The sequence below is a fragment of the Ceratotherium simum genome, chromosome 30, assembly GCF_057802395.1.
Source record: "Ceratotherium simum simum isolate JZ-2026a chromosome 30, ASM5780239v1, whole genome shotgun sequence".
In the NCBI taxonomy this organism is placed as follows: Eukaryota; Metazoa; Chordata; class Mammalia; order Perissodactyla; family Rhinocerotidae; genus Ceratotherium; species Ceratotherium simum.
The window spans coordinates 27610608-27737995 of NC_141929.1; the positions used below are offsets into that span (position 1 = coordinate 27610608).

The 127388-nt window shown below is 44.7% G+C and overlaps 4 protein-coding genes across 4 annotated transcripts; 1 reads left to right on the plus strand and 3 right to left on the minus strand.

The window, feature by feature from the left end:
- Window positions 1–8077: 8077 nt before the first annotated feature.
- On the minus strand, window positions 8078–12978 carry DPEP2NB (DPEP2 neighbor). The gene is made up of 2 exons (XM_087420168.1): window positions 9985–12978; window positions 8078–8847 (listed from the first exon to the last, which is right to left on the minus strand). Exons 1-2 carry the CDS (start codon window positions 10049–10051, stop codon window positions 8501–8503), a joined length of 414 nt encoding a protein of 137 aa, XP_087276294.1. The 5' UTR covers window positions 10052–12978; the 3' UTR covers window positions 8078–8500.
- A 180-nt stretch (window positions 12979–13158) lies between these two features.
- DDX28 (DEAD-box helicase 28) lies at window positions 13159–14982 on the minus strand. Its single transcript, XM_004431663.3, has one exon. It carries the CDS (start codon window positions 14980–14982, stop codon window positions 13372–13374), a length of 1611 nt encoding a protein of 536 aa, XP_004431720.1. The 3' UTR covers window positions 13159–13371.
- Window positions 14983–51638: 36656 nt separating this feature from the next.
- Window positions 51639–65090, plus strand: PRSS54 (serine protease 54). The gene is made up of 5 exons (XM_014788429.2): window positions 51639–51696; window positions 55253–55424; window positions 60525–60783; window positions 61383–61514; window positions 64542–65090. Exons 1-5 carry the CDS (start codon window positions 51639–51641, stop codon window positions 65088–65090), a joined length of 1170 nt encoding a protein of 389 aa, XP_014643915.2.
- Window positions 65091–65478: 388 nt separating this feature from the next.
- CFAP263 (cilia and flagella associated protein 263) lies at window positions 65479–97643 on the minus strand. The gene is made up of 9 exons (XM_004431662.3): window positions 97538–97643; window positions 95474–95600; window positions 94124–94285; window positions 85263–85418; window positions 84405–84485; window positions 80474–80629; window positions 75802–75909; window positions 66616–66771; window positions 65479–65612 (listed from the first exon to the last, which is right to left on the minus strand). The coding sequence occupies exons 1-9, from the start codon at window positions 97639–97641 to the stop codon at window positions 65526–65528; spliced, it is 1137 nt and encodes a 378-aa protein (XP_004431719.1). The 5' UTR covers window positions 97642–97643; the 3' UTR covers window positions 65479–65525.
- Window positions 97644–127388: the final 29745 nt, after the last annotated feature.

Genomic DNA, 127388 nt, shown 5'->3' on the forward strand with positions numbered 1-127388 from the left:
CGCTTATAAGCGAGTTCGTACAGTGTTTGTCTTTCTCTGTCTCACTTATTTTGCTTAGTTTGATGCCTTCAAAGTCCATCTGTGTTTTGCAAAGGATTTCCTCTTTTTTTTATGGCTGAACAATACAGAGCCTTTTGAAAATACATATTCCTAAGCCCTGCCCCTAGAGACCCATTCAGGAAATGTGGGGAAGAATCTAAAGATTCTGTATTTTCTGAAGTCCTCCAGGTGGTTCCGATGTTTGCCCTGGCAAAGGATCACTGTGTTCTACACAGGCATGCATGCAGATCCACTCATTCATTCCCTTACCAACTACGTGTACACCACTATGTGCCAGGCGAGGGGCTGCTGGTGCTGAGGCTCTAGCATAGAAAAAAGTGGGCTCCTTACCTCAAGGACATGTATGTGGACACAGACGTGTCCGTGCCACTGTGACGCACAAGTCTGTAGCAGAGTTCATTAGTATGAGCAGTTGTGGCTATTTGTTCCAGAAGAGGCAGGTGCTCTTGTGCTCTCCTCTCTGCAGATCCTCAGCACTCTTGTTAAAGGGACACGCAGACCTGTGACCTGCAAGATTCGCATCCTGCCATTGGTAAGGATGGTGTGTTCCCTTTGAAGGTCCATTTTCTCTGGGGATGTTGAGTTGGGGGTGTGAATGATTCCTGAGGAGCTGAATTAGGTTTGGAGGAGGGGGTGGAGCTGAGCCCACTCTAGGAGCTGGCAGCTGCTCCCTCAGCGGCTTCAGTACCCACCGTGTGTGGTCCTCCTCCTCAGCTAGAAGATACCTTGAGCCTCGTGAAGCGGATAGAGAGGACTGGCATTGCCGCCATCGCAGTCCATGGGAGGTGAGTGGTCACCTTTCTAGTGACTGACCTGCAGGAGAGTCCTCGGCCATCTTATGATCCTTCACCAGACTCCAGGTGACAATGGACTTCCCTTCTACATCTGCAGCCTACCTGTGCCCAGCTCTGACCTCCTATAAGTCCCGAGGGCAGTCGAACCCTTTACGGGCTTGAGTTTTCTTTGTTTCATTCATTGAGCACCTACTGGTGGTAGACACTGCACTGAGCTTTACAGACACAGAGAGACCAAGAGGAAGGAGAAACACCCCTCCCCTCAGGATGCGTAAATGGTAGAGATTGAGTGATTTGCTCAAAATTGTACCATGCAGCCAGGAAGTGGTGGAGTTAGAACTCTGACTCTGAATCACATTTTCTTTCCACTAGGTTGAGCAATAGCTTCTCCCTCTAACGACCCCAGGCAGATTGCTGTTCTTTTAAAGGCACTGCCTCTTTTGTCTGCCCTTGTTGGACTGCGAGCTGTCACAAGGGCTCCTTTAAACAGTCCTTGTATCTGTGGCTAACGTGCTCTCTGCCGAGAGCTGAGGTGTTGCTGAAGGCTACCCTTGGTTTCCTAGTGGAACTTGCTCCCTGTGTCAGGTTGTGCTTTTGTATAGAATCGCAGGTCAGCAGACTTTGGTCAGAGTGACTGCTCTTCTTTGAGTGATGTCCCTTGTGGGTTCAGGGGTCTTGTGGGAATGGCCCATTTTTTGCTGATTGTTTCTATTTCAGCAATTTCAGAGAGGGGAAACTAGAACTCCAACATATAAGAGAGAAAAGCAGAGTTGTGCAAGGTGAAGCCAGTAGGGGGAGGTGAAAGGCCACACACATATACACACATGCTCCTCCCTCAGACAACGGGCTCTGGGCTCAGACTGCCTGGTTTCAAATCCCAGCTCGGCTGCGCATCCTTGGAGAAATCACTTAACCTCTCTGAGCACCACATTCCTCATTTGGAAATTAAGATAATTTCTGCTTTATAGGGTTATTGTGAGGCTTTTATGAGATTGTGAATATGCAGCCTTGGCACGGTGCCTGGCGTACAGTATGCTCTGAATATATACAGCTATTCCTTTTTACCAGTGGTTGGAAACACTAGGAAGACAGATTTGGGTGAGTTTAAGGAGGGACTTTCTGGCCATGAAAGCTGTTGAGGAAGGGCTAGAACTGGGTGCTGGGATTATGAGGAGGTGGAGGTGAGGCTGAGTTGACAGGGCCTTCTGAGGTTCTGTGGCCTCTGACCGTTTTGTTGAGGAGTATAGCAGAGGGGACACACCCTGACAAGACCTGGGCAAGGGCTGTCTGGTGGACCATCTCTCTTGCTTGTTCCTGAGCACAGCTTAGGTCAGGGCTTAACTCAGCATTCCTAAGACTCACTCACTCGTACACAGAAACTTCCTGCAGTTGACCTGGGAAGGAGGGGCCCCAGGTTGTGGTCTTGCCTCCCCTGTGTCTTGTCATGACAGCCATGGTCTCTGGCCGGCCCTGGCTGCTGAGCCTACCCTGTGCCAGGTGTGTCTCCCCAGGATCAGCTGCCCAACCTGTCCTCAGCATAGGCAGCTGTCTGGGAGTGGCCAATCTGAGCTGTGGCGGCTGTTCCCAGTCCCTTGGGGAGGGCGGGACGGGGACAGTAGGGGCAGCATTCCTATGGCACTGTCCCTCATCTCTGGCAGAGCCAAGGGGAAGCCAGGGGAAGGCAGTGTGACCTTGGGAGCCAGGCCACCTGCGTCGGCCCCCTGCAGCCATGCCTCACCTGCAGGCCTCCAAGAGCTGGACTTGCCTTCTCAGCATGGACCGGGGCTGCTCCTGCCCCTCACCCCAGAGGTCCTGTAGCCCAGACCCCTGTCTTTGATGGTCACATGACCTTCCTGAGGTTCAGTAGGGAGGATAGTAGGGTTTGGTTAAGGTAACCCTGTGTCACTGTCATGTAGCCTTTGGCACTCAGCCCTCAGCCTCATCTTTTTTCTTTATCTCCAAGGACGCGGGAGGAGCGACCTCAGCACCCTGTCACCTGTGAAACCATCAAAGCCATTGCTGAAACCCTCTCCATTCCTGTCATAGCCAAGTAAGCCCCCACTTCCTCATCGTTGACTTTTTTATGCCCCACCTTACTCAGAAGAGATTTGAGCTGGCATACAGAAAATGGAACAGGATAGTGTGAAACAATGACCTGAAGGGAAAAGGGAAAAAGGTGGGATGAAAATTGATGTTGGGAATGAGGCTGAAAAGTACCTATTATGTCCCCCAGCCTCTGGTGTGTGGCCAATGTGGGTGTGCAGTAGGCAGGGGCCCAGGGCATTCTGATGGACAGGTTGAGGGTAGGAGTGTTCAGGGGACAGGGAGAGCAAGAAGGTGGCCTCTGAAGCAGACCCAGGGGAAGGTGATGTCACACCCAGAGTTAGGTGTGCAGGGTGTAGGGTGAGGAGTCCCAAGCCAGAACATGTAGAGCTATGGCTCAGGGGGCATAAGGCAGGTCACAGTCCAAAGCCCAGACAAGCATTCTGGGCAGCTACAGGACCGGGAACCGAGACTGGCAGGTGTGAGTTACCCACAACCAGCCCAAAGGCTTAGTAGTAAGACATTATACAGTTGCCACTGGGGAGCTGGCCTGTGTGGGCCAGTCGAGAGTCCAGTTCAGGCTTGCACCTTAGGATGGCACAGAGCCTGAGGGCAGGAGGGGGTCAGAGAAGCTCCAAAGCCCTGAATCCCTGATAAAAGGCACGCCTGGCTGGTGGGAGGGAGGGAGGGAGCTAAGGGTGGGGGTGGTAGCCAGGCCCAGCCTTCCCCAGGCCAAGGATTTTAGGGGTGGCTTGGACAGTGTAGTGGACCCTATTGCTGCTGCTGCCACCTGAGGGTCTCCCCACAACCCCAACACACAACGCTGTCTCTGGACTGAGGCTGCTGCCTGGCCCCTAATGGAGTAGGTGAAGACAGAGCAGTTTTCAAGGGGGCCCTTGGGGCCGCAGGGTGGCAGGAAGGAAAATTGCAACCAAACTGGGCCTCCTCCCTTCCTCTCATGATCGCCACTGCATCTGTTCCCTCCCCAGGGTTTTCACCCAGCTGGTCTTGCCCAGGTTAGTGGGCATATAGGTGTCCCAGCCTGGGGGTTTGCCTGTGATCCCAGTATCCACTCGCAGACCCATGTCTTCAGATGTGGGCTGGCTGTAGCCACTGTTTAGGATCGGGGGGAAGGAAGGTAAAATCTCCGGGACACCTGTTAAGTGCCAGGCACGGTTTGGGCCGCTTTACTGTATTATCTCACTTGGCGCTCCTGACCCCATAGTGGGGTGTGTGTTATAATCTCCTGTCTCCCGAAGCATTCACAGCTGAAGGACTTGGCCAAGGCCACACAGTTAATGAGGGGCAGATCTGAGGGTTGCCTTTTTCCAAAAATGCTGGTATGAGGATGCGGACACCCCTCAGCCCCCTGTTGCCTTTCAGTGGATCTCACGACCACATCCAAGAGTATTTGGACACAGAGGGCTTTTGACAAGCCATGGCAGTGTCTTCAGTGGTGGCGGCCTGAGCAGCCATGTGGAACCCATCCATCTTCCTCAAGGAGGGTCTGCGGCCCCTGCAGGAGGTCATGCAGAAGTACATCCGATACGTATGTCTGCCGGGTTTTCAAAACAGTCATTTCTCACTGTCTGCCACATTCCTGCAGAAAGCGCTTTGGGAGAGCCCCCATCCCCAGCAGCGCTTGTTGTTCCTCTCCTCTTCTTCTTAGTTCTTGCAATGCAGCACTGGGTCTCCCTGGCTGCAATGTGAGGAGAGGGTGCTCAGGAGATAGGCCCCTACCATCACCTCCTTCTAAAGCTTCCGAGGTGTGAGGGGGCATAGTAAGGTCTCCTGGATCCAGGATGCTATTGGGGCCCCAGGCACACGATATTGGTCTCTTTCTCTCTCATACCCCACCCCCTCCCCACATACACACACACATGCACGATGACAACGGGCTCTGTGTCACTGAAGACATTCATGCCAACGTGTTGGCGCAGGAACAGCCTCAGCCAGGAGCAGCCATCTTAGCTGTTTTTGTTGAGGACAGATTCTCTCCATAGAGACTTCTCACTGGTCATCAATCAAAATTACTTCTGAAACTTCTTTTTCTAATTCCCAGAGTGCTTTAACCTCTGACTTAGGGCATAGCCTAACTTTAACCCTCTCCTTAGGGACTAGGTTTTTCTCCTCACTGGGAGCTTGATGGTAGTGCCAAGAGCATTTCCCCAAAAAGGAATTTTTTGGCAAGTTCACCTGCCCTGTCCCTTTGGCATAACCCTGGAACCCTGTGAGACTCTGTGATCAGCCATGTGTGTCTACAGGCAGAGACAGTGAGTGGTCCTCAAATTCTTCAGTGAGTTGGGCCTTAGCAGAGGGTACAGCCCTCATCCAGAGCGCGCTCCCTCCCTCCTCTTCAGTCCTGGGGCTCACACACTCCTGGGAGGGTCAGGAGCTTCTCAGATCCTCAGACTGCCTATGCCCTCTTCAAGCCATGGCTGTGCCTGGGCAGTTGTGGCTGCCATGGCATGTGGGTGTCCCCAGGGCTGTGCAAGCTGGGGATGGTAGGAGGCCCTGAGGCCTATGTCCAGAGCTGGGCAGTCTCTGTCCCAGAACATCCCTTGCTCAATTCAGCGTTCCTCCTTCCCTTGGTTCTAGGTGCCCTGGCAGGTTGGTGACCACCAGTCTCTCCAATGGCCAGGTTTGGCCAGAAGCAAAGGGGCTTGCCTCAGCCCAGGTCAGCCGTCTGGCTCTTCTAGCCTGCTGGCAAGTCTGTGGCAGAGAAGACACGTTCAGTAGTGCTGACTTGCTCACTGGGTGAAACGTGATGTTATCATTCCTGCTCAGCCTGTCCCTTGGCAGCTCCTCAAGAGGGTGTGTTGTCCCAGAGGAAGGGAGGAGCTTTCAAGCAGAGGCAGGACTGTTTCTGATCCAGCCAGGTGCCTTCTGTCCCAAACAGCTGAATCAAGGTCTTGCCACTTGCTGGGGTTACCCATGTCTCCCTGCTTTGTCCTGAGCATGCCATCGCACCTTCCCAGGCACTGAAGACAGAGGCCTAGGTAGAGACAGTAGAGGAGCGTAGGGGGCAAGGGGTGGGAGGGGCTTCTGGAGGGCTGGGGCACACTTCACCCACTGCTCTCCCATCTGCTCCAGCCAGGTGGGCTTCTACTGGGTATCCCTGGGCGGTCGTCTTGCCTCCCTAGGCCTGCAGGTCCCAGTCTGTGGAGTGGTGGTGACAGCGGCACCTCACACTTGTATAACTCAGTGAAGTGACAAGTACTTGGGAGATGGTGCTGTGCTTTACCCGTGTGGGGGATATTAGAGACAGGCTGTTTAAGATGTGGGAAGGGAAGGCCCCCATCATGTTTATAAAGAATAGAAGAATGTCATCCCTGTCCTGGCTGGTCCTGCCATACTGGGATTTGGCTTGTTCCCCCTCCCTGCCCTGGAAGATGCTCGGCAGCAGGTCCTCTGTGATAGCCTGTGGTGGCTGAAGCAGGGGGCGCTCCCTGCACATCTGGACCTTGGTCAGGTTGTCCAGTAGCGTGTGCTCCTGACCGAGGGCCTCAGCTGTGGCCCTCGAGCTTTGTACCACTAAATGGAGGAGTAGATGGCCACGATGGAGGGGGCTCTTCACTTCAGCACCATACTATTATGGCACCTAAGAAAGCCAACAGTATTTCCGTAATATCATAAATTATCTACCAGGTTCAAATTTCCCTCATTGCCTAATTTTTAAATAATTGACTTGAATTACAATGTAGATAAGACCTCACATTACATTTGGTTGTTCTCTCTCTTAATCCGTGGGTTCCTCTTCCTTCTTTTTTCTTCTTTGCAATTTATTTGTTGAAAAAAATCATGTCCTTTGTCCTTTATAGTTTTCTGTGTTTTGGAATTTGCTGATCGCACCCCATGCTGTCATTTCACATGTTCCTCTGCCTTGTGTTTCCTATAAACTGGTAGTTATGGGAAGCTTGTAAAACTGCAGATTTCCAGACCCCACCCTAAGAACGTATTCAGCAGGACTGGTGTGGGTGCTGGGGATCGCGAGTTGTCCTAAGAGCCCCAGGTGAGTCTGTTTGCCTCTTGTTTGGGAACTGCCAGCCTATCTGACTCCACCAGTAACCACAAGTCTGCCTCAGTCACACCAAGTATCAGAGAGAGATGCTGAGGTTCTCATTCCCAGCAGTGGGCAGTGGGGGTCACTGCAAGAAGAGGCATGAGCTGTCTTTTGTGGGTTCACTGAGACTCACAGCGGGAACTTTCTGGGACCCCCCCAGGGCCTGGGCCTCCCTCCTCTAACCCAGGTTAGGGAAACTTCTTAAGTCGTAGGACTTTCTCTGGCCTTGAGGGTGTGTGTCGGGGGAAGCAGCAACAGTCTTGCTGCTGTGGCCCCTGAGAACAGGGGTGCTGTCCACAGGTTGGGTGACTTCGCCTGGGCCTGAGGGCTACGAGCTGCCGACAGTGCCCTCTTCTGTTCTGGGCTGAGGCGGCCGGTGGGCTTGGGATCGGGCCCAAACACTGTGCTCTTTCTTCTCTGCTGATAGTCCCCCACCCCCACTCCCTAGGACCAACTGTCCCCTTAACTGCTCAGGGGCATTCCACTGGTAACAGCCAGCACCCGACTGCCATGGCACACAGCAGAAGGAGTGATGTTTTTAGCATCTACATCAGATCAGTTCACTACCCTGTTCAAATTCCTCCCAGGACTTCCCATCACATTTAAGACAAGATCTACACTCCTCACCACAGCTGACAGGGCCCGCTGTGGTCCAGCCCATGCCTACCTCTCCAACCACATCTTTCATTCTTCTCTATCTTTCCTATAGGCCACACTGGCCTACCTGCTAGTCCTAGAACAGGCCAGCCTCACTCCTACTGCAGTGTCTTTGCACTTACTGTTTCCTCCTCCAGGAATACTCTTCCTCCAGCTCCTCACATGACTCCCTCACTCTCATCTCCATCGAAATGTCACCTCCTCAAAGAAGCCTTCCCTGACTACCTTGTGTAACGCAGCACCCCCCACACCACTCTAACTTCTTATTCTATTTTATTTTTCTTTATAGCAATTATAATGACTTGAAATTATAGTTTACTTGTTTGTTCCTTCGTCTGGTTTGTGGGAGCCTCGAGGAGAAGGGCTTTGATCATCTCATTCACTGAAATAGCCCAAGCAACCAGCACAGCGGCTGGTATGTAACAGATGCTCAATAAATATTTGTTGAATAAATGGACAGATGGGTGGATCGATAGATGTAACAGCATCTTCTCAGGCCTGCCTCTCCTCTCCTTACACACGCATGCGCACGCACGCGCACGCACACACACACACACACACACACAGAGGGCAGTACTCATCAGGCTCTGCATTTCTTAAAGCACCTTCCAGTGTCCTGCCCCAATTTGCACAGCCACACAGTTAGAAGCTGCACCCAAGGGTCTTTTTTGGAGGCAGAAGGTCTTAGAGGACCAGGTACCCCATGTGGGAATGTACTTTAAGGGAACAGGGAGGTTTGGGGACTGGCCCTGGACAAGCTGGATTTCAAATCAAACACTGTTACAGAAAACCATTTTTTTAAATAGTAAAGGACCCCACTGGGGCCAAAGGGCTGGGAATAAAGGGGCATGTGAGCCTCAGGGGGGATGCTGCTCCACTCTCTTCATCCTGTTCCAGCTCCAGGGCGCAGGTCTTCCTGAGCGGCTCGCCCAGCAAGCTTCTGCGGCGTCAGCCTCCTGCCACCATGCTGCAATCGCCGAATTTTGGGGCTTGGGCAACCGAGTTCTTTATCCGACTCTGCCACAGCTCGACGTTTCTTGGGCGCCCGCCTGGGGACTGGCTTCTCTGGTTCCACCTTTGCTGGGGTGGCCACAGGAGCATCCCCATAGGCCCGGTAGCCACCAACCAGGCAGTATGTCTCTCCATGCCAGCACATCTGGGTTTCTCCACACCCTCGGTAGACGACATGGTAGAGACAAGGTGTGGGAGGAGGGGTGGGAGCCACTGCTGCTGGAAAGAAAATCGGAACTGATCAGTCACTTCTGCTGTACACAGTGTCCTGCCAGGACCTCCCCTCTCTCATCTTTCTCTCAGTTTCTGCTTGAAGCCCCTTAACCTCTTTGGCATCCAAAGCACAGCCTTAGCCCATCACCTCTATGAGTCCCCTAGAGAAGGGATGTTGGCTGCAAAAGCAATTCCGTGGAGCCTATGGCAGCAGCAGGAGACCAGGAAATCTGTTCCCCATTCCCAGAGAAAACGGTAGAATCCAAAAATAATTGCCATCAGGATCCCCGTCCATCTCTCCTTTCCACAACAGAGAAAACACTTCTTAAGGTCTGTCACTTCAGAGGCTTTAATGAAAATGCCTTTCAAGTTTGGAACAATAATGTAATATAAATCGGTTAAGAACCCCTTTCACCTTGGCAACTCCTCTTGGGCCCCATTCATTCCGCCTGTTTCAACCACACTGAACTCTAGCCCTCTGCTACTTTCATCTAGATAGGAAAAAAGGCCAAATACTGAGGCAGAGTGACCAGGAGGTTCAGAGCCAGAATCTGGGTACCAAGTCTAGGCTCACATCAGCCCAGCCTCCTGGGACACCATTTCCCAGCCGTCCAGGCTCAGTACCACTTCTTCACTCCCCTTGCCTCTTCTGTTCTTCCCATTGATATGACACCACCCTTTCCCCCAGTACTCAGCAGCTCAGCCTGGGACGTGTCTGAGGGGACCCCAGTGGATGTCTACATGACAGCACAGTGAAGGAGCCTGGGGTGGAGGTGAGGTTCAAGAGCAGCCCTCAACAGCTCTTCCTCAAACTGCTCCATCTATCACTTGCCAACAAAAATGCACTTTTGCTGAGAGGCCAATCAGGAAAGGGTCTGAATGGAAGCAACTTGTAGCCCAAAGGGGAAGGCTACATTTATAAATCTTTCTGAACCTTCTGAAAGGCCCAGGGTTGACATTTCACTTGTCCTCAGCAGTGAGCAGGAACACTGTGGGTCCCTGACGGGGCCCTAGGCCACTAAAATTATTTACAGCCAGGGAAGTCCTGAGGTATGGTGAGCAAGCCCAAAAGGAACATGTGGTAGCCAGGTGAGGTTGTGTGTATACCAATGCCTCTTATACACATGCCCAGACTCAACCTACCTGCTGCGTGGCCCTCCCAGGGGACAGAGGACAAGTTAGAGTTAATATAGACAATCCAGTCAGACATTCTCTCTCAGGCAACCTAACAGACTGGTATCTGGTAAAGAACTGGTCGGGAAGTTTCCCCAAGAGCACCACGTTTGCTTAGTTACGCTGCCATGGAAACAGAGAAGGTCTATGAGGTCATCGCTACCCAGTGGGGTCACATAAAGAACCTGTGACTTGAGGGGCAGGCTTCAGGCTCCTGGGGTTTTGTGGAGAGCAGGGTGGAGGCAGAGAGGCATCCTGCCTGGGCCCTCACACCTGGCCCTCCCCACTCATGCCCTAGTCAAGTAGTCACTCCCTGTGGAGCATACCTGTGGGCGGGCACAGCCCCAGGGACCACAGGAGGGCAAGAGAAGCCCACATTCTGAGATGGGTTGGAGAGGCAAGATTAACTTAGGGACAGCTAGGCTGTTATCGCCCTGACCTAAGTATTCAACAGTTGGAGAGGCAGAAATTTGCGTGGATGGGAAACCAGAGAAGGCTCCTGTGTGGTCCTGAAGGACATGTGAGATTCGGACTCATGGAGAGGAGGGAAGACATTCCAGGTGGGAAGAATAAAAGCAAAGACAAGCTCTTCTCGACCTTGTCCTGCCCCAAAGGTAGATTCATAGAACCCTCACATTTTTACAACTGAGGACTTAAAAACCAAGAGGTAAGGGGCCTACCCAAGCTGACACAGGTAGTGGAGTGGTGTTCTGCTCGGTGGTAGGGCTGCACGTCGGGGCTCCGGATTTACAGCCACCAGGAGTAAGAGGACAAGCTCATCACATCCCAGTGATACTGGCAGCCATGTTAAAGGCGGTCTCAGGCAAAATGAGGGTCTTGAATGACTCCACAGAGTGGGACTGATGGGCCCATTTTAATATGAAATTCAAAACAAACTCATGACAAAATGACATAATACAAAACCACAACCTAACCATTACACTCCTCTCTCTCCCCCAACACGGCAAATAACTACCATCCCGTCACCATGAAAGGAAGAGGTGTGGGCTCAGCAGCAGCTGGGTGAACAACACGGTCCACACTGTGAAGAGGTGTTCCTCAAAGACAATTTGGTCCTACTCCGAGGAGGAAATAGACAACCCTGCTCTCAGCCTGCTCAGGCCCACAGGAAGGAGCCATATTAGGGGCAGCCTTTGATACAGCATGGCCAAGAACTTCCTAGCCATGAGAGATGACCTTCCCTAGGAGGGCGCTCCCTGTGGCTGACCTGGAAACAGCAAAGACGGGACATTTGTTTACAGGGCTGCTGCAGAGGGGATGTGCCCAGGAGGTAGAGACTGCCTGGGCTACTATTTTAGAGGTTGGCCAGCCCTGGTTGAGAACCACAGCACCTTCTTTCTACTCCTAAGTTGTCTGATCAGTGTGGAGCAGGATAGGACAGACGAAGTCAGGCCTAATTAGAGCAGACCACTTTTGGGGAGGGCTCTGGAGGAGGTTCATCCTGGCAGGTGGGCCAGCATAAGACCACTCAGATTCTCCAAGGTTCCAGAGAGATGAATTGTCTGGAGCATCCCTCTCATCTGATGGGGGTGCCGCAACCTTATCAGGCCCTGGCTGGGTCTCTGGGTAAGGCAGAATAGCAGACACAAATGGTTTATAAACTTAAGAGGTCTTGAGACTCACCTGGGGAGTACACAAAACAACTTAAAAATACTTGTACATGGATTCTTGGGCCAACCCTCAGAAAACTTATCCAGATCTGGAGTGGGGCTCAGGAATTTGCACTTTTAACAAGCTTCCCAGGCAGTTCCTCCAGAGTGGTCCAGGGATCAAGTGACCCAATTATTGTCTACATTGGGTCATTTCTGAGAGTCAAAGTGGCCAGTATCAAAAACTGCACCAGGCATAGATGTAAACAAGGCATACTCAAGGGAAACAGATGTGTAGGTACTCTGTGCATGAATCACATTTGAGAAAAGCTAGCCTGGTGGTTAAGAACACAACCCTTGGTGCAGGCAAGACCAGATTCTGTCGTATTTACTTGTGTGATTTTGAGCAAGTTCTTTTATCCCTCTGAGCTTCAGTTTCTTTACATGGAAAACAGAGCTATGATTGTACATTTAGCACAATATTCTCTTTTGACAAAGGGTACCCTGGGCCCATTTCTATTCTCTGTAAGCTTATCATTTGCAGTGTGCAAGTTTTTTTTTTTTTTTTTTTTTTTTTTGGTGAGGAAGATTCACCCTGAGCTAACATCTGTTGCCAATCTTCTATTTTGTATGTGAGCTATCGTCACAGCATGGCCACTGATAGATGAGTAGTGTAGGTCCGTGCCCTGGAACCGAACCCGGGCTGCCAAAGCGGAGCGTACTGAACTTAACCACTAGGCCACCAGGGCTGGCCCAGTGTGCAAGTCTTTTTAAGTTGTTTTGTGGAGTATTATATTTTGACTCTCCACTGTTCATTACTTTAAAGATTTTATTTATTTATTTTTCCCCCAAAGCCCCAGTACATAGTTGTCTGTCATAGCTGCACATCCTTCTAGTTGCTGTATGTGGGATGCGGCCCCAGCATGGCCGGAGGAGCGGTGCCTCGGTGCACACCCGGGATCCGAACCCGGGCCGCCGGCAGCGGAGAGCACGCACTCAACCGCTAAGCCACGGGGCCGGCCCTCCACTGTTCATTACTTTAGACAAAGCTTATATAATGCTGCAGAGACTGGAACCTAGGAGATAGTGAGAGGATGCTATACCCTTATTTTGCCAGTTTTGTAAAACAGTTCAATCCTCTCTCCTCTTCCTCTGCCACCAAGGGACAGAAAAGGAGGCAGAGCCTGGAAATGCACACCAAGCAATAGTTCTGTGTCAGTCAGCCTTTTACTCTTCTGCCCATACTTCTCAGAGCGATTTCACCAAGAGTGCCCAAGCATGCCATGGGCATCGTTGGTGAAGAAAATTTCTCTCTACTGCTGGTTAATCACCTTTCCCTTTTCCTGGGGGCTTAATGGCAGGAAATAAAATCTACATGTTTACAGACCAAACCATCAATTGAAAGAGCCTTTGTCCTAGGTGCGGTAGTTTGGAGTGTGAATCTTCTCAGAATCCAATGAATTCTGCCCCACTGGTAACTATTATTAGGGGAGATCCATAAAAACATCATTTATTGTTAGGAATCATGACATAATACAAAGCCAAAATCAATTTTATTTTTCACCATTCATGTGAAAGACTAGAGGGAGCCATGCTCAGTAGCTCACCCTCCAATGCTGGCCAGCAGCTCACCAGGCCTTCAGGGAGGTGACTGGGCAGCCTAGCACATCCTACTGACAAGTGTGCTCACTCACCCAGGACACAGGGAAAGATCCCTGTTATGGCATCACATTTAAGCCAGCTGCAGTCAGGTTTGCTGGGGCAAAGGCTCTCTCACTGAGGACCCTAGTCCTGGAAGGCTTCTCCTCCGGCGAGCTGCCAGCTCAATCTTCTGAACCAGACTCACATCCCAGGGATGGGTCACAAAGCTGATGACTGTGCCTGGCACCTCGCTGCCCACACGGCCCACTCTCCCTGCTCTGTGGATATAGTCTTGCAGGGTGAGGGGGAAATCATAATTGACAACCAGCTCCACATGGGTGCTGTCCAAGCCCCGGGAAGCTATGTCTGTGCAGAGAAGTACGTCTCGGGAGCCCTTCTGGAAGCGCTGGAAGATACCTGCCCTCATTGAGGCTGGCATTTGTCCCTGCAGCCTTAAGTGTTGGATTTTGTGGTCATCTAGAATATATCCTAGCCAGTTCACAGTGCTGGAGCTATTACAGAACACCAGAACAGTTCCTGAGGGGCCAGTCCTATATGCTCTGTCATGCTGCTTGAGGATCTGCACCAACTCAGTCACCTTCTCTGCTCCCTTCAGCCTCATAAATGTCTGCCTGACATGAGGCATGATACAGTGGAGCTTGGAGCTGGTGACAGTGGTTAGAGAGTCTGGGCTGGCAACTTTACTCAGCAGCTGGCTTACACCTTCGGGAAACGTGGCCCCCACCAGCACTAACTGAGCTTTGGGATTGAAGGGGTCTTTTAAGTCAGCTGGGCCTTCTGCTATATGGCTCTTCTCCAAGATGCAGTCCACGAGTTCCAGGAAGCTTTCATCCAGCAGTGTGTCTGCCTCATCCAACACCAAGAAGGAGAGCTGCTCCAGGCTGATCAGTTGTCTTTTCAGGGCCTTCCACAGAGCCCCCGGAGTGGCCACCAGCACATCCGCTGGAGGCTGTTTGGACAGTTGCAGCTTGATCCTACTCATGCCATGGCCTCCCCCTAGCTCCCGCACCTGGAGGTCCAGGGAGCTGCCCAAAGGCTGGGCCACGGCCTGGACCTGTTCGGCTAATTCTCGCGAAGGCACAAGGACCAGGCCTCGGGGAGCAGGGATACGGTGCGAGTCCAGGCGTGGCCGGCCCAAGAGCAGTTGAAGCAGAGGTAGCAGGTAGCTGAGAGTCTTACCACTGCCGGTTTCCGCAGCGCAAAGGATGTGGCGGCCGCGGAGTAGTGAGGGGATGGTGCTCGACTGCACGGTTGTAGGCCGAACGACTTCGGGAGCAGCCTCCTGCAGTGCGCGCAGCACGCGGGGCTCCAGCCCCAGATGGGCGAAGCTGTCCTCAGATGACAGGTTCCGCAGCGCCGGCGCCTCCTGTTGCGCGCGCTCGATGGAGAAGTGGTCCTGGCGGGCGCGCCGATTCTTCCAGCCACGCGAAGCGAGTGGCGCGCGCTCCCAACGGCCCAGCGTGAGGCGCGCCGGCTGGTTCAACTCCGGCCGCCGCGCCGAGATCAGCAGCGGGCCAGGCCGCACCAGCACCGGTCGAGGGGGGCTCTGCCGCTGCTCCTGCCGCCGCAGCAGAGCCCGCGGGATGCGCACCACGGGCAGGGGCTCGTCGGGACCGCGGGCCGCCAGGTCCCGTCGAGGCGCCAGAAGGAACCGAGCCGCGAGGGACAACAACCGCGGCGGCCCCGCTACAGCCATATTGCCTTTGGTGCAGGAGCGGCGCACGGCAGTGACGTCACGGGCGCGCCAAGGCCTCGCGGACGGTGGCTGGCGGGGTTCAGTACAGCCTGCGGAGTCGGCGAACCGTGAGGAGGGAGGATTTGTAGAGTTCATCAGCGGCGAGGTCCGAACAGGGGATGGCGACGTCCAGACCTGGCGAGCCTTGAGGAAGGGCGCGCGATGGAGGCAGGACCCGGGTCCAGCGTTACGCGGCCAGGGTGCCCTGGCTTTATGGACCAGGAGGGCGGAGGGTTTCTGGCGATTGGGTGTCGGATCCCTGGGATTCTGCTTGGTCGCCCTCACCGCCCAGGTGATGGCCGGTCTCCCCATGTAAACCGTGAGGGTGCGGTGATGTTTTCCCCGATGTGGTCCCCGCGCAAGGTCTGGTAATAAGTGTTTATTGAGAATCTGAATGAATGGTCGATCAGGCCTGGGGGCCGAGACAGGAGCTAGATGTGTTAGATCTGGACTCAAACGCCCCCCTCCCGGAGAGCTGAGAGCGCAGAGGGCAAGCTCGTGGCCTTCTCTCTGGGAATGAGTAAGATCCTCACGCTTTATTTCAAGCGGAGTCACCTCGTCTTCACCCTTTTTTCCTTCCTTTTCAGCCAAGGTTCACTCTCCATTCCCTTGTCACCTCTCCCAACTTCTCATCCTGAACCCACCACTCTTGCAGCCCGCTCACCTTCGCTGGCTTCCCAGTCAGATACTTGGGAATTGCTTGGTGAGTAGTGAGGTGGGTCCCTCTGCCCTACGGAGCGATCAGGTATGTGTCTTGTCTCATGTAGCCCTGGTCAGGCAGAGTATTGTACTTGAATTCAAATGTTCAGGTTGTAAAAAAAAAAAAAAAACACCCTACACTAGTCGTGCTTCTTGAATACATATAGAAAATGGGTGTCAGGTCTTTTCTTTAGTCCCCAGTGCCTCGAGTGGGAGATAAGGTAAATGTGGATTAACCACCTGGGAGGTTCTTAACATCTGGAGAAAGTGTTTTAGTTTCATCAAATACCATTAAAAAGATAAATACTTTAAAAATTTCAAATACCATTTTGATACACAAATAGACTTTCTGGACAGTTCTCTGTTAAATCAGCAGAGGAGAGAGTTTTGAGTAGTGATGGGTGAACAGAGTCATTGGATAGAGCAGTGTCTCAAGTGAGGGTGATTTTGCCCCCACCGTTCCTCACTGGACATTTGACAATGGCTGGAGACATTTTAGTTGTCAACATCTGGGGAGGTGCTACTGGCATCTAGTGGGTAGAGGCCAGGGATGCTGCTAAACATCATACGATGCACAGGACAGCCCTCCACAAAAAAAGAATTATCTGGCCCAAAATGTCAGTAGTGTGCTGTTGAGAAACACTGGTTAGTGGATGAGGACTGAAGAGAGGCTGAGGTTACCACATAGACTCTCTCTTCAGGTGGGCACATTTGCCAAACTCTTGCACTGGCCCTGCCCCATCGCCACAATCTGTAGCAGGCACACTGATGCCATTGCTTGTCATGCCCTTGGGATCAGGAACCTGCGGGGTCCCTGAAAGTCATAAACACAGGAAGAAGTGATTCAAGAGGGTGATGCTGGAAAAGAGAACTTTAGGGAGAACTAAACTGTCCTCATGTATTTGGGGAATGTGCCAGATGGAAAAGAGATGAGGTGTGCTGTGGAGTGTACACTTCCGGAAGGCAGAACTGGGACCGATGGGTGACAGGGAGTCAGATTCTGAATTTGATATAAAGAACTGCTGTAGCAACTAGAATTGCCCAGATCTGTCTTGAGAGTGCTGCGTTTTCTGTCACTGAAAAGTTCATATACTGGCGGGATGACCACTGATTGGTGATGTGATAGAGGAGAGTTGATATAAAAGATGCTCTGAGACTCTGTGATTCTGTACTACTTTGATGATTCTTTCTAAGAACTCTGGACTTCTTGTTCCTTAACTCAATAGCTCCTTGGAAGTCTGATTCGACGGGTTTCATCCATTTACATGTGCCACTATTTTTTCAGATCTAAAACAAAGAATTTCTTTGCACCAAGCCAGAATGAATACATTGAAGGAATTATCAGAAAAGAACAATACATAGGCTTGTATTTGCATTTGGGTTATGTCCAAATATTTGGGGCAGGGTAGCTGGTTAGTGGCTGCTTTCTCATACTCAAGCCTTAGGATATGATTACCTCACAATGTTGTAGGAACAGGAGCCTGTTCCTGCCCATAGCCCCTAATTTCTTCTTGTCAGTTCATCAGATCCTGCTTAAGGCACCTTTCTTTTCCTCCTGCTCGCAGCAGACGTTAAGCAACCTCTAGTTGTTAGTGAGATAGATGTTTTATAGTATCATGCTTTAGAAATAAGAAAAGTTTACTTATTATGGAAAAAAATGTAAGCCTAATCTGATAGTCTTTTTTCTCAGGGCTGCCATGGTAACTTATGTTGCCTGGTTACTCTCTCAGTTTTAAAAAGAATTCTTCTTTGGGGTCTGGCCCTGTGGCATAGTGGTTAAGTTCACGCACCTGGCTTCCATAGCCCAGGGTTCACAGGTTCAGATCCCTGGCGCGGACCTACACACTGCTCATCAAGCCATGCTGTGGTGATGTCCCATATACAAAATAGAGGAAGACTGGCACAGATGTTAGCTCAGGGACATTCTTCCTCACCAAAAAAAAAAAAAAAAAAAGAATTGTTCCTTGGATCTCAGGTGATAATGGTACAGTCATTCATTTATTCGTTCAATAAATATTTTCTGAGCACCATGTATGTGCCAGGCACTGTTCAAACAGACAGCGAGCAAAACAGGCAAAATTCCTGCCCTCATGGAGTTTACATTCTGATTTAATTGGTTTGGCGTAAGGTCTAGACCTTGGTATTTTTTTAAAGCCTCTCCAGATGATTCTAACGTACAGCTAGGTTTGAGCATCACATTGGGAATTGCAAGGCATTGCAAAAATAAAACGTGGCTATTAGTATCCCTTCACTATTCCTCCATTTTCCTACCTGCATCAGGACTGCTGTGCAAATGCGGGCTGTTCTCTTTTCAGCTCTTTTCACCTTATGCCTGGACCCTTCCACCCTCTGTCTAACCCAACTCCCTACCTCCTTCCTGTGCTTCACCCTCCAGTCCGTCAGCTGTTGCCTGAGTAATCTTTAAAGCACAGCCATGCCTGTGTCACTCCTTGACTCAAAAGCCATCAATGGATTCTCGTTGCCTACAGATTATCTCCTAATCACTGTCCAGAATCTGGCCCCAACTTTACCTCCTGCTGCTTCCTTACCTGAGACTTGTTCACTCAAGTGCTGCCTCCCATGCAAGTTGCCTAAAAGGCTTGTAGTCCTTTCCTGGGTAAGCCAGGGAGTGGGGTCGTCATTTGCTCTATAACCAAACTTGAGGTATGGCAAGGCCCTTTAAATGCAGTTTGTCTGTGATAGAGCTCTTCTGTGGCTGAAGCATGAGCTGTCTCATAGCTTTCATTGCCACTTGGCCTGTTCACTTCTTTTTACAACAAATGCTAAGCACCCACCTTATGCCAGATTGGTGAGGATCTGGTGATGAGCAAGGCACAGTGCTTGCCTTCACGTTATGATGAGGGAGGCAGATTGACAGTTGCTCTTGAAATTACAAGAGTATGTTCCATGCCAGGACAGGAGTGATCTCAGAGGAGGAGCCCTTACCTTGTGTTTGGGGGATGTGGGGCAGGGAAGGCTTCCTGGAGGAGGTGACATCTGTACTGAGGTTCTGAAAGGCTAGTGGAAATCAGCCAGGTGGAGAAATAGGGATGTGGCTCCTAGGCAAGGGCAACTGTTCAGAGACACCGGACTGATAGAGAGTGGGCCACTTTGGGGAACTAGAAATACTTCAGAACAGCTGAAGCTTCTTGTGGGGTAGTTAGGAGGGCAGGGGGCAAGTGATGAAATATGGGGCCTCCATGGAAGGCAGGGACCAGACCATGTTTGCTGTGTTAAAGAGCTTGGACTTAATTCCACGGGCAATGGGGAGGGCTTTGAAGAATGGGAATATCACGTCCTGGTTTGTGTTTAGAAAGATCCCTCTGGCTGCTGGAAGGAGCATAAATTGACATGATGGGCCTGGAAGCAAAGAGCCTGGTTTGGCAGCTGTGCCCGTGGTTCAGTTGATAGATGATGGCAGTGGCAGAGCCGAGAAGCTCCTTAGGGTCAAGAGCTTAGTTCTTTCCATTTTTTTTTTTTTTTTTTGTGAGGAAGATCAGCCCTGAGCTAACATCCATGCTAATCCTCCTCTTTTTGCTGAGGAAGACCGGCTCTGAGCTAACATCTATTGCCAATCCTCTTCCTTTTTCTCCCCAAAGCCCCAGTAGATAGTTGTATGTCATAGTTGCACATCTTTCTAGTTGCTGTATATGGGACGCGGCCTCAGCGTCACCGGAGAAGCGGTCCATCGGTGCGCGCCCGGGATCCGAACCTGGGCCGCCAGCAGCGGAGCGCGTGCACTTAACCGCTAAGCCACGGGGCCGGCCCTCTTTCCATTTCGTTACCTTCAGTGCCTTACACACCGCCTTGATCCTAAAAGGGCTAGGAGATGTTTGTTGCTATAACCATAGACTTAGAGTGTGCTGAAAGTGTAAAAGCCTGATAATGAGAGCAGTTAACATTTATTAAGCCCTTCCTGTGTGCCGAGAACTGCTGTGCATCATGGAATTTACTCTTCCCGGTATCCCACCTGAGACAGATTCTGTTGGAGCCTCATGTTCCAGAGGGAGAAGCTGAGCCTCATAGGTTAATTAATCTGTCCAGGGGCAGAGTTGGAATTCCAGCGCAGGTTTGTCTGACCCGGAGTTCCAAGTCTTAATGATATGCTGTATCGCCTCTTTCTCTTACAAATGTAATGGATCATTTTAGTTTTTTCTCATTTACATGTGTTTTGAGAAGGAAATAGGATAACTCTCTAAATATGTAATGCTAATGGACTTGCATTTTAACTCTAAATTTGTATTTTAAAGAAATCACTTTGTAAGCAAGGTGATAGTCTTTGGGAAAATTGACACGGAAGAGATTGGTCAAGTTTTTCCATTCGTTGCTTTCCCTGAATAGTGTTATGTTTAAGCTGAAAGCATTAGAATTAATGGGATGTTGTATCCATGCAACTGAAGTTAAGGTTACTGTCTGAAAAGGGAGTTGGGAGTAATCAAACTGTCATAGAGGAGACCAGCCCTTAAAGGAATGGTACAAGAGATTGCCTGAGAGTGTGCGACTAAAGTGGTGATCTGGGTGTGACCTCTGTGCGCGTGAAAGTTGTGTCAGTAACTGGCAAAGGCTGGGGGCTGCCTAGCTTCTCTGAAAGGAGCCGTCTTGGAGGCAGGGCCTGTCAGGCACTGCTAGCAGTGTGCCAGAAGGAGTTCCCAGACCAGCCACCCTACAAGAGGATGTCCTTTTGGCCACCACAGAGGTGAGTGTCCAGTCACACCTTATGAAGCTCAAGGTGTGGGTACTAGGCTCAGCACTGGAAACCTGTCAGTGAACTAAGCAGCCACGCTTCTGTCCTTGTGGAGCCTGTTGTCCCGGTGTTCTAGAGGAGGAGCTGGGGGTTAAACCAGAGACCACACGAGTAGTGTGGACACGTGGATTGTAACTGAGCTATGGGGAAGCACAAGGTGTTGTGAGAGCATGTGACCGGGGACCTGAAGTAGATTGTCTGGTAGGGAAGTGTCTCCAAAAGGGGGGCATTCAAGGTCAAGAAAACCTTAGCGTAGGTGTATGTGAGAGAGTCAGACAGACAGTTCCAGACAGACAGAACTGCAGTGTGCAGGCCCCAGGGCAGCACAGAGCTTGGTGTGGGAGATTTTGAAAGAAGGCCAGGGAGGCCAGAGCAGAGGCAGTGTCGGGGAGAAAGGCTCAAGGTGAGGCTGGAACAGGACATACAGGGCTTTGTGGGCTATTAGAAGAGTTTGGGATTTATCTTAAACTCGGTGGGAAGCCATTGAAGGGTATAAAGAGGGAAGTGGTTTTACCAGAGTTGCCTCGTTAAGATGCCGTGCTGGCTATTGTGAAGAGAATGGATAGCAGGGGAGCAAGAGTAGATTTGGGGAGACCCATAAGGAGGCTGGCTTGGTACACAGTGGTGGCAGTGGAGATGGAGCAAAGCAGATGCATTAGAGTTATATTTTGAAGGTTATTTCAACAGGAGTTAGTGATGGATTGGATATGGGGAATGTGGGTTAAGGATGAGTAATTGGGTGAATGGAGGTGGTCCTTACTGAAATGGGAAAAATGTTCTCCCCACGTATTGGCCTGGTTAACACCTTCTCTCCCGTTAGACCTTGAATCAGAGATCACTTATTAAGGGAAGCCCTCCTCAACCCCCTCAGTCCTTTCCCTGCTGACTTGGGCTCCCATAGCCTCATATAACTGCTCCTCATAGTACTGTACACACTGTACACATGTATGGAATTTCACATATATTTGTAAGTTCCCTTATACAACCCTCTCTTCTGTTGTACCTTTTTTCCCCCACTCGCTTTATCTCTAGTGACAGCCAGTGCTTGGCATATCACAGGGGCTCAATAAAAGTCTGTTGAATGAATAAATGAAGACAGAGGAGGAGGCTGAGGAGGGAAGATGAAGACTTTGTTTTGTACGTACTTGGTATAAGATACCCTTAAGACATCCGAGTGGGGATGTGTATTGAGCAGTTGGTGCGAGGCTGAGACACCTTTGGATATCAACAGCATATCGCTAATATTTTAAGCCGTGGGAGTGAATGAATTTGCAAGGGAGAATGTGTGGAATTAGAAGGGAAGAGGGCCCAAGACTAAGGAGGAACTTCAGCATGTGAGTGGAGGAGGTGAAACCAGCAAAGGAGACTGAAAAGCAGGGCAGAGAGGTGGGAGAAAAACCAGGCAAGTGTGGGGTCGGGGAAGCCCAGGGAGGAGAGATGACGGAAAAGGTGAGGCTCAACCATGTCGCGTGCTGTTAGCAAAACCAGACTGAGGACAGGTCAGTGTCTAGTAGATTGAGCAACTTTGAGGTAATTGGTGAGTTGCATCAGCAATTTGGTAGATTGGTGAAGGCAGAGGTGGAGGCCAGGCCAGAGTGCGCTGAGGAGTAAAAAGAAAGTGGAGGGCCGGCCCCGTGGCTTAGCGGTTAAGTGAGCGCGCTCCGCTGCTGGCGGCCCGGGTTTGGATCCAGGCACGCACCGACGCACACGCACCGCTTCTCCGGCCAGGCTGAGGCCACATCCCACATACAGCAACTAGAAGGATGTGCAACTATGACATACAACTATCTACTGGGGCTTTGGGGGGAAAAAAAAAAAAGGAGGAGGATTGGCAATAGACATTAGCTCAGGGCCAGTCTTCCTCAGCAAAAAGAGGAGGATTAGCATGGATGTTAGCTCAGGACTGATTTTCCTCACAAAAAAAAAAAAAAAGGAAAGAAAGTCCGGGTGCTAAGCCATCTTGGAAAATGAGGCAAATGGACCTTTGGTGGTTAACACAATGCCGTCTATACAGAAGTAGAAATATAATGATGTATATCTGAAACTTACGTAATGTTATAAACCAATATGACTTCAATAAAATAAATAAAAAGAAAAAAATGAGGCAAATGAAAAAGCCACCTGACACTAATGGAAAAAAACCCCACCAAAATTATAATTAAAGTTTTAATAAGTTGAATTTAATAATAAATTTTCAATAAGTTGACAAAAGCAAGCAGTTTTTCTTTTTAGAAAAGCAGTTCCTTCTAAAAACAGTGATCCGAAACCAGGGAAAGCGCTGTTTGCTTTTGAGCATTTTTCTCCAGCTGTTTGCACATAGCTTATCGGCCAAGGAATCCTCAGAGTAAAAACCTTTTTACGTTAATTTTCTTGAGTGCTGCACTAGCGGCCCTTTTGAGAAACCCTGGGTGCAGAATGTCGCAATCAAGATTGCCACCTACCGGCCGGAATGATCATCGCACATAAGCGCCAGGGTGGCATTTGGTTGGCGGGGTGGCTTGGGGACAGAAGTATTTAACTACACAAGCTCACTGGCTGGACTTTCTGGGACAATGGGTGAGTGATAATGTGTGTGTGTGGTCACGTCGGGAAAGAAGGAGAGCTCAAAACTTACCCACTCGAGGAAAGAATGTTCCCATTTCTGTTGCAACTCTCCTGGAACCCTCTAAGCCTCTGGGACAACCTTTGTTGTCCAAAATGAATAATGTTTTACAACCTCATCTTGTGAAATAGAAGCTCTAAAAAGATGTACTTTTATTGATTTATGAGTTACTAAATTTTAAAGATCAGTCTAACCCATAACTTCTCCACAAAACACATCACTTTGGGGGCCATAGGAATAACTAGACCTCTCATTATAGGAAGTGGGATGTCATCAATGGCCGGTGTCTCCCAGCACTGTTTACACCCAGTCCCGGGCTAGGTGTGAGCCACGGGTGTCCACTGGGTCCTTCACCTCAAAGACTGCACAGTCTAGCAGTTAGCTTACGCCATGTTCTATTTTGTGTGTGTGTGTGTGTGTGTGTGTGTGTGTGTGGAAGATTAGCCCTGAGCTAACATCCGATGCCAATCCTCCTCTTTTTTGCTGAGGAAGACTGGTCCTCGGCTAACATCCGTGCCCATCTTCCTCTACTTTCTATGGGACGCCGCCACAGCACGGCTTATAAGCGGTGCGTCAGTCCGCGCCCGGGATCCGAATCCTGGGCCACCCTGAAGCGCAGTGCACTTAGCCGCTACGCCACCGGGCGGGCCCCCATGTTTTATTTTTTTAAACACCCCCAGTGAATATCATTTTTGGATCCTTCTTACCGCTCTGAGTGAGAGCAGCATCTGTGCGGATCGGTAGGTCATTTCTTTCTCAACATACAGTTTTCAAGAGAATATCCGTCCTTTGGAGCACACACTTTGAAGTCAAACGGATCTGAGTTTGCATCCCAGCCCCACTGCTTACTAGCTGTGTGACCTTGGGCAAATTGTTTACCTCTCTGGGCCTCAGTCTCCTCGTTTTTAAAATGTGGCTAATAAATTCTGCCTCACATGGTAGTGGTGAGGATTAAATGAGATAATATGTGCTAAGGCATTGAGCAGAGAGTTTGGCCCATAGTAAAAATAAATGTTATAAGTATTTCTGTTTGCAGATTAAATGTATTAAACTGGCTTTGCTCCCTGGCTTGTAGAGACAAGAGTATTTCCAAAGTTTTGCATTTATTGCTCAAGATTTTTAGAGTCACTTCGAAATCTTTGCTTCCCTGGTTGTCCAGGTCTCAGGGGAGGGAAGTGGCTGCTGTGCCTCTCTAAGAGGTCACCGCAGGTAAGTTTGTGAGCACTCACAGAGGTCCCATGATGTCCTTGAATTTGACACTGGTGCCAGAATCTAAACAATTTTGGTTTCTCTAAATAACCAGTGCCCATGGACTTGAACTCTTTTGAAGGTAGAGAAGTGCCATTTGCAAGTTGTTGGTGGTTTTCTGTCTCTGGAGGTTGAGTGGTCACTTTTGGAGCAGTTTCCTTGCTTGGAGAAGTCACCAGGATGGGCCTTTTAGTCGTACACATGTAAAAGGCTCTTAGTGGCAACTGTGTGGTCACTTGTAACAAGAATATACCAATGCTTCAGACCAGGATGTCCTGTGGAGCCGTATGGATGGTGGCACATCTGTAGCCCAAATATGTCCTTACAGAGTCAGAGGGCTTTGGGCTGTAAAGATCAATTCGTACTGCACTATCTCTAAACACGATGATTTGTTCCTGGGGCGTAGGGGTGCCCAAGAATCACCCCCAGGAGATGGAGCAGAGGCTGGCCCAGGCAGGAAGGATGAGGAGCATCTTGGCCTCACCTGGAGTGGGCTCCAGAAGAACCAGCCAGGGGGCCCCGGGGGCCCTGAGCTGGGGAAGTGAGGGACCTCTCTCAGAGAGGAAGGGGGTGTTCCTGGACTTGAGAAGGGTATGTTGTCAGAGGCATTCCTGAGGCTGACAGGTAGGCTGGCCTGTCAATACGAGGAAGGAGACACCAAGGTGGAGGAGGGCCAGGGAGAGAGATTCCCTGAGCCACTAAATCAGGCTGTCCCGAGCAAGGTCTGGAAATCTATTAAACCAGAACCACGGTTTGGGGACCACTGCTCCAATTCTGTGGTTTGCAACCTTGGATGAACATTAGAATCCTTGGGGGGAGCTTTTAGAAAATATAGATGTCCAGTATATACCCCAGAAGATTGAAAACAGATGTTAAACAAACACTTGTGTGTCTGAATGTTCATAGCAGCTCTATTCACAATAGCCAAAAGGTGGACACAACCCACGTGTCCATTGACAGATGAATAGATAAACAAATTGTGGTATATCCATACAATGGAATATTATTCAGCCTTAAAAAGGAATGAAGTACTGATACATGCTACAACGTGGATGAACCTTGAAAATATTATGCTATGTGAAAGAAGGTAGATACGAAAGGTCCCATATTCTACGATTCCTTTTATATGAAATATGAAATATCCAGAATAGTTAAATCCATAGAGACAGAAAGCAGATTGGTGGTTGCCAGGGGCTGGGGAAAGGGGGGATAGGGAGTGACTGTTTAATGCATCTAGGGTTTTATTTAGGGTGATGAAGACGTTTTGGATCCAAATAGAGGTGGTGGTTGCACGACATTGTGAATGTATTAAATGCCACTGAATTGTTCACTTTAAAATGGTTAATTTTAGATCATGTGAATTTCACCTCAATAAAAAAATTATAATGGTATTTAAAAATATATATAAATGCCTAGGCTCCACTGCAGACTAATTAAACCTGAGCCTCTGGGGGTGGGACCAGACACGGATGTGTCTAGAAGATTCCAGGCTGGCACCACATTCACGGGGGATTTGCTGCTGATTTCTCAGACGGGCAGCACTTGGCTCACACCTGGTCCCGCTCCAGGTCTCAGTCAGGTGTCCCCTCCTTCCAGAAAGGCGTTTTCCAGGGTGCTTCTTCCTCCTGCCTCTGCCCGGTGAGGTGACAAGCTCTTTCCCTTGATGCTCCGTGACACCCAGGACACGCTTCTCCCAGAGCACTTTCCGTTCTCGGTTGCCAGACTTGGAGCTTTCTGGAGCCAGGCACTGGGGTTTCCTTCTAGCTCAGTTTCCCCAGGGCCCAGCACAGGGTCTGGCACAGAGGGGAGCCTAAGAGATGTTGAGTGAATGAATGAGCGAGTGAATGAATGAATCCTGAGTGGGTGAGTGAGTGAATGGAGGCTTGTTCATCTGTCCCTTGTGTTCCTTCCATCCACTTAGCTTGCCCGGGGCTTTCCTAACAGAACCTCTGAAGAGTTCCTTTGGGAGTGGGACTTGCATCTCTCCTACAAGTTTATTCCTTCAAAGTTGAGTAGCTTTGGTGCTGGAGGCTGGAAGGTGTTTCAGCCTTCTTGATTGTCAAGCTTCTCATGCCGTTACACCCGGCCTCCTCCGCACACTGGACACACCTGGGGGGCTTTAAAGCACCGCTGACGCCCGAGCCCCACCCCCAGCACCTGATTCTGTAGGTCTGGGGTGGGACCAGGGCATGGAGGGTTTTAAAAGCCCCCCATATGATTCTAATGTGCAGCCAATATCACAAATTACTCTACGAATGCTTAGTTGCAGTATTCTTGAATAATTTTATTTCTAAAAGTCACAAACCATTCAGAAACTGACCGTAATGTTCCCTCACGTGGAAACAGAAGAATGGTTAGCACAGCCATGGTAGACGCCTTGAATTTGCTCTAGAATTTGATGCCACTCTTTTGAGCGTTAGCACCTTCAGGAGCCTCTGGGGGAGACGATTAGCCCCCCCCCGCCCCCTCCCCAAGGGACTGGGCAGCAGCTACTGAGGCGATAGCTTGTTCTGTCCATGCAGCTTAATGGTGCTGAAGTGAGAAATCGTTAGGGACTTGAAACAGCTGAGGATTATCTTTCTTTCCTAGTCTGTAAATAAACATAAAGAGCAAGGTGAAGCCAGCCTTGTAACCTGACAATCGAAGCCTTGCAGATTGGCTCAGAGAACATAGTCGACTAAAAGGCAACAACACATTTCCTGTTTACAGCAACAACATTTTTTAACTCCATATGTTTGTTTTGTTAAGATTATTATACCTTGCTGTTGAAGAAACAAAATGCCTAAACTCCTTGTTTTAATTAAATAAGCTTAAATATTTGTTGTTTTGGGGGATATTTTGCTGGTAATGTTTGTTTCTTTTAATACAATGTGACAAAAAATAATTCACTTAAATATTCATAACTCATTCTTAAATTGGATATGATCCTGTCCAATGACTTCACAAATACTGGGTTCCCTTAGTTTGGATTTTTTTTTTTTTATTATTATTATGGTAAAGTACATAACATAAAATTGGCTATTTTAAAGTGTCAATTCAGTGCTGTTCAATAGATTCACAGTGTTGTGCAATATCTAGTTCCATCTAGGGGGAACCATCTAGTTCCAGAATTTTTTCATCACCCCCAAATCCATTAAGCAGTCATTCTCCATTCCTGCTCTCCCCACATATCGTATGAGTCCATTTATATGAAATATCCAGAATAGACAAATCCAGAGAGACAGCAGATTAGTGGTTGCCAGGGGCTGGGAGTGGGGTGCCAAGGAGAAATGGGGAGTGACTGCCAATGGGTATGGTTTTTTTTTTTTTCCTGAGGAAAATTCACCCTGAGCTAACATCTCTTGCCAATCTTCCTCTATTTTGTATGTGGGTTCCCGCCACAGCACGGCCACTGGCTCAGTGGTGTAGGTCTGCACCCAGGAACTGAACCCAGGCTACCAAGGCAGAGTGCATCAAACTTAACCACTAGGCCACCAGGGCTGGCCCTGGTATGGATTTTTTTAATGGTAATGAAAATGTTCTAAAATTTATTATGGTGGTGAGTGCATGAATCTGTGAATATACTAAAAGCCGCTGAATTTTAAACTTTAGGCAGGTGAATTGTATGGTATGTGAATTATATCTCAATATATGTTTCTAAATAAACAAAACTACTTAATGGCTAACTTACTGAGCTCTGAATAAGCCTCAGAGTTGTGGTATTTACTTTTTTTTTATTAAAAAAAAATTTTTAAGGGGCCAGCCCAGTGGCATAGTAGTTAAGTCCGCACGCTCTGCTTTGGCAGCCCAGAGTTCGCAGGTTTGGATCCCGGGCACAGACCTACACACTGCTTATCAAGCCGTGCTGTGGCAGGCGTCCCACATATAAAGTAGAGGAAGATGGGCACAGATGTTAGCCCAGGGCCAATCTTCCTCAGCAAAAAGAGGAGGATCGGCAATGGATGTTAGCTCAGGGCTAATCTTCCTCACCAAAAAAAAAAAAAAAAATTTTTTTTTAATTTTCTATTGAGATATAATTGACATATAACATTGTGTAAGTTTGAAGTGTACAGTGTGTTGGTTTGATACATTTATTGCTTTGCATTTTAAGTGTTTTGCCTAACTAGAGTGTTGACTGTGGGGAGTTTAATAAAATGGGCACCTCACTCAGGAAACTCCCAAAGGAAAAACCATGTTACTCATCTCTGCTTCTTGGGCAAACTCAATTGACTGCTGTACTTTGTTTTTCTTTCTTATTCTGTAAGGAGAGTTTTAAGACTAGGCATTTTCCTCCGAGTACAGCTCCAGCTCTATGAGTTTTGATATGTAGTGTTTCATCAGTATCGTTTCCCAAATAGTTTATAAATTTGTTTTTTGTCTAAAGGTAGTTTGATAGAAAGGCTTGACATTCTCAAATGGTTGATGTTTTGCTTCTACTTTTTAATTTATTTCTAGGTTTATTGTGTTATATGATCAGAGAATGTGATTTGTACTATTTGTAACTTGTTATGTATAATGGGTTTTCCTTTGGGTTCATTTTTATAATTTTTTCTATTCATGCTTGAAAAGAAGTCTACTCTTTCCAAAGGATAGAGTTTAGAATATTGAGTTTATTGTTATGTTATTCTTTTAGTTTATCAATAAATAGATATATTATTAATGTATATTCTCTATATAATATTAAAATACTATAATTATTTAAATAATTATAATATTAATTATATTATTATTATTATCTTTAATATTCTTTTTTTTTTTTTAAAGATTTTATTTATTTATTTTTCCCCCAAAGCCCCAGTAGATAGTTGTCTGTCATAGCTGCACATCCTTCTAGTTGCTGTATGTGGGACGCAGCCTCAGCATGGCCGGAGGAGCGGTGCGTCGGTTCACACCCGGGATCCGAACCCGGGCCGCCGGCAGCCGAGCGCACGCACTTAACCGTTAAGCCACGGGGCCGGCCCATCTTTAATATTCTTACTTTTTTTCCTCTACCTAGTCCCACGAAGACTGAAATAAGTGAGGGAACGTCTACCAGCACTGTTGTATTTGTTGGTTTCTCTTAGATATTCCTGCAATTTGTCTTTACATGTGTAACAGGACGCTAAAAGAAGACTCTCTCATTTCAGCTTCAGGAGAAGCCCCAAAGTGGGGGTGAGATCAAAGCAACATAAGCCAAGAACCCCACCTCCTCAAGTGAGGGGCAAGATTGCCTATGCAGGGGCCTGGCTGGTGGCACAGCGGTTAAGTGCATGCACTCTGCTGTGGCGGTCTGAGGGTTTGCAGGTTCGGATCCCGGGAGTGCACTGACACACGGCTCGTCAAGCCATGCTGTGGCGGCGTCCCATATAAAGTAGAGCAAGATGGGCATGGATGTTAGCTCAGGACCAATCTTCCTCGACAAAAAGAGGAGGATTGGCACTGGATGTTAGCTCAGAGCTGATCTTCCTCACAAAAAAAAAAAAAAAAAAAGACTGCCTATGCAGGACAGGCTCAGAGGCTATAAAAATGTACAGGGTAGAAATTACACTTTAATTAATCTTACAATTAGGAATAGATGAGGTAAAGTATTAAAATAATTTATAGTAGGTTTATACAACAGAATTTTATGCTATTGTTAAAATACTAACATATTTAAAATATTTTGATGAATAATGATATGGAAAAAAGATCATAACATATTAATTCTAATTTTTTGAAATAAATACATACACAGAAAAAAGATGGGAAAGAAATACCCCAACTGAGATTCTAGGTACCTTTTCTTTTCTTGATATTTGTCTGACTTTTAGAAATTTCCTACAATGAATATATATTGGTTTATTTTTTAATCATTATTTTTATGATTAGGAGAAAACAGTTGTTTTTTTAAAAGGATAATTCAATGCCCGAGTAATTGCCTTCTTATGCTAGCTTTACTCTCCTGCTTAAGACCAATACATGACTGAAAAGCAATTGATGTGGGGGTCGATCTTCCTCTTCCTAGAGGAGGGGGGGTCGCTGACCTGGCTTCATTAGCAGGCAGTTTTAACAGCAAGTTCTGTCGCTTGTTTTCCCAGTAAGTGGCCGGAACATCCCAGCAGGATGTGTCAAGTTCGCCTCCTCTCTCGCATGTTTATTTGGGCCAGGTGCTGGGACTAAGGCAGTACTTCTAGTTTTACATTTAATCACAACTCAGACATTCGGTTGCCATAGATACAGACGGCCAAGATGATGTCACCGTTGCCGTTTGTCTCATGAGCTAGTTTAAACCAACCTTTAAAACTGAAGCTTAATTATCTTTACTGCTGAAAGAGGCCCCTAGGGAATATGCCCTAATGAATTCATATTTTGACCATCATTTCCTTCTTTCCTCATCATTAAAACTGGTTTTCTGGGTCTGCCACTGAATCCATGCTGGGCCTCTCTGACTTGCACATTTTCCCAATCCACGTAAGACAAAAATCGTGATTTGCACCCTGCCTTCTCCCTGGAGAGGAAGGAGTGAGAAGAGATCCAGGAAGAAGGTGGCCTAGTTCCTTCTCTTGGCCCTTCCACTCTCTCCTTCAGTGGGATCACCGGTCAGGAACAGAGGAAGGAGGAGGCGGGGGGATTGTGATGATCCAAGGTGCACCCCACTTCTTCCTGTTTGTCTCCCTCAACACAGCAATATCTTGTTTTATAAATGTTCCAGGAAATAAATTCTATAATGAAGTTTGCTGTGGTTTTATTTTTTTAAAAAGTATCCTTACAAATCATGCAAAGTATCAGCCATGCTCCACGCTGCAGGCCCATATGCACAGCTGCAGAGCCCACAGCCCATAGCTTCAGCTGGTCCACGCGCAGATGGACACACGTCTTCATCCGTTCATTCAATGAACAGATGTCCTAGAAATGGAGGGACCAGCAGTGAACAAAAGAGACAAGGAAACAGCCTCATGGAGCTACTTTGAATGGGAAGGCTGAAACGAAACAAATACTTTCAGAAGTGACTCTGCCATCCCTCTGGTGTCAGGTGCTGTGAGGGAAGGACACAGGTGCTATGAGAGCCTATTTCTGTTCTATGGGGTGGAGTAGGGGGAGAGGAGGTTCTGGCAAAGTCTCCCCGAGGAAGTGACATTTAAGCTAAGACCTGATGGACCGGCCCCGTGGCTTAGTGCTTAAGTGCGCGTGCTCCGCTGCTGGCGGCCTGGGTTCAGATCCCGGGCGCGCACCGACGCACCGCTTCTCCAGCCATGCTGAGGCCACGTCCCACATACAGCAACTAGAAGGATGTGTAGCTATGACGTACAACTATCTATTGGGGCTTTGGGGGAAAAATAAATAAATAAAATTAAACCAAGACCTGAACAACGGCACTCCAGATTTTCTGTGTAGAGGTGATTGGGACAGTATTCAGTTTAGAGAAAATGACACTTGCTCATGTCAGAGAAGAGAACACCCCTTTATCACCAATACTGGATATGATGACTGAGGTAGTCAAAGGGAGCAAGTGCAAAGGCCCTGAGGTGAGTATCCTAGTGGGGCATTCAGGTAAAAGATCTAAACACAAATTATTATCGTTGTAAACCAGTGGTTCTCAAACTTATTGGTCTCAGAACCCCTTGACTCTATAAAAATTATTGAGGACTCTGAAGAGCTTTGTTTATGTAGAGTCTACCTACCAAAATTAAACTACTATTAGAAATTAAAACAGAAAATTTGAAACTTATTTAAATGTTCATTCTTTAAAAAAATAAACCAATTACGTGTTGATATAACACATTTTTGTGAAAAATAACTATATTTTCCAGAACAGAAACATTTGGGAGAAGAGTGGCATTATTGTACATTTTTGTAAGTCTCTTTAAATATCTGGCTTGATAGAAGACAGCTGAATTCTCATATCTGCTTCTGTGTTCAAGCTGTGGCAATGTTATTTTTGTTGAAGTGAATGAAGACAATTTGGCCTCCCACAGATAGGTAGGTAGTTGGAAACGGTGGGATATTTTAATGGCCTTTTGAGATAATTGGAGGCATCCTTCTTTGAAACTATACCAAAACTTGACAATGGATAGTTTTTCCTTAAAGGTTAGTTGCAGTGTAGAATCTGAAACTGTAGCAATGAGTGTTTTGTATTTTGTTATATTAAAATCCATTTTAATATAAATGGATTGCCTTTGAATGGATCTTTTACCCATGCATGATTTTGTAACATCATGTTTTGGGTCATTTGGAAAATATTGGCTTTCTGAGTTAGGCAGATTTTCCAAATGTTTTCATTATATAAAAATTTAAAAATCATGATTGTTAATATCACCACCAATCTCATCAGTAAAGTATTTAAGAATTGGGAAGCTGTCAAGCTCACAGTGGTCCGTACAAGTTTTCCAATTGCTAATTTTCGCTTGAAAGCTCAAATTTTATCATTGCCCACAAATATTTCAGCTGTTTTCCTGGAAGTGACAGGCTCCCTTCACTTATTTTCAAGAAAATGTCTGCCAAATACTCAAGTCTGAACAACCACAGTTTGTAAGTCATTCTTTCAAGTAAAAATGATGTTCCGTAATAAGTGAAGGGGCTAGTTTGGCTGGTAACTCAATCATGAAGTGCTTTTCCTCGAGATAACCATTGTGCTTAGGTTTGCAGAAGAAATGTTCCGTGCTTACTTCCAGCTCATCATGCAGAATATTTTAAAAAGCATGTACTCAAAGGTCAAGATTTAATAAAATTAATCATTGTAATGGCTTCACCAAAGACATTACTAAGTGGAAAAAAAACTTTTTTCCCCCTAGGAGTGTGTGATGGTGAAGAACCCAGCCAACTTCGTTTTTAGGTCCCTTTTACTGTGTTACTTTCAAGATATATCTCGAATCCGACCCTTTCTCGCTAAAACCCACTTTCCCTCTGGCCTGAGCCTTCGCCATCTCCCTCGGGTTGCTGCAGCAGCTTCTGAGTTGGAATCCCTGCTGCCACCACGGCAGCCCTGCAGTCTCCTCTCCACACAGCAGCCTCCGTCCCTGACTGCCCATCCAGAGGGGCACACACACCCGGTCCCACGCCTGCTTCATGTTTCCTTCCTGGCACTTATCGTGGACATCGTGGCTCATCCCTACGTGGTTTTCTTTTTCTGACTTCACTACCACAAGGTGTGCTCAGCGGGCAGGGACTTGATTTGGTTCGTGCATCTAGAGCTGTGTCCAGCACAGAGCAGCTGCTCGGTAAACATTTGTTGGATGAAAGAAAAAGTGATGCTCAGAGATGCCAGGGCCCAACTCCCCCTAACTAACCCCCCCCAAAAGACTCCTCCCCTTCCTTCCTTCCTTTCCTCCCTCCCTTCCTCGTGCTTGAGTGCCAGGCTCTGTGCTCGACCTTAGAACATAAAGGCAAATGAGACACACAGTCTCTCCCTTCAGGAATCTCACGTTTCCATGCAGAGGACACACATGTCCACAGACGATTCTCATGTGGCTCAGCGGACAAGAGCCCAGGACTTGGAGTGACAGAGACCTGGGTTCAGAGCCTTGGTCTTAAGCTTTCTGAGCCTGGTTCCTCATCTGTAAGATGGCAATAATAATAGTACCTAATGCTCAGGTTTGTTGTGAGAATTAAATGAGCTAATAATATAACAACATGTCTCACATATTGATTATTAATAGATGTTTTAAGTGGTGAAGGTGGAATTTGAGTCTTAAGGACTATGTATTAAAGAAAAAAAATACAGAATTCACCAGAGTCAGGGACGGGGTGGGAGTAGGGTAGGGGGACCCTCCAGGGGGAGGGTAGATGGGGCCATGACTGGGCACAGCTGACATGGTGAGAGTTGGTGAGGCAGGTGCGTGAGGTGGGGAGGGATGGGATGAGGCTGGGGGCTGGCAGGAGCCTGACGGCACAGGAGTTTGTGACCTGCTGCAGTGCTGGGGCTTCTTGCCTGCGGGCAGGGAGGGGAGATGAGACAGAGCTGCCCGGAGTAAGATGATTGGCAGCAGGGTAGAGGATGGACTGGAAGAGGCAGGGAACCAGTGAGGGGGCAGGCCCCACGGGATGTAGTGGAGCGGGTAGGGCAGAGAGAGAGGGGCAGGCGAGGGGCTGCAAGGAGAAAAGCCTGCATTGGGGTGACGTCAAGTGCCAGCTGAGGACTTGGGCCACACTTACGACACTCTTCTTACCTTCTTCCCGTCCCGCAACTGCCAGGTGAGGTTGTTTAGTTGACGATTTCCTGTCCCTCCTGTGTGTCTCAGTAAGGTGATAAGGACGAATCCAGGATGCCTGTTTCTGTAATGAGGCAGAACATCTTAACAGCCGGTCTGACAGATGGGTCACCAATGTCTTATGTTTTTTTACTTTATAGTGAGGGACACTTGGAGTCCTTCCTTAATTAGTTAGTAGGCAATTTAGACAAATCACACTTTGTTCCAAAAAAAAAGATCTTATTCTCAGTCTTATTCAGTAAGTGCTTATTGGCCAATGTTAAAGACATGATGAGTTTTGTGAAGTACAATAATTTTTGTTAATAATTACTTAGAATGTTTTAAAAATTAACTCTGCTCCTTTGAGCTCCAGAGAAGAGCTGGAAGGACTGCAGCCTGCTGTCGGCAAATGTTCCTTGCAGATTTATGAACACAATTAAATGAAGCTCAGAGCAAAAGATCCCTCTCTCCTCCCCACCACCCTTACATTCTCAGTCTGCTCCTCAGGGGTGTGGATGTGGTCTCTCAGACATTTTCTGTGTCTGTCTTTTTATAATGTACTTAAAAAAACCAAAACAGGAAATGAGCTCGCCGTCTCCAGCCTGTTTTGCAGCGTTGCTTTTCTTCTTCAATGATAGACGGCCAAGGCATTTTGGAGGTCCAGGCATTGAGTTGCCCCTCCTTCTATGTACGGGCTGAAGAGTCCTGTCCTTGCAGAATTTGTTCTTAAAGGCATCGTTAGCCTTCGGCATGGCCATCTTTATTGGGAAAAGCAGACCTCAAAGCCACCAAGGCAATTTGCAAGGGATCCTTGGAAAAAGGGCAGTTTTTGGTCTTTGTAAAGCGCCAGCCTGTGGGTGGATGCCCGATGCCTCACACTCGTGGAGACTCCAAACCTCCCGGGCAGCAAGAGGGTCTCGGGCAGAACTGGGCAATGGCTGGTCCCCAGAGAGCAGGACAAGGCAGAGGCAAGACATGTGGGTTTGCTGCTAGATCAGATTCTTGCTGTGGGGGATCCCAGAGCCCCAACAAACTGTGTGTAGGTCACATTTTCCATTTCCTTCAGGGCTTTGGTCATTGACATTGAGAAATAGAATGACAAGTTGATTTATTTTATGTCCAGGAAAAGTTCCTCCCAGGATAACTAATTGTAGCATTCACTCGGCACAGTCAAGCAATGAGGTTTCTTTAGTGTGACAGGCTAATTCTACAGAACACAAAGAAAATCCTTTACGTTTGCATATGGAGACCTGTACAAAAACCTTTTATGCAGGATGATTTTTAATATTTTAACAATTGGAAACAATTCAAATGTCCATCAGCAGAAGAATGAATAAATAAATTGAGGCATATTTATAGGATAGAATACTTGACAGCAATTAATATGAGTGGACTAGATCTTAAAATCATGCTGAGTGAAAGAGCGAGCAGCAGAATGTTGGATGTGGAGTGAGACTATTTGAAAAACACACAAAATGCTGTGTATTGTTTATGGATACATATAATTTGTAGTAAAAGTATGAAAAACCCCAGAGGTCCTGGTAGTGGTGACCTAAGTCGGGGGCGGGGGAGAGACTGCCCAGCTGGGCCACATCAGGACTTCACCTGCATCTGTGATGTTAATTCTTTCTTTCTTTTTTTCCTATTGTGCTAAGAAACAGCTAACAAAATGTACCATCTTAACCATTTCTAAGGGAACAGTTCAGTAGTATTAAGTGTATTCACACTGTTGTGCAACAGATCTCCAGAACTTTTTCATCTTATAAAATTGAAACTCTGCACCCACTGAACCATAACTCTCCATACCACCCCACCCCCCACCCAGCTCCTGGCAACCTCCATGAGGCTTTCTGCCTCTATGATTGTGATTACTCTAGGTACCTCTTGTGAGTGGAATCATACAGTGATTATCTTTTTGTGACTGGTTTATTTCATTTAACATAATGTATGCAAGGTTTATCCACGTTGTAGTATGTGACAGGATTTCCTTCCTTTTGAGGGCTGAAAATTTTCCCATTGTATATATGTACCATATGTTCTTTATCCATTACTCCATCAGTGGACGTCTGGGTTGCTTCTACCTCGTGGTTATCGTGAATAGTGCCGCTGTGAATATGGATGTGCATGGGTCTCTTCAAGACCTGGCTTTCAATTCTTTCAGATATATACCCAGAAATGGGATTGCTGGATCATATGGTAGTTCTATTTTTAATTTTTTGAGGCGTATCCATACTGTTATCTATAGCAGCTGCATCATTTTACATTCCCACCAACAGTCCACAAAGGTAACAATTTTTCCACATCCTTGCCAACACTTGTTATTTTCTGTTTTTTTGATAGTGGCCATCCTAATGGGTACGAGGTGGTATCTCATTGTGGTTTTGATTTGCATTTCCCCAATGATTAGTGATATTGAACATCTTTTATATGTTTGTTGGCCACTTGTATGTCACCTTTGGAGAAATGTCTATGTAGTCCTTTGCCCATTTTTTAATTGGGTTACTTGATTTTTTTATTGTTGAGTTGTAGGAATTCTTTATATATATATATATATATATATATATATATATATATATGGGGTTATATATTAACCCCATATCAGATATATGATTTGCTAACATTTCTCCCATTCTGTAGGTTGCCTTTTCACTCTGTTGATTGTATGTGAATTTCTTTTTAAAAAGGAAACAAATATGAAAAAGATTAACTTTTGCTCATGAGTGCTTGTTATATTACCCTTTGTGATTTCATTTTAAATATTTTTTAAATTTAAAAAGGTGGTGGGAAGGCTTGAGGATCAGACGGGTTGCGATTAAAGTCTTGGCTCAAGTTACTTATCTCTTGAGTGTGTTTCATCATTTATAAAATGGAGATAATAGAACCCACTCAGCAGGAGCATTGCCAGAATTAAAATAATATATGTAAACGCAGACTGCTCTGCTGTCCAATAGATGGTGATTATGATCTCATCGATGCCTGAGGCAGATGAAGCCACTCTTCCTAAGTCAATTCCTACCCTCCCGTAAGACTGAGGTTTCCATTCTACCTTACTCTTCTTTTCTTCTCTTCTATTCCTTTCCTGCTTCCAGCCTCTGCCCCTATCTTCTTCTCTTCCTGTTCCCCTTTACCCCAAAGCTCTGCGCACAGGCCCCCCATAATGAGGCAAGCTGGTGTAAGATAATAGGGAATGGTGGGGCCTGTGGCAGTCTGAGAGCACAGCTGGTATGCAACGGGCAGCCACCCCTGAGCTCCGAGCTGCTGTGCTGGAATGTGGGCCCAATATTACCCAATATTCTGGGTTGGGTTTTCCTTTTTTTTGAGAGAAGTCAGAAATCCATATTTTCATGGGAAATCTTTGGATTTTTTTTATTGTTGGAAATGATTCCAATTTTATTTATTACTATGGGATCCAAATTTAATTCCCAAATGGGCCAAATCTGCAGAGTGGCAGCCAGTCACCTCTGAACGATGAAGGGGCCGTGTACATGGTGGTGGTGGAAGAGGGGAGGATTAGGACTGGGGGGCTCTTCTGGGTCTGTGTATATGTGGTAGCGTGTCTCTGTATCTGTGCTCCTGCAGATGTGTGGCCTGAATGTGTATATGCCCATGTGCATGTGTCCACATGGGTGCGCATGTGTGTCTCCATATCTGTGCATCTGCATGTGTATGCATGCGTGTATGCCTGCACGTGCGTGTGCACACATGTGTATACGTGTGCATGTGTATTTTACTGCCACCTCCAGTCCTAAGCGATGAGAGAAGAGCTGTTCATCCTGGAACATTTGGTTTTCATCCTCCCAGTCCTCAGTGGTTGCTGAGGCACTGGTTGTATGGGACCTGGGCCACTACACATCTGCCACCTGGGGTCACTGCTCTGCTCTTGGAGATGCAAAGCTGCATCAGAGACCGTAACCTGGTCTGGGAGGTCTCCAGGTCCAACATGCGAAGATTAAGTCCAAACCCCTAGTTTCCATCTGCTCTACAAATCTTTAAAGCCTGTGTGCACACAGACTCATGCTTGCCTTGGACTTTTCTGTCCTTCTGAGTAGTGGGCAAGATTTCCTTTCTCACACAGACTGCAAGCTGGTGGTCGCTGGTGGAATCTGGCGGTGGGTGCTCCCTGTAAATAGGGTTCCTGCTCCCCAGTGCCCCCACTTCCCACTGCTCCTGATTTATCTCCACTACAACGCTGACAAGTACCAGTGGTGTTTTATTAGCACACTTGTTTTGTTGTCTTCTCATAGTCATGTTAAGAGGAATGTGAAATAGTTTTTGTACCCAAGTCTGTCTCAAAAATTAGGAAATGGAAGATCAATGGACAAGCTTGCGTGTTTCATGAAAAATGTGAGGGTGTATTTCTTTGTGGAAGTGAAGAGTGTTCCTTTCTGTTTAATATGTAACTAAAATGTGTCTGCATCAGAAGAATGAGATTTAAGATTTCATTACAGAATAAACCGTAGTAACAACGACGACCAGCATCTGTGGGAGATGAGTGATGAAGAATTAATGAAAATAAAAGGGATTAAAATTTTAAAAAGGTTTGAGTTTGTGTGTAAGTGAAGCTGTTGCATAATGTGTGTCATCCAGTTATGGAATTCAGTGGGAAAATACCACTGCTTTTCAGTGACTGCTGTTGTTCTTAATGCTGAAGAGACATTATTAGGCAATAGTCATTTGCCAGACATGTAATAAAAATTCTTAGGCATAAAAGATACTCTGAGCTCTACGCCAGTGGCTCAGTCAAGTCTTCTTTGGTCAAAAGGAACAGAAACTGCCTCTGACTCTTACCCGGAAGAGAAATTGGCTGGTGGGATCTGAGCTAGTTCCCAGAAGAGCTAGTCCAGGGAGCACAGGGCAGGGAGGGACCCTCAATGTGGTAGCAGGGCCAGCAGGACCTGCTGTGGGCTTGGTTCGGTGGGTCCAGCTGTTTTGGGCTTTCTGACCTTTGGCTCAAGATTCAAATTCCAGGGATGGGAGGATCTGATGGGCCTGGCTAGGGTCACAGGTCCACCCCTGGGCCTGTGGGAATATCAGGCCTGTGTGGTGTTATAGTGCTAATTCACAAAAACGAGGGGATGGCTAAAAGAGGTTCCGTGAAGTATAAAAATAGTGATGAAAAATGGAAGCATAAATACTGTAACTCAGAAAACGAGTGGCTAGGACTCAAGGGTGATTCACTTACACTTATACTGGGATAAGTGAATCTGAGAGTGTGATGAGTTTGAGGAAGCAGCCAAAAATCTAGGTGAATAAAACCAAACAACAGCAACAACAACAACAAAAATCCAAACGTGAAATAGGAAGTACAACAACGATGACTTGGAAATTACATTTTCCTCCACTGGGAATCGTTGGTCCAGCTCCTAATGTGTGGTCTGTTGTAAAGCTCTGTCCCTTCCGGCTCTTTGAGCAGACTAGGTGGTCTGAAAAGCCTTCCCAAGGCAAAATAGTGCAGAAGACACGCCCTTTGAGTTATCTTTGCTCTCACAAACTTTAGGAGAAGATTCCAAGAAAAGTGAGCTGAGGCCAGAGCTGTCAACAGCTGGGAGAGGAAGGGTTGCCTCAGGGCAGGTGCTCTCAGCAGCACAGCTGTTAAAATACTTACCCAGTGGAGAGGGTGGGAAGCCAAGACACAGTCCCTGTAGTGCTGCCCTCTGGTGACCAGAGGCAGAAGCAAACTCTCAGGAAGAAAGTTTATCCAGTTTAGACCCAGAGGATATCTATAGATTAAGAACAAGAAACTAACTCACAGCCATTGTAAAGGCACATTAGAAGGCAAGCCACTTTGCGTAAGAGTTAGTGGATAAAACAAAAAACATATTTAGAGTTCCCCTACCCTTCAAATAGCAGATCTTGCAACTGTCAGGTACCAAATATAGAACAGATATATATGAAATGGTTGAAGAAATAAAGGATGCAGTGACAAAGATGAGGACCAACAAGATACAATCAGAAACTAACAGAGAGACTCTAAGAAGTGGATCTTCTAGAAATAAAAATATTTCATTATTGAATTAAAAAAAAAAATTTCCAGAGGATGGTTGAACAGAAAATCAGACAAAGATGAAGAGAGAATTAGTAAACTGGAAGTTATATACACAGCAATCACCCAGAATGCAGCACAGAGTGACAAGAAGATAAAAATATGAGAGTGATAATAAGAAATATGAAGGATAGAATGAGAAAGTCTATCATATGTCTTTTTGAAGTCTCCAAAGTAAAGAATAGAGATCCTGAAGAAGAGTCAATATTTGAAAAGATAATGGCTGAGATAGTTCCAGAATCTATAAAAAAAATAAATACACAAAGCCAGAAGACATATCCTAAACAGAATAAATAAAAAGAAATTCATGCTTCAACTCGCCTTAGTGAAATCATAGTACACCAAAAACAAAAAGGTCTTAAAAAGGGCCAGAGAGAAAGGATAGATCATTTATAAAGAAATAACAATCAGGTTGAGGGAAGACTTCTCAAAACAATGGAATCCAGAAGACAGGGAAAGAACATCTTTAGAGACTTGAGAGAGAATAACTCTCAACCTAGAACTGTGTACCACCAAAATTACTTTTTAAGAAAAGGGGTGCAAAAAGCGACAATTACAGACTACCAAAAACTGAGAACATTTGCCATCAAGAAACCTGTACTAAAGAAACTTCTTAAGGATGTTCTTCAGGGAAGAGACATAAGATGTAGACACAAGGTCTAAGATATAAAAAGGAATAGTGAGCAAATAATATAGTAAATATTATTTAACTCCAAACAATCACTGTCTGAATAAAATAATAATAAAGCATAATGTACAGGGGTTAAACAAAGAGCCAAAATATGGAATGAGAATATCATGTAAATCATAAGGGAGAGATTAGAGTTAAAGCATCATGAGGTTGTGGTATTACCATGGGAGTTAAGAGAGAAATTAAAGTTAGAGGTGATTAAGTTAAATGTGCATGGTAAGATTTCAGTGGCACCCTCTACGAGAATAGACATAGGATATAAAAATTCCAAACTAGTAGCAAGAAAATGTGGAATAGGCAAAACAAAACAAAAACAAAAAAAGCCAAGAAAGAAAGGGGGAAAAACACAGAAAAAGGAGAACAAACAATTTTTTTAAAAAACAGGGATACGGTAAAACAATTCCAAATATATAAATAATCCCAATAAATATGAAAGGAGTATACATGCCAATTAAAAAGACAGAGACTGTCAGATTGGATTCTTTTTTAAAAATCCAGCTATGTACTCTTTATAAGAGAAATATCTGAAGCAAAAGGATACAGAAAGTTTGAAAGTAAAAAAGTAAAGGCATGGAAAAGAAGTATCAAGAGATAAAAAGCAGGCATAGTTATATTTATAGTCACAAGTGTCCTTTTTGCCGTCTATTTAGTGCCATGTTTTTTTGCATTTTTTTGTGCTTTTTGTTGGTGATTTTGCTGTTTAAAACAGCCCCAAGCATAGCACTGAAGTGGTGTCTAGGGTTCCTGTGTGCAAGAAGGCTGTGATGTGCCTTGTGGAGAAAATACATGAATCAGATAAGCTTCATCAGGCAAGAGCTGTAGTGCTGCTGGCCATGAGTTCAGTGTTCATGAATCAACAATATATGTTAAATGAGGTGCCTTTAGACAGAGACACACATAAAACAAGATTACATATTGATCGGCTGATGAAAATGTTATAACCAGAGGCTCTCAGGAACCTAACCTTGTATTTCCCCTAGGAGCAATGGTTCAGTATTCATCAATTCAGTGTTTACTGCAACTTTACAGAACACAGCTATAGAGAATAATGTCACTCAACTGTAGTTCAATTCATCAGGAATATATGACAATTCTAAATTTGTATATTTAATAAAATAGCCTCAAAACATATAAAGCAGGGGCTGGCCTGGTGGCATAGTGGTTAAGTTCGTGCACTCCACTTTGGCAGCCCGGGGTTCACAGGTTTGGATCCCAGGCATGGACCTACATACCACTTATCAAGCGATGCTGTGGCAGGCGTCCCACATATAAAGTAGAGGAAGATGGGCACGGATGTTAGCCCAGGGCCTATCTTGCTCAGCAAAACGAGGGGGATTGGCAACAGATGTTAGCTCAGGGCTAATCTTCCTCACCCCCCAAAAAAACATCTATATATAAAGCAAAAATTGCTATAACTATAGGGATAAATTGATAAAGTCACCATTACAATAGGAGGTACCTTTATTAATTATTGATAGGTCAAGCAGATAAAAAAAAAGTCAGGAATGATACAGAATGTTTGAAAAGAACAATCAACAAGCTTAACGCTAATTGATGAGTATGGATAGTACATATTTTCCTCAAGCAAACATGGAACAGTTAAAAAATTTCTTGTCATATACTAGGCCACAAACCAAGTCTCAGAGATTTTGAAGAATATGTAGTACACAGATCACATTCTCCAACCAACTGGGTTATAAGTGGGTATCAAAAGTTAAATAAATAGAAGGACCTATACAATGAGAACTACAAGACATTATTGAGGGAAATCCACGATGACATAAAGAAATGAAAAGATATCCCATGCACGTGGATTGGAAGAATAAACATAGTTAAAATGTCTATATTACCTAAAGCAATCTACAGATTCAATGCAATCCCAATCAGAATCCCAATGACATTCTTCACAGAAATAGAAAAAAGAATACTAAAATTTATATGGGGCAACAAAAGACCGCAAATAGCTAAAGAAATCCTAAAGAAAAAGAACAAAGCAGGAGGCATCACAATTCCTGACTTCAAAACATACTACAAAGCAATAGTAATCAAAACAGCATGGTACTGGTACAAAAACAGACACACAGATCAATGGAACAGAATTGAAAGCCCAGAAATAAAACCACACATATACGGACAGCTAATTTTCGACAAAGGTGCTAAGAACATGCAATGGAGAAAGGAAAGTCTCTTCAATAAATGGTGTTGGGAAAACTGGACAGCCACATGCAAAAGAATGAAAGTGGACCATGTGCTATCGCCATTCACAAAAATTAACTCAAAATGGATCAAAGACCTGAAGGTGAGACCTGAAACTATAAAACTCATAGAAGAAAATATAGGCAACACACTATTTGACATTGGTTTTAAAGGAATCTTTTCGGATGACATGCCTACCCAGACTAGGGAAACTAAAGAAAAAATAAACAAGTGGGACTTTATCAGACTAAAGAGCTTTTATAAGACAAATGAAACCAGAATCAAGATGAACAAACAACCAACCAGCTGGGAGAGAATATTTGCAAAACATACATCTGACAAGGGGTTGATCTCCATAATATATAAAGAACTCACACAATTGAACAACAAAAAAACAAACAGCCGATCAAAAAATGGGCAGAGGAAATGAACAGACACTTCTCCAAGGAAGATATACAGATGGCCAATAGGCACATGAAAAGATGCTCAACATCACTAATCATCAGGGAAATGCAAATCAAAACAACACTAAGATACCACCTCACGCCCATTAGAATGGCTATAATCACCAAGACAAAAAACAACAAATGTTGGAGAGGATGTGGAGAAACAGGAACCCTCATACACCGCTGGTGGGAGTGCAAATTGGTGCAGCCTCTACGGAAAATGGTATGGAGATTCCTCAAAGAATTAAAAATAGAGATGCCCTATGATCCAGCCATCCCACTACTGGGAATCTATCCAACACACCTGAAATCAACAATCCAAAGAGGCTTATGCACCCCTATGTTCATTGCAGCATTATTCACCATAGCCAAGAAGTGGAAGCAACCTAAGTGGCCCTCGACTGACGATTGGATTAAGAAAATGTGGTATATATATACAATGGAATACTACTCAGCCATAAAAAAAGACAAAATCGTCCCATTTGCAACAACATGGATGGGCCTGGAGCGTATTATGTTAAGTGAAATAAGCCAGAAAGAGAAAGACAAACACTGCATGATCTCACTCATATGTGGAATATAAACCAACACATGGACAGACAAAACTGGACTGTGGTTACCAGGGCAGTGGGGGGGGGGGTGGGCACAAGGGGTGAAGGGAGTCATATATGTGGTCATGGACAAACAAAAATGTACAACCCAAAATTTCACAATGTTAGAAACCATTAAAACATCATTATGCCTTGCACGTAAAAAAAAAAAAAAAAAAAAAAGTTAAATAAATAGTCATACATTTGGAAATTTAAAAACACACTTCTAGGGGCCGACCCAGTGGTATAGCGGTTGAGTTCACACGCTTGGCTTCAGCAGCCCAGGGTTTCGTAGATTCAGATCCAGGGCATGGCCCTACACACTGCTCATCAAGCCATGCTGTGGTGGCATCCTACATACAAAAAAATAGAGGAATATTAGCAACAGATGTTATCTCAGGGCCAATCTTCCTAACCACACACACGCACGCGCGCACAATACCCCACCACATTTCTAAGTAGTTCAAGAGTCAAAAAAGAATCAACGGAAATGTAAAAATACTTAGAACTGAATGGTAAGGAAAGCACAATGTATCAAAACTTAAGAGATGCCAAGGAGGTGGAACTTAAAGGGAAATACATAACCTTAAATGCTTATTTTAGAAAAGAGGGCAAAAAATTAATGAGCTAAATGCCCAGCTTAAAATTTTAGAAAGAGAACACAAAGTAAATCCAAAGAACATAGAATAAAACAGATAATAAATATAAGGGCAGAGAATAATAAACTAGAAAACAAAGATATAAAGTAATAAACTAGTACTAGTTTATTACTAGACAGGCGGCAGCCCGCGGAGTGAGCGGGAGTCTGAAGGCCGCTCAGGGGTCGTGGGGTCGTGTGGCAGAGGGCAGGATGCACAGCTGGAACGGGCTCCTGCTGACATGCACTGACTCCTTCCCTGGAGTCTGAGAGGGAGCCCCCGACGGGCACATCCCGGCCTGGACCACGTGGGGCCTCCCGGGTTCCCTCTGGGCCGTCAGGTGGAGCTGACGCCTGCCAGCAGGTGTGGGCTCCCCCTGTCTCAGGCTGGGCTGGGCCTGAGGCCTGCCCAGGTGCAGGGGTGAGCCGTGCACACCAGCAAAGCAAACTGCCTGGCGACTGCCAGGCCACCCCCTGTGGCTCCTGGGAAGTGGGGAGCACCCATTGGGCTGCTGGCAGAAGGGGGCTTTGTTTTTTTTACATATATTCATATTTGTGCAGCCATCACCACAATCTAATGTTAGAACATTTCCATCACTCCACAAGAAAAACTAGGAGGGGGCCAGCCCTGTGGCGTCCTGGTTAAGTTCATGCTCTCTGCTTTGGTGGCCCAGGGTTCACGGGTTTGGATCCTAGGCATGGACCTACACACTGCTCATCAAGCCATGCTGTGGTGGCGTCCCATATACAAAACAGAGGAAGATGGGCACAGATGTTAGCTCAGGGCCAAACTTCCTCACCAAAACAATAATCTCCAAAATTCAAAGTGGCTTAATTTGAGAAAGTCTATAAATTTCATTAACCATATTAACAAATTAAAGAAGAAAAACCATATGATTATCTTAATTGATGCCAAAAAATTATTTGACAAAATTCAATCCCAGATTTTGATTAAACAAAACAAAACCTGGAAAATGAAAGGGGAGTTCCTTAACCTAATTAAGTAAAATCTATTTAGCAACCTATATCGTACATTATTCTAAATGGGGAAGTGTAAGAAGATTTCCCTTTGACCAAGACAAGGATGCCCACTATTACTGATTCTATTCAGCTTTGTACTGGAGGTCTTAGGCCCTAAGACAAGAAAAAGAAATGACAAGGCATAGCAACTGTAAAGGAAGAAACAAAACATTCATTATTTGCAGGCAATATGATTCTCTATGTGGAAAACCCAAAAGAATCTAAAGATAAATTGTTAGAAATAATAAGTGGTTTTGTAAGAAATGATTAAAAAGTATAATAGAAGACATCATTTAACTGCAACCAAAAAGTATAAGATACCTAGGAATAAATTCTATCAAAAGATGTACAAGACCTTTATGCATAAAATTATAAAATTTTATTGAAAAATCTTAAAGGAGACCTAATTAAATTGAGAGATACATTGTGCTCGTGGATAAGAAGACTCACTACTGTAAAGATGTTAATTTAGCCACAGATTGACCTATTGATGCAATGCATTCTAATCCAAACCTTAGGAGGTTGTTTGTGTGTGTGTGTGGAAGTTGCCAAGTTGATTCTAAAATATATGAAAGTACAATGAGCCAAGGATAGTCAAGACATTCCCAAAGAAAAAGCATTAGGTGGGAGTACTTGCCTTACTAAATATTAAGACTTGCACAAAGCTATAATACTTGAGATTATGTGGAATTGGCACAGGGATATAGACGAAAAGACCAGGGTAACAGAAGAGAGATCTCAGAAACAGTTCCAGACACATGTGGAACTTTGATATATGTCTGAGGTCACATTGGAGACCTGTGGAGAAATGAGGCTGGCACAACTGAGTATTCATGAGGGAAAAAGTGGATCCATACCATGTACAAAAGAATTCCAGACAGATTGAGGACTTAACATGTGAAGAACAAAACTTTAAAGATTCGAGAAGATGATATAGCAGAATAGATCTCTGACATCGAGCTAGGGAAGGGTTTCTTAAACAAGACACAAAGAGTCCTAACTGTATAATATTAATACATTTGACTTCATTAAAACTAAAATTAAGACCTCTGTTTATTCAAAAACACCATAAAGAAATAGAAATCGAAAACATAAGCCACAAACTGGTAGAAGAGATTCACCATACGTATAGTGAACAATATTCAGAATGTATTAAAAATTCCTACATATCAATAGGAAAAAGGCAAGCAACCCAACAGAAAAAAAAAAGGCAAAAGACACAAGCATTAACTTGCACAGTCAATAAACATGTGGGAAAAGATCCTCCACCTTATTGATAATCAGGGAAATGCAAATTAGCAATGAAATATCATTTTATACCCATTGGATTTGCCAAAAATTAAGGCTGACAGTAGCAAGTACTAGAGAGGTCATGGATCAGCAGGAACCCATACAGCTTGCGGGTATGAGCGCAAACTGGTACAGCCACCTTGAAAACCAGTTTATCATTATCTTCCAGAGTCAGGCATATCCTAATATATCCTCTGACCTAGCAATCCTGCTCCTAGGGATATACACCCTAGAGAAACTCTTGCCCATGTACTCAATATATAGTTTAGGTATACATACCTATGGTTAAATTTTTGAACAAAGAGCATAAGAATGAGAAAAAGAGGGTGGAACACATAGGCAGGCTCAACATAATCCTGATGTTCTAGCTCTTGTGTAATAAGTTTGATATAAAGAAATAAATTTTAAAAATGTTCCTTTTAAATTAAATAATTTAAAATCAAAAGTTTTCATTAGGAAAATTTGCATTAATAGACACGGCTACATGTAGTACAATGTTCTGAAAGATTGTTGACTGAGTAATTTGACTTTCAGGGGGCAGTGGCTGATGAAATGCATTTCATTTTGGAAAAAATTGAAAAAGTCCTGCACACAAGTTCTTTCTTTAGGGATTAAGAATGTAGTAAACATGATCTTCTGTTTTAAAACCCTTTTACAAAGATAAAAACATTCTATGGAAGATCTATTTCATGAAAAACTTGCAAATCCAACACAGATATCTGAAAATAAAAGTCCCAAATAATAGCATGAAACTATTAAAGCATTTTTTGTCATTTTCAAACAAGCACAATGACCTCTTTGGTAAATAAATTATGGGGTTTTTTTCCCAGAATGAGGGCATTATAATTCTTTTCAAAAAATTCTTGAATTTTTTTTGCTAAGTGAAGAAAATATCTAAATGGCAAAAATCTGATTCAAAGTTATGCTCCTCATAGTAGATGTCATACCCTGGCTGGGGAGCCTTCAATGAGCATTGACGTTAATGAAAAATAACACAAAGAGAAGGCAGCATGAACTCTTGACAAAATTCTTGTTCAAAAGACTCTGTAGGATGTTGCATCAGTATCAAAGTCACACCATGCAGGTGAGCAATAACTATGCCATATGTGAGCTAGCAGATATTTTGCTTAACAATTTGACAAACCAGTGACAAGTTGGAAGCAATGCTTGGAAATGTGTGGTACGTACAAACTTGGGGGCCAGCCTGGTGGCGTAGTGCTTAAGCCCATGTGCTCCGCTTCAGCGGCCCTGGGTTCACAGGTTCGGATCCCGAGCGTAGGCCTACACACGGCTCATCAAGCCATGCTGTGGCGGCATCCCATATACGAAGTAGAGGAAGATGGGCATGGATGTTAGCTCAGGGCCAGCAGAAAGAGGAAGCAAAAAGAGGAAGATTGGCAACAGATGTTAGCTCGGGGCCAATCTTCCTCACCAAAGGAAAAAAAAAAACTTGATTACTTTTTGTTCTATTAATTTCACAAGAGAAGAGATTTTGAAATGTAGTAAAGCTCTTATTGGCTTGTTTAAAAACCATTTTCCAAAACTGCAACAGAACATGAAGAGATATTTCCAGAGGGAAAAGTAATCAAGTGGACTAGAAATCCAACCATCACTAGATCCCGGGATGAAACTCAACTTCCCAGGTTTTGAGCACAGTGCTCAGGCCCATGAGCATGTGACAGCAGTCATCAGTGAAGAAAATCTCTCCATGATTTTGGAGACCACGTTCAATCTGAATCCAGAACTCTCCGACAGAGACTCCAGAACTTGCTACGATTTCAGATGTCCTTTAATTGAGAGTTAGGATTTTCTAACTTAATGAAAATAAAGAGTAAAAATAGAAAGTGACAGGAAAATACATTTTATGCTGTCATGATCCTGGATATGGAGCCCTTGGTGTAAGACTGCAAATAAATTTCCTCTAAGATATAAAACTATTATTATTATTATCAACCTGAAGGAATTAATCATTTAAAAAAATTGTGATGACTCTTTTAAAACTTTACCTAAAGTTGATGGTCTGCATTAAGTGGCCCAGAGAGGCTGAAAACTTGAGGCCCACTGTTCCTGAGGTCTGCTGGGCCCCTGCAGGGTTCTGAGCTTTTCTTACTGTGAGTTATGCTAGATCATTCTTGTGAGGAGACAGTGCCTCTGGCCACCTGCACGTGGCTTCTTCTCCCGCAGGAATTTAAAGAGGAATCTGGAGAGAGCTAGGGTGTTGTGCACTGACCTCAGCATCCCCACTCTTAAAGAGCAGCCCCGTGACTTTGCCCCAGCCGCCACTTCTGCTTCCATCCCCTATCAAGGCAGCACGAGGTCCAGGCTGAGAAACGCAGACTTGGAGATGGCTCACCACCCCAGAGTTGGAAAGAGCTGGGTTGGAGTCCTGCCCCTCCCACTTTCTGGGTGTGTGGCTTTAGGGAAGTGACTTTCCCCCTCTTGAGCCGCCATGTTTCCATCTGGGTATCTCAGGTAATTCCTCCATCCTGCCAGGGTGATTGTGAATTGTGAATGAGAAAATGTATGTGAAAGCTCTGAGACCTGTGATGGGAACAAATTCAAGGATCACTTCCCTTTTCTCCCACTGCCAAAAATCTTTCCCATTCTGTTCTCCCAGCAGAAGCCCCGCCCTGCTCAGTGTTAGCGGTGATGGAGGATGGTGAGACATGCAGGACGCCAGGGGAACCTAGAGGGGAAGGAGATAGCAGCTCCTTTCTGAGTCAGGCCTCACTTTCTATCCAGCCTCCTTCCCTCCATCCATCTTCTTGTCCAATAAATATTTTTTACGAGCCTGAGCCCGCAGACTGTGAGCCCTCTGGTTCCATGGAGATACATCTTACCACAATGTTGTCAACACTTTTCCTGAGTCCTGGCATTTGTGCTGAAACCAAAGCTCCCTGCAGCGGCTGGAGTGCAGGTCCCGTCTGGCATACGGTTTGGCAGAGCCAGTGTGGTAGCTTCGCTTGGACCTGCAAGCTGAGGGCCTAAAGAAAACTGGGCTGAGCCTCCAAGAGACCAGACTGGGAGCGTGAGAATACTGACGGGATTGGAAAAACCCAGCCCACCCTAGCCGTGGGCTTCCTCCCTCCAGTCTGACAAACTCGTGTAGACACGAGGCGGGGGCTGAGGGGTAGAAAGACCACAGCCACAGCTGGACAGGACTTTGGGATCTAGCGAAAGGGATGTCTTCTCAGCCAGACCTGAGGAGAGCCAGGCTTCCAGAATAGCTCTGCCAAGTTTAGGAAACAGGCAAGCTTTTCATCCCGGCGGCTCCTAAGTCCCCGTGTCCAGACCTTTGCTTGGTGCCACCATGGTAACCATGATGCCACAATGGAACATTCTTCCCAAGGTGGTAGAAGGAATCCCTCTGTTGAGCTCTGCTGTGTAAGGTCAGAGTGAGTTCATTTCTCCTTTAGCAGGAGCAGTTCACAGAAGAACTCTGAGAACCATCCTGACGACAAGAAACATCTGGTACCATGAGCGGAATATGGTGACCAAGAACGGCACGCATGGCTTCCTTAGGCTATTGTGCACTGTTTGAGGCAAGGGCAGGCCTGGTGGTATGGTGGATGGTGAAGCATACATGAACTCTGGATTCAGACAAATGAATGAAGCTTGAATTCCAGCTCCTCCACTTGGCAGCTGTGTGACCGTGGGCAGGCTTCTCAATGTCTGAGTGTCGGTTTCTGAATCTGTAAAATGCGGATAATGATAGTGTCTACCTCACAGAGTTCTTGTGCGAATTAACGGAGCTAAATGCGGGGGCTGTCACTATGTAAGAGTACAAGCTGTCATTCGTTAAAAGAATCCCAGCATTTGAGCCAGTGGAGTGTGCCAGGGGCACAACCAGGGTGGGCTTGCACTCAACCCCTGCTTTTTCTTTCAGCAGTATTCTATGGCGACAGAGTTAAGGCAAGGGTTGAATTCCACAAATCAAAAAACAACCCTTTTCTGAGACCCAACTCGCTGAGAAGCCCGGGGACCCTGGCTGGATTGAGGAGAAAAGCAACTTGCGTGGGCTGCCTCCTCTCCTTCGGCCATCCTACAACTCCTAACTGAATATCGGTGCTGGGCAGCTGGTCCCCGCCTCTTTACTGCACGGAACCAAGCAATAGGGACGTGACAGGTCTGTTTTCGTGTCTTGGAAGCTTTGTCAGTGGAAAGGAAAGAGGCAGGGCCTCTGCCGCTGGGGGAAAGTGACCACTTTGGGGAGGAGAGGAAAAAGCCTGCGTCTGGATGTTCTGTTTTCACAGCTGCCCATGGTGTCTGCTGCAGCTGTCTTTGGGGATGGCAGAGATGAGAGGGATGCTCTTAGTACTGCTCTACGTCTCCCACTCTTCTGCCAGTGAGTGCCCTTCTTTCTTCCGTAATGACTTTAGCTGGTCACGTAACATGGCAGGGGGAGGCGTCCTGGAAAAGTAAATGGTCAGGAGAGGGACTCAGGGGGAAGATGACTCAGCGCTTTGCCTGGGCAGCACGCGTTGGTGGTGGGGACCAGGCAAAGAAGTGGAGAGTGGGGTGGGCGTGGATGCAGGAAACTGTGGCTTCAGCAGCCTGATGTCAGGACTAATCCTCAGGTGAGAGTGAGGTCAGGAAAATAAGCCTTAGGTTACAGAGAGGCCTGTAACAGAGGGGTCGGAAGGAGGCCTGCCTCCCCACTCACAGCCCCCACTCCGCTCTTTCCGGAGTGCATCCCTTCCCCAGGCACCGTGGGGAGCCTGTAATGAGTCTGGGGCACTTGGGAACCAAGCCCTCCCTGTGTTTCAGCACTGTGGTTCCACTGATGCCTTTACCATCAAACCAAAGGAGGATATGGCCAAACTGACCCTCAGTTGCAGGGCTGGTCCTGGGAGCAAGGAGGTGCCTCAGAGGCTGCCGGGGCTTCAGTCGGCAGAAGCGGCAGCTGCAGTCCCCTCCCTCCCCTCCCTCCAGGTTGTCCAGCACTAAGAATCCAGCCCAGAAAAGGGCAGATGGAAAGGGGGCATCTGACAAAAGCAGGCTCTGCCCTCACCTCGCTGCCACCCTGGCTGGCTCTGTCCTCTCTTCCTGGAGTTAGATGGGAGGCCTGAGAGCTCCCCCCCATACACACACACACACACACACACACACACACACACACACACACGTCAAGAGGAGAACCCCCTACCTTCCTAGCCTACTCCTCCCTGCAGCCCCCAGGAGACCAAGTGATGTCCACAACACACAGAAAGGGCCTCTCCCTCCTCTTAGAAGGCCTCAGGCAAGTGACCGAGGGCAAACATTTCATCTCTGGGGCAGATTTCCTCATTACATCCCGGCCTTCCAAGGCTTTTTTAAGGTCACATGAACTAGCCAACTAGAGCTTTGAAAAAGCACAAGTCATCACACACCAGTAGGCTCTTGTTGGGTTAGGAAGGGTGGGTTAATGCCTCATTCACCACAGATTACCATGTCCCATGAGAAAGCCAGAATTCCTGTCTGTGGTGATTCCAAAGCCCTTGGTGGCCTCATAGGCATCATCTTGCTAACAACCAGGTCTGTCACTGTTCCAGCAAAGTCTCTAAGTGTCAATTCATAGAGATGTTTGGTCACACGATCCCCTATCATGGAGAGGTCTGCTGTGGTCCTTTAATGACTATACTGAATGTTACAAGCAACTCTAGCCTCATGGTTTGGAAACTCTGTCCTTGGTGCTCACCTCAAAGGTCACCCCCTGGGGAAGCCCTCCCAGACCTCAGGCTCTGGGCAGAGCCCATGCCCCCTCTTCCGTATACTCTGGGCACACCCCTTGTGTCACGAGTCTCTCTGTATGGCTATCACTCTTCAGTGTGTCTGTCTCCCCATGCACTGTGACTTCCCCCAGGGCGGGGACAGGATCCTAAAATCCTTCCCTGTAAGCCCAGCCCCTAGCTCAGCACCTGGCAGGGCTGTGTGTGAGGTTGGATGAATGGCTGAAAAAGCAGCCACCAAAGACCTGACCTAGTCAGCTGTTGGTACCCATCATGTGACACCCAGGACCCAGGTCCACCCATTTAGAAACAAGCAGTGGGGACTTGTAGTTTGGGATTTACAAACAGCAATCAGAGCAGTGGTTTACATTAAAAACAAAATGGAATCGTCCATTCTGCCCTTGGCTTTAGTATTATCAGTCACGGGGATACAGCTTGCAAAGCACCTTCTATAACCTCACCTCATGTGATCTTTACAACTCCAAGGAGTGCGTTATCTCACATTTCAAAAGAGGAAACGGAGGCCCAGAGAGGTGAAGTGGCTCGCCCCAGGTCTCACAGCATAGGGACCAACTGGACTTGGGACACTGCATCCAGGGCCTTCCTAAAACACTAGTGGTTCTCAACTCTGAATACACATTAGAATCTACCCAGGGAGCTTTTGAAAAATGCCAGTGCTCAGGCCCCATCCCAGGTGAGGATAAGATGGACACCTCAGGGACTCATCAGGACAGGGCATATCGACTGGCGAGGGGGGGGCATGGGGCAGTGAAGGGGGTCAGCAGCCAGGGAGAGCAAAACACCCTGTGTGGACGCCATCCTATAATGGAGCCTGAGAAGTAGGAGGCTCAGCTCATCCAACCTGGGGTCTTGAGTTTCAAGGGTCTTTCCTGTTCTATCATTCTAATACTCTCCATGACTTTATGAATATGGAACTTTAAAAAAAAAATACAGAGCAATACAGATATATTGGGTCAACCCAGGACTGGCAGGGGAATAATATTATTTAAAACTTAGTCAACATTTAACTCTCATTTGAAACAAAGTCCCAACTTCCCAAGAGACTCTGCAGTTGGAGATGACCCACTCAAGGGCTTGAGAAGGCAAAGGCCAAGCAGGCCTGGGTGGGCCAGAGACAGCCTCCACCTGGCGGGACCTCTGACCCCCTTGACGACAAGATGTCAGGGAGTTCTTGGTGGGCAGAACGCTGTTGTTCATTCACCAGGTAATGTATTGGGCACCTACAGTGTGCCAGGCACCGTGCTAACCCCTGGGGATACGTTGGCAGGCAAAACAGACACAGTGAGGGGAGCCACGCACGCCAACAGCCTGAGTGGGGAAGAGCAAGGGCAAATTTGAGGATATGAGATGTGGCTGGAACATGTACTGTGAGGGGTTCAGAGTGTATGGAGTCTGGATTCATCTGGCCCTATATCCTACCAGCTGTATGACTTGGACAAGTGCTTATTTGCTCTAAAATGTGATTTTCTCATCTGCAAACTGAGAATGATGACGATGTCCACCTCTAGTTCTGCTGGAGGAATTGTAGGAAGAAGTGTATATCATCAGTTCTCAAACTTTTTGGTCTCAGGACCCCTTTATATTCTTGAAAATTACTGAGCACCCCAAAAGAATTTTTGCTTATGGAGCTATATCTTTCCATATTTACCATATTAGAAATTAAAGCTGGGAAAAATTTAAAACACAGGAATACACAGGTCCACACATGCTATTAGCCATGAGAGCGATGACATCATGTAGCCTCTGAAAAATTCCACTTTCTCCTAGGAATGAGAGTGAAAAAAGCAAATTCTGTCTTAGTTTTCTTATGACAATAGCTTTAACCTTGCAGACCTCGGAAAGGGTCTTGAGGACTCTCAGAGTCCCAGACTACACTGATGTATGAAGGGTTTCAGACACTGCCTAGCGTATGCTGCTAAGTGCTCAAAAGAGGAGAGTGATTATTGGTGCCCTGACGTTATGTTTAGATTCAAAATGCCACCAAGCTTCTTTTACGGGGAAGAAGACCCACTAGGAAAAGAAACGGGAGTGGTAGAGTTAGTGGTGACCAAGATGGGGAGCCAGGAGGAGTGGGAACCAGCAGGAGAGGGGGTCCTGACGTCTGCTGTGTGGTGGTCGCCACTGGCCACGGACTCCTTGCCCCGGCACTGAGCCCCCGCACCCCATCTGCAGGTTGTGGCGTCCAGAATACCAACGTTATGGAAACTTCCGAGGAGGGTTTGGTCAACGACAAGGAGTTCCCGTGGGTGGTGTCGCTGCAGGATTCCCAGTACACCCACCTGGCTTTCGGGACCATCCTCAGTGAGTTCTGGATCCTCAGCATCGCATCCGCCTTTCAGAACAGGCCAGTACCCCTGTCGTTGGGGCCTACACAGTCCCGGGGGGCAGGGGGATGCTCTGTTTGCTGCTCATCTTGGGAAGGCCTGGAAGGTGGATTCCTGGCGACAGGGCGACAAGGCTTTTACCGGCTCGGCGCTTGCTCTGCCATGAGTCTTGGGGTCCTAGAATCACCAGCTGCTAAGGTTAGCACAGTCTGGTGTCTTCCCTGCTGTGAGGAATGCCAGCTGCGCAACTGCAGAGTGAAATGATTGTTCCTCCACCCTCTACGGGAAGCAAATTCCTTCCCATTTTACTGCAATCAGAGAGACACCAACTCTTGATACCAGAGGTCCCTACGGCTTATCTTGTTAAGCGAATTGATAGGAGCCCTTACCTTAAAACACTTACCCGGGGCCTTGACAACGTGACTGAACAAATACACGTATGTAGAGAAAAGACTTGAAGGAGACATGCACACACTTTAAGAGCAGTTTTCTCTGGATGCTCAGAACGCACAGGATGTCTGTTTTCTTCTTCGAACCTCTCTATAGTCTCCAAATTCTTTACAATAAATGTGCATTCTTTCAAACCAGAAAAAAAAAACTCATGAATGTCATTAAATGAATAATGTTTTTGAAAAACATTTCACTTTTTGACCCAAAAATTTCACTTTTGGGAATAAACATTAAGGAAATAATCTCAACTACCAGAAAAGTTTTATGCACAAAGTTGTTCATAGGATGGTTAATAATACAAAAAACACTAGAAACATAATGTCCAATTATCATGGATAAATAATAGTATATTACTCTTTTATATATATAGCATATAATATATACCACATTTAATATATATTATGTATAATATATAGTATATAAATGATATATATTAATAGTATTATGTATGTTGTATATTATATATTAACTATTATATATGGTATTATATATACTATTTATACACTATATACTATATATATCTACATACAGAGTATGGGGGAGAGAGTATAATTACTATAATTGGACAAACAAATTATAGTATAAACCCTTGATGGAATATTGGGCAGCTGCTGAATTTTTTAACATATAATTTATATTTTTAAATTGAAAATACATGTATTTAAGTGAAAATACAAGTATAGTATAATGTTCATGAGGAGCCAGAGTATAGAATGAAAAGCAACCCCCTCCCTCCTCTGCCCTTCAGTCACCAGTATCCCTCCCTTGAGCCATATTCTGTCACCAGTTTCTTGGCTCTTCCTTAAATACTCAATGCATTTGTGGATATCTATATACCTGTAGAGAATTTTCTTTTCCCCCTGTATTAATCTGCTAGGGCTTCCCATAACAAAATACAGACAGGGTGGCTTAGACAATAGAAGTTTATTTCTCACCGTTTTGGAGGCTAGAAGTCCAAGATCAAGGTGTCAGTAGGGTTGGTTTCTCCTGAGGACTCCCTCCTTGGCTTGCAGAGCACTGCCTTCTTACTGTGTCCTCACGTGGCTTTTCCTCTGTGTGCACACTCCTGGTGTCTCTTCCTCCTCTTATAAGGACACCCGTCTTATTGGATTAGGGCCCACCCTTGTGACCTCATTTAGTCTTAATTACCTCCTTAAAGACTCTATCTCCCAATACCATCACATTGGGGGTTAGGGCTTCACCGGTGAATTTGGGTGGACACAATTCAGTCTATAACACCCCCAATACAACTGGTAGCATACCATACACATTAGTCCACTCGTAGCTTTTTCCACTCTATTGTGAATGTTGGAGATCTTGTCAGTACACAGAGAGCTGCCACATTCTTTTCATCAGTTGCACAGTATCCCATGCTAGATGTACCATAATTACACAGTCCTCTGATAAGGGAAATGTGGGTCATTTCCAACCTTTTATTAGTACCAAAAAACGCTGTAGTAGATGTACCTGTAGATACGATATTTCACACACAGGCAAGTATACTGCAGCATGAATAACCTAGGAGTGGAAGGACTGGGCTGAATCTTGGTAGCTATTGCCAACCAGCCCTCCAGAGAAGTTCTGCTTTCAGTGTAGTGTGTTCATGATTGCTATTTTCTATTTGGTCTGCCGTTTTGGTTTTGATGTCGTCTCTGACTCCAGGTTTTATTAAAGACAGGGTTTTTAAATATCCAGCTGGCAGGGTGTTTTGTTTCCTGGCATTATTTAATTTTCAGTTATACGTCATGGTGATCTATTTAGGAATGTGTTGCAGTTATCCTTGTGGTCTACTCTGTGTGGTCCATGTGAATATTTTCCACGGGTCAATTTAAAGTCCATTCTCCGTCCTTGGTGTACAATTTAATATATAAAATTGGGGAAGGGAGTCTACTTGATCTGTCCTAGGCTGACCAAGGTGAATTAAAATCTCCTATCATGAACAGGCTTCTGGCTTTTTCTCCTTCTGTTTCCTGGAGTTTTTACTTTGTGAACATTGTCTCGCTTGCTGCAGATATTTATAACGGCGAGGTCTTCACTGTGGACTGAATGCTTTCGCATCGTTGAGAGCCTTTCTTTGTCTTTCTTCATGCTCTTCTGCTCTGAATGGATGTTCAGAATGAAACTCCTGCTTCTTGTTTTTATTTTAGGTTACGTTTTCTGTTTTTATTGCTTCTTGTTTTTCTTTCACTATGTGGCGCTTGTTTTGTTTTGTGTGTCTCTTCTGACACATCCGGAAAGTTTACATTTTCATTCTGGTGTTTGTCTTAGAGCTGTCATTTCGTAGAAGACACCTCAGTCCTCTGCTTCTTTCCGGGCCGTCCTCCAGACCCTCTGCTGGGCCCGATGCCAGAATTCCTGTCTTCTCACTTCTTCCTTCCTCTCCTCCGTCACCCGATTTTAATAGATTATATACGTGCTTTAATATTTACCTCAATTCATATACATATTTGCACACCCTTATTCATTCACATATTAGCTATAAATAAATGTTTAGATTCCTATAAAAGATGAGGAGAAGATGAGAAAATTGATGTATATACCTACCTCTGACTTTCTTTTCAGCTTTAGTTATACCATTTGATGATTGTCAGGATTTATGTTTTTACTCTAATCTAAATATTAAAAAGTTTTTCTTTTCATTTTAGTCCAATATTGTAATGAGTTCCATACTTACAGTCCTTTTGCTTGATTTTCTCCACTCAACACTAGAATCGGCTAAGAGTTGTCGTCAAGTAGTTTCTTAAAGGGCTCCCAAGAACCGTATTTCCTTGGTTTTTGCATATTCAGAAATGTGCCCTTCAACCTGAATGACCACTGAAGTACAAAATTCATGGATCACACTTTCTTTCCTTTTGAGGATTTAACAGGCATCACCCCCTGCATTTTGATATTAAATCTTGCTGTGGAGAAGTCTGAAACCAGTCTGATTTTTTCCTCTAAAGGTGGGTGACCGCACATTCTAGTCTGCCTGGGAGAGCCCTGGTTCACACCTGTTATCCTAGTATCCTGCTGTTAGTGTTCCCTTTCACTCTCACACGTTCCCCAGGTTAGACAATAAATTAGATGGCCAAACTTAAGGCTTAAGTCTGACTTAATCTGTTTCTGTCTGGATGCCCAAGGATTGCTTCTTTGTCACTGAAGTCCAGCCACTTTCCTAGCTATGTTGATCTCTCCCACTTGCCCCTCCAGTTCCACTCTCTACTCTTTTTAACCCTGCTGGGTCCCAGGAGGCTGACCTGTGTGGGTTACACCAATGGGCATTCTTGCCTTCTCGGTTCCAGTTTGGCTTGGCCAAGGGGAGCACAGGCACGAGATTAGAGGCAGCGGCGAGAGTGAGGTCAAGATCCTTAGTCCCCTGAGGGATACCACAGACTGGCTGCCTCCTCCAGCCAAGTGACCCACTCCCCTCAGCTCTGTCTGACCACTCCCTCCCCTCGCCCAGAGCCTAGAGTGGTGCCAGCACCCTGTTGTTACATCAGCAGGAAGCTGCAGACGCCACCAGTACCCAGCGTACTACACTACTCCCTGTGATTTCCCCACATCCTGCTGGAACCTGTGTAAAGAGTCTCTTTATTAAACTTTCCTCAATTTACCTTATTTGAGTTTGCCATCTGTTTCCTGCTGGGAGCTGACAAGGACATGTCTCAGTGTTGATCATTCCATATCGCTTTTTCCCTAGGATGTAGAGTGTTCTCCCAAAGTGTAGATTCAAGTCTTATTTCAAGAAAACTTTCTTAAATTATATCTTGAAATATTTTTCCTGTTTGATTATTTTTTTTATCTTCTTTGTGGTCTGCTGACTCCCCGTTGACTGCCCTATTTGTCATTTTCCTCTCTAGCCTCTAAAAATCTTTGTTAGTGTCCATTTCATTGTGGTCACTTTTCTCAGTCCTGCCTTCTGTGTCCTTCATTGTGTCCCTTATTCTGTGGTCTCTGTTCTCCTTTATGCTGCTTCCATATGGGCCTTCATTTGGGTGATGGTTTTATGTCTTTTCTTTCCACTTTGCTGAGAAGCGTGTTCAGCCAGCCTTTTCTGACTCTGTGGCAGTAGGTGTCATCGGTAACTCCCCGCACTCCTGCTGTCCTTCACTGCTTTGTCAGCCCTTCTTCTGATGCTGAGGTTTGGGTTCTCCAGTGTCTCTTAGTTTTGTGGTGTTTGCATTTGTTTCTCATTGTCGTAGTTCTTTGGGTGACTCCCAAGAGGAGAAAGGGAAAATACCCAACTGAACCCCATCATTAGTAAAATCAGAATTTCTCTAAAGTGTATTTATAGAGTACATAAGACGGAAAGATGCTTATATTAAAATGCTAAGTGCTAAAATCAAGAGTCAAGATTACATCTTTGGTATGACTACAACTATGTAAAAAAAAAACTATGCATAGAAAAAAAGATAATCAGCCATAACATAACAGATTATCTTGAGTGGGGGGACAAATGATGTTAAGATAGAAGAATCCCCAAGATTCTATGGGGTCACAAAGGAGGACACAAGCCTAGGGGTTCAGAGAAAATTTCCCGGGGACTGGATCCAAAGGGGTGAGTAAAAATTAGCCCAGGGAAGAGGAGTTACATGAGTGTTCCAGGATGAAAAATAGTAAATATGAAAACAAGGAAGTGTGAAGCTTCCTTGGTACTTTGGCTTCTCAAGATTCCCCTGCTCTCTCTCCAGGAAGGACGCTGTTGCTATAGTTGGAATAGCTAAGATGGATGCCAAAGTGATTGCTCATGAAGAGTATCCAGTCAATACCATCATCATCCATGAGGACTTTGATAACAAAACAATGAGCAATAACATAGCCCTCCTGAAGACAGACACGGCGATGCAGTTCAACAACCTGGTCCAGGCCATCTGCTTCCTCAGCAGAAAGCAGCATAAGCCACCAGCCTTGTGGAACTGCTGGGTGGCAGGATGGAATCCCACATCTGCAGTTAATGCCTTCCTTCTTCTAGAGGAGGCTGTGTGTGTGCTATAGCAATGGGGGTGACTTGGATGAACTGTTCTAGGGCTTCTCTTAAACATTCAGGTTGCTGGAGGTTCTAGAGTTAGGCTGGAATCCTCACCTAATCAGCCAAGATTCCCAGGGCTTGTCCTTTCTGTGGCCATTCTTACATTCGGTCTTTTTTCTTCTAGTCCTACACCAAAATTGGAAGTACACAGGCAGTGGACAGCCTGAGATGAGTGCAAGGTTATGGAGGGGCCAGGGGACATTATTCCCTGAACTAGAGCTGATTGTCTTCTTGTCCAAGCCATCCTTGTTTTCTTTCATTCTTGGGAAATAAACAAGGAAATGTATTCTCTATAGACATGAAGGAAGAATGAATACGTTCTCGCCCTATTTTCACATTCAAGTTCAAAGCAAAGGTAGTTTTCAGCAAAAATTCAGACACAGGCTCTGGTTTTTATGAGGAGAAAAGGTTTATCAGAACATTTTCTACTCATTCCCATCTGGATATGTGAGCTGGAGTTGAGTTGAATAGGGGATGTCTTCTTGTTAATAATTCTTGGGCTCTCTGTTACATGGTCCAGACAGGAAATCACATGACGATGAGTATCCTGAGGAAAATCTCCGTGAAAGACATCTACCCGTGTCCCTTACACCAATTCCAGAAAACAGGATGTGGCAATCACATACAGCAGGAAACTGATGCCGTCTGCTTGGTAAGAACATGATGGAGTAAAGGCTAAATGCTGGGAGTAAGCAGGGGTCACTTCAAGGGGGTCATGAACTCCGTGAGGGCAGGGACTGTCACTTGGGATTCACGGCTGTCTCCAAGGTCAACAGCACTTGGCAGATAGCAAGTGCTCAATAAAAATCTGCTGAATGGACTAACCAGGCACCATTTTCAGTGGAACAGGATTAAGCATGGCTAAGTTACAGATGTCTTTTCACAAGCTAAAAGTTTGCAAGCGTGTGTCCAAACCATGCAGGCAGACATACTTTGCACACGTCTACGGTGTGGGTCACTGTTTTCAGCATCTACGGGACCTGGACTCTGGTGCTATTGCTCATCAGTTATTGGTTTGGTTTTTTTTTTTTCTGTAAGAAGCCTTGCCCTCCGCCTGGATGAGGGCTGTACAGATGTGGCTGTCCCAGTGCCTCAGGAAAATGCATGTAATTCACAAACACCTGTCCAGGCCCTCTCGTATCCACACCTGAAAAGAGTGTGGCTTACCAGGGTCACACAATTAGTAAATGTTCGAGTAAAGACGAGAACCCAGCTCTACCAGATTTCCAGGCAGAGTTTCTCTCCTCTACTCTAAAGTTGTCATTTCCAAGATGCTGATCACCCACTCTCCTCGAAGTAACCTTCAGGATCCCCTGATGGGGAAATATTTTTTCCAGAGGATCTAGGGAAGGTTTTTTCGAGAAAGGGAAAATGAATACACATATGCAGACAATTCTTTTTAAAAGTCATTTCATTGTGAAAGCGTGAAGAACTGCCTTTCATTAAGCAATCAGTTTGCCCTTCCAAAGTCGGTTCAGCATTTACTGAGCACCTAATTTGTACTGGGCTCTCTGCCAGGTGGAGGACTGTAGCAACTTCTTAAGTTAGATAGTGTGTCAAAACACAGTAGAAGACATCGCTATTTAACAAATCCTGCCATCAGCCGTTCCATCCATACTTCAATGAATCTAAGACGCTGTCAGTTGTAGAAAGCACCATATTGTATGTAATACCAAGAAAGAAAAAAACACTGACAGTTAAACTCTGGTATACAGAATAAACCAGCCAGGTTCAGTATCTGCCTAATGGGTCCCCAGAAACCTAACAAGGGCAGAATCACTCTGAACTCACCCTCCCTTTTTGCCCACAACTGTTAGGGCTTTTGCTGAATGTCGAGGTTGAGGATCATGCAATGAAAGAGCCCCTCTCTGCTGAGGCTGCTCCCCTGGGAGATGGAGCAGGGCTGCTCCAGAGGAGCACCTGGTACTTTTGTCTCAGATGCTTATGCCTCAGAAGTCGTAGCCCCACAGGTTACGGGGAAGAGGAAAAGCACTGGGTGGAATGGCAACTTGCAAAACCACGCAATAGCCGGGGATGTCTACCAACAACCACTCATCAAACTATTTGTCCTGAATTGCATTCTTTTTCTTCCTCAAGCTATAAAACCACAGTTAAAACAAACGGGGAATGGGGCTGGTGAAAGGACGGGAGACCACACCACTCTTGGCCAGAGAGCCTCTCTTCCCCAGGCAGACATAGTAGGATGCAGACAACAGCCTGTTCACCAGGCCCAGGATGACCAGCCGGGACTCTGGGATGAAATCGCTACCCTCTGCTGTGTGGCAGCATTGGGGTGAAAACAGTAGATTGTGAAAAACAGAAAAATCAAGAATTCTATGCTAAAGCATTCCTCTCCATCTAATGAGAAACACAGCAAAGTCCAGAATGTCATCCTCGTGGGTCTGGCCGTGGGACTACCAGGGAATTACGGCAGCCTTGCAGAGCCAGCCTCCGTGCCGCCCTGCTTGCAGAGTCGCTCCGTTCTTCTCCCATTCGCCTGCATGTCTGTTCTAGTGTGGCCTCCTCAGAGAAAGGGAGCCTTAGTGAAAGAGGATGGGAATGGGCAGGGGCCGAGGTGGCCACTCTTTTGCCTCTCTGCTTCTCATTGTTGAGTCTGTTCAGACTGTTTCCCTTTGTCAACTGTAACCCCCCTCCCTCCATGCCACAGTCCAAACAGCGAGAGCAACCAGCTCTTCTAGACAGGCAGGCCACACAGGTCCAAGGTGGCTGGCCAGCCTTTGGATGACAACCCCCCTCTTGGACCAAGATGGACCATTCTGTGAGGGGTGGGGGTATTCCTTTAAGAAAAGGCCTGGGGGACGTGGCAGGTAAGGTAAAATTATACCTGGTAGTTGTCTTGTTGCTTTTCCCATATTTCTCAATTTTGCACATAAAAATGATGGCCTATTCTAGAAACCAAGATAACAATAGCTAGTTCTTTACTGAGTGCATACTGTGTACCAGTCACTGTGCTGGGAGCTCTGCCTGTGTTATAGGCATTAACTGTATCCCCACTTCAGCTCAGAGAGAATTAGGTAAAGTGCCGGGGTCACAAATCTAGCTAAGTGTGCCAAGCATCTACGCACTCAGCTGAAGTGAGAGAAGGTCTGTGTGACAGAATTCCTGAGTCCCTGAGGAGTGCTCCCATGGGCACGGGGAAGGCCCAGGGCCTGGGCGGGGACTGGGGAGCAGGTGCACTGACAAGCAGGTCCCAGAGTGGAAAAGCTTTGAACCCAGCCCACGTGCCCCCGGGGAAGTGTGACTCTGACCCTAGCACGACTGTGGGTGGGAGGGAGCAGCTTAAACGAAGGACGGAAGCAAAATAGAGAGAAGGAAGAATGTGAGCCAGAAAGGAAAGAAATATCAACATTTGAGGAAGGAGAAACCAAAAGAGAGGGAGGATTTAGTCAAAGAACTGGGAAGGGGCAAGAAAATGAATGGGAACCAGGAAGCTACAGGCAAACTGCAGAAACCTACAAATAATCTGTATAATAAAAGTCGTCTGGTTGGAATTTGTGGTGGTGGCTGCCTAGATTGGAAATAGTATCCTATAATTCACCCCATTTTCAGTGAGAACCAGTGTAAAACATTTCTAGAACAAACAGTAAATGGCACAAGGATATGGTAAAAAAGAAAGCAAGGTTTTCTAAGACCTGAAGCCTTCTGTCCTCTGTCACAGGGAGACCCAGGAAACCCGATGATGTGCCAGGTCCAGCATCTGAATCTGTGGGTGCTGAGAGGAATCCTGTCTCACGGTGGTGAGGAATGCCCTGGCCTATTTCTGTACGTCCGAGTGGAAGACCACAGCGACTGGATTATGTCTAAGACTAGGAGGACCAGCCTTCCCCTGTCTTCCCTCCACCCCTGGGAGAATCTGATTCCTTTCTCCAGCTATTCATCACGGGCCGCTGTGACACAGAAAAAATATCCTGGGCAGGACCAAGTTGGATGGTCCCAAGCAAACTTCCAAGGACAAAGAAGGGCCACCATATATTCATGGCCAGCAAACAGCTCTAGAGAGAGTCTAGACTTTCGGGAAAAGGGCCTAAAGGAATCAGGCAGTTCTCCTGAGGTGGCTGTACAACCCATGTACTATGACTATTATGGTAGGGAGGCTGGGGAGGATGAGTCTATTTCAGGTCAGAATAGGTTACATCAGTCCCAAGAAACTGTCTTGTTTTTCTTTGTGCTTGTTTTCTTTTGCAATGGTATCCAGTCTAGGAGCTAACCCTCCAAACTGAAGAGTGAGCTCAGAATGCTGAGTGCTAGGCATTCACCATGCTGCTGTGGTGTCTGTTTCTGACAGTTGCACACCTGGCCTGCCATGGACAGGCCCACGGCACACACTGGGCTGGCTCTCCCTCCTCTGTCCCACTCCCCCATGCGGGAAGGTCACTTTCATTTGTGCTTATGAACTAAATGTGGGCTAACAAGTGTCAAACCATGAGAGTGCCCTGTGGTTCTTTCAGTGTTGCTGGTTTCAGGGGCCAGGCTGTGAAAACACTCCCCACGGGCAGCTGTGGCCTGGGAGGTGACCGTTAGCCTGGCTGGAGAGTTGGGGACCCCAGCCAGCACACGGAACAGTGAGAGGACCCCGTGACTAGAAAGGAGTTGATTACTTTAATGGATCACTTTGTGTTCTGCAGCCATGGCCTCTCTCTGGCTATTTCCCAGGGGAGCAAATTGCTTGCAACCGCTCAGTGGTTGTTTTCATTTTATTCCAAGCCTTTCGATAGCCTTTTAGGGACATCTGCAAAAAGGAAAAGGGGGGAGGGGAAGGTGGTCATTTGGGAAAAACCAATTGTGACTCTTCAGAGTGCAACACGCATCCAGCCCCATGATGGTGACACTGTGTGGGGCAGTGCCCACAATGTGTGCTGTGGGGCCAGGCCACCTAGGGGCATCGGGAAGATTCTTCTGAAGAGCTTGTTTCTGTTCAGTAAAGTGAGAAGTTGCAGGTTCCTGCTGTGATTCTGTGCTACTTCTCGGCTCCAGATCTGATGGGCCCAAATTTGGATCCTAATTTACTCCCTGCCACCAAGTGACCACAGGAAAGGCAGGAGAAAGTTCTGTGGGATGTGGAGCCAGGTCTAGATATGAAAACACCAAGGTTCCCAGGTGACCTGACTGGGTTTTGAAGCTGCTCTAATGGCGTCTTAGTGCCCTCAGGATGCAAAGTGGCCTGTGGCCGTCCCAGAGCTTGCTTTCTTCTGCCGCCAGCGGATCGTCCACATGTTTCCCATCTCTTTTCCAGCTCACAAGGGCCCAGGGAGCTTCTGTGCACCCCGCATCATATGAAAAGGCTGTGGGGTTAGTCAGAAACCAAAAGGCCCATGGCAACTATGTAAATGCATGGACTTGGGTTCTGAGTGGTATTAAAAGTCCATGATTATCTCACTTTTTAAAAAACTGGCTTCTCCATGTATAAAGTAGCAATCACTGTTATCAATGGTCGGGGGAAGGATTCAGAAGCTTCCAGAATTCATTACAAATACAAGCAACTAAAAAAACACTATTACTACAGAATCTCTTCCTGATCACCTGAAAAGACCCTGTCCCTAACAAGGAAAAAGGAGCTTTAAAAAAAATGAAAAAAGCCATCCTTCATTTTGGTGTAAGAGCTGAAGGAACCGCTGAGATTTCTCACAGACAGTCCACGTCCAAACACCTGTATTCTTAGCTCAAAAACAAAATCCTAGACAAACATGTGAAGGGCCTGAAAGACTGCCCGTCCCGGGCTTCTCTGTGCTCACCTCTGCAATCTCCACCTTCCTTTCCCACGTCTTGACGGTCTTCTCCAGGTCCCCGTTTAGGATCTTCTCCCGGACGTACACCATCACCGGTGGCGCTCGGAACTCGGCCAGCTGCTTCCGGAGCTGCTTGTTCAAAGCCTCGGCTTTGGCCCGGTCCTGGTGGGGAGGGACAATTAAACCCAGGGATCCTGGCAGCTCTGGCTTACTGGGACTTACTGGCCCTGGCTTCTCTCCCCAGTTCCAGTGTAGTTCTAAAAATTATGTTTAAATTTTCAAAGGAGGGGGAGGAATCACAAGATTCTGATTTTTACAGATAGTGACTTTTTTTAATCCAGTCTAGAAACTCCAAGTGCAGTCTAAAACAGTCTTTTTCCCTTCCTTCCTTCTTTCTTTCCTTCTAACCTTCCTTCTTTCCTTCCTTCTTTCCCTTCTTCCTTTACTAAGGAATATGTTTTACGTATTTTGATTTCTTAGGTGTGTTTTTAAGAAAAATTGTGTATTGAAGTACGCTTTGATTTAATCAGTCTCAATTCATTTGCTTGTATTTTTTTCATAAAATATACATAAAATTTCCCATTTTAACCATATTTAAGTGTACAGTTCTGTGGCATTCAGTATATTCACATTGTTGTGTAACCTTTACCACCATCCATCTCCAGAACTTTCTCATCTTCCCCAACCTAATCTCTGTACCTGTTAAACACTAACTCCCCACTCCCCCTTCTCCATGGGCTACCCTAGGAACCTCTTATAAGTGGAAGCATACAATATTTGTCCTTTTGTGACGACCTTATTTCACTTAGCATAATGTCTTTAAGGTTAATCCATGTGTCAAAATTTCCTTCCTTTTTAAGAATGAATAATATTCCATTGTATGTGTACATCACATTTTGTTTATCTGTTCATCTACCAATGGGCACTTGGGTTGCTTCCACCTTTTGGCAGTTGTGAAGAATGCTGCTATGAACATGAGTATACAAATACCTGTTCGAGTTCATGCTTTTAATTATTTTGGCTATATACCCAGAAGTAGAATTGCTGGATCATATGGTTATTCAATTTTTTGAGGAATCTCTTTTTAAATTTTATTTTAAAAATTATCATACATGTTAGCTCAGAGCTGGTCTTCCTCAGCAAAAAGAGGAGGATTGGCACGGATGTTAGCTCAGGGCCGATCTTCCTCACAAAAAAAAAAAAAGTTGGAAAAAAAAATTATCATACAGTAAAATTAACTAGCCCTTTTCTGTTTGAGTGGATTTCTTGAATTAGCATTGTCTTTTTAATTTTTATTTTAACAATTGTTTTGCGTAGGCAATACATGCAACTCAAATGGTATAAAAGTACACGGGTCCCAGCCCATCACTGCCCCCTGGCCCAGAAGCATACGCTATTTTTAGGTTTTGTGCATCCTTCTAGAAAACTACGCCCATACAAACATGTTTCCTTTTTTGACCCAAACAGTAGCATATTCTATTCACTTTTATTCATCCAGTTTTTTTTTCACTCAATAAATCTTGAAGATCCTTCTGTATCAGCACATAAAGAATTTATTCATTCTTTTTAACAGCTGCATACTTTTCCACTGTATGGACATACTATAATTTGACAAGTCCTCACAAACAGTTACTTAGCTTTCCAATCTCTTGCTATTACAACAAACAATGCTGTGATTACTAATCTTCTGGGTATATGTCATATTGTAAATACACATGAATATGCGTAGGATAAGTTACTGAAAGTGAAATTGCTTGTTGTAAGGTAGTGGGTCTCAACTGGGGGTTATTTTGCCTCCCAGAAACATTTGGCAATGTGTGGAGACATTTTTGTTTGTCACACCTAGGGTGGTGCCAATCTAGTAGGTTGAGGCCAGGGAAGCTACTAAACACCCTACAATGCACAGGGCAGCCCTCATCCAAAATGTCAGTAGGGCTTATGTTGAGAAACTCTGCCCCCAGCACACGTGCATGTTTGGTAAATAGTGCTGACTTGCCTTCTATAATGATCAAGCCAATCATACCCCTGCAGCAATGTTTGAGACCACCTGATTTCCCCATTCTCTCAACAGTCTTACCAAGTTTTTGATCTTTGTCAGTCTAAGACAGGAAAAATGCTATCTCATTATAGCTCTATTTTGCGTTCCTTATGAGTGAAGTGGACCATTTTTCTTATGTTTGAGATTTTTTAGCTTTTCTGTAAACTGTTTAAATCTTTTGCCCATTTTTTTCTATTTTCTGTTAGATTTTTTAAATTAATTTATAAATGTTATTTATGTTTTAAGAAAAATAGCTCCTTGTAATATTAGATACAACATTTTTCCAGTTATTGATCTTTTGGCTTTGCTTACGATGGTTTTTGCTATGTAAGAAAATTTTCATTTTTATATAACTAACTTTATTGATTTCATGGTTTCTGAGTTTTATATATACATATTTTTGTTGTTGAGGAAGATTCACCCTGAGCTAACATCTGTGCGAATCTTCCTCTATTATGTATGTGGGTTACCACCACAGTGTGGCTGACAAGTGGTGTAGGTCCATGCCTGGGATCCGAATCCACAAACCCAGGCCACTGAAGCGGAGTGCACCGAACTTAACCACAACACCACGGGGCTGGCCCCTGGGCTTTATATTTTAAAAGTCCTCCCCATTCCAAGATTATAATAAAAATGTTCCCACTATTTATTTTAGGACTTTAATGGTTTTATAATTTACATTTAAATCTCTGATACACCTGAATTAATTTCACTGTAACATATAGTTCCAACTTTATTCTTTCTTAAATGGCTACCCAGTCATCCCAAATCATTTATTCAATAATCTGGTTGTCCCTCACTGCAATGCCACCTTCATCATAAACTAAATGTATCGTTATCAAAACTTTATCAGATACTTGATCATATATGTATCATATATGATCTGTATTGGGGCTCATTATAGGGCTTATATTTTTTTCTTTGGTCTTCCAGTCTATTCAGGAGCTTATTTTAAATACTGTAACTTCATAACATGTTTCAGTATCTGGTAGGGCTAGTCCCCTCATTTACTTATTAAGAATTTTGGGGGTATTCTTATTTATTTTTCCAAAAGAACTTTTGGGTCAGTTTATTTAAATCTTTTAAAAAAAGCTCCTTGTTATTTTAATTGGAATATCACTATTTCACAGAGAAACCTAAAAAGAACTAACATTTTTATGATGTTGAATCTTCCTGATCTAGTACTGTCTTTTAATTCCTTGCTTCACAAAGTATAATCTCTGGGAGCTGGGTAAAAATGCAGGCTCTCAGGCCACCCTAGATCTACCCAGTCAGAATCTATATTATAACAAGATCCCCAGGTGACTGGTTTGAGCCTTCTAGTTTGAGAAGTGGTTTTAATTCACTTTGAAGCAATCCAACAAAATTATTTTTTTATTAACTTGTCAGAATGCAATAAAAACTTGTCAAGAAAGGTTCAGTGGATACCTACAATGTCTAGCACAGACATACACCTGAAGGGAGACCTAAAGATGTACCCAGAACCATCAGTGGACACTCTTGTGAGGATAACGATTAGAGAATACCTAAGATAAAATATAATAAAATAGCAAGAACCAAGGCATTAAGAAATAAGTACTACAGCTATGAAGGACATGCTGAGAAGACCAAGGATGGCAATCCCGGCCCAGCACCCCACTTGGAGAGCAGGGGTAAAACTACAGGAAAGGCAGGCCACTGTTCGCACCCCCAGCTCCAGTGCAAAAGTTTTGCCCAAGAGGTGAGGCTGTAAAACAGGGAGCTCTAGGATGCTGCCTAAAGGGACTGACTTTTTGTAACAAACTATGGGCTGTTCATGCCTAAGTACTTTGTGGAAAACAATGGAGATCTTTGGGGTGAGCAATTAAGAGGAAGCTGGTAGTTCCATGATATTAGTAGCAACAAGCAAAACAGTACACCAGCTAGATGTTTAACAAAACCAGAGAAAGACCATTAAGAAGAGCTTTCTTAGGGTTGGAGCAAGCCTCAAAGACTGGCAACACTTTGCTCCTGCAAAGGGGCCTGATTTTAATTGGATCAGAATATGGAGCAATTAATGTCTCAGGATGTTGCTGAAAGCAATAGAGCAATCAGCCAGCAATTAATGGAGGCTAATGCCTAGATGTGATACCAACAGAGGTAGACCAGCCAAAAGCTTACCTGGAAGATGCAACAGTCAGAGAGAACTCAGCTGAAACACTAATCATCCTTGGTTGTCAGGGAGATTGTATCCATGATTGAGGCTGCACCTCTGAGGAGCAACATCAGAGGCTACTAACAGCAGGAAAAATAGCCTGAATTAGTCCAGGCAAATCACTGAACAAGCAACAAGCAAAAACAATGACAAGCCCAAGAAAGGGATGGGGGGATTAGTGTCCAGAGTTGCTACAATATATTATCTAAGATGCCCAGTTTTTGACAAATATTATAAGATAGGTAAAGAAACAGGGAAGTGTGACCTGCACAGGGGAAAAAAGCAGGCAACACAAACTGCATTTGAGGGAATCCAGATGGTGGGCTTAGCAGAAAAAGTCTTCAAAGCAGCTATTATAAATATGTTCAAAGAACCAAGGAAACCATGTTTAAAGAATTAAAGGAATATATGATGATGATGTCTCATCAAATAGAGAATATCAATAAAGAGGTAGAAATTATTAAAAAAAAAAAGAACCAAATGGAAAATCTAGAGTCTTTTCAATGCAATAACCAAAATGAAAAATTCACTAGAGGGGATCAACAGCAGATTTAAGCCAGCAGAAGAAAGAATCAGTAAACTTCAAGGTAAACTGATAGAGATTATGCAGCATGAAAAACACAGAGAAAAAAGAACAAAGAAAAATGTGGAACACCACTAAGTGTATCAACATGCATGTAATGGAAGTAACAGAAGGAGAGCAGAAAGAGAAAGGAGCAGAGAAAATATTCGAGGAAATAATGGCTGAAAATGTCCCAAATTTGATGAAAAATATTAAGCTACACATCCAAGAAGTTCAACAAACTCCAAGCAGGATAACTGCAAAGAAATCCACTCACAGACACAACATACCAAAATGTTGACTGACAAGGCAAAGACAAAATATTGAAAGCAGCAAGAGAAAACAATTCACCACATACAAGGGAAGCCAAATAAGATCAATAGCTGACTTCTCATCAGAAACAAAGGAGGCCACAAGGCAGTGGGATGACATGTTCTAAGTGCTAAAGGAAAAAACTGTCAACCAAGAATCTTATATCTAGCAAAACTATCTTTCAAAAATGAAAGCAAGCCATGAACACACTCAGATCTTGGTTTCTAATGCTATTCTCAAATAAAAGGAACCAGAACTCCTTGGAGAAATGGCTAATTCTAGGACTTGGGCAGGAAATATATAAGAGCCTGGAGCATCTTCTAGTGCCAGAAAGGAAATAAGTGCTAAAAAGAAAAAAAAAAAACCCACAAAAATGGGGATATGTCAAATGGACACAAAAGCCAACTAAAAGAGCTCCCAATGGCCAAGCTTGAACAATGTGAGCAACAAAATAAATAATATTAGATTATAACCCAACGTGGAAAATAAATACCCATGAGTTGATACTGCTATAAATAAATGATTTTAAAAATAAATAAATGGGCAGAATTGACAAATCTCCCATGAAGAAGAATCCCAAATAATTTATAGCTCCCTCTTCTTAAGTGTGGGCTGCACATAGTAACTTCCTTCCAAAGAGTACAGTGTGGAAAGTGAGGGAAAGAGTGACTTTACAGTGGAGAAACCTGTAGAACACTACCTCAGCCAGCTGATCCAGGTTCACATCAGCAGTGGTTAGTCATTTGACAGTACGCTCCCTTGATATGATGTGATGAAGATGGCACTTTACCTCTGTGGTCTTCACCCCAATACCACATGACCCCAGTCCAATCGTGAGAAAAACATTAGACAAGTCCCAGTTGAGGAACATTCTACTAAATAGCTGACTAGCACTCCACAAAACTGTCAATGTCATCAACAAGCAAAGTCTGAGAAACTGTCACAGCCAAGAGGAACCTAGTGAGACATGACACTAAATGTAATGCGGTATCCTGGATGGAATCCTGACACAGAAAAAAGGACATCACGTAAAAACTAAGGAAACATAAGTAATATTAATCGTAAATACTAATAATAATGTATCAGTATTGGCTCATTAGTTTCAATAAATGTATTCTACTAATGTAAGATGTTAATAATAGCAGAAATTGGGTGTGAGGTATTTGGGAACACTCTGTACTATCTTCACAATTTTCTAAAACAGTTCTAAAATAAAAAGTTTATTTTTAAAAAGTGGAGGAAAAATAAAGACATTCCCAGATAAACAAAAACTGAGAGAACTCATTCCTAGTGGATCTGCCTTATTATTATAAAGGAAATTCTTCAGGCTGAAAACAAGTGACACCAGACAGTAACTCAAATCCATGTGAAGAAAATAAATAGCACAAAGGTAATTATAAATGACAGCATAACTGTATATTCTCCTTCTCTTAACTGATTTAAAAAGCAATTTCATAAAACAATATGTATATAATTGTATTTGGGGCCTATACGTATAAAAATGTAATATAGTTGACGACAGCAGCATGAAGGAGGCAGGCTGAAATGAGGCTGTATTTAAGTAAGGAAATAACACCAGATGGTAACTCAAATCCACAGGAGGAAATGGAGAGACCCACACAAATGGTGAATAGGAAGGTTAGTATAAGAAACTCTATGAACACACTTCATCTACTTTGTTCTTTCAGCTTTTGGACCCCTTCCTCACACCATTTACAAAACTAACTCAAAATGTATCATAACCTAAATATAAGACCTATAAAACTCTTACAAGAAGACATAGGAGTAAATCTTCATGATTTTGGGTTAGGTAATGGTTTCTCAGCTATAACACCAAAAGCACAAGCACAAAAGAAAAAATAGATAAATTAAACTTCATCAAAATGAAAAACTTTTGTGCTGCAAACAATACCATCAAGAAAGTGAAAAGAAAACCCATGGAATGGGAGAAAATATTTGCAAGTCATATATCTGATAAGGGATTTGAATCCAGAATACACAAAGAATTCTTACAACTCAATGATAAAAAGATAAATAACTTAATTAAAAACTGGCTAAAGGACTTGAATAGACATTGCTCCAAAAAAGATAGATATGTGGCCAAGAAGCACATGAAAAGATGCTCAACGTCATTAGTCACCAGGGAAATTCAAATCAAAACCACAATGAATATCACTTGACACTCACTAGGATGGTCATTAAAAAAAACCCTTAAAATAAAGAGTGTTGTTGAAGTGGTACAGAAATTGGAACCCTCACACATACGTTGTTGTTGGGAATGTAAAATTGTGCAGCCGCTTTGCAAAACAGTTTGGCAGTTTCTGTAAATGTTAAACATAGAGTTACCATATATATAGCCCACAATTCCACTTTTATCTGTATGTCCAAGAGAAAAGAAAACATACATTCACACAAAAACTTCTATATGAATGTTCATAGAAACATTATTCATAACAGCCAAAAAGCAGAAACAACCCAAATGTCCATCAAACTGATGAATGGATAAATAAAATGAGGTATATCCATACTGGGAAATATTATTCAACCATAACAAGAAACAAAGTACTGATATGTGCTGGAACATGAATCTTGAAAATATTATTAAAATTTAAAAAGCCAGTCATGAAAGACCACATATTGTATGATTCCTTTTATATGAAATGTCCAGAACAGGCAAATTCACAAAGACAGAAAGTAGATTAGTGGTCGCTTAGGGCTAGAGGGTGGGAGTGAGGTGAGATGAGGAATGGAGAAGGATTCTTAATGAGTACAGGGTTTCTTTCTGGGTTGACGAAAATTTTCTCAAATTATTGTGCTGATGGTTATACAACCCTATGAATATACTATAAACCCTTAAAATGTACACTTTAAATGGGTGAATTATATGGTATGTGAATTATATCCCAATAGAGCTGTTAAAAAAAAAGTTAACAAGAAAACTAAACATACTAAGCAGCGAATGCCAGGCTTTTAAAAATTGATTTCATATTTTACTTTTACTCTAATGAATATCAACACAAACAAACAAGGATCACAGAAATTCTGCACAGAGACTTTTTGCTATAACTTGGTCACCAGCCACTGTGTACTGAGACCAGCTGTTTTGCAGAGCAAATTGGTTCTCTATCAAGGATAGGATGCAGAAACCACAACAAAACTGAGTCAGATGTAATAATCCTGTGGCTTTTTGGCCATTGTACGTAGGTTTGGGGCAACACACACTGCCAGGGACACTTCAGGCCCATTCAAGACAATGACACTAATAATTGTACTAATGGCTTTAGAGGTTGACAAAGTATCACTATACGTGGTCCTATCTGATCGCCACAACAAGGGTTGTGACGTCCAGTTCACAGATGTAGAAACTGAGTCCTGTCTAATTAAAAGGCTTGTTCAAGGCTAGAAACTGGCAACACCAAACCTGAAGCCAGGCCTTCTGACTACAAGTCCAGTGCTCTCTCCCTCTTTTCAAAAAAGTCCTCTTTGAATCACATCCTAGGTGCATTTAACTTGTGGAAATTCAACAAAATTCAGCAAAAGGATGAGAGCACTAGATCAGAACGTAGATGTAGGGAACTCAGATGATACCACACATCTTTTCACACAGTGACCGTAGGCCCTGGAGTGGGTGCAGGACAGAGGTCACAGGTCTGCCGTCCGAGCATCCACTGTACCAATTTGGAGTTATGTATATAACGAGCTCTCTCTCTCTCTCTCTCCTTTATGTAGAAAATTATATTTTGGCGTGTGTTTCTCATATCAGTTACATTATTACATACATTATATATTTTTTGTGAGGTTATACACACAACACTTTGGATATTGTATTTTATGGGTCATTTAAGAAATTCTTGAGGGTGATTTGGACTCTACATGATTTTTCTCTTATGAGCTGACTCTAGAACATAACCCAGCAGTGAAAGGCAACACCACTGGACTGTGAGTCTCCTGGTACCACTTCCTCCTTTGGTGGCCCAGAGCTATTTTGATTTTTATGGCCTAAGCTTTTCAAGACAAAAACCAAGGTGGCTTAGATCTCGGTGAACTCAAGCCCTTGTAGACAGAAGGAGACAAACACCAGAAACGGCACGTTTTACCCTCTCCTACCTCCTCTACTTGTAGGGTTTCTCTTGCAATTTTTTCAAGTAACTCATTTCGCAGCAAGAGCTCCTTGCTCAGATTGATGGACGTGTCCATTGCTCGGTGTAGCTTGCTCTGAAATATAACGACGCAGCAAGTCTTGAGCAAAGATGATCACTCAGAACTGTAGAAGGATAGACAGCTCTTTATCAAGCAGGAGAAATGCAGGACCATCCAGGAACTTGGGCCTGCCCTTCTCACAGCTTCCCAGATTTTCAGAATCCTGGTGCCTAAGTGGCAGGGGAGGAGAGGACCTCGGGAGTCTTGTGCTCACCTGAAGAGTTGCCAGACAACCAGGACCCAAATCTTACCCCCTCTACTTATAGGAGAAACTCTGAACAAGTCCCAGTGGCACCTCGTAGGGTTGTGGAGAGGCTTAAAGGAGATAATCCTGGTAAAGTGCTGAGCACAGTGCCTGACACATGGAGAAAACTCTGCAAACAGCTGCCATTACTACCTCCCTCAGAAGAGGAGAGGGAAACATGCCCCGTGAAGTAGGAGCCACTGCCATCCCCACTTTACAGGGAAGGAAACTGACTCTTAGGGAGGTGAAGCAATTTGCCCAAGGTCACAGAGACAAGGGGAAGCCAGGATTTGAACCCAGGCATGTGGCTGCACAGCCCCCGGGCTCCACCACTGTCTCTAATGCCTATCGGGGCTGGGCCTCTGGTGTGGGAGGAATTCTGCAGGAGGTGCCCCACAGCTTCCCGTTGCATCATTTGCTGCTGCCCTTCACCAGCTCTCCCCGAGTCCCTGCTTCTTAGATTAGCCCCCTTTGGACCTCTGTCTCCCAGTGGGGAAGAGTCAGCCTAGAGGAGTTGGCATATGCTCTGAGGAGTGGGCCAAGGGACAGGAGTCAGTGACTTCAGGGAGCTCACTCAACAAACCCTGACAACCCACCCAGCCTAAACCAGGCACTGGTCAGTAAAACAACGTAGGTCCTGCTACCAAGAGGCAGGCTCACAGCCAGGATGAAGGGGCAAGAAGAAATGTAAAACTGCATCAGTGCCAGGCACTGAAAACACAAGGACGTGGTCAAGAAGGTTTCCTTGGGGGAAGGGATGCGGGAAAGAGCTGAAAGGTTAAGTCGAGTATATCTAGGTGAAAGGGAAGAGAAGAACATTCCAAGCTAAGGAAAGGCCTAGGAGAGGAAGGTCTAAAAGGAGCTGGGGGTGGGGGAGGAGGGTGCTGGGGTGATCCCCAGGGTATCAAATCTTAGACCAGCAGAAAAGCCTGGAGGCACCTGCCTGGGGGACCTTAGGGCACCTGGGGTGCCCTCCTCCTCTCTCCAATCCTCCCTTCTTAAGGCTCATGTCCTGCTCCATGTCCTGCATGAAAGTGCTCTGCTTAGGAAAGCAAGAGTAGATAAGAGACCAGACTGAGGGGTCAGCTGTGGGGAAGGGGAGGCGGGCAGGACTTCACTGCAAACCAGCAGTTCAGGTGGGAGAACAGGAGGGCAGAGGGAAGACATTCACCCACAACTTCAGAGAGTCACGGGAGGAAAGAAGGGAACTAGGGCAACCACAAGGCGTCACTGGCTCTGGTGGGCGGGGCCTTCGCAAAGGTGTGATGGGAGATATTTGTGATTCCGAGCAGGACGTTGGTCACTTGAGGCGGCTACTTCTGAAAAGGCACGTATTAGCTTTCTCTTGCTGTGTAATAAATTACTACAAATTTTGTGGCTTAAAGCACACACATTTATTATCTCACAGCTTCTACAGGTCAGAAGTCCAGGCACAGTGTGGCTGGATTCTCTGCCCAGGGTCCTACAGGGCTGAAATCAAGGTGCTGGCCAGAACTGAGGGTCTCATCTGGGGCTGGGGTCCTCTTCCAAGCTCACGGGTTGTTGGCAGAATGCATTTTCTTGAAGTTTTAAGACTGAGGTCCCCATTTTCTTTCTGGTTGTCAGCAGGAGGTGGCCCTCAAGGCCACCCTCAGACCCCTTCCATGTGGTCCTTCTATCTTGAAGCCAGCAATGGAGAACTTCTCACCCAGAGAATCCCTTTCATGCTGCAGATCCGACATCTTCTTCCAGAGAAAACTCTCTGCTTTCAAAGTGGTCTACCACCATATCACCCTGAAGGCACCCAATCTCATCAAAGGGCTCATGTGATTAGGTCAGGCCCACCTGGAAAATCTCCCTATCTTAAGGTCAACTGTGCTATATTATATGACATAATCATACAACAGAACACAACCTAATAACAGACCCTGTCCTGTCCACAGTTCTGGGGATTCTACAGGGTGTATACACCAGGGGGCGTGGAGTCTTGGGGGACATCTTAGAATTCTACCCACAAGGCACCAGATCACTAGCTTACAGTCAGTTAAGAGTGACACATCACAGCTGCAGTCACAAGCTTATATTCTACCAGACTCCACCAGGCAGGGCTTGAGGGCAAAAAGCCAGAGAAGAAGGTGCCCCCCTGACTGAGGCTCACTCACAAAACTCACAGAAGAGAAGAGACCGTGTCTGTCTTCTTCACGGCTGTACCCTCAGCATGTAGCCCTGTGCCTGGCATCCAGTAGGCACTCAGTATGTTTGATGATAGAGGAAAAGTCATTCTGCGGGGTCTCGTACTTGGATGTTTGATGTTTATATGAAAGTGGCCCCTCCTGCCACCCTCATCCCCTAAACACACCTGAAGCGCTAGCAGTTCACTCGACAAGAGCGGCTGAGCACCTGCTCTGGCCAGGCACTGTCCTCGGTGCCAGGGACACAGCACAGACCAGCGGGAGCTCCATCCTGGGGGTGAGTCACAAAAACCTGCCTCCGAGAGGTGAAGCGTCACGCCCAGGGTCCCCAGTGCAGCCCCTACTCAAACCCAGGTGAGGCCTGACTCCACTACTCCCAGTTGTTCTGCCTCCATTTCCCCTAGGAGACCTGAGAACTGAGACACGGAAGAAGTGAGCCTGCTTCTCTCTCCACCCCTCACCATGTCCACCTTAGGACTCCTGTGGGCGTCTCCTCCCAGGATCCACCATCTGCTTACTATTATTCGAAACAGGCCTACAGCACGATGGCCCCCAGGATTCTGACTGGAATGGCTCTCGTTCCGCCCACTGTGGCCTGTGTCGCTGCTGCTCGGGGATCGCAGACAATCCGCACGGCACATTTAGACCCGTCCTAAAGAGCTCAAGCCCTGGACCTGGCAGTTCCATTTTACAAACCTGTAGTCCACTCCAAACCCCTGGCTTTCCCCCAGGAGACCAGACAGGCCAGTGCTACTTAGTTGATTCTGCAGGATAAGATCAAGGTCCAAGCTGATGTACCCACGTACTGCCCAGCTCTCCAGCCAACAAGGCCTGGGAGGCACGGGGGTTGGCTTCATCTTGAAATAACAGTGATAGGATAAGCTAACTACTGATGAGGTAAGATCAAAGTGGATGGTCTATTGGACGTTATGACACATGAATTTCAGAGTGCCAACACAATGTTGTCCACACACTCTACGCCGGGGAAGGCAGCTGGGTTGGGTGGGACACACACTGGATTAGGAGTCCCAGCTCTGTCACAAACTTGTTGCTTTGAATCTGGCAACTCCTCTGCCTCCTCGGGCCTCAGGTTTTTCATTTGTAAAAGGCAAATGTTGGACAAACATAACCCTAGTCTAAACACGTTCACATTTTTAAATGACACCGTGTGAGCCAAAACAAGCCCACCTGTGAGCTACCTAAGAATGTCACCACCTGGGCACTAGCCCACGGGTCACCAACCTTGCTCTGTAAAAGGCCACAGAGTAAATATTTTAGGCTTTACAGGCCAAGAGGCAAAATTGAGAATATTATGTAGTTGCTTAAATTAACAAGAGGAAAATCAATTTCCACAAATGTTTTATTGATGAAATTCAAAATATAATAATTAAGCACAATATCTTGGAATACAGGTCTACTAATGAGAAGAATGAAATTTCAGGGGGAGAAACCAATTTTGCTTAATCGGGTTTCAAGGGTAATGTTCTCTATCAAATCGGCTGCAAATGTTCTTCTGTAAAAGCATTCTTAGCTCACGGGCCAGTGGGCGGGCTGCACTGCCCCGCAGTTCGCTGACCTCCACATTAGACGGTTGCTAGCAGGGTGACTGGACAGCCTGGTCTGCCGGGGACAGGCCCTGTTCATGCCCATAGTCCCTGCTTAGTTATTAATAGCGCCTCTTTCTCTCCTGGAAGTGTTCTGTGTGGATGAGGAATTCTTTAGTAGTTTTCTGACTTATAGCTAAGATGGTTTTCCCTTGCAGGCTTTTAAGCAGGGAAGTGCTTATTATACGCCTAAATTAAACGGGGCCCTAAGTGTGGTTAGTTCTCAACACTCATTGTGCATAAAAATCATCTGGGGAGCTGGGAAAAAAAACAAGCATGGCCCTCACCCCCTAGTTCAATTGGTCAGGTTGGCACTAGAGTGTCTGTATATCTTTTAAAGAAGAAAAAGCTCCTGGGTGGTTCTAATGCACAGCTAGGGTCGTGGGAACATTTGGAGAATTTTGGCAGGCATGGCTTTGTCAAGAGCAATCAGGGAGCAGCGGGAGAGTGAAGGGCACCCAAGCTCTCTGGGAAACTGCAGTGCTGCAGGGGAACCTCGCTGCGGCCAGAAGTGGGGGTGCGGGAAGCCTTGGGGACCTGGACATTGGGGCGGACCTTACTTTGTATGCGTTGAGGACCTGCAGGGTGTTTCCAGATGCCAGCTTTAGCTGGATCAGTTCTTGGTTCCTTGCTTCAATCGTCTCTAAAAACTGAGCATTCTCAATCTTCAGCTGCTGAAAATCAACTTCGTGGAGGGCCTCACCCACCTCTTCCTTCTGCAGTTCAGAAAGAAGAAAGAAATGATGTGAGGTTGTGGCCTCTGAATGTATGGCTCACACCTTGCAACTCTGGGTGAGATATTGGAAGTCAATTATCATTCAGTCATTCAACAAACACAAGTGGGTATCTGCTTGGTGCCAGGCATGGTGCTAGGCACTGGGGATAGAGATCTGAGTAAATACGATACTCCCTGGCCTTAAAGAGCACACACTCAATGATGGTTCACAGACAGTTGCAGGTATTTACTCAACAGTGTGGGGTAGGGGGACATGCAGGGGCAGAGGGCACATGGAAGCCCCTTAGGCAGGCCAGGAGAGAATGGAAGGCTGGGTCAGGAAAGGCTTCCCATGGGGAGTTGGTGCCTAAACAGGAATGTGAAGGAAGAGTAGGAAGTGGGTTAAAAGTTGTTTGTAACCCACACATCTATGGACAGCTAATTTTCGACAAGGGAGCCAAAACATACAACGGAGAAAGGAAAGTCTCTTCAATAAATGGTGCTGGGAAAACTGGACAGCCACATGCAACAGAATGAAAGTAGACCGTTATCTTACACCATACACAAAAATTAACCCCAAATGGATTAAAGACTTGAATGTAAGACTTGAAACCATAAAACTTCTAGAAGAAAACATAGGCAGTACTCTTTTTGACATCGGTCTTAGCACCATATTTTCAAATACCATGTCTGACCAGGCAAGGGAAACAACAGAAAAAATAAACAAATGGGACTACGTCAAACTAAAAAGCTTCTGCACAGCCAAGGAAACCATCAACAAAACGAAAAGACAACCTAACAATTGGGAGAAGATATTCGCAAACCATACATCTGATAAGGGGTTAATATTCAAAAAATATGAAGTACTTATACATCTCAACAACAAAAAAACTAACAAGCCAATTAAAAAATGGGCAATAGATCTGAAGAGACATTTTTCCAAAGAAGATATACAGATGGCCAACAGGCACATGAAAAGATGCTCAACATCACTAATTGTTAGGGAAATGCAAATCAAAACTACAATGAGATATCACCTCATGCCCGTCAGAATGGCTATAATTAACACGACAGGAAACAACAAGTGTTGGAGACGATGTGGAGAGAAAGGAACTCTCATACACTGCTGGCGAGAGTGCAGACTGGTACAGCCACTATGGAAAACAGTATGGAGATTCCTCAAAAAGTTAAGAATAGAACTACCATATGATCCAGCTATTCCACTGCTGGGTATTTATCCAAAGAACGGGAAAACAAGAATGTCTAAAGATATATGCACCCCTATGTTCATTGCAGCATTATTCACAATAGCCAAGACTTGGAAACAACCTAAGTGCCCATGAAGGGATGAATGGATAAAGAAGATGTGGTATATACACAATGGCATACTACTGAGCCATTAAAAAAGATGATATCTTGCCATTTGCAACAACATAGATGGACCTCGAGGGTATTATGCTATGCGAAATAAGTCAGAGAAAGTCAAATACCGTATGATCTCAGTCATACATAGACAATAACAACAACAAACAAACACATAGATACAGAGATTAGATTGGTGGTTACCAGAGGGGAAGAGGGGAAAGAGGAGAGTGAAAGGGGTGACAGGGCACATGTGTACGGTGATGGATGGTAATTAGTCTTTGGGTGGTGAACATGATGTCATCTACATAGAAATCGAAATACAATGATGTACACCTGAAATTTTATAATGTTATAAACCAATGTTACCTCAATAAAAATAAAATAAAACAAAATAAAAATAAAAGTGGTTTTTAACCTGGAAAACCCAGTACAAGCAGTCCATAAATTCCCCTCTGATCACATGCCATTTCTACATTGCAGGTATATGTATTAGTATATGGGGTTCCCTCCCTGACCCGGCCCCATCTTACCTGTCCCACAAGGTCTGTGCCATTTTACACTGTGGTAGGCAATAGCCAAACTCGGGGCCTGTTCCCCATCCCCGTGCTCTACTCACGCTGTACTACCTCCTGGGAGGCATCTTCTTCCCACAACAATTTCTTTAATCCCCAGTATGACCCATCCTCCAGCTCAAATGCTCCCAACCTGTCTTCCACTCTGGGGGGTACTCCCTCCCTCCACTGAGCCCCTGGAGGCTGTAGCTCTATGGTCCCTGTTGCTGTAGCCTCTGTAGTGCAGTTACACATCCGCGCCTTTTCTCACCATCACCACTCCCTGCTAGTTTGTGAGCTCGTGAGGGCAGGACCCACATCAGTGTCATCTCCGCGCAGCAATGACTTTTAGGTTAAAGGTCATCCATCTACTCCCCATCTCACGCTTAAAACTCCTCTTTAGGATGCCTGAGCTTGCATGATGCTCAGAGTACCAGGAACTCACCATCTGGAGGCAGCTCATCTCTCTCACTGGCAGCTCCACTGAGGCCACGTTCTTTCTTACACTGAACTCAAATCTCCTTCGCTGACACTTCCACCCTTGGCCCTAGTGCCACCCATGGGGCCCTCTCCTGCTACAGAGGCCAGAGCACTTGCAGACAGCAGCATGGCCCTCCCGGGCCCTCTCTCCTTGGGCTCACCATTCCCAGGTCCTCTGACGTGCTGTCTGCTCCCCTTGCTCTCCAGCTCCCTCTTCTTTGTGGCCTCTAGTTTACTGATTCTTTCAAGCATGGAGCTCTCCCTGAGACACAATGCTCCAGGTCGACCTACTCAGAATAGAATGGAGCAGGACCACCCTCTTCTTGGTGGGGCAGTGATTCTCTGAGTGCAGCCTGGGCCACAGCATCGCCTCCAGCTGAGCTGACTTTATCAGGTAGCCTATGGCTAAGCCATCTGGTACCTGTGCTTTGGGGGATCAAAGCGGAGGATCTTACATTTGACCTTAGTCACTTCATGTTGTTAGAGCTGTCCTAGCTTGTTGAGTCTTTTGAGATCCCAAGTCAATCAAGCAATAGTCCCAGACACATTAATTCTCCTGCCCAACTTTGTGTCATTGTCAGTGGCTACCTCTGATCAACATGCCATCAGTGCCCATATATTCGTTAATAATAAAAATATTGAGCTAGGAGAGGACGGTGCCATGTAATCACATTCTAGAGGCCCTGTGCCATGTCTGCCTTTAATCAGGAGCCTTCAGGGTCAGCTGTTCAAAGACTCACCCAAGTACACTCTTACTGTGCCACTTAGGCCACATTCCCCAAGAGGGTCAATAAGGATGTCATGAGGGTCTTTTAAATTCAAGCCAACTCCATCTACAAATTTGCCAGCACAGTAACCATATGAGTTTCCTATGGCTGATATAACAGGTCACCACAAACTCAGTGACTTAAAACCAACACAAATCTATTATCTTACAGCTCCTGAGGTCAGAAGTCTGAAATGGTTCTTTAGGCTAAAATCAAGGAGTTGGCAGGGCTGCCTTCCTTCTGGAAGTGCTAGAGGAGAATCTGTTTCCTTGCCATTTCCAGCTTCTAGAGGCTGCCTGCATTCCTTTGTTCATGACCCCTTCCTCTGTCTTAAAAGCACATCACTTGATCTCTGCTTCTGTTATCACATCTTCTCTGACTTTCATGCTCCTGCCTGCCTCTTATAAGGACTCCTGTGATTACACTGGACCCACTCAGATAATCCAAGATAATCTCCCCATCTCAAGATCCTTGATTTAATCACATCTGCAACATCCTTTTGCCATGTGAGGTAACATATTCACAGATTCAGGAATTAGGATGTGGACATCTTTGGGGGGACATTGTTCTACCTACCACAGTAACCTTAAAAAAAAGAGAAAATGCCACATACCTGCCTTAATTGTAAAAGCATCTTTTTCTTCTGGACTTTGAGAGACACATTTTTCAAAAGTAATTTATCCTTTATATTGTCCTAAAAAAAATAAAAGCAAAATTTAATCTACTTCTCTTGTTCTTCCCTGCTGGTTTGAAAAGTTGGTAGGTCTGGGGCTGCAAACCAAACCTTGAGCCCTAACATTCAGTCATTTATTTTTAGGTCTTTTTACATCTCGCCAAGCTGGTGTTGCCATAGCATCTCACTCATGACCAAGAAGCAGAGGAAACTGGGTCTGCTCCATGCAAATTTTCTATTGCTTTTAGAGGCAAGATAATTTTGGTATAGGGGCCTTTCCTGACAAAATGATCTTATGATTCTTTGGTCTTTTATTCTCTTGGTAGTTTACATAATTTTTATTACTTATAACATGTTGGGGTTAGTAACCCTGTTGATCTCCAGGATCCAAAGCTTGACACGCTACAACATCTTTAAAAGTGAAGGAGCATTTTATGTCTCATCCTTATAATAATGGAACTCAAAGAGCCTGAGGTTTGCCTGCCACACTCCATGCAGTCACTTGACTAGACAGGCTCACACCTTTCTCAAGAAAATATATCAGATCTTGAAACAAATTACAACAATAAAAAGGAAGTCGATCTGAGATACTATTAATATTTATCCTGCCTTATTGATTTTAGCGTTGATAAACCTACATTTTAAGACACATACTATGGGGGATGCAAAAAATCTGCATATGTAGGCAACAGTTATGGTGGACCAAATGGAGCAGGGCTGCCTCACATGGATCATTTTTATGTCGTCATTCTATGAATCTATTCTCCCTTTCTAAGCTCTGACTTCTTGCCAACTCACCCTCCGGCGGTTCATATCCTCAATGTACTTCATCACTTTCTGAGTGGCCAAAATACTCCCTTTCTTCTTGGGTATGTTTTTTAGAATATCTTTTTCAAACTCATTCACTGCTCGCTTAACTTCAGTCCATCGAATTTCCGCTTCCTCAATGATAGCCTGGGGGAGTCAGCACAAAGAGAGAACAGAGTTCCCAAAAATTCTCAAGGATATATCCCTCTAAGGAAACCTAAGTTCTCAGGCCTCTCCATGTCCCAATGCATAATGGTTGTTCTTAGTCTTAGAAAGATGTCCTTAAGATACAAATTTACTATATGAATGTTATGGAGTGCCCACTGTGCTGTGGTGGCCCCACCCATGGGAATGCTCCCCACTGAGTGGCAGCAGCTCAGCCTCAGTGAAGGAGCCCCACCCACCAAGCGCAGCAGCACAGCTGGTCCCTCACTGAGTGCAGCAGCCCCGCCCACATGAGAGTGACCCACCAGCAGAGCACAGAGGCCCCACCTGTGCATGAGTACAAGACTGCCAAGTGGCTGCGGCCAGCCTGCACAAACACAGGGCAGCCCTACCTGCACAACTTCCAGCAGACAGGGCAGGATCAGAAAACACAGCTCCTGTTCCCTCCCAGCAATGGCAGGTGGAATCTGCAACCTGATGCTACCACAAACGCACCGGCAAAGGATCAATTCACCAGACACCATGAAGAACAACAGTAACACTTCAGAGCAGAAGGAAAATGACAAGTCACCAGAAACGAATCCTGAAGTCACAGAAATTTACAATCTAAATGACAGAGAATTCAAAATAATTGTCATAAAGAAACTCAACGAGTTACAAGAAAACTCAGAAAGACAGTTCAATGAGCTCAGGAATAAAATTAACGAGCAGAAGGAATACTTCACCAAAGAGATTGAAGCTCTAAAAAAAAACCAAACAGAAATTATGGAGATGAAAAACAGAATTAATGAAATAAAAAATAATCTAGGGGACAGCCCCAGTGGCCTAGCAGTTAAGTTCAGCATGCTCCACTTCAGCAGCCTGGGTTCAGTTCCTGGGCGTGGACCTACACCACCAGCAGCTATGCTGTGCTGGCAGCCCACATACTAAATAATAGAAGAAGGCTGGCACAGATATTAGCTCAGTGCGAGTCTTCCTCAGCAAAAAACAAAAACAAAACCAAAAACACCTAGAAACCATAAAAAATAGAGCTGACATTACAGAGTACAGAATTAGTGAATTAGAGGATAGAAATATAGAAATGCTTCAGGTGGAGGAGGAGAGAGAACTAAGATTTTTAAAAAATGAAGAAAATCTTTTGGAAATATCCAACTCAATTAGGAAAAGCAACATAAGGATTATAGGTATTCCAGAGGGAGAAGAGATGGAGAAGGGAGCAGAGAGCTTGTTCAAAGAAATAATAGCAGAGAACTTCCCAAACCTGGGGAAGGAACTAGAATTACAAGTACATGAAGTCAAGAGAACTTCTAATTACATCAATGCAAAAAGACCTTCTCCAAGACATATAATATTAAAACTGGCAAAAGTCAATGACAAAGAGGGCCGGCCCTGTGGCTTAGCGGTTGAGTGCGCGCGCTCCGCTGCTGGCGGCCCGGGTTCAGATCCCGGGCACGCACCAACGCACTGCTTCTCCAGCCATGCTGAGGCTGTGTCCCATATACAGCAACTAGAAGGATGTGCAGCTATGACATACAACTATCTACTGGGGCTTTGGCGAAAAAAATAAATAAATAAAATTTTTAAAAAAAGTCAATGACAAAGAAAAAATATTAAGGGCAGCAAGAAAGAAGAAAATAACCTACAAAGGAACCCCTATCGGGCTTTCAGCAGATTTCTCAGCAGAAACCTTACACACTAGGAGAGAATGGAATGATATATTCAAAATACTGAAAGACAAAAACTTTCAGCCAAGAGTACTCTATCCAGAGAAACTATCCTTCAGATACATTGGAGAAATAAAAGCTTTCCAAGATAAACAAAAGCTGAGGGAATTCATTGCCACTAGGCCTGCCTTACAAGAAACATTGAAAGGAGCCCTAAAAAGCAAAGCTTTACAAAACCTTGAGCAAGGACATAAACAGACAGATAAAATCAGAAAATTGCAGCTCTACAACAGAATAGGTCAGTAAACACTTAATTATAACATAAAAGATAAAGGGAAGGAAAGCATCAAAAATAACTATAAACACTTCAATTTAGTCACAAACTCACAACACAAAAAAGAATAATTTGTGACAACAATAACTCAGAAGGGGAAGAGGTAGTGGACGGAAACTGCTTAGGCTAATGGAGATACAAGGCTATCAGAAAATGGACTATCTCATCTATGAGATCTTTTAATTTTTTATTTTTTTATTTTTTTAAATTTTTTCTTTTAGGAAGATCAGCCCTGAGCTAACATCCATACTAATCCTCCTCTTTTTTCTGAGGAAGACCGGATCTGAGCTAACATCTATTGCCAATCCCCCTCCCTTTTTTTTTCCCCAAAACCTCATGCGGCCTCAGCATGGCCCGAGAAGCAGTGGGTTGGTGCACGCCAGGATCCAAACCTGGGCCGCCAGTAGCGGAGTGCGCACACTTAACCGCTAAGCCACGGGGCCGGCCCCTACGAGATCTTTTATACAAACTTCATAGTAACCACCAAAAAATCAGAGCAGAGCCACAAATCATAAATAAACAGAAAACTGAGAAAACCATCACAGAAAACAATCAAACTGAAATGGCAGTCAGAAATACAAGGGAAAAGAGATAACGTAAATATAGAACAACCAGAAACCAAGAGATAAAATGGCAGTATCAAGCCCTCATATATCAATAATCACTCTACATGTAAATGAATTGAATTCCCTAATCAAAAGACACAGAGTGGCTGCATGGATTAAAAAACAAGACCCAACAACATGCTGCCTCCAGGAACCACATCTCAGCTCTAAAGACAAACATAGGCTCAGAGCAAAAGCATGGAAGACGATACTCCAAGACAATGGCAAGCAAAAGAAAGCAGGTGTTGCCATACTTATATCAGACAAAGCAGACTTCAAGATAAAAAAGACAATGCGAGACAAAAAGGGGCAGTATATAATGATAAAAGGGCATTCCACCAAAAGGACATAACACTTATGAATGTACATGCTCCTAACACAGGTGCACCAAAGTATATAAAGCAACTATTAACAGACCTGTCAGAGAAGTTGACAGCAACACAATAATAGTAGGGGACCTCAACACCCCATTTACATGAATGAATAGATCATCCAGATAGAAAGTCAACAAGGAAACAGTGGCCTTAAATGAAACACTAGATCAGATGGACTTAATAGAGATATATATAACTCTCCATCCCAAAACAGCAGAATACACATTCTTCTCAAGTGCACATGGAACATTCTCAAAGACAGATCATATATTGGGAAACAAGGCAAGCCTAAATAAATTTAAGAAGACTGAAATCATATCAAGCACCTTTTCCAACCACAATGCTATGAAACTAGAAATCAACTAAAAGAAAAAAGCTGGGAAAGTCACAGATATGTGGAGACTAAACAACATGCTAATGAACAACCATTGGATCAATGAAGAAATCAAAGGAGAAATAAAAAAATATCTAGAAACAAATGAAAATGAAAACACAACATACCAACTCTTATGGGATGCAGCAAAAGCAGCACCAAGAGGGAAATTTATAGCAATACAGGCCTACATCAACAAAAAAGAAAAACCTCAAATAAGTAATCTTACACTACACCTAACAGAACTAGAAAAAGAAGAATATACAAAGCCCCAAGTCAGCAGAAGGAGGGAAATAATAAAAATTAGAGCAGAAATAAGTGAAATAAAGACTAAAAAAATAATAGAAAGGATCAATGAAATTGAGAGCTGGCTCTTTGAGAAGATAAACAAAACTGACAAACCTTTAACAGACTCACTAAGAAAAAAAGAGAGAAGGCTCAAATAAATAAAATTAAAAATGAAAGAGGAGAAATTACAATGGACACCACAGAAATACAAAGGATTATAAGAGAATACTATGAAAAACTATATGCCAACAAACTGGATATCCTAGAAGAAATGGATAAATTCTTGGACTCATACAACCTGTCAAAACTGAATCAAGAAGAAATAGAGAACCTGAATAGACCAATCACAAGTAAAGAGATTGAAACAGTAATCAAAACCTCTCAAAAAACAGAAGTCCAGGAACAGATGGCCTCTTTGGAGAATTCTACCCAACATTCAAAAATATTTAATACCTATCCTTCTCAAACTATTCCGAAAAATTGAAGAAGACAGAATGCTTCCTTATTCATTCTATGAGGCCAACATCATCCTGATACCAAAACCAGACAAGGACAACACAAACAAGGAAAATTATAGGCCAATATTGCTGATGAACATAGATGCAAAAATCCTCAAAAAACATTGGCAAGTTGAATACAGCAATACATTCAAAGGATCATACACCGTGCTCAAGTGGGATTTATACCAGGGATGCAGGGATGGTTCAACATCCATAAATCAATCAATGTGATACACCACGTTAACAAAATGAGGAATAAAAATCACATGATCATCTCAATAGATGCAGAGAAAGCATTTGACAAGATCCAACACCCATTTATGATAAAAACTCCCAATAAAATAGGTATAGAAGGAAAGTACCTTGACATAATAAAGGCCATGTATGACAAACCCATAGCCAACATCATACTCAATGGTGAAAAACTGAAAGCCATCCCTCTGAGAACAGGAACAAGACAAGGGTGCCCACTCTCACCACTCCTATTCAACATAGTACTGGAGGTTTTGGCCAGAGCAATTAGGCAAGAAAAAGAAATAGAAGGCATCCAAATTGGAAAGGAAGAAGTAAAACTCTCACTGTTTGTGGACGACATGATTCTATACAGAGAAAACCCTAAAGAATCCACCAGAAAACTATTGGAAATAATCAACAACTAAAGGAAAGGTGCAGGGTACAAAAGCAACTTATAAAAATCAGTTGCATTTCTATACACTAATAATGAACTAGCAGAAAGAGAAGTCAAGAATAAAATCCCATTTACAATTGCAACAAAAAGAATAAAATATCTAGGAATAAATTTAACCAAGGAGGGGGAAAGACCTATACATTGAAAACTATAAGAAATTATTGAAAGAAATCAAAGAAGTCATAAAGAAATGGAAAGATATTCCATGCTTATGGATTGGAAGAATAAACATAGTTAAAATGTCCATATTACCTAAAGCAATCTACAGATCAGTGCAATCCCAATCAGAAGCCCAATGACATTCTTCACAGACATAGAAAAAAGAATCCTAAAATTTATATGGAACAACAAAAGACCCCAAATAGCCAAAGCAATCCTGAGAAAAAAGAACAAAGCTTGAAAATAAACTATACTTAAAATATACTACAATGCTACAGTAATCAAAACAGCATCGTACTGGCACAAAAACAGACACATGGATCAATGGAACAGAATTGAAAGCACAGAAAAACCCACACATCTATGGACAAATAATCTTTGATCAAGGACCCAAGAACATACAACAGAGAAAGGAAACTCTCTTCAATAAATAGTGTTGGGAAAACTGGAAAGCCACATGCAAAAGAATGAAAGTAGACCATTATCTTACACCATACACAAAAATCAACTCAAAATGGATTAAAGATTTGAATGTAAGATGTGAAACCATAAAACTCCTAGAAGAAAATATAGGCAGTACACTCTTTGACATCGGTCTTAGCAGCATCTTTTTGAATACCCTGTCTACTCAGGCAACAGAAACAAACGAAAAAGAAAACAAATGGGAATACACCAGACTAAAAAGCTTCCGCAAGGCAAAGAAAACCATGAACAAAACAAGAAGACAACTTACCAACTGGGAGAAAATATTTGCAAATCATATATCCAACAAGGGGTTAATTTCCAAAATATATAAAGAACTCATACAACTCAACATCAACAAAAAACACAACCTGATCAAAAAATGGGCAGCGGATATGAACAGACATTTTTCCAAAGAAGATATACAGATGGCCCACAGGCACATGAAAAGATGTTCAACATCACTAATTATCCGTGAAATGCAAATCAAAACTACAATGAGATATCACCTTATACCTGTCAGAATGGCTATAATTAACAAGCCAAAAAATAAAAAATGTTGGAGAGGATGTGGAGAAAAGAAAATTCCCACTGCTGGTGGGAATGCAAATTGGTGCAGCCACTGTGGAAAATAGTATGGAGATTTCTCAAAAAATTAAAAATAGAAATACCACAGGATCCAGCTATCCCACTACTAGGTATTTATCCAAAGAACATGAAATCAATAATCCAAAGAGATTTATGCACCCCCATGTTCACTGCAGCATTTTTCACAATAGCCAAGATGTGGAAGCAACCCAAGTTCCCATCAAATGATGAATGGATAAAGAAGATGCAGTATGTATACAATGGAATACTACTCAGCCATAAAAAAATACAAAATCATCCCATTTGCAACAACATGGATGGACCTTGAGAGTATTATGCTAAGCGAAATAAGCCAGACAGAGAAAGCAAACACCATATGATTTCATTCATATGTGGAAGATAAAAAAACACATGGATAAAGAGAACAGATTAGTGGTTACCAGAGGGTAAGTGGGGGCGGGGGTGGGGGGTAGGCAAAAGGGGTAAAGGGGCAGGTAAGTATGGTGACGGATAAAAACTAGACTATTGGTGGTGAGCATGACACAGTCTATACAGAAACAGATATATAGTAATAGACACCTGAAATTACTTCATATGACTTCAATAAAATACTTAAAAAAAAAAGCATGCCTCAAAAAAGTTATAGTATCCATTAAAAGGGGTTGAACAAACAAAAACATGGCCTCAGGTATCTCTATAAATATGTATTTCCACATCTGAAATATTGTTTATCTACTTAAAATTACATTATAACATATGATATGATATAATATAATACAATATAATATAAAAAATATCTGGAAGGATATTCACCAAAATATTAACCAGTCACATCTGGAAAGATGGACTAGTGGGGAGACAAATAGGCACTCTTACTATATACTTCTGTAATTTGAAACAAGATGTTATAAATGAATATACTTATTGACATGGAAAGATACTGGTAAGTGAAATACATAGTTTACAAAATAATACGATACCTTTTTATAAAGAAATTCATATATGCCTAGAAAATAATCTAAACTCTGGAAGGAGATAAACGCAAGAGTCAACAGTAATTACCTCTAGGTGGTAAGATTGTGGATGTTTTCAAATGTTCTTCTTTTAGCTTACCTGTATGTTTAAATTTTGCTACAACAAACATAAATTTCCTTTAAATAAGAAAATACAAACACACACACATTATTTTAAAGAATAAAGTGAGAATGTATGTGTAGCTGCAGAGCAAACCATCCTCATTCAGGCTTTTCCACTCGGCACCAAGAAGCACAAGTATCTTCCTTCACTGGCTGGCCTCTTCCCCCATCATGTTCACATGCTGGAACATCAATCTGTCTTAAATGCTACTCTCAACATGTTGCTCTCCTGGTCAGTTATCCTCATGGGGCTCTTGCTTTCTAAGGTATCAAAGATAAACTGCTTCGCCTGGCTTTCAAGGTCTCACGGACCTATGCAAACTGATTTGCTGATACAGCCCCCAAAGCACTCTCTTCTCTAATCACATTGGCCCCCTCAATGTCATGAACTTGCCATGATCATTCCCACCTCCACTTCCTTGCTCATGTCATTCAACTTACCTAAAGTGCCCTTCTTTTTCTATTCCTTAAACAAATGCCATCCTTCTTCAAGGCCATGCCATGTCCTACATCCAGCCCCACCTCCTCAACAAAGTCTTCTCTGACCACTCTAGCCTACACTGTCATAATTACGTCACATGGTCTAGCATGTCAGAACAATGCTACCACATCCTGAGCTCCTTTAACATGTTAGAATTCAACAATGCATGTTTGGAAAGAGAGAGAAGGGGAGAGGGGGGAGGGCAGAAGGGAGAGAGGGAAGGAGGGATAGGTTTATGCAGTACAGATAGTGCCATCAATGGAGACCACTGATGTGTCCCTCTCGAGGCAATGAGTGTGATTCTGTGTGATTCTATTCACACATTTGGAAATAGAAAATCTTAGAAATAGAACAGAAATATCTATTTTCATACAACATGGCTCTCAAATGCAAGCCAACAACTTCATACCACGGGCAACTGACTTAACAGTGATGTTTCTTCTCTGAAAGAAAACTGACCACGTTCATCTCCAACAAGACATGGACCATGGACATGCATGCTGCATACAGAGGGTGACTTAAGGGATTTTTCACTCAACTCACTGACTTAAGCATCAAACCCCTTGTATTATTGAGGAATTACAAATTTTTAAGGGCATTTATAGTTATTATGGTTTTTTTTTAAAAGATTCTATATTTTAGAGACATGTATTGAAATACTGACAGACAAATGATATGTCTAAGATTCACTTCAAAATAACCCAGCAGCCTATTAAGAGGGGGAAGTTGATAGGGATACCAAGGAAACAGGAGTGAACACATGTTGATGACTGTTGCGTGTGGGTGTTGCGTACACAAGGGTTCATTGTGCTAACCTCTCTACATTTGCATATTTTTGAAGTTTTCCATTTAAAAAAGTTTAAAATTTGTTGTCTCCTCAAGCCGGTGGTAAGTTCCTTGAAAGTAGGCCCTCAATTTGCCTTATCGTACTTGTGTTTCTTTCAAAGTACCAACAATTATAAGATATTATAGGTACTTCTTGATGAGGCAGAAGTGGGGCCCCAGGTAGGATGGCGTACAGAGACAAAGGCATACCTCTTGATGCTGCATATCCCGTTCAGCGTTTGCTCTCATGTGCCTTATTTCTTCCTTCATGTCTTCCAGTTCCTTTTGTACAAGCTCACATTTTTGGTCGACACTGAGGCCCACCATACGTTCTATACCTACGCGGGATTTCGATCTACGCCTGCCTCGTAACTGTAATGCAAGAAAAACAAAGCCATTGTCAAGTAGGAATCAGTAATAAAGCAGCCCAAGGTGGGCCTCAAAATGAGCACTCAGACCTGCTAGAAATTACTCGGAATGACAGCCAGGAGAGCAAACTCAATGTGAAAGGATTCTGGATATTAGGCCTGAGGTGATGTTTATTTCACAAGTCAACCTAAGCCCCTGTGCTAAATACCTCAAAGGCCTGTGCTTGAGGATGAACTGAAAATAAATAAGGGAAAGTGTCTTGCGGGTGGAAAGACCTTGAACCTGCTGTACAACAGCATTCAAGTGAATGTCAGGGAAAGCCGGGAGCTCAGTGCTTCCTAAACTGAACACAGAAGAGAAATTGCATCTGGGAGCACAACGTTCAGCAAGAAACAAACGTACAAAAATTTTAGATTTCCCATGCGTTTAAGCCAAAGGTCACAAGCAGGTGGCCCAAGGGATGTGTGGGCCTGAAGATGGGATTGTTTGGCCCTAAAAGATAGACCTATACACAGTTTTAAATTTAAAAAATTAATTATCTACATTTGAAAATCAGGAGATTCCACCAAAATAATCCAGATTTCCAGCTTCCCTTGGAAAATCAGCTGCTCTGGCAACACCAGGCCACCTGGCTGGCCCTTTTATTTTTTTACTTTTTGCTGGGGAATATTTGCCCTAAGCTAACATCTGTTGCCAATCTTCCTCCGTGTATAGTTGTAAGGTCTTCCTGTTCTTCTGTGCGAGCCACCGCCACAGCATGGCTACTGACAGACGAGCAGTGTGTTTCCGTGTCAAACCAAACTTGGGCAGCCAAAGCAGGGCGCACTAAACTTGAACCGCTAGGCCATTAGGGCTGGCTCCGGGCTGGCCCTTGTAGATGAGGGAGGAACTCTCCAGTGCTCACACCAGGCCCACTTCACTCCTTTATGTGGCTGGCTGGGCCTCATAAACTTTTGAGTCCCCCAATTTAAGAAATTATGAATTGAAATAATTCATTTCAAACAAACTAAGATATTCTGAGAGTCGCTCCACTATTAATTAAACCCAATTCCCTTTATACTTATTTGAAGGAGAAACCTTGGAGGGGAAGAAAGAATCAAAAGTAGAACAGGCACACCACAGGCAGATACACAAATACGACATCTAAAGGGATAAACAGAATAAAAGAATTCTTAGATTTCCATTGCATACCTGTGCAAAATCTACTCCTGCTATTTTAATTTCTGATAATCGTGGAGGTCGCTGATCCCTGGTCTCCAGTTTATTGTAATATTTCTCAAACATCTCTGTCTCAGTTTTGAGAGCAGCGTTTCCATAGCTGCAAGACAGAGGGTACCTGAGTAAATTCTACTAATAGGAGTTTAAATCCCAAATAACTAATACTTAACACTTACTAGCTATGCATGACCTTCTGCAAGATACTTAACCAGTTGGTACCTCAGTTTCCTCATCTGTAAAATGGGAATAATAACAGCACCTATCTTTTAGAGTTGCAATAAGGAATGCAAAGCCTTTAGGACAGTGCCTAGCACACAGTAAGTGCTCTTTAAGTATTTAATATTTTATTTAATACACCTAATCAACCACAAAATTCAGAGCACTGGGATTATATTGAAAATTGCTGCTGAGATGAAGCTACAAGTTTCATCTTCAAGTATCTTCTGACCCATTTGTGAAACTCCTTCTAAATTACTACATTCTTGAAATTACACACATCCACAATCTTTAGTTGTTTCCTTTGGCTTATGTTTCTCAAATTCGTTTATTTCCAGCACCTAGTAAACGAAGTATCCACTAGAAGTTTATTATAAAGGGTGAAAAAGCTTTGCACAGACAGTTTTTAAACAACTAGAGATGACAAACATAGTTTATCCTGTATACGCCAAGATTATGCCCTTTTTAACTTCTTAACTTCATATATATAACATACATGTTACATATGTGTGTACAATACATGGATATGTATGTGTGCATATATATATATATAAAAGAGAGAACAGCTTTGATATTTTCATATATTATTGAGCTAATTCCTGTTTGGTTGAATTTTAAGATCAGTGGAAAAGGCTCAACGGAGAACCCAATAAACCAAAGCGTCTTTCTTTTTCAGCATCTGTCATGTTTCCAGGGTAGGACGTGGAGTGGCACCTGAGTCTGAATCCCAGCACTACCACTGACCTTACGAAAGTGACTTCACCTCTGTGTCTCTGCTGCCTCATCCACTTCCCGGGGTTACTGTTCCATTATATAAGGTCATGTATGCAAAATACTTGGCACATAATAAGCAGTCAAAAAATTGTAGCTATTAGTAATACTCAGTTCTAACCTAAACTATTTATAGATATGTAGAAGTGATGTCTATTCAGCTGCCCAAGCCAAGATATTGTGTGTGTGACCAATAAGTGGTACAATTACCTCAACTACATCATGGAATCTTAAGGGTTTTTTGTTTTTTTGTGAGGAAGATCAGCCCTGAGCTAACATCTGCCAATCCTCCTCTTTTTGCTGAAGAAGACTGGCCCTGGGCTAACATCCGTGCCCGTCTTCCTCCACTTTATATGGGACGCCGCCACAGCATGGCTTGACAAGTGCTGCATTGGTGTGTGTCCCGGATCCGAACCTGCCAACCCTGGGCCGCCTCAGTGCAGTGCGCGCACTTATAACCACGTGTGCCACCGGACCGGCCCCTACATCATGGAATCATGATATCCAATTTACTTGCTATAGTAGATATAAAACAGACTGCTAAAAATACAGACTACTGGGCCAGTCATTCTTTGCTGTCCATCTCCATGCTTACAGTCTAGTTCAGGCGTTAAGTTGCCTCATACTAAAAGCATCTCAGTAGCTTTCTATCCTGCTGCCACATTAATTTTATCATAGAATCTTAACATTGGAAAGGGCCTTAGAGGTGACCTGGTCCAACCTGCTGCCACACAATAGAGCAGCTAAGCACTCAGTCTGGCACCAGACAGACCCGCCCGGCTGAAGCTCAGGCTTCACCAATTACCCTCCGGGCTGCGCCCCGCCGGCCCCGCCCCCTCGCCCCTCCACCCTGTTCTGGCTCCATCAACGGCTTGTTAGCTCAATGGCGGTGGACACACTGCGGGAAAGAGCAAAGGCAAGTTGCTTCCCCACTTCGAGGGCCTCAGTTTCCTCAATGCTGAAGGCAGACTTGGATGGCCTCCACGCTGGACCAAGGTCCGAGCCCACACGGTGAGGAGCGGCGGCCCCCAGCGGCCGGCCGGCCGGTACCTGAGCTCTTCCACCAGCCCGCACAGCTGGATAACAGGCAGCTCGCTCTCCTCCTCGACCTGCAACTCGGGCACAGGGGTCTCAGAGGTATCCCCCGTCATCATCCTGCGGAAGCGGCCTTCGCCAATGCCGAGTGTAGCCAAGAGCGCCGGGTACCAGCAGCCGCGCGTCACTCGGGCCGCTACCTGGTGCGTTGCCGGGGCGACAGGACGCGTGCGTGGAGGGGCGTGGCTTCGGGAGGCCCCGCCCAGCGCTGCCCCGCCCATCTCCGCGCGGACCCGAGCGAGGGTGCTGGTCTCGTCCAGAACCTCACCGCTGGGTGGGCAAACTTCTCTGAGGAAGGGTGGGTGCTGGGTGTAGTTAGAAAGCAGGTTGTGATAAACTGCTTGGAGTGAGGGTCAGCCACCTTCCCTCCGTCTCCCGGCCCCCAAGGAACATGCGTTAGCATCAACGAATAGTCGCTAAACTCCAAAGAAGGACTTTTGTTTGCTGCTTAGGGGGCACAAGTTTGAAGCCAGAGTGGAATTACTGGAGATGGTAGCAGAGAGCCCGAGCCTTGCCACCACCTTCTTCTCTCTGCTGGTGGGCATCCTGGGGCTCCAGAAGCAACACAGACCACATTCAGAAATATTTAATATGCTCATATACCAGGTGATAAAAATGGATGGCGGCTCCAAGAGGGCCCACAGCAAGAAAGGGCTCTGCAGCAGGTCCAGGCTATGGTGCAAACAGCCCTGTCAATTGGGCTATGTGATACAGCAGACCCTATGGTCTTGGAGGTATCAGTGGTGGAAAAAGATGCAGCGTGGAGCTTAGAGCAAGATCCAATGAGAGAATCACAATGCAGGACTGGGATTTTGGAACAAGACTGTGCAATCCACAGCAGGAAATTTCATGCCTTTCGAGAAACAGCTCCTGGCCTGTTATTAGACCCTGGTAGAGACAGAACTCTTGACCATGCATCCAGGCCTAACCATTGTGAGCTAGGTTCTGTTGAACCCACCAAATCATGAAGTTGGACAGGCCCAGCTTCAGTTCATTGTAAAATGGAATTGGTTCAACCAATGGAATTGGCTGCATGAGGAGGTAGCCCAGAACAACATGTCATCCACCACACTTGCACCAGTACCCCTCCTCAGCTCACACTTACAACCGTATTAGCGGAGGGGGCAGGATCATGACCAGCTGAAAGAGGAGGAAAAAACTGCAGCTTGGTTTAGAGATGGGCTGGCCTGAAATGTGGGTACAAGCCAAAATGGATGGTGGCTACATTACAACCGCATTCACAGGAGGCACCGAAAGACAATAGGGAGGGAAAATCTTCTTAGTGGGCAGAGCTATGAGTGGTGCACCTGGTCATCTATTTTATGTGGAAGGAGAAGTGACCTCAGGTGAAAAGTGGCCACAGGGAACTCATCGAATGGGCAACTTTGGCTCAAGGACTCCGGACTCCCCATCGGCCTGGCTGAAATCTTGTTAGAATGGTGCTATAGTCTAAGAAATTTCCTCCCCAGTCTTCCCTCCTTTCTTTCCCGAGTATAAGACCAGCATCGTGGTCTGAAGGCTCTCCCTGTCTACTGCTGCTTCATCTCCTTTGTCATTCACAGGCATTTTCCCCATTAAATAAATCTTTTCATGTCTAATTCCATCCTAGCTTGGAAGACCCAAACTAACACAAATAATAAATTTCAGTCTTAAAGATATTATTCAAATTTAGTAACATATTACATGTATTAACTAAAATTTGCACTTACAAAACACAAATATTATACTTTGCTGTTTGTACTATTTCACTGCTTTACATTTTTTTAATTGTGATAAAAACACATAACAAATTTACCATCTTAACCATTTCTAAGTGTACAGTTCAGTAGTGTTAAGTATATTCACATTGTTGTGCAACCAATCTCCAGAACTTTTTCATGTTGCAAAACTGAAACTCTTTCCCCAGTAAACAATAATTCTCCATTCCACCTTTCCTGCCAGCCTCTGCTATCATTTCACTTTCTGTCTCTACGTATTTGACTGCTCTAAATTCCTCATATAAATGGAATCATACAGTATTTGTCTTTTTGTGACTGGCTTTTTCACTTAGCGCAATGTTCTCAGGTTCGTCCATATGTAGCATGTGTCAGAATTCCCTTCCTTTTGAAGGCTGAGCAATATTCCATTGTATGTATATACCACATTTTGCTTATCCATTCATCTGTCAATGGACACTTGGGTTGCTTCATCAGTGCTTTAAATTTTAAACACAAATAAAAATTCCAGAACTTATCAAGTAGTGCACTGTTCAATATTTAAATATGTGCAGTTTGCTGTATGTCAATTATACCTTAATAAAGCTATAAAACAAACAAGCAAACATGCTCTCTTCTCTACCCCAGCCTTGTAGATCAGAGCAGCTACTCAGCATCTGCACTTGGATGTGTAGGGGGCACATCAAATTTAACATATCCCCTCTAGACTCATTTTTCTCCTCCCTTTAAATCTGCTCTTTACCCTTTCTTCCCCATCTCAGTAACTGGCAACTCCATCCTCCCACGGACTCGGGCCAAAAAACTTGGGAGTAATCCTCAACTCCCCTCTTTTTCTCACCTCCACATCTGATCTGTCAGCAGATCCCACTGGCTCTACCTTCAGAATAAATCCAGAACGTGACTTCTCATTGCTGTGATCACCCTGGTCCCAGCTACCATCATCTATTTCCTGAATTATTATAGTTGACTCCTCACTGTGTGATTTGTTACATGTCAATTATACCCCCAATAAAACCTGGGGGAGTGTGGGGAGAAAACACTGCCAGCTCGCCAAATTTCCACCCTCTTTTGTACTTCACCTCCTTCAATTCTTTGCTTAAATTAGTATCTTTGCAACGGGGCTTCCTTAATCACCCTAGATAAATTTGAGCCCCCTTCCTAACCACTACGCACCCCAGCCTTGGTATTCCCTATGCTTTATTTTTTCTCATAATGCTTATCATAAATAAAATATAATATATTTTAATTATTCATTTATTTATCTTTCTTTCCTCCCCAGCCCCACTCCACCCCCTGCAACTAAAATGTAAGCTCCATGAGGGCAGGAACATCATTTTGCACACAACTTCATCCCCAGCACCTAAAACAGCATCTGGCATATAGTAAATGCTCCATAAATAATTGTTGAATAAATGAAAGAATGTGAAGGCAGAATTACGAGGGGTTTAAGAGCTCGGGTTCTGGGGTCAAACAGACTCAGGTTAGAATCTGGGCACAGCCACTCTTTTGTTGTATGAGTGATTCTGGGCAAGTCCCTTGTCACCTCTCTCCCAAGGTTTCTTCCTCCAGAAAAAGGAGGATAAACAGGATAAATACCTATCTCATGGGTGGCTGGGAAGATTCACTAAGGAAGAGAGGAGGTGCAGAAGAGAGGTGAGAGGAGATGTTGTTCTTGGTCTAGTTCTGACACTGCATTGCCACTGTCTTCCCTCCACACCCACGTGGGAGGGGACAGGAAACCTGGGGACCAGGCGGGAGGCCATTGAGCTGGCAGCTGAGAGTTCTCAGACTCTGGAGAGGAAGGCCAAGTCAGCTGGGCAAGCCCCCCTCTTCCGGGCTTAAATCAGACGTTGGATACTCCCCTGAGGTGGGCTGGGAAGGAAGGAAAGATGGAGACTGCTGCAGACAACCTTCCAAGCATTGCCTCTTTTATCTCTTCCTACTCGTAATCCAGAATCCCGCTTTGCCTGGTAGATGGCAGCAGGATCCTCTCCCCAGGATGGGCAGGTGCAGGTGGTCTCACCAGAGCACAGCCAGCGTGGGTCGTCTGACTGCCAGGTTCACCGGCTCCTCTTGCACACCCCCGGCCCTGCCTCCAACATCTATGCTCTTTAAAAAGCCAATTAAATCACATAAACTCCGCTTTCATCACCCCTCTCGTGAGCACCGGTTATCTGGACAGCTCGTTTTCAGAGAACATAAATTATGAGATTCCATTATCTTTCAAGGCTATCTCCTCCTTCCTGCCTCCTACTCAGTCCTGGCAATTTGGCAAGCAAAGTTGGTTGGTTTTGCAACAAGCACCGAGAACACAAAGGGCAGAGTCAATATGTTCAGGCTTCCCGCTGATGGCAGAAGAGTTCACACGAAAATAGTCCATCATCAGATCAACTCCTCTCCTGTGCTGCTTGCTGATTCTCCCTCTGCCCCCTTCACATCACCACCCCTCCATCCTTGTGCTAATGGCACTCCTACCCCCACAATCCCATCCCTCTCTCCTCTATGAAGGCAGGTTCCTGCGGACTCCGTTTCCCAGGCTCCCTTGCTGGCTGACTTCCTGCTGGTTTCAGCCAATAAGAGGCGCCCATAGGAGGGCTGGAAGAGAGAGTGTCCAGGGTATTTCTTCCCTGCTCCTTCCCTGCTTTGGCGCTACGATTCTGGTGGGGCATAACACCTCTGTGACCACACCACCTGTCTGGCATCCCCTCACTCACCTTGCCAGCCCTCCCTGGACACTGGTTTCACCATCCCTCCCCTTCCCCTTCATACCTAGAATGCTGCTGGTCCCTGGATGTCTCACCCTCCTTGTTGGTTCCCTTAGCTCTACTCATGGGAGTGTAAATAGCCCCTTCACTAAGGTCTGTTCAGTTGAACTGAGTAGAGTTCTGTGTCCTGCAGGACCCTGACTAATAAACACATTTGGAATCCACCTACCTGAGTTCATCTCAGCTCCAAAAACGATCTGCCCACTAGACAGAAAGGTTTGCTGTGCAGATATCCCCGAGAGAGAGAACTATTGAATATAAAGTTGCTCTAAACTGTAGACCCTCAGCTCCTTTTCTTAGAGTCGGGCTTTGTTAGTGAGATAGGACCAGGCGTCTAAAAGAAGTGGAGAAGGGGCCACCTTGGAGGTGAGGGAATTAGGAGCAGAGGGTTTTCATGGCCCAGGGTTCTAGCTCTGGCTTGGCTACTGGCTGCTTAACTTGGATTCAAGTCATTCAATGTTTTTGTCCTTCAATTTCCACCTCTGTAAAATGAGGATGACACATTTTAAGTGACCATCCTATGCATCTTACAAGCTTACTATCAGTCTTAAATGGGATGGAGTAAGAGAAAGCAGTAGTTTGGAAAGTATGACGCCAAGGTGGGCACCCCAGCACCTCCTCCATCTGGAAGGAGCCACTGCCCCAGTTTGGCAGCAGTTCATTGTAGATTATTAGGTGAAAAACTGACTCAGCTTCCAAGCTTTAAATAACAATAATGATCATTGCCATTGTTATTTCCTAATATATTTATTACCAATTAGGTAATATTATTGCTTAATAAAAACACTTAAAACAATTATTGTTTCAGTTACTGTTTATTGACTGCTAGCTATGTGCCAGACACTGCTGAGCACGTTCTGTACATTATTTTATTGCATCAGCGTGATGATTCTGTCAGATACAGGTTCCCTCTTAACACCCATTTTACTCATGAGGAGACTGAGGTTCAGAGAAGTGTAGCAACTTTCCCAAGGTCACGTAGCTATTCTGAGTGGGGCTGAAACTTAAACCCAGGTTCACCCCACTCTGCTCTGTCCTCTCATCATATCTGCTCAGTTCGAGCGGTGGTCCTCGGGGGGGTTGGGGGGTGGGTACTATTTTGCATCCCCTCCCCCCACCCCCGGGGACATTTGGCAATGTCTGGAGACATTTTTGTTTGTTATAACTGAGGGGGTGCTGTTGGCTTCTAGAGGGTAGAAGCCAGAGATGGTGCTTATGTTCGTTTCCCAGAGCTACCATAACAAATGACCACAAATGGAGTGGCTTAAAACAACAGAAATTTATTGTCTCACAATTTCGGAGGCTAGAAGTCCAAAAACAATCTATTGGCAAGTCCACACTCCCTCTGAAGGCTCCAGGGAAGAATCCTTCCTAGCTTCTGGTGGCTCCCTGCGATCCTTGGCTTTCCCTGCCTTGCAGCTCTGTCACTCCAATCTCTTCCTCCATCTTCACGTGAATGTGTCTCTATGTGTCCTCTCCTCCTTGTATAAGGACACCAGTCATTGGACTCAGGGCCAGCCCTAAATCCAAGATGACTTCATCGCAAGATCCTTAACTAATTACATCTGCAAAGATCCTTATTTCAAACAATGTCACATTCTGAGGTTCCAGGAGGACATGAATTTTGGGGGACACTATTCAACCCACTACACGTTAAACACCCTTCAATGCACGGGGCAATCCCCCACAACAAAGAATTATATCAAAATATCATAGTGCTGAGGTTAAGAAACTCTGCTTTAGGGAGAGGCATTTCTTCTCTGGGAAGCAAGGAGAATGTGCCTCTGCCAGTCCAGACAGCTACAAACAGAAAGGGTCTCAGCGCGGCTTAGAGTCCAGACACCACCCTCTCCCTCCACTCTTCCAGGCCCACTTCTCCTGACAGCTTCCAGTATCTCCATGTGGATGCTGCCCGCTGCTTGGCATTTCCGTAGCACTATGCATTTTGACTTAAGGGTGATACAGTCAGATCCACCCAAAGTGTTAAGCTTCTTCAATAAATAAGAAGTGGCTAGCCTCTTCTTCCCCAGAAAGGAAGATGCTTAAAAATCAGATCAAAGAACTTGGGCTCATGGGCCAGTGACTATTTGCACCTTATGGGAAAGGGACCAGCCCCATGAGGTGGACTGTCATCTGATGGCTGCCAGAGCATTTTCCTTCATTCTTTTAACAAATATTTGTTGAGCACCTGCTGTGTGCTTGGCCCTGGGGATGCAGCCGTGAGCAGCAAGGCCTGTGTGCCTACCTGCATGGAGCTTCCAGTCTGATGTAAACAATTATAATCCAGTGGGTAAGTGCTAGATAGTGAAGTACAAGGTGCCCAGATTTCAAGGGGTCAGGGAAGGCTTCCTGGAGCAAATGAGGTCTAAGATGAGATTAGAAGACTGAGTAGGATTCAAATCCAGGGGAGTCAGACTCATTAGTCCAGGCTCAACCACAACCTGAGCCCTCAAGCAAAGACCAAGGGAGGAGTCATACTGGGAGAGGAGAGAGCTTGTGCAAAGGCCCAGCGGGGAGAGCAAGTACATTTGGGGAACTGAAGGAAGGTCAGTCTATGCTTCACCCCTTTAAAAGAAACAAGCAGAGAAGGTCATTACTGATGTCCAGCTTCTGGGTTTCCCCCCTGTCCTCCGGGGGCCCCCTTTGACCTCTCTTTCTCACGTGATTCGTTTGGATGCTTTCTCTTCGCATCCATGTTCAACTCAACTCCTTTCTTCTCAGTTTCAGGAACCTCCGTCTAGGTCTGATCCCCAGGTCAGGACAAAAGCCTTTGATCTCATCCAGAAGCAAAGGGGGACATCAGACATGACCAGATGTCTTTGATGTCTCATAAAATATCTAGAAATTGCTTTGTCCCAGCTAGGGTGAGGAAGAGGCAGAAAGCCCTGGGAAAGCATCAGAGCTGAGGTCCGTTCCCTGACAAGATAACCCCCACTTTGAAAATCAGAATCAGAAGCATGTAGCTAAGGGCCAGGAGACATAGTCAGCATTACTTGTGTCTCCTGCTCCCTCTGGATCATCGAGGAACAAAGAGGTTAAGAGCCAGGGCTCTGGAGCCAGAGACCTGGCTTCAAATCCTGCCCCAGCCACTTACTAGTCATGTGACTTGGAGCAAGTCACCTCATTCCTTGTAACCATAGCGCTGCCCCCTAGAGGTGTGTGTGTCTGCACGTGTGCAACCAAGGGGGCCATGAGACCCTCCCTAAGAGCTCAGCAAAGGGCATGGCACCCAAAAAGGACTCAGACCTTGGGGCCTGTTTCTTTCTCATCTTTGGCCATGAACCCAGGCCCAGCCTCCACCTTCCTCCAGTTCCCAGAGAAGCTCTCTGGGCTGAGATGGGGCAAGCAGGAAGTAGGAAAAGAAAATAGTCCCTCCACGAGGGTATTCACTTTTTTTAAAGTAAACTTTATTAAAGAATAACATAGAAAATAATGTGCACAAATCATAAATGTACAGCTTGACAAAATTTCAAAAGCTGAACACAGTTGTGTAACCAGCACATGGTTGAAGAAACAGAACATCACCAACACCCCAGAAGCCCCCCAAATATTCCTTCACTGTCACCATCACCTCCAAAGGTAACCACTACCCTGGCTTCTGAAGCAGACATTGGTGCCGCCTGTTTTTCTGTTTATACAAATGGAATAATTCAGCACATATTGCTTTGTGTCTGGCTTCTTTCACTCCCCATCACATTGACGAGAGTCATCCACATTGATGCGGGTAATCATAGATCACTCATTACCATGCTGTGCAGTCTTCCATTGTGTTTATCCATCCCACTGTTGATGAGCTTTGGGGACATTTCCAGTAAGAGGCTATTGTAATAAGCACTGCTATGAACATTCTAGTAATGTCTTCTGGTGAACATATGTAGACATTTCTGTTAAGTATAAACTTAGGTGTACACTTGCTAGGTCATAGTATGTTCAACTTTAGTGAATACTGCCAAACAGTTTTCCGGAGTGATTATACTAGGTGTTTACTTCTCAAAACAATCCGCGACACGGGGCACCGTGCCCTCCTTCCCCAATAGTCAATCATTTGTTCACAGACATTTATGAAGCCCAGGTCTGTGCCAGGCTCTGAATGAGCTATTGGAATGCCAAGGTGGAAAGGTCATGGGATAGTCCTGGCCCTGGTGCCCTGAGATCTAATCCTTCCCCTTCCCTTTCTATGTGTGGGGGTGGGGGTGGGAGGTTGGGGCTGTGATAAGCTCTTCCGGCTATGTTTCCCAGGCTCCTGGGTAAGCTGGAGGGCACTGGCTGGAGCCCAGTGGGCAGGAGAAAGGAAGAAGCTTGTGTGTGTGTGTGTGTGTGTGTATGTGTGTTGGGGATGGGGGAGGTTTCCTTCTCTCTCTGCCTTGGGCAACACCTCTGGTTGTAGCTGCATCGCTTCCATGGCTCCAGCTCCCACGGGATAGGCCTGTGTGGTTCCAGCTTCCACAGGTGACCCCGGCTCCTGGGCTCCAGTGACATCACCTCTCCCTTGCCCCTTCAGCTAAGGGTGGCAATGGCTCCCCACTCTGGGTGGCTGTTTGGCTTCCCCACTCTTCCGCCATGTGAGTGTCCGATTCCCTGCAACCATGCCCTCTTTTGGTGCTTAGAATGGTTTCTCTTTTCCCGGTCGGGCCCTGACTGATCCTGGCAGGGACCTCCAGGGCCAGTGGGGAGATCTCCAGGCAAAAGGACAAGTCTCATTCACCAAGACTATTGCGCTGATGGTGACAGATGAGACATTTTGGGGGCAGGGGCAGTTGGACGTGCTCTAGGTTGCCTGGGGAGTCACCAGGAGGACTGCTGCCAAACAGGGGCAGTTGCTCCTCCCAGACCAAGGAGCAACGTTGGGAGGCCCACCTCAGCATCCTGCCAGATGAGGCCCCTCCCTCCAAGGCATCCCTCTGTCTGGTTCTATAGACCAGAGATCTGCAGGCCGGTCCTCAGCGTGAGTTACCTGCAGTGGCTGTTTATCTTTGTGGGGAGCAGCCCCTGGAGTGGAGAAGGGCATCTTAGATCTCACGGTGTTCCTGGTGTCTTATACACAGTAGGTAATAATAATAATGTGCACATGAACATTTGCTATGTGCAGGCACAGTTCTGAGCACTTGACATGTCTTAACTCAGTAAGCATGTGTTATTACGATCCCATTCTTTGGATGAGGAAACTGAGGCATAGGAAGCTGAAGTGACTGGTACTCAACTAACGCTTGTTGACGACGATAGCTGCAATAACTAGTGTAGCAGAGTGCTTAAAAACACTGGCTTTGAAATTCAAAAGACAACAGTTTGAATCTGGATTCTGCCCCTTACTATTGTGTGACCTTCCTCAGTTTCCTTCTCTGTAAAATGAAGATAATGATGCCCACCTAGCCAGGTTCCTGAGAGGATTAAATAATGGATGAGCATCAATGTAGTAGAGCTTGCAAAATTTAAATATATATATATATACACACATATACATATATATAATATATAATGCAAAATTGTACTTTACTATGTGTATGCCACGCTTGTTTTCAATCATGCACTTATTTAGTTATGATTAGTAATAGCCAGAAAACAAGCTATAACCTTCAGATTTAACAAACCAACAATTAACTTATTTTATCTGATAAAATAGTATGTGTGATGAATTAACCTATGTTATTCCAAGCCCTAGTCTCAGATCATAAGTTACTCTTTTGGGGATCACATTAATAATCCCAATCTATAAGGTATATTTTTAATACTGCACTGTTTTTAACTTTTTATTTTGAAATAAGTTCAGTTGCAAAATATAATAAAAAATTGCAATACACCCTTTAACCAGATTTTCCTCATTCCTCAAATGTTAACATTTTACTATGTGTGCTTTCTCATTCTCTCTGTGTCTCTCTCTCTGTGTCTCTCTATCTCTCTATATATATATAACAAAATAGATATTCATCTGTATTTCCATTACCCAAATGTTTCTTTTTTCTGAAACATTTGAGAGTACTGGCTGCAGACCTGATATGCTCCTTTATCCCTGAATATTTCAGTGTGTATTTCCTAAAAGCAAGAATGTTTTCTTATAAGATTATAAAAATCAAGACATTAACATTGATTTAATATTTTTATCTAATATGGAGATCATATTTTAATTTTGTCAATTGTCCCACTAATGTCTTTTATGGTAAAATAAATACATGCATTTTTCTGGTCAAGAATTGCACTTAGTAATTATGTGTCTTTAGTTTCCTTTGATCTAAAACAGTTCCTTAGTCTTCCTTTGTCTTTCATGACCTTGACATTTGTGAAGAGTAAAGGCTGGTTATTTTGAACAGTGCCCCTGACTGTGGGCTTGTCTGGTGTTTCCTCATGATTAGATTCAGTTTCTGCATCTTGGGCAGGAATATCACAGAAGTCACGTGTCATTCTCAGTGCTACACGTCAGGAGGTATTTGATATCGTGTGATTCTAACTTTGATCACTTGGTTAAGTGGTGCCTGCTAGATTTCTCTGCTGTAAAGTTACTTTTTTTCTCTTTGGCCTTTATAAGTATCTTGTGGAGAGATACTTTGTGTAAATATACTGTTTCTCTTCCTACTTTCCACCCACCAGTTTTAGCATTCATTGGTGATTCTTGTCTGAATAAATTGTTACTATGACAGGCGCCACATGGTGATTTTTCTAATTCCATCATTCCTTTTACATTTATTGGTTGGGATTTTACTTTATTTATATCAGTTTGGACTCGTGGATTCTTATTTTATTCCATGAATTATAATCCTTTACTATCATTATTTAATTTGATGTTCAAATTATCCCAAATTTGGCCAGTAGGAGCCTCTTCAAGCTGGCTCCTACATCCTTTTGACATGTCCCCACAATGTTTTGTGTGCTTGCTTACTTTCTAGCCAATTAGATATTCATCTGTATTTCCCTTATCCAAATCTGGAATCAGCCATCTCTCCAAACAGCCCTGGTTTCTTTTAGTAGAGAATTTATACTTCAACTTTTAAAAAGGAGAAAGCAGAAGAAGAAGGAAGAGGAGGAGGAAGAGGAGAAATGCCAAAAGTGCAGGGTGGGGGTGGGGGTACAAATATTATAGTATGTGTTTTAAGTGTTTACATTTAAAAAGTCAATGATTTTAAGACAAAAAACATGATTCAAATATAATTGTGTTCCCCATAAGATAGTTACACCAAAAGTTTACATTTGAGGTTCTTCTTGAATGTGGGTCCAAATTATCCCTCTGCCTCTACAGCGCACTCCATAATGGCCCTGAACTAGAAATGCTGAAATGGCCAGGGGAGGGAATTCCCCAGTGTGATGGTGAATTTCAAGGAGCTCAGCTCTGGCTTCTCTGAACCCTGACCTCGACCTCCATCCCCCAGAGCCAATTTGCTAATATCTGTTTTATATACTGGGATTTCACTCAGTTTTATTTGGGGAAGTCTTAGGTCAGTGCGGTGGGTAAGATGGTTAAGAAGAACCAGACTACCTGTTTTCAAATCCTGGCTCTGGCAAGTGACCTAACATCTCTATGTCTCAGTTTCCTCATCTGTAAAGTGGGGATGTATCGCCAGTAGAGGATTTTTTTCGAGTGATACTATTTGGTGTGTGTCCATCACAGGGAGCAGCAGCTGGCATATGAGAGTATTACACACGATGCTGGTGGTTGTCTTGAATTCACATAGAGGCTGCTGCCTTTAGAGACATGTTCCCATTCTTGGATTTATCACTTAAACTGGGCCAGCAGGAGTCCTCCTGCCCTCAAGGATTGGGGCCCACAAACTATCTCTCATGGCCCAGGACTGGAAGATCTCCACCCTGGCCCATCTTCATCCCTGGGCACCTGCAGGCACTTGTACATCAGGCACCTGCATCAGTCAGGACACTTCCAGTGCAAGTGACAGAATCCCAACTCCTACCAGGTTACACAAAACAAAGATCCATTGGCTCCAAGAGTGCTTCCTCAACCTTCAGGTATAGCTGGATCCAGGGACACAATTATGCCACTAGGATACCAACTCCCTCCATCTTTTCTGGATTCAGTTTTCCTCTATGCTGGCTTTGCTCTGAGGCAAGCACTTCTTAAGGCGCAGCAAGATGGTTGATGGCCCCAGACTCACATCCTACCAGCTGACCAACCTCAGCAAGGAGAGAGAGCGGGTCTTCCAGTAGCTCCAGCAAAGGTTCTAGGGCTGATGCCTATTGGTCTGCTTGGGTCACATGCCATCTCTGAACCAATCCCAGGCCACATGCTGTGCTACATCTCTCCTATTTGCCCCTTCATAGCCACTCTCCACCCTTTCCACCCCACTCCGTGCCTTGGGAGGTTGACCCCTGTAGACTATAAAAGCGGACTCTCCTGCCTTCTGGATTTAGGTTGGGCTCAGCAAATGAGAGGCACAGACAGGAGACTGGAGAGGAGGAAGATGGTACCATCAGAGTGTGTATTTTCTATCTCCTTCCCTTCCAGGTTGCCATGGGCTGGCTGTGTGTCTCCGCTGAAGGCCCCAGCTCCTGCCAGGGTGACTTCTCCATGCAGCACATTTCTCCTGGGCAGTAGTCACTCCCTCTCCTTGTCCCTTCAATCTAGGGGGATGACAGGTTCCTGTCACTGCAGGCCCTGGGGTACTGTACCAGCTCTTTTTGGTCTCCCTAGATGCTGTGTTCACCTTTGTAAAGAGATGCTTTATTACGCTCTCCTCAGTGACCCAGCTGAGCGTGCCACCTGTGTCCTGCTGATGCACATGCTCACCTCTGGAGCACAGGTGAGGTCTGTCTTAATCAACCACAAAAGAAGGAACAGATAGTGTGACAAAGAGGTAAGTGTCAAAATGCTTTGTCAACCTCACGGCATCAGACATGTTGGGGGTGTCAGGGTGTAAGTCAGGGTCCTTCTTAGTCTTGGTTTCATCCTCCTTCCTCTGAGTTCCACTGAATGACGCAGTGAGGAAGGGAACTGGGTTTGGAGTCCAAAGCCAACAACTCCCCTCCCTCTTCTATCTCCTACCAGCTGTGTGACCCGAACAAGTTACTCAGCTTCTCTGAGCCTCCCTTACGTGAAAATACACTGCTTGCCTCCCCCAACGGGTTGCTAGAAGAATCAGATAAAATGATTCCCCCCTCCTGTGGGGAGGGATTGCCGACATCTGGACTTCTCTACTCACTGTGTGTTGTGGGGCCTCAGGACTTCGGGGGCACCCAGAGGTGCCCCCTTCCTTTTCTCTTGTGGTACCATTTGTTTCCACTTTGTCCACAGAAGATCCCAGTCCTCTGCCAGCCACTTTCTGCATGATTTTGGAGGTAACCTCCTATACTCCTGTCCCCCTGTCGCCAGCACGCTGTGAAGATCAAGAGTGGTAACATCTGTTTATGGTCTCTCTGTGCCACCCCACCCACAGGAGACTGTAAGCTCCTTGAAGGCAGGATACTATCTGTTCTGTCCGCTGTTGCATCCCGTGTCTAGGAGAGACCAGCACAGACCAAGTGCTCAACAAGTACGTGTTGAATGAACTGAGCCGAAGAGGAATCAAGAAAGACCAACTGTTGTTGTTGTTGTTTTACGCCTGTGTGTTAAAAAACAAAATGAAAAAATGTAAAAACAAGGTTACAAAAATTGATGATAACATCACCTACATTATAGGTTTGTTGTGAGGCTGACATGAGATCTTGTATGTAAAGTGCTCAGTGCAGAGCCCAGCCGAGAGCAAGTGTCCCATCAACGCAGAGTGGATTCATGAGCAAGAGATGAGTGCTTGGCTCAGGGTCCCTCTGCTCCTGCCAGCCTGGCACCAGACGCTAAGCTAACACTGGATCTCAAGAGAGAGACCATTGTCTTGGGGACAGAGGTGCCCTTCTGTTTCCGTCTCAAGGAAGAACACTGTGGCAAATAAAAAAGCAAATAGAGGCTGTGGGCCGGGCTGAGAGGACACTGCACTCAGCTACCAACTTGCCTCTCTGATAAATGGTGTGATCTGTCCGGACCTCAGCCTGCTCATCTGGAAAATGGGGATATTTACACCAGTTTCATCTACCTCACAGGTGGTCCCGAGGGTCAAATAAGAAAATGGCTATACCTTAAAGGTCTTGGAAAGTGAAAGGTCATTAATGAAGCTCAAGAGATGATGAAAATCTTTCACTATCTCCAACCCACACGGACCCAGGGGTCCCCAGATCCCCACCCCTGCCCCTGGGCCAGCTCCAAGAGAGGTTTGTGCAAAGGCCTGGATTGAAATGGTCCCTTGTTTGTTTCTGTTGATTTGGAAAGGACTCCTCCTCTAGGATTGCTGAAACAGGGCACTCTGTAGGCTTCAGCCAAACCAGCAGCTCACGTGGAAGGAGAGGAGGGAGCTATGTCCACCCCTCCTAAAAAGTGAGTCACTCTGTCAATATGTCCTGATATCACAGCTGGTTCTACCAGATCCCCCTGGGGCTGGGGCCTGCCCTTGCCAAGCTGAAACCCTCACCCTCCTTGCTTGTTAAGCAGGAGACACGTGCCAGCCAGAAGTACCCAGACCCCAGAACCTCATCATATTCAAAGGTCTTTCAGACTATCACAGTCTTTGTAAAACAATTATTACTGAATGCCATGGAGTGAAAAGAGCCAGTCTCCCCTCCCTCCCTGCCCTCCATCTCACTCCACGCCCCAAAGGAAATTATTATTAACAGCTTGGTGTGGAATAGTCCAGATTCTGTATAATGCATATTTAATGTTCTTTATTAGGGCCTTATTTTTTGGGCGCAGTTTTAGGTTCACAGCAAAATTGAGGGGAAAGTACAGAGATTTCGCATATACCCCCTGCCCCCACACATGCATAGCCTCCACATTATCAACATCTCCCACCAGAGTGGCACATTTACCACAACTGATGAACCTACATTGACATGTCGTAATCACCCAGAGTCCATAGTTTACATTAGGGTTTACTCTTGGTGGTGTACATTCTGTGGGTTTGGACAAAATGTATAATGACATGTATCCATCATTATGGTATCATACAGAGTATTTTCACTGCCCTAAAAATCCTCTGTGCTCTGCCTGTTCATCCCTCTCCACTCCCAACCCCTGGCAACAACTCATCCTTTTACTGACTTCATAGTTTTGCCTTTTCCAGAATGCCGCATAGTTGGAATCATACAGCACATAGCCTTTTCAGATTGACTTCTTTCACTTATCGACATGCATTTAAGGTTCTTCTATATCTTTTCATGGCTTCATAGCTCATTTCTTTTTAGCGCTGAGTAATATTCTATTGTCTGGAAGGATCATAGTTTATTTGTCCATTCACCTACTGAAGGACATCTTGGTTGCTTCCAAGTTTTGGCAATTATGACTAAAGCTGCTATAAACATGCATGCGCAGGTTTTGGTGTGGGCATAAGTTTTCACCACCTTTGGATAAATACCAAGGAGCGTGAATTTTGGATTGTATAGTAAGAGTACGCTTTGTTTTATGAGAAACTGCCAAACTGCCTTCCAAAGTGGCGGTACCATTTTGCATTCCCGCCAGCAATGAATGAGAGTTCCCGTTGCTCCACATCCTCACCAGCATTTGGTGTTGTCAGTGTTCCAAATTTTAGCCGTTCTAATAGGTGTGTAGTGGTATCTCAGTGTTGTTTTAATTTGCATTTCCCTGATGGCGTGATGTGGAGCATCTTTTCATAAGCTTATTTGCCATCTGTATATCTTCTTTCGTGAGGTGTCTGTTAAGCTCTTTGACCCATTTTTAAATTAGGTTGCTTTCTCATTGTTTTATGAGTTTTAAGCGTTCTTTGCATATTTTGGATAACAGTGCTTCATCAGATGTGTCTTTTGCAAATATTTTCTCCCAGTCTGTGGCTTATCTTCTCATTCTTTTGATGTATATTCAATTTTTAAAATTTAATTTACTTTTACAACTAATAAAAAATTTCACCTTCTTTGGGAAAAAAAAAAGAACAAAATCTGCCTTGATTTTTACTCCCCATCTGAGTCTGCTCTCACCACCACCTGTGGGTTATGTCTGTTATTTCTTCTGAGTGTATTCGCCCTCACCTTTCTCTATGTTTTTATTCGTACATATTTCTATTTCCATGGGGGATATCTAGCTCTATTTTATGTGCAAGTGTTTTATATAAATGCTGGTATATCATCCTATTATTTGCAGTCACCGTCATGCTGAGTCTTGAAGATCCATCCATGTTAGGATATATACACCTACCTCATTCTAAGCATAGTGCTGTATTCTATTAAGTGAAGATATCACAATTTATTTAGCCTTCCCCTGTTGATGGATACTTGGATTGCGCCCACTTTTTTCTTTTGTCCTTTTATAAAATTTATTTTTAAAATTTTTGATCAAATTCATGTATATTCATGATATTAAAAAATCAAATAATATTACAAGGTCTATAGCAAAAATCAGTAATGCAAGACACACACATACACACACACACACGCACACACACACACACCCCGCCTGAGTCCTGCTCCTCTGAGAAATGATTTACTACAATTTCATCTGTTTTTTCTGGCATTTACCTCTACGTTTCTGAATAAGATGCTTATATACTATTTCTTGATTTATCAGCCTGAGACACGATCTACTGCCTCCCTATTGTGGTAGACTCAGGTTTAATGCTTTATACCCACCATGCTCACCCACTTGCCTCACCTCTCTCCCTTCTTCCTGTATAGTTACAGGACAACTAGCTGGTTAAATCAGTATTCTTCGGTTATATTATTGTGACTGTGGAAGTATTTTTTTCCTGCCATGCAATGGTTCTCAACTTTAACTGCACCCAGGGAGCTTTAAAATCACCCAGGGAGATTTAAATAATCCAGAAGCCCGGGCTGTACCCCAAATCAATTAAGTCAGGCTATCTTCAACTCTTTCCTTCTCCAGCTTCCATTGAATGTTTCATTTCTGCTCTCACATTTTTAATTTACAAGACTCTTTCTTGTTTTCTGATTGCTTCCTGTAGCAGACATTCTGGGCATTAGCCCTTGGCATTCACCCCTGCCGGCTGCCCGAGGCTGTTTACTGCAAATATCTATGACGCTCTGCCCAAGGGCTGTTTTCTTCCAAGTGGCATCCTCAGCCTGAGTGCAGGATAAGCTGGAAGTAATGAAGGTCATTTCCCTTGGAAGCAGTTGCTGGGTCCTTGCGCACTGGTTGGGATGACTCTGAGGCATGTTCTATTCTGTCTCCCGGGGTTCTCCAGACAGCTCCAGCTCCAGGTGCCCACAGTAATAACTGGCTAGAATAATACACCTTGTATTGTCTTCCTTCCCTTCCCTGTCCCACTCCCCAACTCCTCAACCAGTATTTTTCCGGGATTACCTGTCCAAAATCACTTGCACTGGAATCATTGTCTCAGAGTCTACTTCTGGGACACCCAAAGACACTCCTTTTTTTTAAATAGAATCTTATTCTGGTTTCTTGGATGCAACACTGTGTTATCTTTCTGAGAATATCAATTATAGTGAGATCTAACACTTGTTTAAAAAGTTTCACTTTTGGGGCCAGCCCGGTGGTGCAAGCGGTTAGGTGCGCGCGCTCTGCTGCAGCGGCCCAGGGTTCACCGGTTCGGATCCGGGCGCGCACCGACGCACCGCTTGGCAACCCGTGCTGTGGTGGCATCCCATATTAAGTGGAGGAAGATGGGCACAGATGTTAGCCCAGGGCCAGTCCTCCTCAGCAAAAAAAGAGGAGGACTGGCAGATGATAGCTCAGGGCCGATCTTCCTCACAAAAAAAAAAAAGAAAAGAAAAGTTTCAGTTTTGCCGCTCCATGGAGACTTAGCTTGGCCCATAATACCTATAAGTTAATTTCCTGGGGTTTCTGCAGAGATAACTCTCCGGTCTCCCACTGTTATGAGGCCATGTGCCTGGCTGGCAGCATCCTTAGAGCCTAGTGGTAGGAGGGAACAGGGTTCTTCCTAGTCAGCATACAGACTTTCCCATTCCATCCCTACTCTTGGTATGACGTCTCTCCCTGCCTTCTGCTGTGCCTGGTCTCCCTGGGTCTGGAGACTCCCTGGTTCCATTTTTCCTGTAGAACAAACTTCTGCCAAGGTCAGGAAGGCGTAGTTGCCTGGCTGCAGCAGATCTGAAAGGGGCTCCTAGGTGGTTATTCCAGTTACAGTTGCTAAACAAAAAGTCACCCCAAACTCATCAAAACAACAACTATCACTTTATTATCTCTCATAGTTTCTGTGGCTGAAGAATTTGGGCAAGGCTCAATTGGATGCTTCTGGCTTGGGATCTCTCATGAGGTTGCAGCCAGAAGGTGACTGAAGCTGGACTAGCAGAGGGCCAGGCATCCATCCATCTCTCCCTCTCTCTCTCTCTCTCTCCTGAGTCTCAGGGCCACTCCATAGGGATTTTCCATATGGGCTGCTTTGAGTCTCCTCACAACATGGTGGCCTCAGGATAGTCACACTGCTTACATCAAGGCTTAGGATTCCAGCATGAGTTCCAGGCTCGGAAACACAGCATCACTTCCACTGCATTCTGTTGTGCAAGCCTGCCCCAATTCGAGAGAGGGGGCATAGACTCTATCAACAGGAGGAGTGTGACAGCCACATTGTGGAATACATGTGGAATGGGAGATACTGCTGTGGCCATCTTTGGAAAATACAATCTGCCACAGTGGTCCCACTGCTTCTCATAGGGTTCCTAGCCATGCTTCTGTCGGAGATCCTTCTCCACCTCTGACCCATCACTCTGACTCAATTCCTGGTATTTTTGGGTTTTAGTCCATGACTCTTCTTGTGAGGGGCCTCCACGTACAGATGTACAAGCTGGACAGAACACAGTGGAACCACGTCTTAGGGGAGCCATCCACCTTGTAAACACTGTCACTTTGTCTATTTATTAGGATCGTTTTCCAGCAGATGGCAGTAAAGGGGGTGCGGTGGGAAACAGCACATTATGCCAAGTTCCCACCAGATGGAAGTCAAGTGTCTAGCGCCATTTCCTCTTCATACAACGAGGCTGCAAGGGCTAGCGGGTAGCCTGGCTGCTTGTTGGCACCCCCTCTGCAGGCATTTTCAACTCTGCTATCTCACTTGCTCTCCACCTCCCAAAATTTTAACACCTCTTATCTGCTGTTGTCCTAGCTTCTGTTAACTTTTTGTTCTTTGGTGGGTTTTTACCTTTTTGACTCATTTACTCTGATTTTTGTAGGGCTTTGGGAGGGGGCAGAGGAAAATATATGTCCTCAATCTATTATTTTAACTGAAAGTGCCGTGCTTCCAATTTTTTCCCTGATATAAATCACTGCCATAATGCCTCATTGTGCACATCAGCAAGTGTTAATACCCCTTCGTATAGTTTACTTTTATAAGAATGGATCATGCTATACATATTCTTGGGCGCTATGCTTTTTATGCTTAACATACTCTGGGCATCTTTCAAAGTCAGTTTACATAGACATAGTTCATTCTTTATGAGAGCTGTGTAATGTTCCATGGTAGGGACAGGAATTCTATTCCAGAGGAGAGAAAAGGGGGAAAACAAACAAACAAACAGAAAAAGCACCTTTTCCTCACTCCTTATCTGGAGGGAGAGGGATGACTCCCCGGGGGAGTGCCCCAGGTCAGGGAGCAGGATTTGGTGGATGGGGTTGGAGTGTATGTAGTTCTAACTATATCCTTGACTCTACCTATATAATCATAATCATAATGTGAACACCTCAGATTCTGCCTTTTTCGCTTTGGCTTTATTGCTAAAAACCAAGATTCCTCCATTTTGGCGCTATTGACATTTCGGACCAGAGAATTTTTTGTTTAGGAGCTGTTCTGTGCATTGTAGGATGTTTTGCAGCACCCTTGGCCTCTATCCACTAGAAGCCAGTAGCATTTCTCCACCCCCTGCCCCCCCCCACCACCAGTTGTGACAAACAAAAATGTCTCCAGACTTTGCCTAATGTCCCCTGAGGCAAAACCACCCCCAGTTGAACACTGATCTGAAGTCCTCTTAGCAACATATAAACCAGTTAGCTGTTTTTGCTGCCTGTGTTTCTGTTAAAACTAGGTATGGTTTTCTAGGAGAGGATGTATATTCCCAACATGTCCTTCCCCAGTGTGCCTAGACACAGGGTTCATTTCTCTTAACTCACTCCAGCCTTTTTTCTCCCATTAAGTTTATTTGCTGGTTTTTTGTTTTGTTTTGTTTTGTTTTTTGCTAGGAAGATTCACCCTGAGCTAACATCCCGGCCCATCTTCCTCTGTTTTGTATGCGGCTCACCACAACAGCATGAATGCCCACGAGTTGTGTAGGTCTGCGCCCGGGAACCCAACCCAGGCCGCTGAAGTGGAGCATGCTGAGCTTAACCACCAGGCCATTGGGACCACACCCGATGCTGGCTTTCTTTTAAAGAATTTGGAAAACCTTTCAAATGTAAGACATATTATTGTTGAAAATTGGAAAAAACAGAAAAGTACAGGGAAGAAAATTAAAAATTTCCCTTTCAGCCCCCTCCAGATAATCACTGATGATGTGATTTTGGTGACTACTCTTACAGCCTTCCAGTCTATTTTCTTTCTCTTCCTTAGTGTAGAATGTACATATGTGTGTATATATATATTGTGTATAAAATTTTAAGCAAAATCCCTCTTTTTCATATGATTGCATTCTAATATCTCTTCTTGCTTTAAGCACCAGAGTCCTTTGTAAAGTCTCCTTATTTTTGCATCCAGAGGGCTCCTCCTTACTGCTCAAGTTCTGACTGTCTGTACTGATTAAGGCGATCACTTGTATGGTACTATTTTTGAAATACAGCAACTGACCTCTGTTCCCTGTGAAAGTATAACTTTAAGAACATTAGGAACATGACTCGCATACGAATGAGCCTGCACCCAAGATAAATTTAATTTGTTAATGAGGGAACCAGGAGGGTGAAAGATGGTGCAAAGGAGAATTAGAGGAAAAGGGATTATATAGTCTGTCTGGAAAGGCATACTAAGAACAGTTTGCTAGGTTAGAGACAAAACTGATTAATATCCTACAGGGCAATAAGACTGTAACCTTTGGGGTTATCTTTTCCACCAGGCAAAAATCATTTGCGTCTCTACCAAACACAATTCTACAATTTAGCACACAACTTTACAGAATCTGGGCCCCAATCAGCAGGAGAGTTCAAGTCAAACAAAGGTACTCCTCCCAGAGAATGAAACAATTTAGGGCTGGTCTGTTAGACAGTGCCGGCACATGATGATAGGATACATAGTCCGCCTTTGCCTTATTCCCAAGTTTGGGATAATTTCTCTTAATATTCTCATTCTTTTCCCTGGTTCCCCAAGCAAATTCTGCACAGTAGTTCCCTAACAGAAAGCAGCCATGGTTTCTGAGGTCCCCTTGGCATCTCTCATCTTCCTCCCCTCTACCCACATTCTAGGAAGGTAGGACTAGTCTCTGGGGCCCTGGGTATTTCCAATCAGTCACTGCACCTGGCCAAGTTTCCTCTTCCATAGCATCCTGCTCCTTCCTTCCTTCCTTCCTCTCTTGCTTTTCTTCTTCCTTTCATTTTTAAAAATTTATAACTGCTTTATTGAGATACAACTCACATACCATACACTCATTTAAAGTGTACAGTTCCATCGTTTTTGGTATATTCACAAGAGTTGTGCAATCAGTTTTAGAACATTTTCATCATGCCAAAAAGAAGCCCTTTACTTGTTAGCAGTCACTGCCTATTTCCTCCCAGCCCCTGGCAACCAGTAATCTACATTCTGTCTCTATGTATTGTCTATTCTGGACAATTGCTATAAATGGAATCATGCAACATGTGGGTCTTTTGCGTCTGGTTTCTTTCATTTAGCATAATATTTTCAAGGTCCATCCATGTTGTATCATGTATCAGTAATTCATTCCTTTTTATTGCTAAATAATACCCCATTAGCTAGATGTACCACATTTTCATCAGTTGATGAACATACGAGTTGTTTCCACTTTTTGGCTATTATGAAAAATGCTGCTATAAACATTAGTTACAAGTTTTTGTGTGGATATATGTCTTTATTTCTCTTGGGTGTATACCTAGGAGTGGAATTTCTGAGTCATCTAGTAACTTTGTATCTAACCGTTTTTTTAGGAGTTGCCAAGCTGTTTTCCAAAGTGGGTGCACCATTTTACGTTCCCCCCAGTGGTGTAGGAGTGTTCCAATTTCTCCACATCCTTGTCAACATTTGTTGTTATTTGTCTTTTTGATTGTAGCCATCCTAGTGGGTGTGAAATGGTATCTCATTGTACTTTTGTCACCTTGCTTCTTAAACTAATCTTGCACGGAAACAAATTTCGTACAAAATCAAAGCACTGAGAGCAGTGGCCTCAAGATTATGTCTCTTTTGGTGGGTTGAGTCTGATGGATGAGTGAAGACTGCCCTGCTGAGCCATCCCATAGATGGGGGCTCCCAAAGGGGCAGGGCAGCTACACCAAGCCCTGCCCACCTTGGGGAAAGCATCTAGAATATATGATCTCCTTGCCAAAGGTGGACCATGTTCTTGTGGTAAAAGCCCTGGGTTGTTGTGTGAGGCACGGGAGAGGAAGAATGTAGCATGGCCCTGAGCTGGACCCCTTCGAGGAGGTCCCAGACCTCTGTAAGTTGTCATTTGAGTGCTAACGAGAGCAAAATGACCTCCTTCTCTACCCTGCCACACTGTCAGAGATTCCATCACATTCCCAGCTAAGTAAATAAGTTGCTGCCTTTTAAAAAATGTGAATACTTCTGGAAGGAGTAGGCATCTTGAAAGAAGTCAATACCTTATTGTGAATTAGCTTATCAGATGCAGACTCACACCCTGCGGGAGTCAGGGCTCAGAGGAAGTGGGAGTTTTGACTCATTGGGTAGGGTGGGGGAGGGATAGAAGCTCTGGTTGAAAAGGGGAAGCTCTGCTGCAGGGGTGACCTTCCAGGATGCCAGGACGGGGCCAGAATTGGATAGATGGGGAGAGGATCCTGCTGGGAAAGTTTTCACCTCCATTCCTCAGTTGATAAACAGTGATCACAATGAGTTTATATATGCCACACGTTGTGCTAAGTGCTTTGCATACAATTTTTCTACTTTATTTATTTATTCATTTATTTAATGAACACTTATGTCACATCATGTGCCACTGCTTATCTCTCACACTCCACATGCCACATCTAATTTATCACAGATTCTGTTGGCTCCCTCTAAAAAATGATTCCTGAATCTGACTATTTCTCATCACCTTCCTAGCCATGCTCCTCACTCACTGGTTCACTGCAGGAGTCCTGGCCAGTCTCCCTGCTTCCATATTTACAATCAGAGCAATCCTTTATAAAAACAATGTCTCTTCTGCATTCGAAATGCTCCAGTGTCTTCCTATCTCCATCACTATAAAAACCAAAGTCCTTAAAATGGTCTACAAGTCATCACCTGAACTATTCCCTCTTACTTGGCTGACATCATCCGCCTGCCGGTTCAGCCACAGGATTCCTGCTCTTCCTCAGACACACCAGAGTGCCTCTGCTCAGGGCGATTGCAATGACTGCATGTTCTGCCTAGAACACTCTTCTAGAATCTGCGTGGTTTATGCCCTCAGTTCCTCAGCTCTCAGCTTAAATGTCACCTCCCCAGAGAGACCTTTCTTCACTCTTTCCACTACCTAGAAGAGCTCTGCATGGGCCAGATTGCTCACCGGCAGAAAAGAGGGTTACAGATACAGAAAGGGAGAAAACTAGAATGAATTCTATGGTGTTAGGTTGGAACTGGAAATATGGAGTGAACTCATGGTTTTCAATATACACAGATATATATAGAAATAAACCAGATGGAAATGGTGTGTGTGTGTCTGTGTGCATGTGTGTGTGTGTGTGTGTGTGTGTGTGTGTGTGTGTATACATATATATTCTCTAGCTCAGTCCACTGGAGAAGGCCTGAGAGCAGTGATGGTCCAATAACGATAAGCATATCTTGTGCCCAGATCTTGGCTTCTAAATACTATTCTCCACTAAAAGGAATCAGGACCCCCCTTGAAGAAATGGTTGTTTCCAGGCCAGGGGCAGGGAAAGAACAAGATGAGAGTGGAACATCTTTTGTGTCAAAAAATAAGAAAGTGCTCAGAGGATGACGAAACACGTCAAAAGGATACAGGAGCCAGCTTGAGGGGCTCTCACTAGCCAAATAAGGGACATTTGGAACACCAAAATGACTAATGGCAATAATTGATTATAATCCATTGAATAAGATAGGAATCCATGAGTCCATACCAATATGAATAAATAAACAGAAAGTTTGATGAGGACCAGGATAACTACACGGTTTTCAGAATACCTCCCCATAAAATATATATTCCTTACAAAGGTAAAAAGAGTAACTTGACAGTGGAGAAATCTGGGAGATGCTACCTTGATAGTCAAGTGCTTGAAGTTAATATCACAAGTAATGGGACAAATAGAAATTGTATGTCACCTGATAGGATGCGATGAGAAGAACATAACATTATTTCTGTTATATTTCTGCCAAAGATACGTAATCTGAATCAAAACATGAAGGAACATCAGATAACCCCAAGCTGAGGAACAGGCTACAAAAGAACTGGCCTATAATCTTCAAAAAGAAATTGAGGAACTGTTCTAAACTGAGAGAGATTAGAGAAACATGACAACTGTAACTATGTGTGGTGATGGTTGTTAACTAGAATTAAGGTGGTGATCATTTTGAAATATACGCATATATCAAATCTTTATGTTTACACCTGAAACTCACATAATGTTATATGTCAATTATATCTCAATTTAAAAAAAAAGAAACATGACAACTAAATGCCACATCTGGTTCTAGAAGGGATCTGTTTGCTCTAAAGGACATTACTGGGGCAAATGGCAAACTTAGTATGGGGTCTAAGGGTTACGGTGTTTGCAGAATGACACAATTCTTGTGCTAATTAGGACGAGGCTGCTTGACTCCATGATGGTTCCAGCAATGCCACCGATGTCTAGGGTGCTTGCAACCAGGGCCATGTTCTCCCAACCATCTCTCTCACTGTCATCTGCATCTCCTCCTCCACTTTCTCAATGAAGGGATTGGTCCCCACCTTAGGGCGTGGAATTTTTATTTTCTTCTTGGGCATAGATTGTGCTTTCTGGGGCTGGCAGGTCATCTGTGGGAACTTCTGCTATGCTCTGTGTTCTTGTGGGCAGCAGAGCTGGCAGGTCCCCACATTCATAGGGCCCATCACTAGCATCTGGGCTTTCCATGTCATCTTCCAGTCAAATGGGAAGACTTCCACAAGCATCCAGAAATGATATCCTTCCTAAAACAAAAAGTAGAGCTTCCGTGTGCAACATTGTCTAGTTTAGTTGGCTTTTTTGTGGTTGTTTGTTTGTTTCTTTTATCCTCAGGGTATAGCCACTAGTATCCACTGGGGGAAATAAAAAGCTATCAAATCTCAGGCTTGGGGTCTTCTAAACACATGCCCCAAGGTGAGGCATGCCCTAAGTGGGGCCTGGGATACAGGGGGAAAGTCCAACGTCAGGAGGAGGATGGAGGTTTGGTGGAAGAATCCTCCACACTCTTTTGCTTCCAACAATCAGAGCAGCTGATCTTTCTGGAGAGCAAACTTTCCTGCTTTAAGATAACACCAACCGTCAAGCGGCAAGCAAATATCTAGGAGGTCTACTCGTGACAAATTCGAGGGTACCACTAATGCTATCATGTTTTCTTTGTTTTTGTTTTTTGTTTTTTTTTCACTACATCCATCATGGAAGGAAATGCTAAATTTTATTTAGAGGTTAGTGAATAAAGATGTAATTTTTTTCACCCAAGTTGATGACGCTGCTAAGTACTAGCCACCGATCCAGGTTAAGCTCCCCTGGGTTAGCACGTGGTGAGTCTGACAGCCCAGAAATCACTGCAGAAAAGGCCCCGCAGAAATTCCAAGGAGATGATGCAAGCTTAAATCAGGGCAAAGGGTACGGGCATCAAGACAGGAGGGTGGAAGTGAGCTGCCAGCTGGAGAGAAAGCCAGCTGGGCTTGGTTATGGATGGGACGTGGAAGTCAATGGTGATTCTGGACAATTTGGAACAGCAGCTTGGCAGGAAGAGGATGAATGTTTGTGAAGTACAATGGCCTTGCCAGGGGGTGCGGGTGCCTGCTACTGTAGAGTTCAGCCCACTCTCTTCTAAATGTCTGCCCCTCCCCAACCCCAAAATCTCGTGTCCCTCAGGGAAGTACTGCCTACCCTCCAAAATACTCCCTCCACCTTTTTATCACTTACAACTCCAGGATTAAGAATTCATTCTGCAAGACATCTTGATCCTGACCCTCCTTAAAACGCAACTGCCCTTTAGATAGCTGTTATTTACATTTTAGTCTGAATGAGCTTTTCCATCCTTCCCTGAGAGTATTAGGAGAGTTTGAGTTCACTGAGCTTCTGGGAACAGATGGATGTTGGGGGCCGGGGGCTAAAAGTGTGCCCCCTTTCCCAGTCAGACAAGGCTGAACAAAAGGGGACCCCACTAGAGAACCAGCAGGAAATTTCTGTTTCTATCACTTCCAGCCCGGGACAGGCTGTGCCGCATCCTCTCCTGCCCCCTCTGGGGCACTCTCTAGGCAGAGGGCAGAGTGGGTTGGCGTGCAGCGAGGGGGGCCCTAATTAACACATGGTATTCACCTGTCTGGAGCCTCAAAGTCACCCAGAGGTGAGAGGCCAGCATTCCCTGTAGACTCCTTGGATTACAGAGGGAATTTAAGACCCTGTTCCCCTACCCTCCATTCCTTCCCAACCGGAGAAAAGCCCCCATTAACCTATGAGTTGTAGGGTAGTCAACAGCCTGTAACAAGTGGTTATTTTTTCTGCTTGTAAAAGTAAAATCAAATGATTCCAAGACCCAAAGTCATTAACGTATTTCCTTACAGTTCTTTTTCTATGCATTTGTTACACTTCTGAGAACTTACCTACTAAAATATATACGTATGCTTTGGTATCCTGCTTTGAAACAAGGCAAAGCAAAACAAAAGAACATAGGTTGTATTATATATTCTTGTTGCATAGAAAAAGGCCTGGAAGGGTTTGCACCAAACTGTGGAAATATGGAAGACAAAGAAGGGCACCTTCCACTTATTACGTCTCTGACTTTTGAATTTCTTGAAAAATGTTTAGTAACTATATACCACTGTATGAATTTCCTATTGCTGCTGTAACAAATTACCACAAACTTAGTGCCTTAAACAACACAAATTTATTATCTTATAGTTCAAGAGGTCAGAAGTTCGAAGTGGGTCTCCATGGGCTAAAATCAAGGTGTTGGCAGGTCTGTATTCCTTCCAGATGCACAAGGTGAGAATCCACTTTCTTGTTTTTTCCAGCTTCTAGATGCTGCCCACATTCCTTGGCTTCTGGCTCCCTTCCACCTTTAAAGCTAGCAATCACATCATTCTGACCTTTGCTTCCATCATCACATCTTCTTCTCTGACACTCCTGCCTCCCTCTTTCACTTATAAGGACTCTTATGATTACAGTAAGCCCACCTGGATAATCCAGGATAATATCCCCGTCTCAAATTCCTAATCCCATCTGCAAAGTCCCTTTTTCCATGTAAGGTAGCATATTCACAGGATCCAGGGATTAGGAAGTAGGTATCTTTGAGGGGCAGAAGGAGCGTTATTCTGCTCACCACAATTACTTGTGTCACTTTTTAAAAACACTCATTAAAAAAATCTTATATAATAAATTTTTTCTCATCACAAAAAATTCCTGGTCATCATAATTTTTAATTATGCCTAATATTTCACTGTAGGGATGTACCACAATTTATTTAACTGATCTCCCAATTGGGGATATTTATGTTGTTTTACATTTTCATGATTAAAGATGATTTTCATAATGAATATCTTTGGCCCTTTTTGGGAGTATATTGAATCAGAAAAAGACTAAGGAAATGGATTTGGTGGTGAGAAAGACCTGAGTTCAAATCCAGATTCTGCCTCAATTATCCATCACTGAAGTCTTAGATAACTAAACTGCGGAAATGGGATCCTTTCAACAGCTCCAATATCACATGATTTTTTTTATATCTTTTCTTTTTCTCCCAAAAGCCCCAGTACACAGGTGTATATTCTAGTTGTAGGTCCTTCTAGTTCTTCTATGTGAGCAGCCAGAGCATGGCTACTGACAGACAAGTGGTGTGGTTCCACACCTGGGAACCGAACCCAGGCTGCCGGAGTGGAGCATGTCGAACTTGAACCACTAGGCAACCAGGGCTGGCTCAATCATAGGATTTTTTTTAAACAGTTTTCTTGAGATATAATTCACATAGCATACAATTTACCCATTTAAAGTGTAAATTCAGTGGTTTTGAGCCTCAGGGTTTTTGCAGGATTTGATGATATTGAACACACAAATTGTCATTACTATTAATAATTCTTTGATGGTGACTTACACTATTTTCTTAGGCTAGGTTCTTAGAACCAGCAATATGGGATAAAAACCTATAAACCTCTCAAAGGTTTTGGAAATAAGCCCTGTGAAGATAGAAGGTGTTCCTCTGGAGGTTTTAAATTTTTGTTTTTTGGGTTTTGTGTGTGTGTATGTGTTTGGATAGAATTTGGTATGAAATTGTTGGGCTATTTGACTCAAGAAGCCCTCATGCCTTCTCCCTTGTGTAACCCTGAACTACACTCACCCCAAACCCACACACACAGTAATTAGGGGAAGTCGATTCTGGTTTACTGAACCTCCCTGCCCTGTCACCCACCCTTGCAGAGCCACCAGCCTGTCCCTCTCCATATCCAATGAGACTCACTCCTTCAGCGAGGGTTGTATTGGTACCATCTCCAACTGCCCATCTAATTAATTACACCAAGCATGCTGCCTGACAGGCTGGCAGGAAAGAGAGGCGGTGGGTCTCCGCCAACTCCATGGGGTACCCAACCTACCTACTAACAAATTGTAAAAACATACTCCATTTGGCTGTGGGAAGACTGACTGCAGGTTTTAGGGCAGAGTTAGCGAAGTGTCAGCCAAACCCAGGAGCACGTTGCACCAGAGTGATGTGTGGGTGAATCCTGAGGCACCCTGGCAGGTGTGGGAGCAGGTTACGTGAGATGGGTGTGGGTTAGGTGGTGAGGGATGGGAGGAAGGTGCAGGGAGGGTGGGTGGGGTCAGAGGTGCACCAGGGTGGAGGTGAGGAACGGGGCCCCAGGCAGGGTTGGTCCTAGTAGTTAGACCAGTGCTTTGGAACCATTTTTGGGTCATGGCGTCCTTTGAGCATCTGATGGATGCTGAGGAAAGAATGCGTGCGTGCGCTCGCGCGCACACACACACACACACACACACACAGACACACACACCACAAATTTTGCACACAATGTCAGGGTTTCCTGAAACCCAGGAAGCTCATC

Coding starts and splice junctions, on each gene's coding strand:
- CFAP263 (XM_004431662.3), bottom strand. CDS start 97,641: ATGATGACGGGGGATACCTCTGAGACCCCTGTGCCCGAGTTGCAGGTC. Junction 75,910..80,473: donor AGGTCCTCAACGCATACAAA/GTAAGGTCCGCC, acceptor GTTATATTTCAG/AGCAAGCTACACCGAGCAAT. Junction 65,613..66,615: donor GGAAGGTGGAGATTGCAGAG/GTGAGCACAGAG, acceptor TCCTTTTTGCAG/ATGTCCCTAAAAGGCTATCG.
- DPEP2NB (XM_087420168.1), bottom strand. CDS start 10,051: ATGTCTGACTGGATTGTCTATATTAACTCTAACTTGTCCTCTGTCCCC. Junction 8,848..9,984: donor CTGGGAGGGCCACGCAGCAG/GTAGGTTGAGTC, acceptor TTTTCTTTCCAG/CAGCAGTGGCTCCCACCCCT.
- DDX28 (XM_004431663.3), bottom strand. CDS start 14,982: ATGGCTGTAGCGGGGCCGCCGCGGTTGTTGTCCCTCGCGGCTCGGTTC.
- PRSS54 (XM_014788429.2), top strand. CDS start 51,639: ATGGCAGAGATGAGAGGGATGCTCTTAGTACTGCTCTACGTCTCCCAC. Junction 51,697..55,252: donor CGTCTCCCACTCTTCTGCCA/GTGAGTGCCCTT, acceptor CCCCATCTGCAG/GTTGTGGCGTCCAGAATACC. Junction 60,784..61,382: donor GATGGAATCCCACATCTGCA/GTTAATGCCTTC, acceptor TACATGGTCCAG/ACAGGAAATCACATGACGAT.